The sequence below is a fragment of the Mustela lutreola genome, chromosome 7 (genome assembly GCF_030435805.1).
Source record: "Mustela lutreola isolate mMusLut2 chromosome 7, mMusLut2.pri, whole genome shotgun sequence".
Lineage (NCBI taxonomy): Eukaryota > Metazoa > Chordata > Mammalia > Carnivora > Mustelidae > Mustela > Mustela lutreola.
In genome coordinates this window covers 144,615,835-144,758,885 of record NC_081296.1, presented here as the reverse complement: position 1 = coordinate 144,758,885, position 143,051 = coordinate 144,615,835, and the positions used below count along the sequence as shown (strand labels likewise).

The following is a 143,051-nucleotide window of genomic DNA, read 5'->3' as shown; positions in this document are numbered from 1 at the left end:
AAATGGAGGCCATGTTGGTTTGGGGCTTATTTTTCCAAAAGATGTAAAGACAAACAGAAGGTGACCATGCAGCACACTCTGGCTTTTAATAAGACAGAATGACTTTCTCTCCCCACACTGGTGAAGGAGAACGGTATATGCCACACCATACTATGCCATTTTGGCATATTGATTATTTTGAATTAAAGGAACTTGAGGGGACGCCTGGGTGGCTCAGTCGGTTAAGTGTCTGCCTTTGGCTTGGGTTGTGGTCCCAGGCTCCTGGGATTTAGGCCCATGTCAGGCTCCCCGTTCCACAGAGGCATGTATCTTCTTCTTCCTCTGCTCCTTCCCACTGCTTATGTGCTCACTCTCTTTCTCTCTGTTAAATAAGTAAACAAAATCTTTAAAACAACAAAACAAAAAAACCTTGAGAAACAACCAGCACAAGAAGGACATCTTGACACTTTCCTTTGTCCCCTGAAAACAGGAGATGAATCCCTCTGTGAGAAGATTCTCCACATCTTCTTTTCTCCACATACCAGGATGGTAGAAGGCACCCTTATCACCAGGGGTAGGGAATTTAAGAGCTGAAAAATAAAGCTTATCACTTCACCAATTTACTACCTCCAGGCCCAAACCTTTTTCTTGTCAATATTCCACAGATTCATGGTTTGTTTTTTTTTTTTTTTTTTTTTTTTTTTTTTTTTTTTTTTTTGGTCTAAAAGGCATAAAAGCTTACTGCTTTGGTCACCTCTTTGAGTCTCAGAGTAACTGTGTGTATGAAATTAGATTTGTTTTCTCCTATGTCTTATGTCCATTCAATTATTAGACCAGCCAAAGAACTTAAAAGGGAGGAGGGAAAAAAATTTCCACCCCTATATTGACATCCCTACTAGGGAGTTATTTCTCTAAGATGTTCTTGAATTAATAATGTCCATGATTCTCCTGAGAGAAAACCTGTCACAGGGGCCTATGATTTGATTCTTGGGCCCCTGTGAAAGGAGCCCATATCAGTAATGCTGGGGATGTGCCTATAGATTTCTGGTACCATAGCCTCTGCTGGGTCTGAAATGTGGAAAGGGAAGAAAGAAGGCTTGAGCATTAGTTAAACTATTGATACCATGCTTAACACATAGTAGGCACTCAAGAAATATCAACTGGGTGGATGAACCAGCATTAAGACATCACCCAAGAATATGTGACCCAATTTCTTTCTTTTTTTAAAGATTTTATTTATTTATTTATTACCGGTGGGAAGCTGAGCAGAGGGAGGGGGAGAGAAAGACTCCCAAGCAGACTCCACACTGAACATAGGGAGCTGAACTTGGGGCTCTATCCCACAACCCTGAGATCACGTCCTGAGCCAAACCCAAGAGTAAGACACTCAGCCAACTGAGTTACTCGGGTGCTCCCTGTGTGATCCAATTTCCAGAGATTTTGTGAAAGGTCCACTCCCCACTCACAAACTTCCTATTATTGTCAGTGGTAAGCCTAGAATTCCTCCATAATTGCTTGTGGCTTAAAACCTTGCTCCTTATTGTATGTTACCAACACTCAAAATGAAGGACGTCTCCAGAGGACAGGTGGGAGGTAGGAGTAATTTTTCTGGGCTTATTGTGTTTCTTGAAGTCTGCGTTTGGACCAGCGAAGTCCTTTGGGAATAAGAACCAAGTATTTCATCTTTGTGTCCTCTGGGTCTTGCACAGAATATGCTACCCCAAAATATGCCTCGTTGACACATGGATTATTTTGAGAGACAGCAGTTAAAGGCTGTTGAGAGACAGCAGTTAGAGGCTCTGAAAATAGTTAGTTGTAAGGGATATTTGTTTTTGTGAAAGAAATCCTCATTTGCAAGCCTGTCTCCCTCTCTGTACCAAGAAGAGAAAGGTCATTCTAAATCACAGGAGACTCGTTACTAGAGAAGGCTTGGCTTCAATGTGCGTAACACCCTTGCCCTTGCTCACCATGCTTTTTCTGGTAACTTTCCATACCTGGCCTCCCCAAAGCCCCTCACCACAAACATGCTTTCCTCTGTCTTTAGTGCCGATGTAATATTTAAGCTGGTGGTGTAGGCCACCTCAGAGGAATGGCTCATTCTTCTGTGAGTTCTCCTATGTCTTTATGAGGTATATGTTAATTATCTTATATTTATTTTCCTCTTGTTAGTCTGGGTGGTCTCAGTTGAGGGCTCAGAAGGATAGAAAGAAAATTATTTTAATAGGCATTCAAGAAATGTCCTTTGGTCCATTGAATAAGTGACAGGGAGAAGGCACTCTTGTCTTGTTAGTGGTTAGCATAAGGATTCGTGCACGGTGGGTGGTCACTGAAGGCTTACTCAGTGCAGGGCCAAACAAATGATTTTTCAGAACCCTGGGAAGTGAGAGATATTTTGGCCTGGAAAAGTACAGATTCAAGCTGGCTTTTAAACATATTCCAGTGACACTCAACTGTTGATGAATTTGCTTCAAAAATGTTAATTTCCTCCCTTTAACTCAGTGCCTTTCTGTGCAGATTAAGATGTTTATCAGTGAATCCTTAGAGGGACCCTGAAGCCAGCACTCAGGGCCTTGGGAGAGAACCAACGAGTTGTGAAATGTTTGGAACAGGGCAGCTGGAGACCCTGTGACTCTTGGCCCCTTCTCCCACCTTCTTCATCCCATCAGGGTAAAGGACATTAGACTTTGTTGAGCATTTACTCCACAAGGAATATTCCCCCTGTCGTATCAAATTTAAACCACACAACCACCCTAGACAGTAGGTCTGATTTTCACTTTACAGACGGAGACTAACCATTATGAAGGTTAAATAACTGGTCCCAACTCGTGTGTGTGTGGGAGAGTAGACGGCAAAGCTGGAGTGCAAACAGGGGCCCAAAGCTTGTGCCTTGCTGCCATGTTGCTTCCTTCAAGGCTGCGGGATGTCAGCCTCACCCACCCCTGTTGCTTAAGCTGCTTTTCTGAGTCCCAGATCTGACCATGCCAGGGCCCATACCAAGCCCTATGGCAGCAGCAGCCACTTCTGGAATAGGAATATATGCTCTTTCCCAAGAGCAAACACAACCAGGAAAGTCATTTACCTTCAAAAGACTTCCCATAAATACCTACTTTAAAAAGGTTTTTTCCTTTTAAAAAATATTATTTTTTTTAATTTCTTTTTTTTTTTTAAATTCTGGTGTTCCAGAATTCATTGTTTATGCACCACACCCAGTGCTCCATGCAATATGTGCCCTCCATAATACCCACCACCAGCTCACCCAACCTCCTACCACACATCCCCTCCAAAACCCTCAGTTTGTTTCTCAGAGCCCACAGTCTCTCATGGTTCATCTCCCCCTCCTATTTCCCCCAACCCTCAAATACCTACTTTTAAGTAAAATGGACTCTTTTAAAAAATGTAATAAGCACTATTAAAAAATGAAATTCAACCGAGTAAATTTTAAAGATCTTCGTGACTTTGTTCGACCATTCATGAATCAGACAGCATCCCGTCAAGAGGATGGTTGTTAGCTCCAAGGACTGTACAATCAGAAGACTCTCAGAGGCAGAAGAGGGCAGGACAAGGAAATAGCCAGCAAGGACTGGATTATTTCAGCAAGATCACCTTCCTCAGGCAGATGACCTCCCAGGTGCTGACCAGGTAATTCCAGGTTGATGGGTTAAGATTACATTCCTGGGGGTGAGGATGGGGCTGAAACTCCAGTTTGGTGACATGGGCTTAGCACAAGTGACTCCAATTTAGGCCTATTATCTCTTTGTAACAAGTCCCCTTTTGGATCAGACTCACAGTTTAACTAGAGACGTGATCAAAGTGTAAGGCATCAGCACCATGCATAGCTACAGTTCTTAAGTTCTTGTTGTTTTTGCTGATCCTTGGTGGTATCCATAGGTCATGAGATCTTTTTGCAGAATCTCTATGAACCTCACAGGTCGTGACCTTGGGCTCACTTTTTTTTTTTTTTTTTTTTTTTAAGATCGTCTTTCTCTGTTCCTTTTTTGACATTCCAGTCCCGGGGAGATCATTAGCTTGGTGGTTAGCAGCTGCAAACATGCATCTAAAACTTTTGGGAGAACACAGTACAACAGGGAGACGATTGTGATTATTATAAGCAGGATCATTCCCAATCTTTGGAGAACACTTTGGAAACACAGTCTCCAACACCCAAACCAATCAAAATTAAATAGCCATAAAAATATTCCATTGAAAGAGTCACTTTTTCTTTTAAAGATTTTATTTATTTATTTGTCAGAGAGAGAGAGAGAGAGTGAGTACTGGCAGAAGGAGGCAGAGGGAGAAGCAGGCTCTCTGCTGAGCAAGGAGCCTGATGTGGGACTTGATCTCAGGACGCTGGGATCATGACCTGAGTCGAAGGCAGCTGCCCAACCAACTGAGCCACCCAAGAGTCCCGAAAGAGTCACTTTCTTAAGCCAAATGTCTTGTTCAGTAATATGGTAGAACTGAGTTTAACTCTCCCCAAAGTGTTAACCCAGGTGCAGCAAGTGGTATCGGCCACAACACAGATGTCTCCTTACTCAGCGAAAAGATAATTAAAGGCTATCATATTATCAAGATCAACCATGGCTAGGGAGTCCAAGGAATTTTGTTGGGCATCTACTGCTTTAGTAGAAGACTGTAATATCTTAGGAGTTATGGAGAAGTTCCTCACTATAGCTTCATTTGCACTCACTCCTAGATGGGGGGTGGGGAAAGCCAAAGAAAGGGAATCCTGGATCAAAGCTTATTCATAGGTCCCTTCTAACTCAATGATGTAAGTGCAGGGGAGCTGACTAATGAGGTATTTCAGTTTAATTTTGGACAGTTAGGGGCATAGATAAGTGAAGCTGCCTGGTTGTATGCTAGCTGTCAAGACATTCATGGGTTTAAGAAGAATAATAACCAGCACAGGCAGAGATTAATCCTGTTGGGGCATGAACCACTCCCGCTAAGGGGGCACTGTTTTGCATCTACCCGTCCAAGAGTAGGGGTCAGTCAGGTTTCTAGCACTGTCAGGAGGTAAATCTCCTAGGCTGAAATAAAAAGGTGATCTAAATTCCTTGCAAAGATGGGTACTGCTGGTGAGATCTTTTTGTGACTAGGGGCAGACCTGGTGTAGATAATCATAAGAATTTGGGGGTGCAAATGTACTATGGTCTACATAAGTATGTGTGTCTAGTTGGGTACAGGTGTAATTAGAGAAAGGTAAAAATGAGGCACTTGGATGTTCTAGTCATAAAATATTCTGTAAATGGCTTCTGGCACAGGGGTCAACAGTCGTTTACAATGACATTGGGAATAGAAGAGAAATTGATCATAAGAAGGGCCAGGAGATCTTTAGCACCATGGACAGATTTGGATGACAAGTTCAGCAACCTGAAGGTTACCCTCATTGGCAATGGCCTGGGATTTAGGGATGATGGCGTTATCTTTCCAGGCCAATGCCAGAGTTAAGGAAAGAAAGAGAAGAAGAGAGGGTCTTGTGTTTAGTTCAAGTGTAAAGTTTTGGTATCTTAGGAGGAAGCAGTCTACCTCCACGTCAGCTGCTTGTCTTCCTCATGAATTTGACTTGGAGGTCTCCAGTGTTTGCACAGAATCAGGTAACAGGTAGAAACTTCTTCAGCTGTGAGTTGTGAACCCAAGGTTCAATGCTTTCTAATTCTACTATAATGTCAGTGGTCAGAGCGCTTGGTAAAATCCCTTCCATCACAGCTCTAGGGCTGTCCTCCTCTGGTGAGGTTTCCAGAATGTCTAGCTACTAGGATCTAGACCGTGACCAACAGGATTTTTTTTTTTTTTTAAAGATTTTATTTATTTATTGACAGAGAGAGAGAAAGAGTGCATGTAAGCAGGGGAACAGCAGAGGGAGACGAGGAAGCAGACTCCCCTCTGAGCAAGGAGCCCAATGCAGGGCTCTATCCCAGGACCTCAGCTTCATGACCTGAGTTGAATGAAAACAGACACTTAACCGACTGAGCCACCCAAGCACCACAACCGAATTTTTTGAATAGGGTTTTGGGGAGGCTTCTTCAATCTGTTGATGATAGACTTTAGCATAAGACATTAAGGACATACAGTAGCAGGTCACATTTGCAGACAACAGATGTTGGTCTACCAGTGATTATCTCATGAGGAGTGAGCTTATGTTTCCTAAAGGGGGTACCTCAAACACTCAGCAAGACCAAAGGCAACACTTTAAACCAACGGAGTCCAATAGTTTCAGCCAGTTTAGGGATTTTGAGTCTGAGGATCCCATCAGTTCTCTTGGCCTTGCCTGAATATGGAGGGTACCAGGGAGGGTACCAGGAACAAGTTTGCAAGGCTTTCCTTTAGGCTTATAGGATTCGCAATGAGGTGAGTGCCCCCATCACTGGACGTGGTGGTAGGTATACCCCAAGTGGGAATCACATTTTCCAAGAGCTTATTTGCCACTGTGAGGGCATCAACCTTGGGACAGGGGAGTTTCAACCCATTCAGAAAACACACGTCCAATAACCGGAACATACTGATAACCCATAGGAAGAACAGTTGAATAAAGTTTGGTTGCAGGCACTCAAAGGGTCCAGAGGGAGGAGGTTGGAGGGCTCTGGGAATGCATAGTAGTCTTTCCAAGATTATGAGCCTGACAGGCCAGACGTCGGTGGCACACGGTCTTGGCGGTTTTAGAGAAGTTTCCCCACCAGAGCGTGTTCATAGTTTGGGTGATCTTAGTTGCACTGTGGTGGGAGAAGGACACAAAACCCTAAAGACAGCGTCTGCCAGGGAGCCAGGAAGAGGCAAGCAGCTGCCCTGGGTTTCCAACAGCCCTGACTGTTCACTGATTTTATAGCCATTGTTGGCCATCATGGTTTCTCTGAGGCAAGAGCAGAACGCTGCCATGTGACAAGGACCAGGGGATGGCCAGAGTCTGGCAATCGGGGATCATTCTCCTGAAGAAGCAGAATGAACTTCATCCACATGCACCACAGTTTTTGGAGATCCTGTGGTTTCCACCTTTGCCTAATAGTCAGCCAGGGCATTTCTCTGACATTCAGGCTCAGTTCTTTCAGTGGGAGCCTCAATTTTGATAACAGCAGCTTCAGAAGATAAGAGAAGAGCTGTGAGAAGCTGGTTTAGTGGTCCACTTACGACGGGGGTCCCGGTTCTTTCCACAACATCCCCAAATCATGGACAACCCCAAAGGCAAACGAGCCATCAAGATAAATATTAATTCATCCCTCTGATAAGTGGTCTGCTCCGGGGAGGGCACGGGGCTGTCCCGGGGGTCGACTTAACTTGTGGAAGGTGTCCGCTCTCAGGTTGTTCACACGAGGCAACAGCTAAGGCAGCTCGGTAATTCCCTTTTCTGTCTTTACCATCTGACCCACCAACAAGCAAAATTAGATCAGGATTAGTCAAAGGGATGCCTTGTAAATCAGGACTCAGTGTCACGAACGGGATGTTATTCACCATCATGGGGCTCGCCTTCGTCAGGCGGGGGTAGGAGAGCCCCAGGATTAAGAATGTTGCAACGTCTAAGATAAAATTAGGTGGTGACAGCAGAAGGATCTCAGAGGAGGTCCCTCTGCTTGCCGCAAGACGTTGGGTCCTTTCAGAATTGAGGAGACTTTGGGCAGCCAAGTGTGTAAAACAATGTCACTTCCTAGGGTTAAATCAGCAGAAGCTTCTGTTAACTTTGCAGCTGTGGCTCTAGCCAGTTCAGATAGCCTGGAGGGACGGAATCAAGGCCCGAGCCCTAGAAAGTGATAAGCAGATGTTCCAGCTGTTGTATGAGCATCCCCAGGGCCTGCTTGTCTCTTTCCTGCATAAACTTGGTGAAGCGTTTTGAGGAGTTCGGTAGCCCCAGGGCAAGTGGCTCTCATAGCCCTTATTCTAGTTGTGTAAAGACCGGCTCATCTTCACCTTCCTAAGGAGGGCGCCCAGGGACTGAAAATTTTAGTAAGTTCCCCTAGAGTAGGGAAGCCAATAGAGAAGCAATGGGAACCTAGAGCTACGATGCCAGCCAGGCCTAGGAATCTGTGAAGCTGCTGTTCAGTAGGGCACCTACAGAATTCTTGCATTAGCTTCGTTCTCTTTGGAGATACCTGGATTCTTTCAGCCCCAAGATTATGACCTAGGTAATGAACGGTATCTAGAAGTCTTTGGAATTTTTATAGCTTATAGCTGTTCTGCCCTTTTCAGTAACTTGCAGCAAATGAAGGGAATCTTTTATGGACGCCTCTTGGGTAACAGAACACAGAAAGAGGTCATCTATAGATTGTAAAAGGGTCGATTTCCCAGAGAATGGGACATGCTTTGAACTTGGAGGGGCACTTGGGGGAAATAAGAAGGGGCCTCAGGGAACCCTCGAGGCATGGCTATCCTGGTAGACTGTGAATTGTTCCAAGTCAGGGTGAATTGGTACTGGCTGTTGGGTCAGCAGGGATGCTGGAGAAGGCTGAACACAGGTCCACAGAGTGAACCTCTATGAGCTGGTGGAACTCATGACGAAAGGGTGTCTGGGTTTGGGACAACTGGGAAATGCGGAGCCACTCCCTTGTGAATAGCCCTTAAGTCCTACACAAATCATCATCATGCCCATTAGGTTTCTGGACTGGCCAGTTCAGCGTGTTGGGGGACTGGCTCAGGGGATGATTAGCCCATGGGTGGTAAGGTCTTCCACGATTGGTGTGCACCTTTTGCAGTCTTGGGCTTTAATGGATGTTCAGGCAATCTGAGACAAGGTTTGGTCATGTCTCCCAGAATCTTTAGAGGCTCTGCACTTTTTCTTCTTCCGAAGTCAGTGTTAGAAGTGGCCCACATATTTGAGGTCATCTTGATTCAATTAGAGGACTTTCGCTGGAATTTGTCCTCTTCTACATCAAGGACAGATTGTAAAGCAGATAAAAGATCAGGTTGTTGTTGGTCAGGAAATTTGGAGGTGGGGCTTCCATCAGAGGTAAAACATATTAGTGCTTTTAATTTAGAAAGAAGATCTCAACCTAATCGGGAGCCGAATCACAGCAGAAAGGAAGGTTTTTCAGTGAAAGATACTAGAGTCATTTGTCCTGGTTGAGATAGTAAGTCTCTCTGAATTTTATGAGATACTCCCAATATGGAAACATCATTTTTCACTTCAAGTGATCTGTTGTCCTATCACAGTGGGTTGGTAGTGGAGAATGCAGCTGTGGTATCTACAAGAACTGGAAAGGTTTCCCATTAATTTAAATTTTAGTTTCTTCTTGACTACTTAAGGGAATTACTGGTAGGACTTTACTGGTGGATCCTTCAGGATCCCATCAACTCTGGGGGGGCCCCTGTGGGTGTTAACTTTGGGGGCAGATGGAGGGCATCTGAGTTGATGTATAAGGATTTGCCCAAACCTTTGCAGACAATCGTTTTCCAGCGTCCTAATTGACTACAAAGAGACCATTGACCCTTGGATCAGCATTTCTTAAAATTGAAGTATAATTGTCTCATGATATCCTTTTAGGCTCAGACATACGTCACAGTGTTTGATATTTTTATACACTGCAAAATGATCCCCTTGGCAAGTCTGGTCGCTGTGTGTGGCCATGCAAATTTATTACTACTGACTATATTCCTTATGCTGTACACTACATCCCCATGCCTTGTTTATTCTAGAACTGGGAGCTTGCACTCCTAATCCCTTTTTCCTCCTCTGCCTGCCCCTAGCCCCTCCCCACTGGTAGCCAACAGTTTGTTTCCTGAATCTATACATCTTTTTCTGCTTTTTCTTTATTCATTTGTTTTATTGTTTAGATTTCACATATTGGTGGGATCATATGGTATTTATCTTTCTCTCTCTGACTTCTTTCACTTTGGGTAATATCTGTACATCTGTTTCTGCTTTTTCTTTATTCATTTGTTTTACTGTTTAGATTTCACATATTGGTGGGATCATATGGTATTTATCTTTCTCTCTCTGACTTTTTTCACATTGGTTAATATCCGTGAGGTCCATCCATGCTGTCACATATGGCAAGATCTCATTCTTTTTTTTATGACTGAGTAATATTCCATTGTACGTATATCACATATTCTTTATCCATTTTTCCTTCAATGGACACTTAGATGGCTTCCCCTAGGACAGAAGTTTGATGATGGATCCCTAGAAGGGTGCCATGAAGGGTGCTCAGGTATTACTTGAGGTTTCTTGCCTTGCAGCTGTTCCAGTTGTAAGGCTAATAGATTGGTGAACGTTTGTTTATGATCTAGTTCCCAAGTCTTTCTACATGCTTGGATATGGTCCTGGGTTCAGCCAGACTGATGCCTCCCATGCTATTTTCTTCCTTGTTATCAATCCCCTGATCTCAGGAGATAATCCATGTACAAACAGGGCAGCTAGAACATGTAGGACGACTTCATTTATTGTATAAATCCCAGAATGCCACAGGAAGAGAGATTTCCAGACCGGCTTGAAAACCTGCCTCAGATTCATCTTCTGCGCTGCAGGTTTGAGTAACAGACTGATCCCTGTGGGCACAGAACTCTAGGAATGGCTTTTGAAAGCTTGATCACTATTCGCTATTTTATGAGCTTTTTCTGGTCCATGAAGGTCATAATCTTGAATATCATCTTCAGGGTTACGCTATTCTGCTTCCCACATCCATTTTGGGGCTTCATGGGGTCCTACTACCAGGTGCACAGATGATAAAGATCTGGAAACCTGGGGTGATTGACCTCAATAAGGACTCTAAGTTCTCCAGAAAACTTTTGGGGATTCTCCCTGACTTTAGGAAATGCTTTAACTATTCCCTTAGTTCGTTCAGTCTTTGACTACCGTGTGAAATCCCCGAGGAGGATCTCCTGAAACCTTGGGTGGATTTATTGGAAGAGGTAACAGTTTCATAGTCTCTTCAGAGTGGAAGCAGTTCTGATAGAGAATTAGTAGATCATGAGTACTTCCACGGAGTACTCCCATGGAGAGGAGGGGAGGGGTCACACCAGCCGTACTGTCTTTTGTTTTAGGTACCTCTTGTGTCTTTTTCATTAGTCCTTTGCAATAAGTCTTTTAATGAAGCAATTTTAGAATTTTAAAATTTGGAAGCTTCCACCTGCTAATTAAAATGGGCATCCCATTCTGTCTATCTGATTTGGGAAAGCTTGATCTCAAGTGAACTTCTTAGACCGATGATCTTGTCCAATTGAAACATTTCCTATAATGACCACTGCAATTTTAGGTTCCTTCTAGTAATCACTTGCCCTTTTTGTAGATGGCAGTAGCTTCTGGAATTATAGTTCTTGGCCATAAAATAAGTGGGTATGCTTGGAAGGTGGCATACCCTACTTTTTGGAATTTAAAGATCTCCCTACCCCTTGCTTTTTTGTGCTCTAACAGTTTTTAAGTACTGGACCATGCCCACTAACGCTTGTGGCTTTTGGCCTTCACATTTTCCATCAACAATAACATTTACTTCCCATGCTCCGTAACACGTTGGCAGTAAAGGAAGAGATGTTAAGGCAGCTTGGCTGGAAGAAACCCTCGTGCACCACCAGCAGCTTTCAAGGTGGAAGTGGAGACTGGGGTTCCCCAAAATGGCTAAGCCACCAACCATTCCACAGTGTGGGATCTGGGGACTAAACCAAGGGTCAGAGTTTCCAGTCAAATGGGGGGTGTGGAGAGCCAGTTGGATCAGGATCTTGAAGCAGGGAGAGTGGAGCTCAGAACCAAGGGGACTCACCCATAGCCCTCCGAAATAGCAAGAAGGCAGAGAACTCCAGGGATGTGTGGGTACCATGCCTATGTTTCTTGTTGTCCCTGAAACCATCAGGGACCATCTGAAGTCTCCTTCAGATCCCACTGCTGCCACAGAATCTGTTAAAAACAAACTTCAGCTGAGTACGTTTTCCAGATCTTGCTGGCTTTATTCATGATTCATGGATTAGGCAGCTTCCAACCTTGCGTAGAAAGTAGCTCCAAGGCACGATGCAAAAAGGAACACTCTGAGAGGTCAAAGAGGGCAGGGCCAGGAGGTTACCAGCAGAATGGTTTGTTTCAGGCAGGGTCACCTTCCTTTAAGGGAAGGCGAGGCCTGTTAGGTGGATGATCTCTCTGGTGCTGACCTGGTAATTCCAGTTCCCTGGGAGACTGAAACTACAATTAGGTTCACTACCAGGTCTTGGTCTGGTGATGTGGGCTTAGCACAAGTGACTCCATCTGGGGCCTCTTGTCCGTTGGCACCTGCAATGGCCCACACTGGGAACGTCAGTGACCTCACAGACATTGCTCAGTCTGCAGAGGAGGGACTGAATGTTTTCAAAGGCGGTCTGTCCCCTTTTTCTTGTGGTGTGCCCCAGGAAGGGGCTTGTATGAAGGAAGGAGTCGGGGTGGACTGAACAGGGCTGAGACTAGTTCCAAATGGGAAGTATGGTCAGCTGACTCTGGGAGACACTCCAGGATCCATTTGCCTCATCCAACATGTGATAAAGATTCCTGGAATCAGAAACAGAGTGGGGAATCCCATCAGTCAAGCTGCCTTCAAACCCTTTCTCTTCCTATCGAGACGTTGTCTGTTGACTCAAGACCTACCTGTTGGATCAAGAAGTCATCGCCAAACCTGTGTCCTCCAAGTGGAGAAATAACAATAACAATAACAATAACAACAACAACAACAACAACAACAATAACAGTAACAATACCAATACCAATACCAATAACAGTAATAACAAAAGGCAGAGACAAGTGGGACTTGAGACTGGCTCTCCGCAGAAATGTGGTGTTGAGGGAACTTCACCTTGAAGTCTGGCTCCCCGGGAAGGAGACTCACAAAGTGAATGACAGGTGTGTGCTGAGAAGTTAGGAAAGGAGGGTCACCATCAGCTCCGGGGATATTGCATTTTATGTTTCTACTTATACATCTTTTTATTTATTAAAAATTTTTAAACTTAAATCTTGTTAGGTACATGTGATGCAATATTGGTTTCTAGAGTAGAATTCAGTGACTCATCACTTCCATGCAATACCCCCAGCTCATCCCAACAAGGTGGCACTGCACCTTAAAAGGGACCAGAGAGGTGTCCTAGTCTGCTTGGGCTGCCATCACAAAATAGAACAAGCTGGGGGGCTTAGACAGCACATATGTATTTCCCACAGTCCTGGAGTCTCGGAGGTCCTAGATCAAGGTGTGGGCCAGTTCAGTTCTAGTCGTCTTCTTGGTGGGCAGACAATCACATTGTGTCCTCATGTGGCAGGGAGACAGTGAGCTCTCTGGGGTCTCCTTTTACGAGGAGACAAAGCAGGGCTCCGCCATCAACCTCCTTTAACCTTCATTATTCCCTTGTTCCCAAGGCTGTCCCTTGGGGGCTACAGCCCCACTGTATGGATCCCAGGGTGGGGGTAGGGAGTGGAGTGGGGGGACATAATTCAGCCCGTAGCAGGACAGAATCAGCAGTGGTGACATTTCAGACATCTGTACGTGGGTTAAAGTCTTGGAGTCCACAGGAGAGTTTCCCCTCTTTGACCCCACCAGGGTGCCTCAGTTTCTCCTTCCCTAAAGTGAGATTATGCACCGTTTTCACAGGCTTTCTATGAGAACCTAATGAGAACACACACCTAAAAGGCTTAGCACAGAACCTGGCCCATAGGTGTTAGTATTATTAGCTGGAGAGGGTCCAGTTCCCAGCACTGGCACGCGGGCTGGTCTCAGCACTTGCTTTTACCATGGAATGTGGTAGAAGTGACAAGGTGTGAATTTTTGAGCCTGTACCTTGACAGGTGTTGCGTCTTTCACCATGATGCTCTTGGAACTCTGACCACCCGCCCATCCCCTGCCATGGGAAGGAGCCCCGTTGCAGGAGGAGAGCCAGACCGAGAACAAGATGTCACGCGTGAGTTCCATTCTTCAGGACTGTGCCAGCTGACCACAGACAAATCCAGCAAAGGTCAGCCCAGCCGGCCCAGACCAGAAAAGTCACCCAGCTGACCCCCAGAGCTGTGAGCTAAATCAAATGGCTATGGTTTTAAGCCACATTTTGGAGGGTGCGTATGTGTGTGTGCGTGTGTGTACCCAATAAAATAAAAGCTAAGCGATAGGGCTCTCGGGCCATCGGAGCCACACAGGGGTGGGTGTGTACCCTGTAAATGGCAGGGATCTTGGCCGATATTTGGGCTTTTGTCTTTATTGTCAAAGTAGACAATGATATCTGAGCTGGGCTGTACAAATTGGGGATTGTTCTGTCACCTGGGTTTGTTTTCTGTTTTCTTTTCCTTCTAATGTTTAATTATACTGACATAATAATTATGCAGATAAGCCATGTGTAATTGTGTAGAAACTGGAACATCTGAGTCAGGCTGGGGCCTCTGGTGGGGCCCTCTCTGCCGGTCTCCTTTCCAGGGGTCCATGGTTCCAGTCCCGTGTCCGTGCCTTAAGTCATGTCTACGGACTCGGGGAGACTGGGGTGTGGGGTTTCCCACCTTCTGAATAAGACCATATCACACCTACTTTTCTCCACCTTGCTTTTTTACCCAATGACCCCCTCCTGGAAAATCTTCAGGGCAACTAGACCTCCTTCTTCCTTTTATTTTATTTTTTAAAAGTTTTTAAAAAAATATTGGTAGTGGGTATTATGGAGGGCGTGTATGGCATGGAGCACTGGGTGTGGTGCATAAACAATGAATTCTGGAATGCTGAAAAGAAATTTAAAAAAATAAATAAAATTAAAAAAAAAAAGATTGATGTATTTACTTATTTATTAAGAGAAAGCACGAGGGGCAGAGGGAGAGGGAGAGAATCTTCCAGGAGACTCTGAGCTGAGCAGGGAGCCCGGTGCGGGGCTCGTTCCCACAACCCTGAGATCATGACATGAGCTGAAACCCAAGAGTCCGTTACTCCACTGATGGTGCCCCCAGGCGCCCTCCTTCCTCCTGGTAAACTGTTAGTCCATATTTCAGGGATTGATAGACAGTTTACTGCTCTTTCCAACGATGTGGTCATTAAAATGTTGGTCCATGTTTTCTCTGCGTAACTGCAGAGCTTTTGCCAGAGGGGTGACTTGAGTTGGAAGCTCTGGGTGATAGGGCTGGACACATATTTAAGTTTGATAGCTCTTTCAAAGCTGCCCTCAAAGGGGATTATCTAATTATACTTGCCTCCCATTTTCCTATCCCGTTTTTAGTATAGGACACTATATCTGATCTTTGATTATGTATGCCTTGGGGCCATCTCTTCCCGGCATGGGAGGAAGTCTTGCGGAATAGACTCATGGGCAAAAGTATACCAGTCTGGATTTTCTCCTCGTCATATCTACAGCTTGTGAGCTAGTTTATGTGATTATTGTCCTTCCTGCCCAGTGAGTGGCACCCAGCACACACACTCGGGACGTCTTTGCAAAGGGGACTCGAACAGAGAATGGACATGACATTGTGATCCTAGTCTGCAAAGCCCCTGCTCAGGCCCAGCTATCTCCCAGGTGCACACAGCCACAGCCACATGGGGAGCCCCAGCAGCCACCCACCCCCAGGAGCTCCTGAGAGGGTCCCCCATGCACAGCCTGGCATTCCATGGGAGAATGGACAGAAGGACTTGGAAGCTCACAGTCCTTCCAAGAACCCCAGCATTAATGTGCATGCAGGTTGGGGAACTGGAAGGATAATTTTCATGACTTGGGGCAGGGCTATCTGAGATCAGACGAGATCGGGCGCGTTCAGGGTGGTATGGCCGTAGACAAGGGGGCAGGGCTATCTGGTGGGTCAAAGCTGGTGTGCACTGGCCTTTACAAGTGCACCCCGGAGCCTCGTCTGGGTCTGGACTGGGGGCTTCTCAGCTGTTCCTTCCGGTTCATGTCCACGCACAGTTGCGGCCTGGTGTGAAATCTCAGTAGAGATCATTTCTGAGGACGGGTCTGTGTCTAGGTGACCTGAAAAACAGGCAGCCTATGCTCCCATGAGCTTCTGCTGCGTCCTTCAGCAGCTAGATCAGTGCACCAAATGGGGGCCTGTCTCCGTGCACACCTGGTAAATGTCGTGCAGGCTGTCATCTGCCCAGAGTCACATGGAGGGCTGTGATGACGAAGGACCCAGTTCCGTGGCTTCTCCCTCTTTCCCTCTCTCTTCCCTCCCTCTCTCCTTCCCTTCCTCCCCCCCCCATCCTTCAAAAAATATTTAGGGGTGCCTGGAGGGCTCAGTCGGTGAAGCGTCTGCCTTTGACACAGGTCGTGATCCCGGGATTCCGGGATCGAGCGGGTGTCGGGCTTCACGCTCACGAGGAGTCTCCTTCTCCCTCTGCCTCTGCCCCTCTCCCTCACTCGGGCTCTCTCTCTCCCTTAAATGATAAAATACAAAAATAAAATCTTAAAAAAAATTTACTGAGTGCCAACTATGTGTCAGGCACTTTGGTGGGTACTCAGGGTTCGCAATGACTAAAGCAGAAATCTAGGAAGGGAAACACACGGATGGAATTGCGAGGTGGCTTAAGGCCTAGGACGGAAAGACACAGAAGCAGTGATAGTCGCCAGGTGGGCTTTGTCCCAGACAAGGTGGTCAGGGCCCCTGAACCGGCTCAGCTGTGACGAATGAGGGGAAGAGGGTTGTGGGCAGAGGGTCAGCCACTGCGCTCATGGGGCCCAGAGGGACCCCCCAGTGCAGCAGGAGCCCCTGTGGGGGGCACAGAGTTGGGCTGAGTCAGGACCACCTGTCCCAGTTTGCAGCGTTCTGGGGACCTTCCCTGGCCATGGGACCTTCAGCACTGGAACCTGGAAAGTCCCTGGCTGACGGGGAGGAATTGGTTGCTCTGGGGTGGGGGGGGAGAGGCAGGGACCAGGCAAAGCCAGGGCAGCAGGGAGGGCTGGTGCGGTGCCGGAAGGGGTGGGGGCCAGCCTGCTGAGGGAAAGTGTATATAGGGTGACTTTGTTCCTGTGTGGTTTGTTTTTGGAGGGAATGGTCTGGCCTGCCGGTCACCGATGACCAGTCTGAAAATAACTCTTGCTTTTCCCCCGCCTTCTCTCCTTGAAACCTCTTTCGCAAGCCAAGCCTGTAAGTGATGACTTCACCGCCGTCCTGCCTCCCGTGGTCCGGCAGCTCTGGAAGGGGCCAGGGGTGCACTTACTGTAATCTCCACCATCTGGCCGTCTTGGCCTCCTGCCCTTCCTTGTGTGGTCAGAGGCCACCCCTTATCTTCCCCCGGGGGCCTCCTGGGACAGCAGCTGTCTCTGGGACCAGGAGGGGTGGCAGAGAGGGCAGGGTAGAGTAAGGAGGCTTGGTGACCCTGCGGCAGCTCCCGTTAGCCCCATGAGGTACACGGGGAGGAATGTTCAGAGGCACCATCTCTGCTCTTAAAACCAGCCTCTTCTGGCTGCCAGAACAGGTGAACGCGTGCAGGGGCTGCGGCCAGCACAGGTCTGGAACAAGAAGTCCAGAAGCAGTCTCACTGGGCTGAAGTCAAGTTGTCAGCAGGGCTGGCTCCTTCTGGAAGCTCCAGGGGGAAGGACCCTTCTCCCTGCCTTCTCCAGCCCCTAGGGCTGCCCACGTGCCTTGGCTGGGGACCCCTTCCTGCATCACCCCAACCGTTTGCTTCCAGCTTTCCCTCTTACTGCTCGCCCCAACTCTCTGCTCCTCTGAGGACCCCTGTGATGACCTTGGGCTCACCCGGATAGTGCAGGTTCCTCTCCCCGGCTCAGGATCTTTAACCCAATCATGGTGCAACATCCCGTTTGCCACACAGGTGACCCAGTCGGGGTCCTCGGGCCGAGGATCACACATCTCTGAAAGGCCTCTACTCAGCTCGTCCCAGCACTTGCTCTCTCTCTCCCTCTTATTTATTTATTTATTTTAAAAAGATCTTATTTATTTATTTATTGAGAGAGAGAGAGTGAGCAAAGGAGAGAGCACCATCAGGGAGAGTGGCGGAGGGGGAGGGAGAAGCAGGCTCCCTACTGAGCAGCGAGCCTGATATGGGGCTCGATCCCAGGACCCTGGGATCCTGACCTGAGACAAAGACAGAACGTTTCACCAACTGGGCTCCCCAGGTGCCCCTTAGCACTGCTCTTGTTGCCATTTTACAGGTGAGGAGACTGAGGCTCGGAGGATTTGTGTCTCTGGTCCAAGGTCAAAAGCCAGTCCCTCCACGCCGGCTCGTGCAGGTCGTAGGCACCTTTATGAGAATTCAGAGGTGCCCTTTCCCCTGGGAAGGTGTAGCCCACGCTAGACACAGAGCCTGCTGAGTGGCACATTTGGATATCAGACTCCGGATGCCTCGAGGCCAGACCCCTCTGTGTGGTGACAACCCACACAGCCACAGGTGGCCGCCAAGCCTGTCTCCATGTCTGCTCCCTCTTATCCCGAGGGCTGATGGGTGGGCTCCTCGGGGGAAAGCTGGAAGCGGTGGCAGCAAGTGGATGGGAGGCTGCCCCAGGCACTCCTTCCTCCTGAGCTCCATGGAGGGGTTGCTGTTCCCAAAGACGACCAAGAGGAGTGCCAGGAGGAGGGGGCCTCCTGTTTGGTTGGCCAGGTGGACCTACCAGCTACTTAAGAAGGGCTAACTCGGCCTTACCTTTTAAGGCGGGGTTGGCAAACTTTTTCTGAAAAAGGCCAGAGAGTCTATGTTTCCTACTCCACCAGCCACGTCATATCCGTGGCAATGCTCACCTGTTCTGGTGGTGCTTGAACAGCTGTAGACAAGATGGACACAGATGGGCATGCTCTGTCTCAATAAAACTTTATTTATAAAAACCAGCAGAGGCCGCTCTTAGCCCCTTCTCCTAGGGCATTTTCTGCTCTCTTGCCTCCCCTGGGACACTAGCCAAAGTTCCCTGATGAACTTTAAGGCAGAACAGCCCCTGCCCCAACCCTTCTTATCAAGAGAGAACAGTTTTAAAGGGAGGCTGGGCTGAGCTGTTGAGCCTGGAGTCCTCAGAATGGTAGCGGCTGCTAGTGTCCGTGAATGTGGACCTCACATGAAGCCTGCTGTTGACATCATCTAAGGAAATCCATGGGACACTACCGCATCCTATTCCCCAGAAATGGAGCCGTGAACAACCTCGCAGCCCCAGCCTCCACACCCGACACAATGGGAAGGGAGCAGGGCCTTGATGGCGGCTTATCCATGGTCACAGGGTGAGGGCCGGTCTGACAGCAGGATGCACGCTGCTAATTCCATCCTCCCCTACCCCTTTCCAAATCGATGTGTCTTCAATCGAGGGTTGCAAACCCAATGCCTGGAGGGGTCAGTGGGTAAAGTGAGACCGAAGTCGGCTGCTGTGAGACAATCTGGAGTGGTGGGCAGATTGCCCTTAAGACAGGCACACCAGACCAAAACATTTATACCAACAAAGCCCATGTGCCGTGTCCAAGTATGTAAAAGCTATAAGCCAGCTAGTTAACTATTGAATAAAATCTTTCTGATTCTTCTCTCTTGACAACTACACCTTCACAACAACCTAGAAGGATCTGGATATGGACTTGAATACAGACTTCTTGGACCCTATTATGGTTAATTTTACATGTCCATTTGGTTAGGTTATGGTGACCCAGTTGTGTGGATGAACAGTGGTCTTGATGTTGCTGTGAAGGTATTTTGTAGATGTGCCTAACATTCAAATCAATAGACTTTGAATAAAGCAGCTTGCCCTCTGAACTATGGGTGGGTCTCATCTAATCAGTTGAAGGCCACAAGGACAAGGACTGAGGTAGTCTCTGAAAAGGAAGGAATCCTTCAGACTACAGCCTAGAAACCCTGCCTGAGTGTCCAGCCTGCTGCCCTGCAGAATATGAAGTCAAGATGATGACATCGAGGCTCTTACCTGAATTTCCAGATCAACAGCCTACTTGGCAGAGTGTAGACCTGCCAGCCTGCATAATGGCATGAGCGAATTCCTCTAAAGAAATCCTTTTTCTCTATATGTGTATATCCTATTTGCTCTGTTTCTCTGGAGAGCCCTGCCTAGTATGGACTCTGTGGGGTTCTCTGCTGAAATGTAGTTCCCCTGAGAGAACTGGTTCTGACTTAGGGCCTGTCGCCATGTTCTGCCCCCACTACCTGCATATCTGAGCTCCATTCAAAGCCCTCTTTCCCATCTCGGAAACAGCTGCCCCTTGGCCTGTCTGGGGCCTAAAAGTCAGTTCTCAAAACCTACAAACGGCCGAGGCCTTGAGGAGGGCAAGAATTCTGGTGTTCTGAGTAGTGCAGTCTGGCTCGAGGGAAGAGTGAAGGGTCCTTCTGGACACACGGCCTCTGGGGTCCCCCGCCCTACAGGAAAGTGCCCGCAGAGGATGGGGAGGTGCCCTTTAAAATGTGTGACCAAGGACCCTTCTGGCCTGGGTCTGACGCGGACTAACAAGTCCACACTTCCCGTAGTGCCTGCGGCCAACCTCCCCTCCCCTCACTGCTGCAGGCGGACAGCCCCACGTTGGTCTTTCCATTTGGTCTGGACATCCAGATTTTTCTACTGCCATTCTTGGCAATGAATAGAAACGAATCTTGCAACATTGTACAGGCTGCAGGGGTTTTCTGGATGAGCTGAGGACATGTGGTCATGGACCTGAGTCCTTGGTTCATGGGTGTCATGATTTGGGAAAAATTCATGCAACCATACACATGTGGTATGTGGGTTCTCCTGTGTGTACATAGTACTTTAATAAGAAGGTTTATTGACACGAGACAGAGCCAGGCCCAGGCCCAGGCCCACGGGAAGGGATGAGAGCTGGGCGTGGGCCGTGGCCCACCAGTTCGGACCCTGACTTTCACTCTGTAAGGCGGGATCTGGGTGCATATACCAGGGAGTTCTGCTCAATTTCCTCTGCAGTTTAGGGCTCCTCCCTGTTTGGGAACATAAACTCCTGATAACAATCGGCTAGTCATGGTGCCCTCTGGGGGCAATTTTGGGGAATGAATTAATGCTCAGGAGTTTTCTGGGCAAAGCAGGAGTTTGATTGTGGGTTTTCAAGGGGTTGAAAAGTGTTAGCAGAGGTGCAGACACACACAGGTCCTCCTTTCCTGCCGGAGGGGACCGCCCGTGGGGGTGGGGGTGTGGAGAGGCAGTCGTGCCTCTTGCCAAACACTCCGGGGAAGGAGAATCACATTCAGTGACAAGGCTCATCCCAGGTCCGCATGCCCGGAACCGACCATCGGCAATGACACTCTATTTTCATCTTCATCTTCACCAAATAATGCTCCTGCCTCCTGTCCCCTCCCTGGCTAGAAGCAGAGTAAACTGAAACAGGAGGGGCAGGAGGAGAAGACTTGAGTGGACACAAGGAAATCTCCTAAGTGGCTTTGTAACAAGAATGTTTTCGCCCCCTAAGTTAATGGAAACAAGTTTTCATTATGCAGCTTTTAAATACAGAAAATTAAATCTCTTTTTATTCTCCGTACAGCAAATACATAATATTTGTGCTTTGTCCATCTTCAATGCCCTTTGTCATAGAACATATGGTTTTTTAACTCTACGCAAATGGAATTCTTAATCCCTTGGACCTTCCTGTGTATGCATAACAGACGAGTGCAGTAAGACTGGCAAATCCTAAACTTTCCTCGGCTTCTAAATCACACGGGTTTGAACTGTGCGGTGTGCGAGACAGAGTTTTTCCAATAAATACAGTCCAGCTCTGCAAATGTCCTTTCTCTTCCTTGTGGTTTTCTTAATAACATTTTCTCCTCCCTGGCTTACTTCATTGTAAGAATCCAGAACCCAATACACACGACACACAAAATACATATCAGTTGATGGTTTATGTTATCAGTTGGGCTCAGTCGATGGCAGGCTATCAGGAGTTAAATTTGGGAGGAGTCAGAAGGTGTATGCAGGGGACGCCTGGGTGGCTCAGTTGGTTAAGCGGCTGCCTTCGGCTCAGGTCATGATCCCAGCGTCCTGGGATCGAGTCCCACATCGGGCTCCTTGCTCCGCAGGGAGCCTGCTTCTCCCTCTGACTCTGCCTGCCACTCTCTCTGCCTGTGCTTGCGCTCTCTCTGACAAATAAATAAAATCTTAAAAAAAAAAAAAAGAAAAAAAAAAAGAAGGTGTATGCAGATTTCCAGCTGTGGGTGGGGTTGGTGCCCCCACCCCTGTGGTGTTCAAAGGGCACCTGAATATTGATGATTTAGCATTCCTTTTTTTTTTTTTCTTTTAGTTACTTATTCTTAGTTTGTGGTTTTTAGAAATAACATTCACCTAAGACATGCAGATTGCTTGGCTTTGACTCGACATGCATGATGCCACAAAATGGACACTTCGTGAACGTTGGTTCATATCAACAAGATGGTTCAGATCCACAGGCTGAAGATTCGACTTCAACGCTGATGCCTGTGGCCAGCATCTCTCTGCCTGGGAAGCAGTCACAGCTGCGCCTGTGTCCCGGGACGGCTGCTGTGTATCGGTGCCCTTCAGGGGTCTAGAAAGGGACGGGTGAGGGTGTCCATCTCAGGAGCCATACTACTGACTCATGAAACAAGGAACAGGATGCGGGGCTATGGCTGCTGATGGTAGAGACCCACAATGAGTCGGGGCCGCAGAGAGCTCCCTGAGGCTCTGGCCATGAACGTGAGGCTGGGGGGGTCCATAGTGCCTGCAGACCACTGTGACACGCACCGTGATGAGACAGGACAGAACACGTCGAAGCCTAGCTTATGGGGACTAACCGCTGGTGGCAGCTTCGGGTGCCTTATTGATCCATGCAGGAAGAGGCTGCTTAGGTTGTGGGGTCCATAAGAAGTGGGTTTGAGCTGGCTATGTGACATTGGACAAGTCACCTAACCTCTCTGAGCTGCAACTTTCCCATCTGTACGATGGAAGTGAATGGATCTAGCTCTCAGAGAAGTTAGGGTGAAGGCTTAAGATGTGTTCTCCAGAAACAGACCCGAGACAAGCCTCATGTGCAAGTGATTTAGGAAGGAAGTTCTTCTGGGCACGTTGGGAGACTTGGGAGGAAGATGGGGAAGTGCAGAAAGCAAAGCCAGCGTAGCAGTTTCAGGAAAAGCCCTGCAGAGGGCAGTCTCCACCTTATCCTGCAGGGAGCTTGGAGATGTAATTTCTCTCTCTGGTTAGAGGGGAAGGAGCAGCACCTGTCAGTCACAGGTTAAGGGCCACCCCAGGGGTGGGCAGCGGGGAAGCAGGCTCAGGCTTCTCCAGCTGCCCTCTCCAAGTGGGCAAAGCCACTTAGTTAGACGGCAGGAGGCTAGTGTCACAGTTGGGGGGGGGGGGGCAAAGCATCCTGCATCGGAACAAGCCAAAGTATGCAAATGCTGGGAGGGATTCCTGGCAGAGAGGCTCAGGGGTGTGACAAGATCGAATCGGAAAATGTAGGTCAAGGAACTCTGTAAACTATGGAGCACTGGGCATGTGCTAGTTTCGTTAGGCTTCCTAAAGCAACAGTAATGGCACGAGACGGTGTTGGGACTGCTCCCTCCCAATCCCGCAACATTCTACTGATGAGGGAAATATAGGGAAGGCGCCGTCTGACAGGCTGTCATTCTTCGGGGGCCTGACCCAAAGGAAGGCTATAACACGCTGAGACAGGCTCAGGCCCTAGGTGCTGAGAACTCATTGGTGTGCCGTACCTGGGACCATCAGAGGCCAATGGACAAGACTAAGGCCAGGGGTGATGTGTCAAGCCAGAAAAGCTGAGCCTGTGGTCATACGCAGAGTGCAAGCCACCAGAAAAATGGGGAGCCAGGCGAGAGCAAAAACAGGTGGCAGCAAGGCCAGAGAGTCCAGGATGGTTGATGTTGAATAGGATGAGGCCCCTGGAGCTTGTCACCTTAGGGGCGGGCCCACTGTCATAGGGGTTAAAAGACAGACAGCAGAAATGGAGTGTCAGTGAAGACTATTACAAGGGGCAGAACCCCAACTCAAACCAGTTCAGACATACAGGGAATTTATTAGTTCATGCAGCTGAGAATCCTGAAGGTCAACTTTCAGGAATGGCTTGATCCAGGAATCCAGTCAGACCCATGAGGAACCAATGTTTCTTTTCATGTCTGTGTTCTGTGTCCTCTGTGTCATTCTTTGATGGTTCTCCTTATGGGGGCAAGATGGCAGGTGGCCAATGCAGACTCATGTCCTCGTGACTTTCCACGCAGCAGAGAATCTTCCTGGTGTTCCCTTACAAGTCAAGCTACCATTCTGCCTACTTGTGCTTGGTTGCATGACCATCGCTGACCCAGTCACTGGGGCCAGGGGTATAAAGTGTCACAGCGGGCTGGGCCCGAAGCCTGTGCCCACCCTGTATGTGTCACTGTGGCCACGGGGCCTGGGATGAACCCAGTACACAGATGGAGAGAGTGCTATGCTAAAGGGGGGGGGGCAGCAGATGTAGGCAGTCCATGGGCACACACCTGCCCTGGAACCCAGCAGGGGATCTTGAAGGCTGGAGGTGCCCCCCCAGGGGCACCCGCCAGAGTCATGCAGGGTGGCCCTCTCTACTTAGAAGAGGCCAACGAGGTAAGGGGCCCCACCAGGCACGCACCCAAGACATTACTCCCTGCCCCGTCTCCCACACATGTGGACCCTGCTGGCAATAAGGTGCTTGCAGATGCTCAAGCAGAGGCTTGATTTTGGGGGGCTGAGGATGGGAACTGGGGCATGTCTCTGAGTAGGACTTCAGAACCTTCAGTGAGGGCCCTGGCGGCCCCTTGGGGGACGTAAGTAGTCTGGCGTGTCTAGCTCAGCTTGGAGGCTTGCTGAACGCTTGTGGGACGAATGGAGGAAGGGTGTCATTTCCGAGGCCCTTCTGGGACCAGACTATACTTTGTCAGAACTGAGTCCGAAACCCTTCTCCCCCAGCCCCCCAGGGTGGTGGGCACCTCGGGTCGCTGGTTGGAGCTAGCCCCACACTTCTCCCCTGCAAGCAGGAGTTTTGAGAACAGCAAACAGCTCTCCTGGCTCTGGCTGGCTCTGTTCAAAGCCCCACCCCGAGAGACTTTGCATGGTCTCCAGCAGCCAAAGACCGGTCCCCAGGGTCCTTCAGCTCCTTTGGATTCCTATCTGGAAAAGCTCGGGGCTGCCCGAAGAACTGTCTTTCTACCCAACACCTGACACGGGCCCCTCATCTCCTTTTCTTAAAAGCATTTACTAAAAAGGTGGGGGGGACTTACACCGTGAACCCTCCCTGTGTCTCTGTACGACCTACAATTTCAGAGAGCCTTTCTCAAGGCTTAAAGCCATTTCCCCAGAAATGTCATCGTGGGGAAGGACGGGGCCTCTGTTGTGGGGTCTCTGCGGGAGGGGGGACTTTGGAGAGTCGCCGGCTGGCAGATACAGCTGGCCTCCCGGCATGTCCACGGACCCTGGCTTTGCACTTGGTCACTCCTGACTCTACTTGCGTCCCGACTCCTGCGGCACCTGCCCCCTCCCCATCTCCTCCCTGCTCCCTCCTGTCACGCTCGCACAAGTGGGGTGCACTCAGGGCTGCCCTGCTGACAGTGGTGACCTGGGGTGCTAGCCTCACACTCGAACTTCTGCTGGGCCTTCCCCGGGTTCCTGACAACCCTCCCCCAAACCAGGCACCCCCTTCCCGCCTCTTTGCTGTGGTCCAAACATTCGTCACCACTTGACGTTATAGAATGAAAACGGTTGCTCTGTGTACACTACTTCTGACGCAGAACATGTGGACGTGTGTGGGGTTCTTGACTCTCGGATGTCTGCGGGGTGGGGGGGCCTGGGCTTTCATTCCATTCTGAGGCGAACTACCTGGAGGCTTCCGGGCTCAGACCCACCAGACTGCCCCAATGTCGGATGGTCCCCAGGGTCCCCACACTTGTGTCTGACCTGCTGTTCACACACCACCTTTGTCAGTTCTGATGATTTGCTACAACAGCTCACAGAACGCAGGGAAATACTTGCCATGTGTACGGGTGTGTGATAAAGGATGCCATGTCACAGGGGATACAGGACGGGGCTGGAAAGGGTCCTGGGCAGGATCCTCCCTCCCCAGGGAGTTTGGGGTGCACCACCCCTGGCCTGTGGAGGAGTTCCCCCACTTGGAGTTCTCCCAACCCTCTAGTTGAGGGATTCTGTGGTGTGTCTTGGAGCAGGCAGGATGGATTCCTTATCTCTAGCCCCTGAGCTTCCCTCAGAGGATGGGGGTGGGGCTGAAAGTTCCAAGGTCAAGGGCTTTCTGGTGACCAGCCCCCACCCAGGAGGTAGGGGGAGCGCCCCTGGAGTCACTTTATTAGTATAAAGGCGCTGCTATCACCCAGGAAATTGCAAGGGAGAGGGGGTCCTGCCTTGTTCCCTGGGCCTGTCAGTGCCCCGCCCAGACCGAGGTGTGGCCGAAGCAGGTGGATGTTGGATGGGAGGGGCCCAGCACTGGAGCCGCACCCCCTCCCTTTCCGCCCGCCCCGAAGATCAATGCTGGGTGGGAAAGAGCTTTGCAAATCCCCAGAGCAGCTCCTGGCAAGTGCGGTTACCATGGTGGTTCATGGGATTTGTGTCCTTTGCAGAAAAGGCCCCCGCAGCCTAACTTGTATGAATATTCATCATCAGCCATTTCTGCTGCCCGGGTCAGGCTAGCGCTCCGCAGGACCCGACTTTAGAGGCCAACCCTGGCCAAACGGAAAATCACCAGGGAGGGCAGGCTTCGGAGCTAGGCGACAGGAACGGGCAGGGCTGCGGCCAGAACCCCCGGGGAGGGGCCCCACCACCATCCCGGGAGTTGTCCCTCCCCGACTCCGCTTCTCCCTCCTCCCCTCTCAGCTCAGACAGCTCCAGGGTGATGCTGGCACCCAAGGGCGATGTGTTTCTTCATTTCATCTGCTCTGGTTTATTTATTCACCCGCTGGCGTGAAGTGTGACACAGTGCCATGTCTGGGCTGGGCACGGGGGGGGGGGTACACGAGGGTAAGCCAAAGGGGACAGGCTGGCTTACCCAGGAGAAGGGAGTACGCCTCCCCCACCAACTCAGCGACCGACTGGCTCCTGGACAGGAGAGTCGTGCCCGCTGGAATGTTAATTTCTTCGCGGGCTGGATGTTGGACATGTTCACATTCAGAGCCAGCAAACCCATTTCAAACCATCAAAATCCCAAGATGGATTGGGAGCCGTCAAATAGAATGCAAACCTATGTCTTTACAAACCAAATTTGTAAAACCAAAACTTTAGTATAAACGCTAAAGCGTGGCAGCGGTGGGGGCGGGGAGCAGGGCCCATTTTCCCTGGGGGCGCGTTTGGCAGTGGACTCCTGAAACAAATGCAGCCGTGCTGGGCTGTGGCTGCCACCTTCTTTTCATTAGAAACCTTGCTGTGGCTTTCTTAGTGGTTCCTAAGTGATGCACCTCATCAGTTCTCGAGAACAGGGTCGCTGGGCTGCGGGAGCGCAGATGGGAGAGCCATCTTTGCCATCTTTGCACACTGTTTGATGGGGACAAAGACTCAAGGCTTTGGCCAGAGGCAAGAAGGCAGGGTTCGGGGTGGGGGGGGCTGATACCAGGAAGATAGCTGGAGGAGCTGGTTTGAGACAGAATCAAGAGTCACTTCTCAGCTCCATGCTGCCTTCCTCTTCCAGACACTGTGTCCCCTCCACTCCGAGGACCAGCCCTGCATGGGGACAGTTGATGGCAGCCCAGTGCCTACCATGACCCCCCAACCCTGACATTCAGGGCCCCTTCAAGCTGGCTTTATCTGCCTATCAGCCTTATCCCCATTATTGCTTTGACCTCCAGGCTCCATCCTGACCTCCCAACCCACCCCCCCAGCACCCATGTACCCCTCTGCTGTGCACCTGCTTCTTCTTATGATGAGGGACAGAAGGCCAGCGGAAGACAAAGCAGAAGCTGACACAACCCCTCCCCATGGCATCTAGGTGACATTCCTCATGCACCCTGAGTGCCCTGAAGCTAAGGAAAGGAAAAACAAATAGTTAAACTTACAGAGATGACAATCCTGCAAGATAGGAGTCCCTCGGTGTACAAACGTCTTAGCGATGCACAAGAACAAAGCATTGTACCAGTAACCCAGCTTCCAGAAGGAAATGTAGATACAATTAAAGCCTTTATAACCTACAGTCACTGAAAGACAATTGCAGCGGGCAGAGGGAAAAGCTGGACAGAGGGCAAAGTTCCTCCAGGAAGCTTCCAACTATCTCAGTGTTAATGCCTTACTAGCGGGGTAAACAACCTGAACTTGGCAATGGCAAGGCCTCCAGTCTCTGGCAGGTCCGCTCTAGCATATGAAAGTTCTTTTGAAACCTCCCTTTTTCCTTACCTCCCCCAACCCCGTGGTGTATAATCAGCCACCCCTCACAACCCCTGGGCTGCAGCTCTTTCTGCCCACGGGTCCTGTCCCTGTGCTTTAATAAACCACCGTTTTGCACCAAGGGTGTCTCATGGACCCCGGTGCCTGCCCCACCGAACCTCACCGATATTCCAAAGCCACAGCCCACTCGAGGTTGCATCTTATCTCCTCCCGGCAGCCTTCAGTGATCTACTTGACTTACTTGCTGCCTAGGGAACCCCTGTAGCACCTTCTTTTCCTTGAACCTCTCTACTCCACTGGCTCACTTCCCCCTTCTAGCAGGATAGCCTTGGCTAGACCTGGCCCAGGATTTCAAAGTCATCAAGACAGGAAACAAAGGGCACCGGGGTGGCTCAGTCGGTTAGGCGTCTGCCTTTGGCTCAGGTCATGATCCTGGGGTCCTGGGATCAAGTCCTGCCTCGGGCTCCCTGCTACATGGGGAACCTGCTTCTCCCTCTGCCTCTCAGTCTCTCTCTCATGAGGAAATAAATCAAATCTTAAAAAAAAAAAAAAAAAAAAAGACAAGAAATGACAAGCCTTCTCTCTCTCTCTTTAAAGCAGGTTCTATGCCCAACCAGCATGGAGCCCAACACAGGGCCTGAACTCACGACCCTGGGATCGACACCTGAACTGAGATCAAGAGCTGGAAACATCACTGAAGGAGCCCCCCGAGCGCCCCAGCAACCTGTCAGCCTTCCCGAGGCTTACACCCAGGATTGAATCAATGTCAGTCCTGCCCAAACCTCTTGGTCGACACAGGTCACAAGGCCACAGGCAGGGGGAGCGGTGGGCAGAGGGAGAAGCAGGCTCCCAGCCAAGCAGAGACTCTGATGTGGGGTTCGAACCCACAACCCTGGGATCGCGACCGAGCCAAAGGCAGCTGTGTAATCAGCTGAGCCCCGCTGGTGCCCTGCTCTGGATCCCTTGGTGGGGGCCCTGCTGCAGAGCCAGCACAGGGTCCCTTATCACTGTGGCATGCGACCCTGACAGTGACCGTCTTTGAGCCTCTCGCCCCCTCAAGCATGGGTTTGAGGACAGAGGCTGGCCCGGCATCCCTGCTCCCCGCACAAGGAACCCACAGTCGGTGCTCAACAAATGGGGGGCATTTACAGCCGTTAGAATGTGGACTCGGAGCCCAGCCTGGATTCTGGTCCCAGTCCTGCCACCTGCCAGCTATACTACATGGGGCCAGGAAACGCCTCCTGCCTCCTGTTTCCCCTTTTGTAAAAACAGAAACAGGATAACAATAGTACCTACTTCATACTGGTGCTGTGGTGTTGTGGAGGCTACGTATGGAGCCTACGTATGGAGCTACGTGTGGAGGCTCAGCTGATTACGCGGTTGCCTTTGGCTCAGTCGTGATCCCAGGGTTGTGGGTTTGAACCCCACATCAGACAGAGGTAAAGAGCTCAGACCTGCGCAGAAGCCTGTTTCTGTTGGCTTTCTGTTTGCTCTTACCCGTGAATGAATGAACCTGTTAAGTGCAGGCTCACCGTCTGCTGTTCTGTGGAAATGTATTAGGCTGGTCTTCTGGATATCATTCATTCATCCCCTGAATGTCGGGTGTTTACCGTGAGCCAGACACAGGGCTAGGTGCGGGGGAATTAAAAACTTGAGTAAGATACCCCTTGCTCTGGGAGGACATACCTGGGGAGGGCTCCTGATGCGAGGTAAATGGACGCAGCTCTGGGGATCTGCTCCCCGCTGCCCCCTGTAGGGGCGAGGCTGGGGAGGAGTGTGGGGAAGAGGGGGGTCATCCTGCCTCCAGTGGGGGCAGGAGCACCAGGATGGAGGTGCCCTAGAGCTGGGCGTCGCTGCGATGAACAGACAGCATCCTTGCTGGGATGTAAAGCACAGGCTGGATTCAAACACTTAGACATTCAAGTTTGTTTTTTAATGACCATGATAGAAAAGGACAAAATCGAACATTGCTGACAGAGGGACACGATCGCACAGCCACAGTTTTACGTCCATCAAGGTCAGAGACTTCTCAAAGAGCACACTGCAGGCCTACATTAAGAAATCGCCTTTTCACTGTAGTAAAAGTTAGTGATCTCATCGTGAAACCAGGGGGCTTGAGTAGCAAAGAATTACAAGAATAGATAAATACCTTTTATTATCATTATTATTAAGTAAACTACTTACAAGTTGATTACGAAAACGTTCGCCAGACCCAGAAACATCTCTGATTCTCTCTGCAGGAAGAACGGGTCTGTGGAAAGCAGTTTGTTACCAGAATAAGGTTCCCGTAAAACTTTAAATAGTAGAAAGTGTGACTATGCCTTCAGGCGGGTGGAGGGGGGCAGGGGACTGGGCGGGATGGTGGCAAACAGTCACACACAAGGTGAAGATGCAGGTTCGCCCAGAGAGGGAGGCGGACCCTCCCGTCCTCAGCCCGTCTAAGCTCCCCTCCGCTCCCGACCCCAGCCCACTCCCCCATCCCAACAGTGCTGCTCAAATGCCTGGTGGAGGTCAGGTCCCTCCAGGTCCCAGAGACCAAGTTATCTGGACAAGGTCAAGTTCAGCCCCGCCTTCCCATTCCCTGCGTAGGGCTTCCTCCACCCAGGCCGTGTCTCCCCTTGAAAGCCCAAGACGGTGGGGATGGAGGGTCCGTGGGTGCCCAGAGGACTCAGCAGGCGGTCTACTGCCCTCCGATGGGATTGCCGGGACTCGGGGCCACAGCCACGATCACTGCTGTTGCCCAGAGGAGCTCTGGTTTATTCCAGGACTCGCAAACGGGGAAAAGCGGAACTCTGGAGAACTCCTATATTTTTGGATTCCGAGACAGCATTGCCTGGCGCCGGGTTTCCCCACCTCGGTGCTGTTGGTGCCTGGGGCCGCATCATGAATTCTTTGTTGCTGGGGGAGCTCGGCGGCATCGTGGCTTCTATCCACCAGACGCCAGTAGAATATCAACTCCCAACAAGTCGTGAAAATCAAAATTGTCTCTGCACATCGTTGAAGGTCCCCTGGACAGAATTTTCCCAGGTTGAGACCCACTGGGCTAATTGTTCAGACACGTTGCTACACAGATGCTCTGGGCTCAGGACTCCGATCTCCTGCCCACCAGCCTGAGCTGGCAAACTCCCCCAAACCCCTCGGACACTCTGTCCCCTCAAGCATGAAAGTCTGGGACACCCTTCCTACAAGTTTACAGGGCCGTGGTCAGAATCCTCTGGGCTGCTTGATTCTCTCGTTCCTGAAGCCCCCTGTGGGACACACACTGGGGTCACAGGTGGCTGCTTACCCACATGGGGGGGCTCCATGAATAAGGCTCTGGATTTCCCCCAACTGTTGTGCGCACAAGTTCCCTGCAAATACACCTCGTGTATCTGTCAGGATTTAATCCCAAGGCAGGAAGGGCCTCAGCCCTCCTTCCCGGAAGGCAGGAGGTGGCCTGGTGAAAGGACCCAGAGGTGAAGGCCGGAGCCTCATTAAAGCATCTGGACAGATGCTGGCAGGTGCAAGCCTGGACCGTGGCCGAAGGATGGGCGCGGCGTACGTCCTAGGTACTGGGCACCCTGTCCCCCCTCTCCAAAGGCTTCCTCTGATTTTATTCTCTATATACGACTTTCCCAGTGACTCAGAAGAACAGCACAAACGTACATTCCGAAATTGCTGCAGCCAATTTCCCAGACTTTCGATTACATTCCTGGCAGCTGCCCTCTTTTCACTCTAGGGGATCTTCTTCCTCTCTTCAGTCCCTGTGGTTTGCACTGTCTTGTCCCCAGCAAGCCCCCCCACCCCCGAAAGGGGAAAGAAACTGTCCAATGTCTAATCTTAGAAGTGACTTTCTGGAGACATCTGACTGCTGCTTGATGCTGATGACCTGGGTTCCTCGGAGAGCCTCCTTTTCCCACTTGGAGACGATAAGCTCCGTTCCTCTGGGCTCTCAGCGCTCAGCTCAGCCAGCCTGTCCCTTATCCCTGTCCCTGAATGATGGATGGGGTGGGAGAGGTAGGCCAGGCCCCTACAGAACATTCCGGCTCCGATTGCTCCCTTTGGCTCTCTGAGCACAGCCCCTTGGTCGTCCCATCAGGACATCCCAGCCCACCTGGGGCCCGCTCTAGGGATGCTCAAAGGGCAGGTACCAGGACATGGCAGAGGGGGCCTGGTGACAGCTGGCAAAGAGCATGGTGCCTCTCCCGGGGCTGGCGCTGGTAATCCAGGGCCATCCCTGCTCCCCGGTGAATGCGCAGCAGGCTGGGAGATGATGTCCTGGACCAGGCAGCCAGAGACTCGCCAGGTCTCCCCTCCTTTCCCGTGTGGCCCCATTCGCCCTCCCTATTATTACAGGTCCTGATTGGAAGCTCCTAACACCTCCTACTGCTGTGAGGCTCTCAGACTGCTAAACACGTGGGCACCACTCCTGTCCCCCTTCCAGGACCTACCGTGATCCGAGACCCAAAAAGCCCCAGCCTCGGAGTCCCTGTTCCCAGGACGGCCTATTCCAGAGGGCTCACGGTGCAGAGCAGGGAGACACAGGGCAGCCGTCCAGCCTGCAGAGCCTGGAGAGCAGGTGGATCAGAATCCCAGCTCTGTAGATGTGAGTTCTCAGTTTTCTCATCAGAAAAATGGGATCATAATAACACGCACGTCTCCGCACCTCTCTTCTGCCTCCGAGGGGTGAGTTGACAAGTAAACGGCATAGGAACAGAGCACAACACAAGGAAGATGCACGACAAATAGGATAATCATTATCAGTGATTTCTCTGCTAATGATGAGCAGGGGTCATGCTCTTGGAAGGAGAACAGGAGCATCTGTCTGGAAGGAATCGGGCGGCAGAGCAGACGACAGCCGAGTGTCCGCAGTCTCCAGGGAGGGATTCTGACATATGTTAGTGGTCTGGCTGGCATCCAGGCCTTCCCTTTAGAACAAGCTGGACAATGGCCTATCGCCTCTCCAGCCAGGGGTCCTGGCCTGCTCTCCCTTTCTCCCTCGGATCCCAGGGATCTCCCGAAAGGAGAGGAACTGTCTCTCTCTGAAGGGTGTGGGGGGGGTTAGGGGAATTTCATCTGCCCCCTTGACCCAGACCTCAGGAGGAGGGAGGGACAGCAGAGCAATGATGTCGTCCAGGCCCACGCAAGAGCTGGAATCCACTCAGAACATGGCAGGCTACCGTGTCCTCCGGCCTCTCCTCCAGAGCTCGGGGGACATGGGTCCAGCCTCCTAAATCAGGTGTCGTTCTGTTCGGTGGAGTGTTCCACATGCAGACGAACGGTATGGGACCCCTACGGCTTGCGGAGGGAAGACGGGGAGGCATGTGGAGGGCCAAGCATGGAGAACTTTCCGGCAAACGCAGGAGCCTTCTCTGAAGAGCAGCTATGGAAGCAGCTTCTTCCTCAGCACTGGCCCATTATGTCCGGGTGGGCTCTGGGCCAACCTCTCCCAGGAGAAGCCGGATCGGAGCCTCAGGCTGGGGTCTGCGAGAGGAACACCGTCCTGCCTGCTTGGGAGAGTCTGGGCTCAACAGGACGCCTGAGCCTGGGCTGGAGCCTCACCCACCGGACGGACCGTCCCGACTGTCCTCGGCAATCCGGCTACGCGAGCCTCACTCCTCGTGTGGGCTCCTCTGTTGGGCTCTGGGTTGGAGCCGGGGGTCTTCTGTACGTGTCCCAAGAAATCTGCTTTCTGGTTACGTCTCTGGCCACAAAGAAACCACTTGTGCTCAGCTTTAAAGAGAGGGGCAGGTGACAGGGACCACCATCCTTGAAGCTTGGACAGAGACGGGGCAACCAGCAGGGGGACGAGCGTGCCGCATTCTGAGGACGGTTAGACTTCTGCCTGTGGAGGAAGCCAGAGCTGGCCCCGGGTCACACCATGACATGGGACCTTGGGGAAATGGCCTCTGTAGACCCAGAGCCTGGCTTAAATGAGGCCTGGAGGTGCCACCCCAGCCACTGAAGGTGGCACGTTGTGGCGGAAAGAGGCTACCTCTAGAGGCGGAGGGTCCAGCCTCAAGTCCCAGCTTGTCACATTCACACTGTGTGGCCCTGGACAAGTTCCTCTGCTCCTCTGAGCTTCTGGTTCTCCATGCATTGGAGCAACGATGCTGTAAGGTAATCGTACGGATTAAACGTGCGCGTGGGGGTCTAGCACGGCGCCTGGACGCAAGGCTCAGACAGCGCCTCCTGCCGGTCACCTAACGTCCACCACAGAGCTCAGCTGAGGAAGGCAGGAGGGACAGCACAGCGCCCCCTCTGGCGGGAAGCCCGTTCTTTACCCTTCAGGGGACGTCTATCCTCGCTGTCATCCAGGTGATGGGGGGAAACACCAGATCAAAACACTGTAGGAGACTGGGAGGGAGTGACCCTGAGCGGGTCACTAGAATTGCCCAATGCCGAGTTTGGACAAGCTGGGCCCTAAGCTCCAGGCTGTGTGTCTGCAGCCCTGACCCAAGAGGGAGAATCCTTGAGAGTTGAATTTAACTGGCCTTTATGCCAGGGGAAAAGAAAGCCTTCATGGGGGAGACCCCCTGCGCCCAGAATTTCCCAGAGAACCCCTGGCCCGCTAGGGCTGTCCTTGCTGCTCTGAGCCGGGACCACAGGCTCCACCCCTCCCCAGTCACAGCGCACAGAAGCCCCAGAGCCCTGATGGCCATCACCGTAGGCCATTTGCAGAGCAGAGAGCAGTCACCCCCTCTCTACAGGGCTCTGTTGGGGATGTAGGGTCGGAAGGTAAGGACTCAGAATATCTGGGCTGCACTGACCCCCACAAAGATGCCAAGCATCACCTTGGTCCCATTCCACCCCAGCTCTGGACTTTCTCCTTGGGTTCTCATGAGGACACCTGTCTCAGAAAGCCCTCGCTCATGGGGCACACGTGGGGAGCTTGAGACAGGGAAGGGTTTGCTCGAGAAGCATCTGGGATGACCGGCACGCAATGGCTGACCACCCAGCCCAGCCCAGCCCCTGTCCCTGCCACCCTGACCTTGTCCTGCCGAGAGCACGGCCCTGTTAATGATTCCAGAGGGAGCCCAGGCTGAAGGTCCCCCATACCCTTCTCCCTCTCCACAAAGGTCACGCCAGCTTTGTACTCATGGCCTCCACTGGAGCTGAAGCCTTTGTGGGTGGATGCGTGCACGGCTGCAGGGACAGACATGGCTACTAGGAGGTGGTGGCCGTCTGCGGGCGTGGTCTGGAGGCTGGGCTGCTAATCCTGTTTTCACAGCAGCTCAGCACCAAGCCCGCAGACGAGTGGCTGCCTCAGAACAATTAAGATGTCCCTTTGCCTGTCATCAGGAACAGTCATGTCTCCTGAGACCACAGGGACACAGGACACCTTTTTGCAATTGTCCCAGACAGCACCAGGGCTTCCCATCCAGTCTTTTAAGTTTCCCCACCACTGAGGAGAAGTTTGGACCATTTATTCTCTTTTGCACAGCACAGAGAGAAAGCAAGGGCAGCATTGCTCCTGGCCCGCCGGCGAGGGAGGCTGCGTGTAAGCTTCCCCCACTCTGCTTGGCACAGGGCAGCTATCTGGGGAAGGGGGCTACCGGGCGGAAGCCTTTCCTAAGGACAGAAGTAGAGCGAGTCCTTCCCCATGCTGCCCCCTCCCCCAGGGCAAGCCATCCTGGGCTGGTCTGCACGGGAGTCTCCCTTGCTGGTCAGAGACCACCCCCACTCCCCCAACACCCCCTCATAGCCACTGACTTGGAGGAAGGTTAAAAAGGCTGACTCGGACAGAGCACATCCAGGTCTGCAAGATAATGTGGGAGCCAGATCCAGTGTAAAATGCAGGTGTCTGAGCACCCTGTGCACCCTCCTAACCCCAGACAGCTTCCAGACCTTCTGGGCATTCTCCCCGAGGGCAGCTGAGAAGCAGGGATTTGCTTAACGGAGTGCTTCACTGGGGCCCGTCCCCCTGCTCTGACAGTGCCAGTCACGTGCCCTGCGATCACGGGCAAATCGTGCCTCTCCCTCCCGCTGTCAGAAGATCAGGTGGGCGTGAGGCCACCATCTCTAAAATCCTAAGTTCTCAGAGAGGAAAGAGCATCTGCTGGCGGCTGGTCTGAACTCGACCGCTCTGCCCAACTATAGTCTGAAGGTCCTTCTCTTCTGAAAAAGAAGGGCAAATCTGTTCGGCCGAGAACCCCCCACCCCTGGAAATCCTACCCCATCACCAGTCATCCCCCTGTCCTTGGATTTCCTGATCCATCTGGGTCTCAAAAGGGGCCAAGTGTCTGGTGACAAAGGTGCCCTGTCCAAGTCAAACAAAGAACATTCTATGGCCCAGGTCACACCACCCACATTCCAAAGGGCGGAGTGAGAGACCTCGGCTGGGCTGGAAACACTCCAGTTCCGACGGCTGCTCCTGCTGGGCACCCCACACACCAGGTGCAGCAACTTGGCATAAAAGCAAGACACATACGTGATTATTTACTGCCAGCAAGCGATCGTCCCACCATGTCCATATTTCACACCTAACTGGCTATTTCCTCTGGTCTTACGTTCTTGGAATATAGGTTCAAAAAGTCCCCACTTGGCTCCTTGCAAAGGCTTTGCTCCATTGCGCCTCCAGGGGCCAGAGGCCACACGCCCATGTTTTCGGGATCAGCTTGATCACAGCCCGGAACACTGGAAATCGGAGCTGCTGGAGGGAACTCCTAATGCACGGTCGCTGCCCCCGGAGAGGCCATGCGCGTGGTCAGAACTCCTGGTTCCAGAAGGTGGAACCAGCCAAAGGCCAACAGCACGAGTGTCCCCAGCAAAGCCTGGCCTTGCTATGAGCCCAGCACAGGCTGAGCCGGCTCGGAGCTGGTGGGTGCCCCGAACCTCAGAAGGTGAAGGCGTACACCACCCCAACCACCACAATGTTCCCCAGGGTCGCTATGATGGCAATCCAGAGCAGGACCGCATCGTTGGAGGACCGCGGAGACTCCTCCGGCTGGCCCTGGCCACTGGAGGCCGCGTGGACATTGGTGGAGGAGTTAAAGAGGGAGTACTCCGTGCTGAAGTCTTCGTTGGGCGAGTCCATGAAGGCGCCTCCCATCATGGGCAGCTGCGGAGAGGGAGAGAGAGAATTAATCTGGGCACACGGGGCTGGAGAGGAGCCTGGTCTGGTCTGGTCTGGTCAAGCCATCGGGTGCTGGGACACAGCATCTCACGGGCTCTTCTCCTGTTTGTTATCATGGATGGTGCTGCTACAAATGGTTATAGAGATGGTAATGCTTGGAGGAAGACGCCCTCATGCCCATTTTGCAGATGGAACCGTTAAGGCACACAGCTCGTCCACAGCTGCGGGCAGTCCCTCCACACCAGCGTGAGTTCTAAAACACTTCCTTCCTCTTCTCTTTGCAAAGTCGTGATACTCAGCACAGACCGTTAAGGAAAGAGAAAAGAGGAAAAAGAAAAAGTGAGAATCAGCCTCGCTGCTTTAGGATAATGGCTGCTAACACGGTGATATTTTTCTTTCGCACTTTTTTCAGTGTGAGTCCGTATGTGTGTGTGAGAGAGACAGAGAGAAAACATGTTCAAACACGTGGTTTTATATTAAGTTCTGTATAAAAATTCCACAGAACACCATTTTACCCATTGTATACTATTCAGCCAGTCCAGGGTGCCTGGGTGGCTCAGTCGTTAAGCACCTGCCTTCAGCTCAGGTCATGATCCCAGGGTCCTGTGATCGAGCCCCGCATCGGGCTCCCTGCTTGGCAAGAAGCCTGTTTCTCTTTCTCCCACTCCCTCTGTTTGTGTTTCCTCTCTCGCTGTGTCTCTTTCTGTCAAATAAATAAATAAAATCTTGAAAAAATTAGTAAATAAATAAATAAATAAAGCAGTCAGAACGGCTAATTAGGAAGTCAGGAAATGGCAGATGCTGGCGAGGATGCGGAGAAAGGGGAACCCTCCCACACTGTTGGTGGGAATGCAAGCTGGTGCAGCCACTCTGGAAAACAGCATGGACTTTCCTCAAAAAGTTGAAAATACAGCTACCCTATGACCCAGTAATGTCACTACTGGGTATTTACCCCAAAGATACAAATGTAGTGAAAAAAGGGGCCTGTGGACCCGAATATTTATAGCAGCAATGTCCACAATAGCCAAACTGTGGAAAAAACTTAAATGTCCATTGACAGATGAATGGATAAAGAAGATGTGGTGTATATACACACAGTGGAATACTATGCAGCCATCCAAAGAAATGAAATCTTGTCATTTGTAACGACGTGGATGGAATTAGAGGGTATTATGCTGAGAGAAAGATAATTATCATATGATCTCCCTGATAGGTGAAATTTAAGAAACAAGACAGAGGATCACAGGGGAAGAGAGGGAAAAATGAAGCAAGATGGAACCAGAGAGGGAGACAAACCATGAGACTCTTAATCTCAGGAAACAAACTGAGGGCTGCTGGAGGGGAGGTGGGCGGGAGGGAGGGGGTGGCTGGGTTATGGACATTGGGGAGTGTCTGTGCTATGGTGAGTTCTGTGAATTGTGTAGGACTGATGATTCACAGACTGTACCCCTGAAGCAAATAATACATTGTATGTTAATAATAAAAAAATTTTAAAAAATAATGCACTGATTGAGCCCCTAGCTATCCCTGCACTTGGGCGTACATATGTGCTTCTACGTGCATTTGTCTTTATTGCCGCAGACTCCTGGGCAGGGAGCTTCTGAGTCAATGGGTATGAGCACTTCAGAGCTTCTGGGGCACAGGGACACGCTCTGCAGAAGAGTGATTCTCACTCCCAAGCCTCACATACAAGGGTGGCCACATGTTCGCTCTCCAGAAGTTGGAGTAAAAGCTCCAGGCTGGGGGTGGGGACGTGGCTGCTCAAAGGAGGGGGTGACCCTCCATACAGCCACAAGGAGACCTTTCCTGCTCTAGGTCTTCTGGGCCCTTCCAGAACACCCCAGAGGCTGGTGTCTCCAGGGCTGGCCCCTGCATCTGTTAGGCCCATGGTGTGTGTTTTGGATGGCACCGGGGAGAATGAACAGTGAACAGTTACGCTCTCCTTCTGCACACTTCCAGAGCCCTTACTACCACTGGCACGGAGGCCCGGCCACACCCAGGGGGTGTGCAAGAGATTTCAAGACTCACCACTTAGCTCTCCTGTTGGAGGGACCACTTTCACAGGTCGGTAGGCAGAGGTCAAGGCTACATGGCGAATTCATGGTGGAGTCAGGGTTGAGAGCTTCTTGCTCTGCACACAGTCACCCCGACTCTGGGTTCGGACTCCATGTTGGGGCTTGGAGATGTCAAGATCACTGTCCCCAGGAAGTCTTGGACCCCAGGGGAGCAAATCAGGTGCCACTTCACTCCCCCATTCTTCTGGCAAATAAGTTTGAAGGGTGCATGGATTAGGTTCCCGGGTTCCAGACTCTGGATACAGCGGCGAGCAAGACAGACGGGTCCACACTCCAGTAGGGGGATGAGAGCAGGGAGGAGAAAGAGAGACCAGAGGGGAGCAGGGAGGGACCAAGACAGGGAGCACGTGTGTGGGGAACGTGAACCATCAGGATCGACGCAGGGAGGCTCCCTTCGGGCAGCTCTGTGCTTGGCCACCCACATCCCAGCAGCCTCCGCAGAGCACCTGCTTGGCCGAGAAGCACAGCCTCTCTGGGCTCGCTCAGAGAAGCCCAACATTTCGTCCACGACACGGCTCTGCCCTTTATCTGGTGGGGACCCGCCAGCTATCACAACCCTGGGGGTGCAGGGACAGCAGGGTCCCTGGGGATCTCGGGACCGGTCGGGGCCCAGCCTGGGGGGGCTGCAGCCCATGGGGGCATGCTCACGGCGTGAAGATCTGGCCGGCGCTGCGTGTGTATGTGTGTCCCTTCTTACATGTCTATCACGGTTTAGCTGTATATTAAATTAAGACGTTGAGTTCAATGAACATGTTTAGTGCGTGGGAGTAGCTATCAGGACGAACACAGGTGAGAAGACCAACTGACATGCATCCTACGAGAAGTGCAATGAAGAGTTTAAAGAAGCGAGCCGGGACCCCCTCTTGGCCCCAAGCTGGTGTCGCAGATGGGATGGGTCACAGCCTCCTCAGGCATAGGCAGCCTGAGGGGGGCTGAGGGGCTGGCGCGGCTGGGCGGGTGGTGGAGCCTCTGAGTCCAGGGCCTTTCCATGAAACCCATTCCTGCTTTGGGTCTCAGCCCATGGTCCTCTGCCCGGGACCCCTCCCTTCCCGTGTGCCCCATCTTCACCTCGCGGCCTCCCATTCGGAGACACAGCTCCTCCTGTCTGCTTCCCCAGTGGCCCGGAAGTTCTGGGAGGCGGGACCAGATCTGCTTATTCTCCTCATGGGGTTCCAAGAGCATTGCACAGGTATGGCATACAGTGGTGCCTAATAAAAACCTGGCTGCTGCTGATGAATGATGGCCTCTCTCAACTCAAGGGCTGTCACTCCTATGTTGGCTAACGGCCTCTCTGGCCTCTCCCGATGGTCCTGCCACCTGCAGGGTTCACAGAGGGCAGTGGGTTCCTCTCCTCAGCTCCCACCACAGCCGGCGCTCCGGGCACTCCACAGCCTGCCCTTCTCTAGGGTCTTCCTCTGGCAGCCCACGGCGGAAGCAGGACTGTGGTGAGGCCCCAGAAACTCTGCTGGTAGCATCTTAGTGGGGGACTCAGGCCAGGACTCCCCATGCACCTGAACTTGGTCTGCAGCTGCCTCCCCTGGGCCTGCTGGACCCCCCAGAGTGAACCCACGTTCCAGTCCTCTGCCCGTGGCCGCCTCTCCATCCCTCTCCCCCAGCCAGGGCCCTGCTGGGTTTCTGGGCAGAGGCCCTCCTTCCACTCCACTGTGTGGGGGACCCGCTGCGGTCTGGGGCGAGACCTGTGCCCCCCTCACCTCTCTCTGAGGTAGGGCTGGTCTCTCTGGGTACTTGCATCAAATCACTGGGGAAAAGGAGGACACTGGGCAGAGCTTCTTGGCAGGGAAGAAAGAGCAGCCCCAGAGAGCAGAGCACATGGCCCTGCCGCCACCACCCTGCCCAGGGCCGCTGCCGTCCACCGGCTCTCCCCCAGCACCAGTCCACCTGCGCTGCTTCCCGTGCTCTGCTCCCCTGCACGTAGTTGGTGTCCCCGTGTTAGTATCCTGTGGTGGCCTTAGCGAGTTGCCACGAATGATGACACACATTTATTCTCTTCCAGACCCAGAGGTCGGAGGTCTGACATGGGTCTCCAGGGGCTGCCACGCAGGTGTTCACTGTGCTGCAGCCTCCTCTGGCTTCCAAAGCTCCCGCATTGGCCTGTGGCTCCTTCCTCTGTCTCGCAAGCCCTCACTGTGCGATCTTCCAGCCTCTCTCAGACCCTCCCTCTGCCCCAGTATGGGGACCCTGGTGAGTCCCCTGGGCTCACTTGGATAATCCAACATCATCTCTGATCTCAAGATTGTTTTTTTTTTAAGATTTATTTATTTGAGAGAGGGAGAGAGAGCACATGGTGGGGGAGGGCAGAGGCCGTGGGAGAGAGAATCTCAAGCAGACTCCCCGCGGGGCATGGAGCCCGAGGTGGGGCTCAATCTCTCCACCCTGAGATCATAACCTGAGCCAAAACCAAGAGTCAGGTGCTTAACCTACCACACCACCCAGTCGCCCCTGATCTCAAGATCCTTAACCTTAATCATACCTGCACAGTCTCTGCCCCGTCAGATAACCTATTCAGAGGCTCACCTAATTGGAGGTTGGTCTCCGCTACACAGGGAACTCTCTGGAAAGTAAGCCTTGTGACCTACATACCTCAAGCTCTCTCAGCCCCACTGTTAATGTAAAAAAGGTGACAAACCTGACCCTGTGGAATTAATGACCTGAAGTCAGCAGAAGGGCTCCCCACCAGCTCTGCTCCATCAACCCAGTCCCACAGACCCTCTCGGGGGCACAGTGCATTCTCCAGACAGCGAGCTCCCCTCTGCCCTGCATCTGCCACAACAATCTGCCCTGCATCTGCCACTCGGTACTGTGCCAGGGACCACGGCTGTTGTCAGATCGATACTGTCCCTCTGAGGGTGGGAACAAGGGTGGGTTCCAGTTCAAAACAGATTTGGGGGTGAATTTGTATAGTAAAGCTGGTGGGTCCTGCAACTGACTTGCCTGTAAGTAGTGAAGATAATTCATTGTCTTCAGTGGAACCAGCAGGATTCTTGCAAGGAGGAGATAAAACCATAGGTGATAAAATGTGGCCCAAGACAGTCACTCAGTAATTCCTCATATTTTCTCCTTTTATCAGTCTTTGCAGAAATTCAAAACCAGGAGCTTGCATGCATCTTATCCATCTTATCCATCTTAAGTCGAAGGGAGGGAAGGGGGACCCTGGCGTTTCCAGATGTGCATTTTATGCAATCCATTAATCAGGCACTCTCTTGCAGGTGCAACAGACCGCCCCCCTGCTCCCCAACTTATGTTCAGGCTGAGAGATGCTCCAAGTGTGGCCAGTGCTGTCATTTGATCCATCTGTCTAAGATGTTTAGTTGTTCTGATTTTTTTTTTTCCCTTGGTAAAACAGAGTCCACATTCAAAGTGTCCATAGATGTGAAAACAAGTTTAAATGGTGAAATCTCATGAATAGAAAACAACAAACAAAAAGATCAGCCTCAATTGCATTCTTGGGAAATTGGAAACGGCTGACCAGGAGGACTCATGGTCAGAGCGACGGGCTGTAGCTGGAGTCACCCCAGAGACAGATGGTGAGAGAAGCATCTGAAGGGTCTCTTAGAGATGCCCCTCCTCCCCTACTGGGTGACAACCGGGCCTTCTCACGCCAGTGGGCAGATGCGGTCACTGGCCCCCTGGGAGTGGAACCCTTGGATGAGGTTTCAACTCAGAGCAGATTTGGGGGTGAAGACTTCTAACTTCCCACCTCGTAGAAGCGAGAGGCCCATGGAGGCAGAACCAGATCCCGGGCATTTGAGGCTGAGTCACAGCGTGGGGGCGTAGGCAGGAGGAGCGGGGAGCTCGTTTCCCCAGCAGAGGAGGTGGTTATAGCCAGCCGGCCGGGTCAGAAAGAAGCCCGTTGGCTTGTTAAAGAGGGGACAACAGCACAGGTCAACATTTAAGGTCTGTTGATCAAGGCTGCGCTTCCTGACGGTACATTTCAGGAGAGCAGGAGCCTTCCTGGTTTCCTGAAGCATCCCCAAGGCCCAGAAAAGAGCCGGTGCTCAGAAGACAGAGGGGGAAACAAAGGAACTCCAGGTCCATCAGCCAAGAATTCCGAAACCCAAGGGCAAATACCAGGCACTGCCTCCCGGATGAGGGCTGCCAGGAGTGGCAAAACGCTGTCTGCGGTGGGAGGTGGGGAAGCGGGAGTCGCCAAATAAACTCAGAGAGCATCCCCGACACTAAAAGCCAAGTCAAGGATGATAATGTGGAGGCCAGACTCCGCAGTGCACCTGTCCCGGAGGAAAAGGGCGGCGCAAAGGAGACTGGTTTTGCCCGTAACATTTTACTCTAAGAAAAGATGAGCAAACAGGATGAGCTCTTAGAAAGAGTCTCTTCCGGTCACTGGGCACTCTTCAGGATTTTCAACCTCTAATGTGAAGAGCAAGGCTTAAACAACAGGAGTGGGTCACAGACAGGGTGGGTTCTGATCACCACTGCGGGCTGGCGGCTCCCCCGGGGGGACCCTGGCCCTCGGTGCTGGAGACCAGAACGGTGTGGAGGGGTTCCGGGAAAGTGCAGATGTGAGGACCCCAAGGTTCCAACCGTGGCAATTCACATGGTTTCCACCCCAACCCCCTCTCCCTGCACACAGCAGAGCTGCTGGGAGGAGGCCCGCCTCGGGGGGGGCCCATCTGTTCCTGCCGAGATGAGGGAGGTTAGATGAATCTCCCCTAGGCTGGGCCTCTCCAGAGGAAGGAACAGAAGATGCTTTCAAAGGAAAATCTTCAAAGAGATGGCTCTGGCAAAAGTTCCCCAAATAATGCCCACGCTTCAGCGGAGGGGACACCGGAGACATTGGGTGTTTGTTGTTGGAGGCTCTGGGAAGTGGGCTTGCTGGCCTCTGCTGGGTCCCACCAGACCCTTCTCCCCCCAAGGGCCGTCCATCCACAGGGTTCCTGCAGTATCTCAGCCACACATAGGAGCTGATCCTCTCCTGGACTGTGGATTTCAAAGCTAAACTTATACGAGGATAGATACATCCATACTGTCCCCATCTCCAGTGGGTGGGGACACTCTGGTGCCTCTTAACGGCTGACACACCTGGCCCTGCTTCCCTCTCTGAGCCTCGCTTACCCAGGAGCTGCTCAGAGGAGTGACGGCCGAGGCCAAGCTTGGGGCTCAGAAGCCCTCGCCAGACCCTAAGAAAGCCAGGGTCAGGTGTAGACGGTCCTCAAGTGAGGGTTGCATGGTGAGGGCCCTTGGGTAAAATCCGCACCCCCTCCCAGTGCAATCTGAATTTCAGAGAAACAATAACAAAACCACTTTTTGATGTAAGTATATTCCAAGTATTTCACTGGACCTACTTAGAGGAAAAAAATCTTACTGAAAAATGATCTGACATTTAAATTTAACTGGGCCTCCTGCATTTTTATTTGCTAAATCTGGCAACTCTGTGTGCGGCCTCTCTGAGAAAGAGCTGCAATTTCAGCATTTGTGTGAGGGGCCACGCCCTCGGGTCTGTCTCTCCAGAGCCCGCCATCTGCAGCCAGGCCTCTCTGGGTGACCTCGTTCCCTGGAAAATTCAGGAGGCCTCCGGCCGGCCTGCAAACATTATAAAGCCAATTTCTTCCCTTACTACCTTCTCGCGGGATCTCTGTGGTCCAAATATAAAGGCTGGACAGCCTGGGAGCGCCATCCATCCATTTATTAGTCATTCAACAAACACCGAGGGCCTACTGGGCACCTGGAGGCGCTGGATTGACCCTAGGGGTTCCCAGGGGAGACCCTGAAGGGTTTAACATTTAAAAGGAATACAGATAAGCTCTCAGCCATAAAACGACATTTGGCGCACTTTAACAGAGATGAGAACCGAGCAACAGGGTTCTCGCAGCATGAAAGAGGGCAGGCTGTTTTTAATCCCTTGAACCAAAGAATCAGGCACAAGCCTGAGCCCTGGTTCTGTTCCTTTCTGGCTGTGTGCCTTGAGCCAGTGACTGACCCTCTCCAGGCCTCTGTTCCCTTTCTGTCCCAGGAGGATGATAGCAGGGGCCACTCTGTAGGGTGCCGTGGGGGTGGAGTACCGCATCCCGGCTCTAAGAAGCCAGCTATTGTTAATATCATCCCCGCTGTCATTGCTGGAGGGCACAGAGCCAGGCCTGCTCCCCGCTCACGGCCTCACCATCGTGGGGTTTTTGTGATTTTCTCCATTTCCCACCTTGAAGACGCAGGCGCGGTGAGCTTCCCGGCGTCCTCCCTCCGTCTCCCAGTGCCGACAGCTAAAGCCCTAGAGAACCCCCCTCTTTGTAGACAGAGGGCAGGGAAGAGGGGCTCCCGGGGGACCCAGAGAATCTGGGGGGAATCCCTAATTTCTTTCTCTTTTCTCTCTCTGGCAGCCCTGGGGCCAGCCCCGGTTGCTGGGTGCTCTTCTGTGGCCGTGGTGGGCAGTGGCAGGGACAGGGGACCTAAAGTGTAAGGCAAAACCCTTCTCTCTGGCTGGAGGAACTGAAGAAAGGGCTCTTGCAGTCGGAGATGTGTCGGGGAGTTAGTTCTTATCCCTCCTCTCTCACTCGCTTGCTCGCTCTCTTGTCTCCTGCTTTGCCCTGCGGGCAGCATGATGGTTCAGACCCGTGGCACACAAAGGGCAATAAAGTCGACAGACTCCCAATTGGAGGGTTAGGGAAGAAGGTCCCTGGGAGCCAAGGAGTATCCCAGGGGGAGAGAGCGCAGAAAGGATCCCCTAGTTCTGCACAGAACCTGTGCACATTCTGGGCTCGCTCTGTGCCATATAGGCATGTGAGCAACCCAAAGAAGCCTCATGAAACCCTGGATAAGTCCAGACGCACCCCTGAGAGAGGCCCGTGCTGGACAGAGTCGGACAGCATCGCCGCGCCGTTACCAACGGACCCACGCTGGGACCACCACTTGCAGAAGGCAGGGCAAAAATCTCCCGAACAAAAGAAATATCCAAATGGTCTCACTGACTCATTCTACCAGACCCACAAGGAAGAATAATACCAACTCCTCACAATCTCTTCCAGAAAATAGAAGAAGGAAGGTCACTTTTTAACTCTTTTTGTGGAATGTTTTCCAAATCAGGTTAATAAAGCCAGTGCAACCCTGTTACCAAAATCAGAGATATGACAAGAAAAGAAAATGGAAGATCAATATCCTAATTAAACGTAGACAAAAAATAAAATGAGAGATACTAGTGAACTGAATCCAGCAATACATAAAAAGATACTGTATTTTTTGTTGCCTGGGTCAACATTCAAAGATCGGTTAATGTAATTCATTATCCTCACAGAAGTAAAAAGAAACAAAACATAATTGTATCCATAGACACAGGAAAATCATTTGACAAAATTAAACATTGACTCATGGTAAAAATTCTTGGCAAGCTACAAATAGAAGGGAACTCCCTAAATCTGATCAAGACCATCTACAAAAACCAAAAACCATCACCAAGAAACAGCTTAAAGCTAACAGCATACCTAGACTATTAAACAAATCAATTGGTTGTCTACAGTCAAACAATCAACAATTGGAAGGTGAAGACAGTGTAGCATTTGCACAAGAGATACACAGATCGATGAGAGAGAACCCAGCATCCAGAGCTAGATTCACATAAATATGGTCAATTGAATTTAAAAAAAAAAATCTCAGAAGAAATTCAGTGAAGAAAGAGTAGTCTTTTCAACTAATGATGCTAGAACACTTGGTTACCGATGTGCCAAAAAGATAAATAAATAAAAATGTCCCTGGAACCTGACCTCTTATATAAAAATTACCCCCTAAGACCCCCCCTCATGCTTTACACAAAAATTAACTCAAAATGGATTACAGACCTAAATGAAAATGAAAAAGTATAATACTTATAGGAAAATACAGAGAAGAATGTCCGTGACCTTGAGTTAGGTAAGCAAAGAATTCTCAAATCCAACACCGAAAGTGCAATACATACAAGAAAGCATTGGTAACCGAGATTTCATCAAAATTAGAAACATCTCCTCTGCGAAAGGCACTGATAGGAGAATGAAAAGACAAACCATCTACTGGAAGAATATATTTACAAATCATGTATCTGACAAGGGACTTGTAATCAGAATATATAAAGAACTCTGAAAAATCAACAATAGGAAAACAGTTTGAGAAATGAGCAAAATTTTGAATGGTCACTGCACAGGAGATACGCAGAAGGCAGAACAACACATGAAAAGTTGTTCAACGTCATCAATTATTAGGGAAATACAAGATAAAACCATCACGAGATACCACTGTACACCTATTATAATGGTTAGTTTTTCTTTTTCTTTTTTTTCTTTCTTTTCTTTTTCTTTCTCACTTTTTTTTTTTTTTTTTTTTTAAAGATCATTACTTAGTTCTGGCGAGAATGTGGACCAGCTGGATCTCAAATATAAGGCAGGTGGGAAAGTAAAATGGTACAGTCGTTCTGGAAAATTTTGCAGTTTCTCATAAGCATACATTTGCCGAACGACTTGGAAATCTTGGTCCCATGTATTTGCTTCCCCCAAAATGAAAACGTACACTCACAGAAAAATCTGGGCAAATGTTTACAATAGCTTTATTCATAACTACCCTGAACTGGAAGCAATGCAGATTGTCTTTCAGCAGCACAGAATAAAACAAAACCAAAAAACGTGATAGGATCACGCAGTAAAATACTAGTCAGCACGCAAAACAGATCAGCTCCTGATGGACAGCACGCGGGGGACTCTCCAGCGTGTGGATAAGTGAGACAGAAAAGGCTTCGCGCTGTGTGATTCCATCCCCGTGACGATCTGGAGGAGGGAGAAATGACAGGGTGACGGCGGGAGCGGGCGTGGGTGCGGGGTGAACAGGAGGGCAGCGGCAGGAAGTGTTTGGGGTGAGGGAGGGGACTGTGGTTGCGGTCCCAGGACTCTGCGTTTGTGGGAACTTACAGAGCTGTATGTATGGCCTGGACGGGGTGTATGTTGGAAAGGAAATTACAGCACACCTCGAAGGCCACCGCTGTCTCTGCAGCCCATGGGAGCCATGCAGTGTTCTCCATGCCCTGGGAGGTGGGGGGAGGTGAGAGGGGCGGGAAACACCGGCATTCCCACTGTACCGGCTGGCCAGAGCTGAGGCTCCCCCTGCAGAACTGGGCTGGGGAGGCTGGGGAGGCTGGTTCTAACCTGCATAGGGCCCTGAAGCCTGGACTCTTTCCACAGCCCCCGGATTTTCCTGCATGTATGGCCAAGGCAGGTAGGGAAACTGAGCCACGTGGTCCATGGCAGAGGTCACTGTGATATCTCCATGGGCTGGCTGAGGGCTTAGGACCCTGACCTGAGGAAGTACTAAGCACCCTGCCTGTTTGGCCTCCTGGTGGCCGCTCACACCTTTCCCAGACCAGGAAGCCCATCCCAGACCTCCGCGTACCAAAATGCCTCCCAACTTTCCAGGTCCAGCTACTATTTCTGGAACCTTCCCTTGAAGTTTCAACTTCCTTTGGTTCTCAGAGCATTTTATTTGTGGCTCTCCTGCCATCTCCCCACTGCCAGAACACTGCGAAATGCATTCATAAGATGCGGGGTGTGTAGCCACACGCACGCACGCACGCGTGTTACCATCGATCATCTGACCCCTGGGGCTGGTCTCCCTCTGGATGTTTGGGGCTTTCATTCCCACAGGCATGGAGCACAGCTCCCCAAATATGAGGGGTGCCACCTCCCAGGCCTGGCTACAGGGCAGGGTCAACAGGCTTCCCTCTCCCCCTGCCACCGGCCCCACCTGGAGGCAGGGCACCAGCTGTGGCCGGTTGGTCAAAGGCTGGGGGTCCCCACGGGGCTGTGTGGGGAGTGCCAATGACCTCAGCGGAGTGATGGCAGCAGATGGTGGAGCTTGGCACACTGAAGTTTATGCCGCCAGGTCCAGGGGAGGCCTAAGGTGTTGGTGAGGAAGCCCCTTTAGGAGGCAGGCACGGAGGCCAGTGGCCACTGGAGGGAAAGGAAGCAAAAGACCTCACAAAGCAGATTGCACACCCAACACACATGCAAATACGTGTTCACCAAAACACATGTGCACACCTGTCTATACAGCATCACTCCGAAGAGCCCCAAACCGGAAACAGCACAGTTGCCCATCAGCTGGAGAATGGGTATGTCAACTGTGGCGTATTCACACAATGGAATCCTACACAACGAGAACCATGAGCCACAAACGTAACGACCAGAAAAACCCAGACTCAAATAAGAACGTACTCTGTGGTCCCGTTTATTTCAGCGGTCTCAACTGGGAGTAATTCTGCACCCCTGAGGACCTTCGACGATGTCTGGAGACCATTTTGATTGTCACAACTGAGGGGGAGGGCGCACTACAGACTACCTAGTGGGTGGAGGCCAGGGCTGCGGGTGACCATCCCACAGTGCCCGGGACATCCCTCCACAGCACAGAGTGATCCAGTCCAATATCAACAGCATGTCGAGTGAGAAATCCTGATTTTTATAAAGGTCATGACCAGGCAACACTAGTATCTGGTGTCAGATTCAGCCTATGGCTGCTGCTGGAAGGGGTGAAGCCTGGGAAGAGGGACAAGGGTGTTTCAGGGTAGAAGGCTGGCTGTTCTGATCTGGGCGCTGGTTATGGGCGCTCCCTTAAAAAACACCCATCATGGGGCGCCTGGGTGGCTCAGTGAGTTAAGCCGCTGCCTTCGGCTCAGGTCATGATCCCAGGGTCCTGGGATCGAGCCCCACATCGGGCTCTCTGCTCAGCAGGGAGCCTGCTTCCTCCCCTCTCTCTGCCTGCCTCTCTGCCTGCTTGTCATCTCTCTCTGTCAAATAAATAAATAAAAAATCTTAAAAAAAAAAAACAAAAAACACCCATCAAGCTGTACACGGTCCTGTGTGTCTGTCCTATTTCAAAAGTTGTCCTTTAAGAAGATGAAGAGAACAACTAAGCTTGCCCAGGAATCTCGGATTTGATTTCAATGACGTTTGAGATGGAACGTCTACTCGGAATAGCCACAGCTTATGGGATGTTCTTCCCCTTCCCGGCACACGAGGCAGGGCTCAGAGTGAGCTCGCCCGTCTGCAACGTGCAGACAAGAGCCTCCTGATGTGGCCATCATCACCCCACACTTGTGGGGCTGCCTGCAGGGATGGAGGGGAGATATGGTGACCCAGGGGCATCCTGAGGCGGGGCGTCACAGCAGGATGTAGGGCAGGCGGCTTAGTCGCCGGCACGGCTTCAGGTTGGACCTTCAGAATGGCCAGTGGTTGGACCTTCAGAATGGCCAGTGGCCCAGCTGGGGCGCTTGCCTTCCTTGACCCCTTCCAAAAAGGACCCAGAATCTGCGTGTGGGAAGAGGGAAGGACTTTGCCCAGGGTCAGTTCCTCAGCTGGCAAAGGACAGGAATGGGAAGGTGAGTGTGAGCACGTGAGCTTGGAAGTACATGTGTGTGAGAGAGGAGGGGAGGCAATGTACGAACCAGAGAATCCACGCGCACAGGGGCATGACACTTTGTGATACACACACCAGTTCAGACTTGGAACCCGGGTTACTGGTTCCCGGTTACTTGTCACCAGTAACAAGCCCTGGATGTCTCCTCCTCCCAGAGTCCTGGCATTTCTGCAAATATGGTTTGCAGTTTATGTGCCCAAGACTTCCCCAGGGGGAGAGATGAAAGAGGCTGCGGTGGTGCAGAGAGCCGAGTGAGGACGGAACTGGTCCCAGAGGGACAAGGTGGGCTGGGTTCCTCTCCAGGGACCCAAAAAAACAGCAGCTGTCCATGCTTTGTGGGACACAAACAGGGAAACCAGTTATTTTAAAAATAAATGACCAGGTGAAGAGTGTAGGGTTCTGGGCACTGAGAGTTAATCACCAAGGTAAATGGACAATCCTCGAAGGACTCCCAGAGCGCCCTCCACATGGAAAACCCTTCTTTGGTCAAAGGGCCCATGCCTCATGGGTTCCCAGCCCAGCTTGGGTGCCAGGTGGCCTGTGGGCCAATCGTCCTGGCTCAGTACTGAAGTCGACTCCCATCCTGAGAGCGGGGCTCTGGGGCATGGGGTCTTAAGTGGAAGCAGGACTCCATCCGGCTCTGTGAGATTCCTCCCTGGGACCTGGGAATGTGCTGGAAGAAATGCTAATGAGCACAGGTGTGAAGACTTCTCCTCGATGAGGGGTTTGTGCCAAGGGCCCCATATCAACTCCAGGTTGTGAGAACACAGGTCAGCATGGCACAAGACGGCCTCTCAAATAAAGAGAGCCTTTCCCTCTAAATGATTAACATTTACACCCCCTATAACGTAAGAGAGGCAGCATTTCACAGAGCTCAGCTCAACATCCTCAGTGCTCTTGACCTCCACCTCGCGCCTGATTCACGAAGCCGTGGTCAGTCATCAGCCTCTGAGCCCCGGGACTTTGAGGACAGTGAAGGGGGCTGAAGCCTTCAAAGGCCACCCACCTCCCCAGGCAAGTTGCCCTGGCCCCATGGGGGACACCACGTGTCCCTCTCATGTTACCTTGCTCCTTGACTGTCCCATACCTGCCCTAGTTAGACAGACTGCCTCTCAGGGAGGTGGGATTTCCCCATCTTAGAGACGGTAAAACCAAGGCTTCGATAGGTTAGACATTCCCGACGTTCTGGAGGCTGAATTCAAAATGCCTATTACAGGGTTCCTGGCAACATTCCAGGATGATTCTTATGGAAATCAATAGTCTGAGTATCAGGGGGTTCACAGCAGTATTACAGGATGATTCTTATGGAAACTATGTCCCTGTGCTCAGTGGCTGGAACAGAAGATGTAAAGGCAGCAAGGTATCGGCGGACAGAAACCTTGCACAGAAGCCCGACGGATGGGCTCTGCTGAGGAACGCGCCTGCGTCCTGCTCACCCTCTCCAAGAGCCGTGCCAGCCGGCTGTGCTCCGGCCGCCAGCCGCACGCTTGCTCCCCTGGAGGCAGAAATGGAGAGTGCAATCGGATCCTGCTTTGGTCTCTTTCAGAAGTGGGAATTCCATTTCTCTTCCCCAAGGGGGTATCAGCAAGGGGCTCTGCCTCCTTCTACAGATGTTGAGGCTACAGACCCAAGGCAACACCAGCCTCGGCAGTGAGGCCCCCGACCCCGACCGCTGGCTGCAAGCTTCAGGCATCCTGCCTACGAACGCTCCCCTGGGCATCCCGCCTACACCCCAAACCCCCGAGAGCCCTGTCACGAAGTCACCAGCCCCAAGCTACTCTGGGATGCTGTCCTACAGAGAACTGGCCTCCAACTTGGCTAATCTGTTGGAAGAGCACAAGGACAAAGGCAGTTCTGCTCTTTCATCAAATCGACCCCACACAGCCAGTCACCCACCTGGCTCTGTCTTCCTTCTTGTCGGCTCTGGTCAAGGGCAATGCAGCCACCCGATGCCAACACGTGCCATTCGAGTTGGCTCCTGTTCACGTGCTGAAGAGTTGCTAATGAAAAACAGCTTAGGAAATAAAAATAAAAGCTAATATTTATGGAGAGCCTGCTCTGCACCGGGGACGTGTTGGGTCCTTTTAGGACACAATGCATTTTGTCACCAACAGCTCCATGAGCTGGGTACTGTCCCCATGCCTGCAGGCAGGGGAAGAAAGGGAGGCACAGAGTGAAAGGAGATGGGGAGGTTATTGGACACCTCCATGAGCCAGTGGATACTTCCTTCTCTTGTGGGGTGTCTAAACAGGCCAGGAAGGCAGAGGTGACACTCGGGACTCACGAAGGTGACAGGGCACCGTGACATCAGGACCAGCACTGAGCACACACAGGGAGCTTCTAGAGTGACATCTGTGTTCATTTCAGTGCCTCCTCGAGGAGCACTGTGACATCAATCTCCTTTAGCAGCCAGGGGTGGCGATGGGTCGGATCCCACACCCTCAGGGACCACACTGCCTGCCCCCCACCCCCCGACCGGATGTGCTGAGTGTTTCCACCCAGCCCCCTCGCTGCTCAGGCAGCCGCCTCTGCTTCATGCTGGACTGGACAGTCTGTCCACTGCCTGCGGGTCCTCTCCTGAGCCTCTCCCGAGCCTCTCTGGAACCGGCCAGCGGGAATGAGCAGGAATTCACCAAAAGGGGCTGCTCTGGATGCTGTCACTTTATGGTACAGCTTCCATCTCGCCCCAGCCCAGCAGGAGGTGGGTGACTGGGGGCTCAGAGGGGTGTAGTCATTTCCCTGAGCTTGCACAGTTCCAAGTTCCAAGTGACCGACCAGGAATCAAAACTCACACGTGCCAACGCCTCACTCTTTCATTGCTCTAGGCTGCATTACGGCTTTCTCTGCTGGGTTCCCATAAAACTTTATTCCTACAACCGATAGAACTTTCAATACATCGTCTTAGATTTATGACTTTACATGATATTTATTATATCATTGTACTCTGTTACATTAGGTGATGTTATGTTCTAGCTCGCAGTGTACTAACATGTTATGTCACTTTATATTACGGTTAGCTGTGCACTTGAATGATGTGACATTACATAATGTTACATTATATTCCAGTCGGCTGTATCCTAACATTATGTTAGTTTGTTGCAGTGTGTGATGCTATCTTAGATTACATTGTATTATAGCTGTGAACTAAGATTACATCATAGTACATCGTTAAGTCACATTATAGTAAATTGTATTACAATAAGCTGAGTTCTGATCTATCTTTCTTAGGGAATGTGAGCTTCCTCAGAATAAGAACAGAGTCTAATCTCCCTTTGGATTCCCAGTGCCTAGCATGTCAACTCGCACAGAACATTTTATTTAAAAGAACCTGCTCGATCGGTGGCTGTACCTTGTGCTATTTGAGACGTTATCTGTAGGATGCATAAAGTTCTACTTGTGACTAAACACGTGTAGACTCAGGAAAAGCCTAGGACCCAGGAAAACAAGGATATTTTTGGCAAGGCTCAGAGCACTACTGAATTAAAAGGAAAAAGCAAATTCACCACTTTTGAAACCGTTGCCATAGAAACTCAGTACAACACAGCAGAAGAAAATGCTGGCTTGGTCAGAACACACATCAACTCCGATTACCAGTAATGGAGGGAACGCTTGCCTTGGGGGACAGAAATGTCAGGCGGCGGGGCTCCAGGGTTCCCAGGACCCTGTCCTCCATGGTGTGTCCATGGTCCTCCGTGAGAATCAGGGGGACAATGCTTATTTTGAAGGCACTGGCTGAGAACCTGGGGGAGAAGCAGCCCCAAGACCTGGTGGGGATGCTGCTGTCCTCCCTGGTGGCACCTACTAGCCTTTCTATGGCCCGGGCTTCCTGGGGTGGCAGGTCTGCCCCGCCTCTGTTGGTTCGGCTTCGAAAAGCTCCTGTCACTATCACTGGGTATGAACAGTTGAGCACACCCAAAACAATAAGGAGTTTTAAAGTTTTCCCCCTAGGAAATAGTGGGCCAAAGATGTCTTAGGTTAGTACTTATTCTGTCCCAACTCATTCACGAATATCTTTGGGATGATTCAATAGTGGGACTAGTCCCCTGTATGAGCCCACATCCTCCTGACCATACTAAACTCCCTTTCCCCGGTGCAGTGGACTATCAAGGCCTTGGGGAGAAGGCTGGGAAATGTGTTAGTTCAACTGGTCATTCATTCACCGGCAGGACAAAGCGGCTACTACGTGCCAGGGGGACTGGCTGGAAGCCAGAAGTGCAAGGAGAGAAACCATGCGCTCTTTACTTTGGAGGAAGAGGGAGAAGGGAAGGAAAAGAGAGGGGGAGGAGCGGGAGACAGGGTAGAGAACAGAGCTAACAAACGAAATTAATTGGAACAGAGCATCACTCGTGGCTGCCAGGGAAACGCCCTGGAGGGAAGGGAGGCAGGGCCAGGACCTACCCGTGATTACCTCCCTACCCCGTGGCTTTGGGGTCTTTTTCCTTTTCTTCCTTCCTTCCTTCCTTCCTTCCTTCCTTTCTTTCTTTCTTTCTTTCTTTCTTTCTTTCTTTCTTTCTTTCTTTCTTTCTTTCCTTTCTTCCTTCCTTCCTTCCTTTTTTTCTTTCTTTTAAAGGTGAGGAAAGACATCATTTGACATCATTTGAAAGTATTCTTGCCATTAAGTGGAAGATGACTATCGCCATAAGAAAAATATCTAGGTCATTTTTTTTTTTTAATCTCCCTTCCTCTGCAGCACAGTTTTCAGTAGTCACTGTGGCATGAGACAAAGGACAAGAACAGAAGCCCAGGCACTCTCCACTGGGAGGACTATCGGGACCTCCAGGGGAACGTTTTTAGTACACTGGTCTCCTCCCAGTGATGATGGTCCGGGTGAATGGGCCGTGCCCCTCCTCCACAGGGACACCTGTGTCAACAGGAGAAGAGACGGGACACAAGTGTCCTAGGAAGCTTCCAGAAGGTCTCCATGCAGGGGTATCCCTTGAGGTAGGTCCTAATAGATGTACAGAAAACACGTGGGCAGACGGGGGCATTGTTCGTCCACTACTTGCTGACACGGGGAGCGGGGAGCTGGTGAGAAGCAATCTCTCCCCATCTTTTGCTGCCCGCAGTTACCGTGTCAGGAAGCTGGCCATTGTTGATCCAAGCTGGCTCAGAACACGTGATGTACACTCACTGGTGTTTCTTTTTTTTTTCATTTGTTCATTTAAGATTTAGGTACCTTAGTGGCTCAGTCAGTTAAGCCTCAGCCTTCAGCTCAGGTCACCATCCCAGGGGCCTGGGATCGAGCCCTGCATGGGGCTCCCTGCTCAGCAGGGAGCCTGCTTCTCTCCAGCCTGCCATTCCCCTGCTTATGCTTGCTCTCACTCTCTCCCTCTCCCTTGCTCTGTGTCAAATAAATAAATAAATAAAATCTTTAAAAAAATTTATTAAAAAAAAGATTTATTTGAGAGAGAAAGAGAGAGAGAGAGAGAGAGCAGGGGGAGGGGCAGAGGTACAGGGAAAGGGAAAGAATCCCAAGCAGACTCCGTGCTGAGCAAGGAACCTGATGCAGGGCTCCATCCCAGGACCCTGAGGATCATGACCTGAGCCAAAAATCAAAAGTCGGACACTTAAAATGACTGAGCTCTCCAGGCATCCCTGCACTCACAGGTGCTTCTGCAAACCCTGCTGGGTTGGAAGCCAGAGGAAGAATCTCCCCCATCCGTGTTCATGAAGCCACGTCACAGCCCCCTGCATGTCCATGGGCTGGAAATCCAGCCCGTGTGTCGTAAAGAAAACAGGGCCTGAGAAATAAAGGAGGCTGGAGCCCTGGGCAATCCCTGCCAGAGAGAAAGGCTGGTCCTCGGAGCTGGCACGGAAGCAGGGTCCCAGTGTGGAAAAAGCCAAGTGCCAGAAAAACAAAGAGAGACTGGGCTAGGACTCTCGTGATTCCTTGAGAGGACCTCAGAGTCCCGCTCCTCAGGTCAAGAGTGCTTTTAAAGAGCAGGATTCCTCTGCCACTGACATTACCCTTCACAACCTGGTCCTGAGCGCAGCCATCCGCCAGCGGGGGCTTGGCCAGGGTCGAGGAGAGTGGAGAGAGTTAACTCACAGCTGCAAATCAGCAGGGGCCTAAACAAAAAAACCTTCCCGGTCTCAGCCTCCAAACCTCAAACAGACACACCATGATCCTAACCTCCTCCACCTTCCAGAGATTTTGCAAGGGTCAGATGAAATGATTTTTCCTGCAATGTGCTGAAAGTCACAGTCTTACCATTTTACCATGTACTGATGTTTGTTTTATGACTCAGGACTGTGAAGACCCGAGTTGTCACCTTTGATCCCGAGTGCACACAGTAGGTCCTCACTATATGCTCCCAGGCTTGTCTGGGCTAAATCAAGTCTGTATTATGCTCCGCAGGAAACCTGCCTGTTGGAGAGAAATCGTCTCAGAAACAAGGCTGTATTCTCCTCAAGAGTATTTAGGGCTAACGAGGCTCCGGGCGCCCCAGGAAGGATGTGCTTGAACAGCCCAGGAACAAAGAAAGCGCTTCGATCCTCTGTTGAAAAACCCCGATCCAGTTTCAGCTGGAAAGTTTGGGAAAAGGGATGTGGGCCTCCCCTCTGGGTGGTCTGGCAAGGAAACCACTCAGAAAAGCGGTCTTGAGGGTACCCGATCGTTACCAGCGGCGGGCAGGGCACTGGGGAGGAGGCATTTTCTCCTAGAAGACTTGGAAAAATGCCTCCTTTCTAAGTGATAATGACAGTCCCAGTGTTGCAAAGGATTAGCATAGAGATGCACGCGGGGGGCTATAAAATCAATGTCTGCTTGGGGCGCCTGGGTGGCTCAGTGGGTTAAGCCGCTGCCTTCGGCTCAGGTCATGATCTCAGCGTCCTGGGATCGAGCCCCGCGTTGGGCTCTCTGCTCCACAGGGAGCCTGCTTCCCTTTCTCTCTCTCTCTGCCTGCCTCTCTGCCTACTTGTGATCTCTGTCTGTCGAATAAATAAATAAAATTAAAAAAAAAAAATCAATGTCTGCTTTTGCGAAAGGCAGGGAAGAAAGAAGAGGAATAAAGGAGAGATCTTTGATAAAGACCCACTAGTCCTTCGGGTTTTCTTCCTTCCTCTTTCCCTCCCCCTTCCCTTCTTCCCTCCGTCCCCCCTTCCTGGCTGGGAGCCGTCAGCAGCTGCGACGCTCGTGGCACCGTCGCTGTGGGCTCAGGCCACTCCCCCTGCGGCCACGGACCCCCACTTCATCTGGAGCCCACCTTCTTCCTCTGCGCCAGGGGACATCAGCCCAGCGGTCGGACTGGGGTGGGGGGAGGGCAGCTTCAGAGACCGTGGGCGCCTCCTGCGGGCACTGGATAAGCACAGTGACTTTCTGAGAAAAGCTGAGAGCAGATAACAAAGTTGATGGCCAGGGCTTCGACTTCAAAACATGCCAAGGCTCGGGGCCGGTGGCTAGAGGATTTCTCCCCACAGACGTGGATTAACTCCTTATTAGGGTGGGACATGGTTACCAAGACAGAAAACCGAGCATCAGAATAACATCCCCTTGAGGATGATGCTGATGTGTTTATTTCTTTAAACCCTGCTCAGCCAGGGGCACCTGGGGGGCTCAGGTCGTGATCTCAGGGTCCTGGGATGGAGCCCCACACTGAGCTCCCGCCCCACACAACTCTCCCTCTGCCTTTCCCTCTGCTCCTCCCCCCAACTCCTGCTCTCTCTCTCTCTCTCAAATAAATAAAATCTTTACAGAAATAAATATCTCTCAGCCAAAGGCATCATCTCTTACGTACTGGTCTTAGGGCCACTAACGTGTTCTACCAGAAAGAAAATACAGTAAACTCAACACACGCACACACCCAGACCCTACTTCCTGCTGTTAGCAGGTGTCCCCAACACCCAGCCCCAGCAATCGCACGGGGCTCTCCTGGTGGCAGCCTTTGCTGCTCAGCAAACACCTGAATAAGGGCAGGTGGCTCCCCGAGTGAGCTTATGGATGGTAACACAGGGCGACAACACTTAGGCCCGGTGACAACAAGTCATACCACACCCTGCTACTCCCACGGGAGAAGTGCAGGGATTGGGAGCTGGACCATCCCTGTCTGTCCACTGTCTGATGTGGCTACCAGGGAGCTGTGTGACCGGGGACCCATCCGTCACCCTCCCGAAGCCTTCCTCTTCACATCTGCACAGAGACCTACGAGAACACCCTCACTGGGGAGCCGTGAGGACTTCCTGGGACAACAGGTGTAAAGCTCTTAAGCTCAGTGCCCGGCACATGGTGTTAAGGTGGGTAATAATTTAATAAGCTACCTTATTCCTTAATGTTACTAGTTGTAATAGTAGTAGGAGGTCATGGTGACAGTGTCTTTATTTTTATTACTTTAAGGTGATGCATGCTCTGTAACGAACATTTGCAAACTCTGGAGTTCGAGCTCAATGTTTCTGGCAACTCAAGATTCTGCAGCAAGTAAGCCATGAAGGGAAGGGTCAGGAGGGGACTCAAGGCACCCACCCGCTCAGAGGTGCAGTGGTCTAGGAGAGATGGGCTGGTGGCACTGTAGGAATTTGCAGACAGGTGTGTGTGTGTGTGTGTGTGTGTTTAAGATTTTATTTATTTGAAAGAGAGAGAGAGAGAGATCACAAGTAGGCAGAGAAGTAGGCAAAGAGAGGGGGAGAAGTAGGCTCTCTGCTGAGCAGAGAGCCCGATGTGGGTCTCGATCTCAGGACACTGAGACCATGACCTGAGCTGAAAGCAGAGGCTTAACTCACTGAGCCACCCTGGTGCCCCAGGTGTTTGTGTGTTAAGAAACAACCGATCCCATTAGGGGCTCCCAGCTTAAGCAATATCCTGCACTTCCTTCTGCATCTGACAGGTGGGCTTGGCATGGCAGTGGGAGATGAGTAAGCTACCAGTTGCCCTCGGCCTGGCCACCAGCAGCCAGCTGTGTCCCAGAGCCTCTCCTCCCCCACATAAGAGATGTTGGGCCACAGCATGGAACTCCGTGAAGGTCAGTCTTCCTGCCCCGCCCCCGTTAACATCTGTCCTGTCAATGCAAAGTGTGTCCCATTGTTCTCTTGCTTTCAATTTAGAAATAACAGATATGTACACATACAGTTTAACCCAGTGTGCTGCACTGGCTCCACTGTGTGCCCAGTATTTACCCACGGCCTCTACATGCAGGGAGAGGTGGCCAAGGACAGAAGGCTTTGGCATGAACCCCGCCCACCTCCCTCTGGCTTCCAGGAGGGAAAGTCTGGAGGGACCTCGAGTCTGGCACCAAAAATACGTGGTAAGAAAGATGGATCCTATTTATCCACAAACAAATGTGAACAGGAACTGATCAGGGTATTTCATTCCATCACACTGGGCTCTGGAGTCTGCATGGCTCTGTGTTGATTTCAGAAGCCTCATTCCCACATCACGGGAAATACATGGGTCTCTCGAGAGTTTCCATGAAAATGAATTACACAGGAGAAAAGAGTTAAAAATACTTCATTGCATCAATGCAAGATCCATCGGTATTTTAGAATCCTGTTGTTTCAAGGGGATTAAATTGTTTTAACCCTACTTTTTGCTACTATTCCTGGTCAACATGGTGGGTGCAAACCGAGCCCTTTCTGTAGCTCCTTCAGCTAGAACTATGGAAAGCCTGTCACTCCCCCCCGAGAGGACCCTGATCCCTCTGGGGAGGACTTGAGCCCTCCAAGCTCTCTGCTTGAGAGAACAGACTCTGTGAAGCATTTCCCTGAGTCAGCCGTCAAGCTCTACCATACGTTCGAGGTGTGGCCGTGTGGGAAAACCCACCACGTTAGTCTCCATTCAACATTGTTCAGATGAACAATATCCATGAGAAAAAATGTTCTCAGATCCGGGGTTGGAATCGGAGCTTATTAAAAGTCTCCGGCAAGAAAGTAGACTATGAAACCCCCCAGGAACATTCTAATAACAGACATCATTATAATAAGCCACTATTCACAAGATTTTTTAAAGTAGAACAGAGAGGAAAGTGCTGGGGGTCAGGGAACAGGCTCAGAGGCTCAGAAATGATGTCATTAAGGAACATTCCGGTGGATAAAACTCTGCTGGGTCAGAAGCAGCTATTTTCAGGAGACAAAAAGATGCATTTGTGAGTAAGCTGTGTGCAAAAAAAGAGAGAAAACAATTCTTCTGTGTGCAACCAGAGCTGCCTCCGGAGGAGTGGCCAGGGAAAGATGCTCCCCAAGGCCTGGCAGGGATGGGGGAACAGGGAGAGGGAGATGAGGGGCAGGTGCTGGCTGCAGGAGGGCATCTTTGGGGGGAAGATGATCTACTTCTGGACCCAGATGGCAGTCACAGGGGCGCTCACATGTGTAGGTTGGACCCCGAGCCTACCCCAGGTTCGACGATGCCCTGGGCAGACTCATGGCTCCCATGTGTCATAGCACAGGACGCAAAGCAAGATCAGCAAAGGGAAAATGTGCCAAAAGGAGGAAGCCCGCAGGAAACTAGGCACCAGTTTGCAAGGATCTTCTCCTGGTATGGTCACGCAGGACGCACCCAACTCCCCAACAACAAGTTGTGACAAAATGTCCCCACTGCAGCCAACTAAGGATACACAGCACCAGAATTTTTACTGGGGGCTGGCCACACAGGAACCCCCGCCGGCACACACCCACGTTCCAGACCCCCGGGAAGGAAAGCAAGAGTTCTGCACGAGCCCTACTGTTTGCACGAAACTTACCGTTGGCACAAGCAGCGTCGGCACGGTGAGCCGCGCTTCGCAATGAGGAGGGGGACCCTCCAGCCAAGCGCCAACTTTGTAAGTAGGGATTTCACCCGATGGCAGCCAGGCCTGGTACGTCCACAGTTTCTGGGCACAATACGTAGATTCATCAGGCCGCACGGTTAAGAGTCTTGCTCTATCTCCTGTAAATTACACGTCACCAGAAGCAAACAAGAAACCAGAATCCAGACAGGTTTGCTTGAAATTTGAGAGACCATGAAGCTGTTGATACGGGGTCTTACCTTCGCTTAGGCAGATAAGAGGCAAGATCACGAAATATTTACATCACTGTTACCTGATCGTTTAAGTTAAAGCCAAATGGATTCTGCAGCTCATCCTCCAAAGGTCAAGCTGGATTCTGCTTATGGAGAAGAGCTCCCAGCATTGATATTATAATGAATGCTGTTTCAAGGGCTCTAAAGGCTATGGACTTACCAAGCTGAATTGTTATCATTTGTTAGAATATTTGCTGTAGAAAACTATTTGGTCAGCCAAGGATTTTCTCCACCAACCTGGCTGTAAGTGACCCTTTGACCGCAGAGCCCGTGATCTGGCCAGAATCAGTTCAACATGCTGATTGTGTTAAAATGAGGAATATAGTGGGCACCTGGGGGGGCTCAGTGGGTTAAAGCCTCTGCTTTCGGCTCAGGTCATGATCCCAGGGTCCTGGGATCAAGGCCTGCATAGGGCTCTCTGCTCAGCAGGGAGCCCGCCTCTCTGCCTACTTGTGATCTCTATCTGTCAAATAAATAAAATCCTTTTTTAAAAATGAGGAATATAGCTAAAGGCTCTTGCTTCCTTGCATGTAATTCTCCTGCAAGTCAATCACTGTGAGTGACAGCCGGGCTTCCAAAAGCAACACCTGCAATCTCACCCTGTCATGTAGCACCAACCTTGACCCATAATGAAGCTAAAAAAAATGGGGAAAGAACCATCAGATTTGAGATGAGGTTCTGGGAGAAGGGACCGGTCTGAGTCATGAGCCTTTGCTAGCTGGAGCCAGATGTCATGGCTGATGTCCCATCCCCCTTCCTGGGCCCCCCTTCCCTCCATCTAGACAATGCTCAGTGCCAGGCCTGTGCCCTTGATCTTCCCAGTCCCCACCGAATCCTTCCAGCCTAATGACACTTGTCAATCTCACAGGCCACGGAGCAGGTCTAGAGCTGCTAAGTGACTGGTTCAAGTCACCCAGGAGCCTGGACGGCAGAGCACGAATTTGAAGGCAGCTGTGTCCTCCAAACGCCGACCCACAGCTGGGGAAGGTGACCCAGAGGAGCTGCCTGGGACCCCCAAAGAGACTTGTTAGGGTCGTAGAAGGACGGATCAGTTATTACGACTGATAAGAAGGCAGAGGAAGAGCAAGGGGTCGAAGAGGACTTCTGCTTTTCTTTTTAAAGATTTTATTTTTTTATTCGACAGAGATAGCGAGAGAGCGAAAGCATGCGAGAGCGCACAGGCAGGGGAAGAGGGAGAAGGAGACTCCCCATGGGGTAAGGAGACCGACATAGGGCTCCACCCCAGGACTGTGAGATCAGGACCCGAGCTGAAGGCAGATGCCAAACCTGCAGGGCCACCCAGGTGCCCCTAAGAGGACATCTTTCCTAGAGGCCAGCTCCAACCACCAATGCAAGCCCTGCCCCAGGTGCATTCCCAGGCCCTCGACACTGTCGCACACGGGACCGACGCCAGCTCTGTGTGAAGAGGGCTTCGATGCCAGGTCCCTTCCTGCTCCTGCAAGTTGCAAGTCTGTGGTTGGCGGTCTGAGCCTCGGGCGCTCTCCCGGCCCAAACGGGAAGCCGGGTCTCCCAGGTGAACAAATGTCCCAGGGCCGACACCCAGAAACTGAACACCCATGTGGAAGGGGTCTCGGGCAGGAGCCTGGGCCCGGTCTAGAGTGAGTGTGGCAGGCAGGAAGCCCCTGGGCTCTGAGCGTGCCGGGGCCAGTGGGCCTTGGGCATTACAGGTGTGATGAGGACAGGGACACGGGATGGGGGTCTGAGCCTCAGTGGGTGGGGGGAGAGGGTAGGAGGGCGCCTGGGCTTCACTCCTGTCCTGGCCCCCCTCCTTCCTGAGGGACCTCACTGCCCCAAGGTCAAGCTTTGCAAGCCCCCAAATAGACAGAATGTGGTGCTGGCTGGAGCCCAGGATTACAGGAGTCCAGGACCTGCCAGCCTGTTCCCTCCAGAGCCTGTGGCCACCCCAGAGCTGCTGCAGCCTCCAAGCAAGCCGCAGGCACAGAAGCATAACCACAGGGCCTGAGACGCCACCTCCTCGAGGAAGCCCTCCCAGAGAGCCCGCCATAGCAGGCTGCTGGAGGTGCCTGCCCCACCCTCCCCTCTGAGTATCACCCATTCTCTGGGCTCCGCTGCTCTCCCACCAGACAGCTGGGCCCTTGGACCTGGTACCCAGCACGGAGCCAGACCCAGGCAAGTGGCCCAGAGGACAGCTGTCCAACGAATTAAGTGGACTAAGGAAGGAACATGAGACTTGGTAGCATCAGTCTGCTTGTGCTGCAGTCTGGGCGCCTCTGCGTTCCAGGGCCGAGGGGTTCACCCCCAGTGGGCACCGATGCTAGAGGACCTGGCATCTGGCTACCATTCTGTCTCTTCGTGCATTGCCCTCCCCAGTCCCCAGCACGGCCCCTCTTGCAAGCAGAGCACTTTCCAGATGCGGCCCTGGGCTGCCCTGTTCCGGAACCTTCTCAGACCACTCCCCAGCTGCTTCCTCAGCCTTCTGCCGGGCTGCCCTTTCCCCCCGGGAGCTGCTTCTGGCCACACCCTGCGGCAGGGCTGGGATCCAGCCTGGGGTAAGGTTACCCACTTCTGCTCTCTGCACCTGGGGTTCCGGTTTTGGAAGCAGAGGTGCTGACCCACGCTCCCGTATCAGAGCCGACTCTGAGGCTTATGGCAAATCTAAAAGCACCGTGGCAACGTGAGGGATGCCCGTCACTGCCGGTCTTCCGAGTCCATGCTCGGGCTGAGCTCAGATCTAGCAACGCGTCCACCACACGGCAAGGCCACTGCACCCAGGGAGGGCGGTGAGGACATGGTGGGCACTGCACAGCGACCCCAGGGACTGATGGCAGTGGAGGCCACTTGTCAACCACTGTGACATGAATCAAGCCAGAAGGGGCCCTGGGATCTTCACGTTCCTCTCCCCGATGGATCCCGGGAATGGAGGCCTGCATATTCCTCCCTAGAATATCCCCTCACACCACGGAACTTTCCTGACCGAAAGTATAGAGAATGGGCTCCACCTTGGAGCGCCCAGCAGACATCACCTGCCAGGAGGCAGCTGAGCAGACTTTCCTTTTGCAGAAGGCATTGTTCCTTCCTGTCCACCCAGGGGAGAGTCCACCCTGCTTACCACAGGGGTACAATGAACTGGGGGGAATGCATGGGGGTCCATCAGCCCAAGCTGCTCCAGAGGATGTCCTGAGGACTAAGCCTTGCTTTGGGATGAAACAATGGGCTCTCCAGCCACTGGGACCGCATGCAGCCCACTTGGAGGCTCCTACCTGCTCTGGCCCCAAGGAGGACTCCAAGTCTGGTACCTTCCTTCTGGCGATGGCCCCCGATAGAGGAGTGCTCTCTGGGACCAGCAGCCCTGCTGACGAACAAGCTCAGGACTGAGAGGCCCCTTGACCACCGACCCAGCTCCCGGGCCAGGCGTGGTGACCAGCACTTTTGTCATACGTGGAGAAGGAGGTGGGATCCGCCGCTGCTACGGAGGGTGCGCAGGGAAGGGACAGGACCTGTCCATGTCACACAAAATCAGGAAGAGGCTGAGGAACATCTGGACCAAGGTTTGCTCACCTCGACTCCGGGAGTCTTTCCATGTCCCTACGCAGTAAGAGGTCCTGTGGTCCACTCCCGCCGGCCCTATTTTGCAGACCCAGACCCAGAAAATGCAGCATCACAACAGGCACCCTTAAGTGGCTGGGCTCTGCTCACATCTGCTCACATCTGGCCTCTGCTCACAACAGCTCCATGAGGCAGGAAAAGTCATCATCCCCACTTTACAGAATAAGGACACTGAGGCCGAGGAAGATACACCGCCTTGTTTGAATCTCCCAGCCAGTTTCCAATTCAGGATTTGAACCCCATCTGTTTGACCCTTGGTCTCCAGCCCTCAACCACCACGCTACATGGAGGCCCTAAATGGAGCCTAAGGAGGGGAACATTGTCACCCAGGGTCACACAGTGTGCAAGCAGCATTGCAGAGACCAGACAGCAGGTGTCGGGGACCTGAAGTACCCCGGCTTCTCGAGCCAATGGGACAACAGCTGGGTCAGTTCTGTGTTCCCTACACAGGAGACTCATGGGGGCCCTGCCACGCAGATGCCCCACACGCGGAGCGGTCTGCAAGGTTTGCAAAACCAGCTCGCGCCCCGCAGCCCCCTTGGGGGTGGTCCTCTTCCGCATCAGTTCTCTCCAGGGAGTGGCTGGCATGGCCACCTTTCCCAGCAGGTAGGGAACGTGCGTTTTCACCCTCATACTGTGTTCTGGGAAGCTCAGACCCCAGGAACAGCCCCGTCACGGCGCTGCTGAGCACCTGTCTCCCGCAGGAATGCTCCAAATGCGCTTACCCCTTCCTTTCATTTGTTCCTAAATCCCAGGAGGCAGGTTCTGTGACATGGATGAAGAGGTGGAGACTCGGAAAAGCTGGGCAGGAGCCAGGCTCTGTGCATTCTGCTTGGAGCCTCCGGAGCCCAGCTTTTAGGCGCTCACCCTGGCCGTGGGGCTCAGGGCCAGGATGGAGACTGGGCCTATCTGACAGGAGAGAAGGGGCAGGAGCACGAGCACCAGGTCAGAGAGGGATGGCGGAGACACAGGGGTGAGAATCGAGCGATGGAAAGATGAGCTTCCTATCATGGTGGCGGCGGCTCAGCTGCCTCCTCTCATCGGACCACTGGGTACCTGCACAGTTAGCATGCTTCTAGAAGGCGATTCCTAAAGACGCCTCACAGCACTTCTACTTCAGGGTGCAGAAGCAGAGGACCAGAGAGGCTAGTGCTTTGCCCAAAGTGACACAACTCAGGAATAGCCACGGGAGACGCAAGCCCATATCGGTGCACGGCGGTGCGCGGGAGAAGCCGGAACACCATTCTCCATCCATCTCTCACGCGCCTTCTTGGCAAAGGAATCAGCCGGCTTTTTGTCTCAGACTGTCTTTTTTTTTTTTTTTTTTCTTTAAGATTGATTTATTTATTTTACAGAGAGAGAGAATGAGCTGGGGAGGGGCAAAGGGAGAGAAGAGAGAGAATCTGAAGCAGACTCCCTGCTGAGCGTGGAGCCCATCATGGGGCCTGAACCCACAACCCTGAGACCATGACCTGAGCTAACATCAAGAGTCAGACGCCTAACCGACTGAGCCACCCAAGCAACCCACTTCAGACTATCTTTTAAGGACGTTTGCAGAGCAAACTGCCCCGAACAAAGATGATGTTCCCTGTACGGCTGAGGGCACATCTGTCTCCTGACCGGGGTGACTCCCTCGGAGACAAAGGTGGGGCAGGTTTGCCAGCAGCTCCCTTGAAAAGAGCAGGTTTTCCTAAGCATGGGGTTTCTAGGCTGTTCCACAAACCCAGGGAGCACGCAGAGAGAGCCTCCCCAGCAGCTCGGCATCACCCCCCTGGGGCCCGTGCAGTAGGGTGTACTGATGAGAACATGAAGCTCACACTGCTGGCTGCGCTCTGAGTCATAGAGTTCTCTATCTAGGAGCCTCATGTCTTCTGCCAGCATCATTTAAATTACAGCAGGCGAACTTACACACAGGGTAGAATTTCAGACGCCTCGCAGCTCTTGACATATCTGTGCTAAGGTTCAAAAAGATCAATTGTACACATTCTGGAAAGCAGAACTGGCTACAAAGCACTCGGAAAAGAGATGCCCCTCATCAGTAGGATTCAAAGGTACAGCATCACGGGAGGCAAGATATGACTCTCAATGGCCACATTAACGGGTGTATCAGGGTTAGATCCGAGGAGGTGATGGATTCTTCTGGGGCATCATGCCATATTTTAAGAAAATGGATTTACAAGAACACTGCCTGACCTGGTGAAGATTTCAGAGAGAGTAGTCATTTGGGAAGACAGTTGAGGGAGGGAAATAGCTACACTCAGTCCGAAAAAGGAACGGTACCAAGGGAGAATAAAGGAGGATGGCCCAAATGGAGTAACACTTACTGGTATTCGTGCACTAAGGTGTACTTTTACAACCATCATCTCATTTCATTCTCCTGCCCACATCATGAGCTAGGTATAAAATGGGCTACCCATTTTACAGAGACATGGAGGCTACAAGTTAAAGTATCTTACTTCAAATCATTCGTGGCAGAGCCAGCCCTGGGACTCAGGCCTTCTGCCCCCCATCCCAGGGTGCTCTCTGTGGTCCCCCAGTGCAATCACAGAAGAGCCCATCACGTGCAACCAGGATTAGACTCGGTGCCAGGGATGAAGGGCAGATGATTTTTGACTCAAGGAAGGAAGTCTGTTGTGAATAATTCCCATTCACTGACACTTAGTAGGAGCCACATTCCTGCTGGTAAGCCTCAAAATCTTGAGCTTGATCATAACTTATCACCACTACCATGACCCCACTGCACCCTGAGCATGCAGAGGCTTGGAGAGAGGAAGTGATCTCCCTGCTGCACAGTGAAGTCATGGTCTTGCCAGGTGGTAAGTTCCCTGCCCATGCAGATGCACAGGTCACTTCACAAGGCATGCTGGGAGGGATTTCTGGCATTACAGTAGGTCTTCCTGGGGATCTGGTCCTAGAGTAAGGCAAACATGGGAATCAGAGTTCACTCTCCAGTTCCCCGACTCAAGGGGTCACTGTGTCCATTCCATGGGCTACTAAGAACCTATGGTAGGCCAGGTCCCGGGGTTAGGGACCAAGGGTTCCCCTTGGGGGAAGAAAGCTGTGACCCAGACCCCAACAGGAAGTGATGCAAGGTGACACAAGACATGGTTTTCTATCCAGCTTTTCTTGTGCTTCTTGGGATTCCTGGCCCTCTCAATTCACTGATTCAGTATTTTCCCCATCTGGCCCTGGGCTGGGCAGTGGTGATCCCAGCATAAAGGAGACAGGAACCCCGAACTCAGGGAACACCAGGATTCTCTGATGTTCTGATGGAGGAGGAGGGAGAGGAGCTCTTCCAGAGCAGCTCCCCCTGCTGCAGCCCTGCACTCCGCCCCCCACCCCCACCCCCTTTAGCCTTCTGTGGGCCTCTGGCCAGCCTCTGGCGCCAGCCTGTCTGGGCTCTGGAACAACTCCCTGTAGCTACGGTCCCCTGTGCACACACAGGCTCTAGGGAGGGAGACCGGCTAACAGAAGGCTGTGACAAAGAAGCATGCTGGTCCGGGGCTTGGGGCGCCTTGGAGGCCCGCTGTGGCACAGCAACCCGTTAGCTGCTCCCCACCTGGCACCTGGGCCCTGGCTCAGACCCAGCCCCATCTTACCCCTTCCTGCCTGGGTGACTTTGGGCCAGAAACTCAGGCTCTCAGAGCCTCGGTCTCCCCGTGTGTGACATGGGCGTGCAGTGGAATTGTCTTCACTGGGTAGTTGTGCAGCATGGAGCCCATCCTTAAGGAGCTCAAGATTCATCCACACTATCCGCCCCCTCTCCCACTGGGGGGGCTCTGTGTGGCATGTTGCCCGCAAGTCCACCCTGCCTGCTAGGTTACTGGGATGTATGGCGAGGCCGCAGCAGGATCTCCATGGGAGAAAGAAGAGCTGGCAGGACCTCAGAAAGGAGGCAGGACATGCCAACAACACTGCCGGGCTCGGGCTCGGGAGAGGCGGGGGTGCAGGGGTCTGGGAGAGCAATTAGTCACCTCCCTGAGGTTCCCCCTCCCCCGCAAAGCTGCTGGAGGCCAAGTTAACTGCATTTGTAACCATCTCCCACAGCTCCATGCTGAGGGGATGGATGAGTGGAGGTTGCAGGGTCTGGAGAGGACACATGGAGTCCCAGCTGCTGCCTACCAGCCTGCTCCACCCTTCACTTCCATCCCTCTGGGGACTGAGCCTCCCCACGGTGCAGGGGCGTGGAGGGAGGCCTCAGGGAACCCATCCTTGCTCACTAAGCCACCTGACACCTGTGGCACAGCACTGGCTCTCTCGATGTCCCCTATGCCCTGTCCCAGGGCACCTGAAAAAAAAAAGATCACATGGCAAGGTAGCATGGAAAGGAACTTGCCCAGCCTGTGCAGTTTGGCTTCCTAAACCTGGCATCCGAGAGTCACCTGTGAGATTAAGTCCGTACCCCACCCACATTTTATAACATTCAGAAGATTCCGAGATGTGCCAGACCAAGCAAGGGTCCAGGGCTGGGAGTTGGCGAGGGGAGACAGTTGGCCAGAGTCAGACTCAGGTCTTGAGTCCCCTTCCCCATAATGCAGGAAGGAGGAAGGTGGGAACATAGTTGTTGAAAACACCTATGAAAATTCTGCTTCCAGCCAAGTAACAGGGACTAGATCTACCCTTCCAAATGAAACAACAATAAAAATGTACAAAATACATGAAAATGGATTGCAAGACATTGGACATCAGGCAGCAAAGAGTACTGACTTTTGAGAGACAGGAAACAAACTAGGTGATCCCTCCAAGTGACTCAGTTGCCTACCTGAGGAGAGTTTCCAGGTTGTGGAACAGGACAGGGAAACCTGGCAGAGACCAGTACATTCCTTGATGGAAAAGATGGGACTAAAGTCTGGGGAGACCAGTGCAGCTGGAGACAATGAGGCAGAGCATGGAGGGGAGAGAGCTATACACAAAGAGAACCCTAGGGGTCTGCAGAAGGACCCTTCAGATATCCAGGAGAGGATTGATGGGTGCAGGTGTGTCAGGGAAGCAATGGAGGCAGGAATCACCCAAAAGGATGACAGGGAATAGTGCCCAACATCCACACAGGCTGGAAACAGTTCCTGTTTCCAACAGTCACTTTGAAAATTTTGCAATCCACAGGCACTGTGTAAATTACTCAGAACTGCCTGCCTCACCAGCAGGAAAGAAGGGCTCTTTGACTAAAGATGGTTCCAGTCTGACCTCACAAACCTTAAAAGCAAGACCCCAAAGGATCAAACTGTTTCCAAGTAACATCACTGCATCCCAGAACAAAGCTCAAGAATATTTATAGGAATAAAAGGATATTGAGCATCCCACAATGTAAAATTCACAATGTTTGGCATCTAATCAAAAATTGTCAAGCATACCAAGCAGCAGCAAATATGACTCATAATGAGGAGAAAGCAGTCAATCAAAATCAGCCAGAACCGAGGCAGAATTAAGAGTAGCCAATGAGGGCCAAGGGGGCAGTTGTTCTAATTACTCCACAAGCTCAGAAAGCTAAAGAAACACTGAGCATGCTAAGACAATTAAAAATATAAAGAAAGACACAAATCAAGCTTGTAGACATAAAAACTACCATGCCTGAGATAAAAAATACACCACATGGGATTCACAGAGATTAATGTTCAAGAAAAACACTGGTGAACTTGAAGACACATCCATACTAGTTACCCTAAATGAAACACAATCAGAAAAGGAGACTCATCAAAAATGAATAAACACCAGGGAGCTGGGAGACACCTGTAGGCAGCTGGATGTATGTGTAAATGGAGTCTCCAAAGGAGAGGAAAGGTGGGAACAAAAAAGCTATGTAAAGAAATAATGTAAAGCTCATATGATGCAAGAAAAAAACCCCAAAGAACCCAGATAGAAAGTGGGCAGAGGATGCGAATTGGAGTTTTTCCAAAGAAGACGTTCAGAAGATCTAACAGGTGCATGAAAAGGTGCTTGACATGACTTATCATCAGGGAAATGCAAAACAAAACCTGCAATGAGCTGTCACCTCACACCTGTCCTAGGGGCCAGCATCAAGAAGAAAGAAGACCAAAAAAAACTAGAGTTGGTGAGAATACGGATGGAAGGCAAGACTTGTGCACTGCTGGTGGGAGTGTAAATTGGTGCAACTACTGTGGAAAGTGGTGTGGAGGTTCAAAAATTCAATTAAAAATTAAAAAATATAGAACTACCATGTGATCCAGCAATTTCAGTTCTGGGTATATAGCCAAAGAAAATGGAATCGCTGTCCGAAGAGTGATCTGTACCCTTATGCTCACTGCAGCATTACTTAGAACAGCCAGGACACTGAGACAGTCTAGTGTGTATCAGTGGATGAATGGATAAAGATGTGATATGCACGCACGTGCATGCACGCTCACACACACACACACACACACACACCCCAGAATACTATTCACCAGAAGAATGAAAGAAATCTTGCCATGTGCACCACCATGGATGGGCCTTGAGGGCTTAATGCTAAGTGAAATAAGTCAGAAAGAAAAACAAATACTGTATGATCTCATTTATATGCAGAATCTAAAAAAATCCAGATTCATAGAAACAAAGACCACATGGGTGGTTGCCAGGGGCAGGGGCTGGAGGAACTGGGTGAAGATAATCAAAAGGTACAAATTTCCAGTGACAAGATAAAAAATGTTCTAGGGATATAATGTACAGGACAGTAACTATAGTTAAAAAGTACTGTACTGTATATTTGAAAGTTATTCAGAGAATAGATCTTAACAAGTTCTTACTACAAGAAAAAAAGAATTGTAACTAGATGAGGTAAGGATATGGTAATCATTTTGTGATAAACACACACACCAAATCACTGTGTTGTAGATCTTAAACTTGCAAACCCACAGATGGGAAAGCTCCCAGATCCTAAGCACAAGAAACATGGGAAAAACAAACAAAACAAAACAAAACACTGCACTAAACCACATTATAAGCAAAGTTCCCAAAATCAATAAGGAGAAAGCTGTTAAAGCAGCCAAATGAAAAAAGACACATTATGTTTAGAGGGCCAAAATCCATGGCAGCAGATTTCTCAGTGGAAACACTGCAAGCTAGAAGTTGGAGGAACAATATCTTCACTGAAAAACAAACTGTCGACCTAGAGTTCCATGCCGAGTAAAAATTAACTTTCAAAAATGATAGAAAAAAGGAGAGAGAGACTCTTCCCAGCCAGACATATAAAAGTTGGAAGAATTCATTGCCAGCACTTGTGCACACTAAAAATGTTAAAGTCCTTCAGGCAGGATGAAAATGATACCACATTTGTGATCTACACAAAGGAATAAAGAACACTGGAAGAAATAATCCTATAAGAAAATATATAAGACTTTTTTCTTACTATTTAAATTGCTCTAAAAGATCCTTGAATTTTAACAAAAATAATAATGTGGTGTGAGGCTTATAGCACACAGAAGTGAAATGTGTAACAATAATAGCACAACAGCAGAGAGGGGAGAATAGTGTGAAGTGGTATAATATCATTGCAGCTCGGCTGTGATAACTTAATGGTCCATACTAGAAATCCTAAAGCAACTGCTAAAATAACAAAACAGTTAGAGCTAGTAAACCAACAAAGGAGATCATATGGAATAACAAAAGTTTCCTTATCCAAAGTAAGGCAGAAAAAGAGGGGAAGGAGAACAAAGTACAGATGGGACCAACAGGCAACAATGAGGTAGTAGATATAAACCCAACCACATCAAGTAATCACACTAAACACGAACGACTTAAAGACTCTAAGCAGAAGGCAGAGATTGTGAGATTGCATTAAAAAACAAACAAACAAACAAACAAACAAAAACAAACAAACAAACAAAACAAGCCGACATGGCAGAGAGATCTGGGTTTGAATCTCAGTTGTGTGTGCCCTAAGCCTCAGTTTCCTCATCTGTAAAATGGATCTTAAAATTGCCTATTCCACAGACCTGTCATAAAGGATTTAGTGAGATTCTGTGTGTTACACAACACAGGGCCCGCCTGGTGCCCCCCCTAAGAATTTGATAAATGGCAGTTATAATGGGAAAGTACAGGGGCATCTTGAGGGGACAGAATGAGGGGGCAGTGAAGAGGTGAGTCTCCATCATCTCAGAAGAGAAGGAACTGGGGTTCAGTTCCTAAAAGCAGAGTGAGGAGAGTTCAGCACACAGGAGCTGCTCCATAAACACTCAAGTATTTGATTGGAGACTTGCAACTCACCTCTGGATGCCCCAGTTCTCTTAGCTCTGTGACATGGAGTGTCTTGACTCCCAAAATGCTGTCTAGAAATCTGGTCTACAAAAAGTACCATGAATTTTGAGTCTTCCTTAACCGCTCATTATGCCCTGCAAAAACGTAGCATTATATTCTCTCTTGAAGCAGGTTTAATTACAAAGATAAAATATTTAAATCCTTTAAATGAAAATTGGAAGTATAACAAGACAGGCCCTACAGTTAAAAACATTTGAGATAAATAGACAATTTGTATTTAAATGATAAATCTTGCTTTAAGAAAAGAGAGCAGTTGCTGGCTGGGGAAAACATTCTCTAAGTAGGAGGTTGCCAGACTCCCTAGAATTCTATTTTTCTGGGCAGTGCTGCGTTCTTCTGGGGAGAGAAAATTTCTGCTGGTGTCTTGCAGATCTTTTGGAATCATCCCACAAGCCCATGCCTGTAGGGACGGCCATTTCCAGAGATAACAGAATAACCTCTTCAGCACTACTGGATTCTTTTGTGGATTTTTCCTTCTCCATGAAAAATGATTTAAAAAATGCAAATTAACTATGAGCCCCCCAAGGTCTAGGGAGAGAAAAGGGCAGGGGATTAGGGATGGTGGCTGATGAATCTCAGCTATGATTAGACCACACAGGCTGTCTTCCGGAAAGACTGCCCACTCAGCTGAGGGGAGAATTGTGTGTGTGTGTGTGTGTGTGTGTGTGTGTGTGTCTTGGGGTTGTGGTGGGGAGATGCCCTCTCTTCAAACACAGGAAGCCCCCTCAGGTCTCCCCAGCAGGTGCTGATCTCCCTCCCCACATCTCCTCCCCTCCTTCCCTCCATAACTCAAGAACTTACTGTTTCTCCAGCTAGCACCAATTAGGCTGAACTATATGAAATTGTCAGGTAAAAATGGCCACGGATCAGCAACTTGATGCAGTTCAGCCTAATGATGTCATGGCCTACCTTATTAGCAGTAATTTATTTTTCTCTTGGAGTTGGCAGTTCACAAGGTTTTCCAAGTTCTACACACATCCCACTCATCTAGGGCACATGCGTGGGCAGCCCCAGGACCAATCCCGCACCTGCCGGGTTTGGCCCCTGGAGCAGCCAGTCCCCAAAGATATCCATTCCTTCTGTCCCTCCTGGATGAGCACGCTGTTCCCCACACTGAGAGGTGGAACCTGATCCCTTGCTCGGAAACTGGGTCTGGCCTTTGGACTTTCTTGGCCAAATGAACAGAGTTACTGACATTCTGGGACTTCCGAGCCTCATTTATAGGAAACCTCACAGCTTCTACCCAGGAATGCCCGTTCAGGGGGAAGGCAGTGCGGCACAAGGAGACCACCGCACTGGGAGAAAGCCCCAGCTGCCTGAAGAAAAACAGGCAAGACGAAAGGCCAAGTGGTGAGAATGGTCAAGTTGAACAGAGTCACCAGACGTGTGTACGATGCTGGATGTCTGGACTCCAGGCCCTGCTGCCACTGAGCAGAGACAAATGGTCAAGCCGAATCCTTCCCAAATTCTGGTCCCACAAAATCGTGAGCAAAGTAAATGATTGCTTTAGGCCACTAAGTAGCCGAAATAAAAAGCATTAAGTAACTGAAACAGTTCATATCATGGGTGGCTGGCTTACCAAAAATTTTTAATGAGTGGCCAAATTTAAAAATCCAGACTGCATATAAAAATCCAAATTTTCAGTTTTCTTGAAAACCTGGAAGAACCCACAGCCCTGGACCTGTGTGTCTGTGGGGCACAAGTTAGGGGCTAGAGATGCCTGTGCCTTCTTCTAGGCCAGCCTTCTGCCCTGTGGGTCACCCCACCCCATTGTCCTCCACGGCATGAGGTCAGCTATCTGGCCCTAGTCTCCCACGCCCTCCCCACCTGTCTCCCCCGCAGCCAAATGCCCTGACTTGCAAACTCCACACCCAACAGGAGACACTATTTCAAGCCCTATTCCATTCAACCCTTGTGCATGCTAATCCCTCTGCCTAAATGTCCTCCCTCCTTCTCTGTCTACGTAACAGCTAGGCTTCCCTCGGACAGCTGAAATCAAACTTCCAGAACCCTTCCCTGACCTGTGGGTTAGGTACCTCGTCTGGCCCTTTACCCACACCATGTCACATATCATACAGCAGGCCCGTGGCCTTCTCCTCCCTAGAGCTCCGGGTCGGGCCCACAGGAAGCTGAAGGACTACATGAACAGTTCCACTGGGAAGGTGATTTTGTGCCCATTTCACAGATGATGAAACTAAGGTATAGAGAAGTGATCTGCCCCCTGCCTCTCGAAGACCGGTGGGCACTAGCCCACGAATCAAGATTTGGATTCTTTGTGGGTGTTCAGATGTTACTATGGGGTAAACTGTGTCTCCCCCCAAAACATGCTCCTGAAACCCTAACTCCTGGTATTTGTGAGTATGGCCTCCTTTCAAACTAGGTTCTCTGCAGGTATAGTCAAATTAAATGGAGGTCATCAGAGTGGACCCTAACCCAGTATACCGACGTCTTTCTAAGCAGAGGAGAAGAGACACAGAGACACAGAGGGCAGGTGCCAGGTTTGCTGAGGGAGAGATCAGAGAGATGCAGCCACATGCAAGGGGCACCAAGGGCCACGGGCAAATCCAAGGCTAAGAGAGGCCTGGAATGGATTCTCCCCCGGGGCCAGCCATTCGGTGCCCCTTTCTTAAGGGCAGTCCCAGGAAACTAATAGAGTCCTCCTTAGGAACATGTTTAAAAATGGACATAGGGGCGCCTGCGTGGCTCAGTTGGTTAAGTCACTGCCTTCGCTCAGGTTGTGATCCCAGAGTCCCAGATCTAGTCTCGCATAGGGGGGTCCCAGCTCCACAGGGAGTCTGCTTCTCCCTCTGAACTTCCTCCCTCTCATGCTCTTTCTCTCTCTCAGATAAATAAATAAAATCTTAAAAAAAATAAAAATGGACATAAACACGGGGTGCTTGGGTGGCTCGGTCAGTTAAGTGTCTGACTTGGGCTCAGGTCAAGATTTCAGGGTCCCGGCACTGAGTTCCGTGTTGGGGTCCCTGCTAGGTGGGGAGTCTACTTGTCCCTCTCCTTCTGCCCCTCCCCCTGCTCATGCTCTCTCTCTCAAATAAACAGATCTTTTTAAAAAATGGACATAAGCACAACACTCTGTGTTCAGGGACTTAGGATCCCCTGGGGCTGCTCCACGGCGGGGCCCTGGGTTCCCTGGGTTCCCCCCGCACCCCTGCACCCCCTGGGTTCCCCCCGCACCCCCGCACCCTGGCACTGGGTCTGCTCTGAGAGCTGGTGAACCCACATGCCTGCATGGGGTTTGGACTCCACGCCTGGTCCTCCGCTTGCTGGCGGAGCCTTCCTGGCGCTCCCCTTCTTCCCTGTCTGCGTGACGGGACTCGCAGAGCCACCTCCCCGACTATGGGTCTCCCACATGTGGCAGGTGTGGGCAGGAGGAAGGGGGAACCTCAATTCTGGAGCAAGTCTCCACGTTATCCTTCTGGGTCTCGCTTTTTAAGTTGCTGAATCCATACTCCGTTGGCTTTTGGAGACCACAGGACCTTTTGTGACCTGAGAGGGGCCAGAGAGCCAAGGACCTGTTCCATCCAGACGAGGGGAGGGAGATGGACCTAAGTGCGGTTTCAGCTTTGAGTCTCCAACCAGACCACACACTGGAATCTTCTGGGGAACGGCAGAAAATACTGATGTCCGATTCCAGCTGAGACTCTGAGGGGAGCACTGGGGGTGGGGTGGGGGCACAGGTCATCCAAGCTCCCAGGGGATCCTCGTGGCAGTAACGTTGGGAACTCCTGAGTTTAGACTAGTCACTGTAGGGGTGGCACAGGACAAACACAAGACTGAGCTCGTGTGTCCTGTGTGTGCTCGTTCAACTCGGCCTTAACAGCCTCGAGCACACCTCACCCTCTTGTTCATTTCTGCCCACGCGGCAGGTCCCTTAAATGTTCACTCTCTCGTCTCATTGCAGAGGTCTCGGGCTCTCTGCATTTCCCCTAGAGCAAGCATTCTAGGACTCATCAGTGGACGCTGCAGTCTCCTTAAAAGCTAATCTCGGAGATTCCAGAATGCCACCCACACTGCCTTCTCCTGGTCAAGAAAGTCACTGATGTCAACCCAGATTTAAGGGCAGAGGAACCATGATGGGGAGGGAGGGAACAGGGCCATCTTTGGAGTAAGAGCCACCCCAGCAATGACACAGGGATTTGGGGCTCAGTCCTCAATGTCTGTGCTGTCCTCCTGGTCCCCAGCTCCCTGGGCATCTGCACAGCCCTGCCCTTCTGGTCACCGCTGACCATAGAGAAACAGGTGCTCAACGTGCCAGGGGGTCTGGGGACCCAGGAACTGTGCAGAGAGGGGCGAGGGTGTGTCCAGGGTGGAGGAAAGGGTGGCTGAGCACCTCCGGGGCTCAGGGGTGAGGTTGGGTCCACAGCTTCTTCCACACCCCCCCACACAGCCCCACGCACCCACACCAGTGAGGGCGCATCTGCAGCTGCGGAGTTGCGGGAGAACTGGTGTCCACTCCCTCCATCCATAAAGCATGTCTTTGTAAAGCTTAGCGTTTGAGAGGCCACTCTTTCTGAAATGGCTTACATCCTCTGGACCCTTTAAAGCCAGGGGCAGGAATCACAGTCCACAACCCTGAGGAGGAGGAGGAGCTCTTGGAGTCCCAGGGAGCTGGCTTCATTCCCTCAATTAATCAAGCAGGTGGGTGCTTCTGGCTCCACTAATGCCTCCAGCCTCTCTGCTCCACTGGGGCTGGGATCTTCCCAAAGTACCCAGTTTCAATCACAAACTATTCCCTGCTCAACGACCTGCAATGTCTCCCACGGCCCACTGATTCATGTGAACTTCCCACTCAATGGTTGGCGCCTCTGTGACCTGGCCCCAGCCCCCCTCTCCCAGGCGTCCTCTGCTCCTACCTTCCCCCTTCCTGAAGGAGGCTCTGATTATATTCTGGGCCTCCCTCCTCCTGCCTCTCTGCCTAGAGCCCACCAGGGGAGACCTGCCTGAAGTTCTACTCCGTCCAAGTTCGAGTCCTCCAAGTCCTGATGGTGACAGGTGTTCGGGGGGGAGGGGCATCCAACACAACAAAGGCACTGTTTTCCTGTTCTTGCCTTTTCACAATAGACATCCATCTGGTCTCACCCCCGTCCAATCACCTAACAGAAACTTGCCGAAGGCCTACTATGTGCCAAGCGTCTTGGTTGGCTCTGATCCCGATCCATTCCCCCTGCTGGGGATGGCCTGGCCCATCACGTCTCCAGTCCTCTGGAAGTACCAGAAAGAAAACCTACATACATCCCCTTTCACTTTGTCACCAGCACCCCAGTCCCACCCCATACGCCCAGCACGGTGCTTGGCATGAGCTTTTCGGCACTTTTGCCAAACAAGTAGATGGAGGCATTAATATTTCCCTGTCACACTGTCCACTGCTGATGTGCGGGGACATGCGCCGTGCTGGCAAATTATTTAATCTTATTCAAGTTTCACATCCTGATCTGTGAAAGAGGGAATAACAGTGCCCATGTCACAGGCTTGTCCGGATTTACTATAATACAGTGTGCAAATGGTGGGCACACAGCAGGCGCTCCCTAAACCTCAGGCTTTCTTCCTAGGATGGCTTGTTGTGTTTCTGTTCCTTGCAACTGATTCGGGACTGAGCATGTCACCAATGCCCAAATATCTGTTGGCAGGAATACACTGAGCACACAAAACTTGAGAGTAAACAAAAAAGAGAGACAGAGAAAAAAGAACCCAATCTCTGTGCGGGCTCTGCCTGCAGATGGTGGAAAGTCCTATGTTTATTTTGTCGGGTTACCATAGCAACCTCCAATGCTCCAGCCAGCCCCAGGGTTAGCCCCGATCAATTTATCTCATCTCGTAACCATGGATGCAAGCTGTTTGGTGGGATCCTGAGGAGGCAGGCAGAGATAGGTGTGTGTGAACCCCCGTCTCCCCTAGACATAAATCTGGTGAGGCCACTCCAGTTAACCTGTAGCTAAAGTCACCACTGTCTAAAATGATGCCCACATGACAATATTTATAAACAAGGGTTTAGAAACAGGAGATGGAAAATTAGGCAAAGACCAGTGTTGCTGACTGGAGCAAGGCACGTTTTGGAAAACTAAACAAGAGGCTGCCTAGAGCTGGGATCTGGAACCATCCTGGGGATCCTGCATCCTTCCATGACTGGGTTCGGGATCTCGTTGTCCATACAACCTGGATTTTGCTATTACTTTTTCAAGAGGCTTCCACTCGGGGTGGGGGAGGGGATTTTAGGGAGTGAGAAAGGAAAGTGTTCTCTTCAAATCCATCCCCTGAAAAATTAAACAGCAGCGGGGCCCCTGCTCCCCATGCAGGGGACAGAGGGACCCCCGGTGGCCTTCCTTCCTCTGGGCTCCCAACATAAGCAACTCATAGAAGGGGCAAGGTCCGAACGTGGTGCACTGGAATTTACTCGTCCAGACCCAATGCGGTCTTCCCTGGAGCCAGACTGTCCTCGGCACTGGGTCTCGGGAGAGGCCACGCAGCTCTGCAAAGGGGGTGTCTGCCTGTCTTTGTTCTAGCTCAGGAGAGCTGAGCACGAAAACATAAAGACCCAACGCTCAGAACTCCAGGGGACTCTCTTTCAGCAGGGATCAAGTGACGAGAGGTCATCGGTTTTTTTCCTGACATTGGCAACCTGTTTTGTGTCAAGGGAAGAGTTACGGTCGCGTTGGGCACTGATGCCTACAGACTCCCTACAAAGGAAAAAGAAGGATAAAAGGATAGCGGCGCTCCGGCGCTCGGTTAGTCACAGAGCGGGTCTCACCTCCTTCCTCAGGCTGCGGGGGCTGTGGTCTCCACTTAATGGGGGAAACTGAGTGGGGGGCGCCCGACAGGGAATGGAGAGCAGCGAGGGTGCCCGCCCACCCGGGTTTGCACGGATCTGGGCTGGACGGCCCTGAGGGAAAGGCCCGGGTCCTGGAGAGGGGACGGCAGGGAGGGGTCGCCTCGCAACGCCCAGGCCCCTAGCAGTCTGGGAAGAGCTCGGCCCTGCGCTCTCAGGGCGCACGGCGGGCCCCACCCCCCGGGTGCCGCGCTCTGTGCCTCGGACGCGAGAAATCAGGTCGGGGATGCCCGGCTCCGGACAAAGGACTGGGACGTAGATCCCCGGCGGGCGCCACCGCCCGGCTCGAAGCCTCCCGGCGCGGCCAGAGGTGCAGGCAGGGCGAGCCCGTGGCCCCGAACCTCCCCAAACTTGCAGCCCAGGGAGCGCGGGGAAGGCGCCCCGTTACCTGCGCGGCCATAAAGGACAGATCCATGGTGTCGCCGCTGCCGCCCGCGCTCGAGTCCTCGCTGCTGCTGCTGCTGCTGCTGCTGCTGCTGCTGCGGGTCCAGCCGCCTGCACAGCTGGCCGGGAACGGGCGGAGCAGCGAGCAGACACCTCGGATCCTGCGGCCCCGCGGACCTCAGCAGCCTCGGCGTGGCGGCCTCAGTGGGCTCTGCGCGCTCGGCTCCGGACCCAGACCCGACAGAGGCGGGGAGCGGGGCGGGGCCCGGGGGCCCGGGAGCCCCTCCACGTGACCGCCCCCAGCCCCACCCCAAGGGCGGGGCCCGGCGGAACCCCCTGCGCGTCCCACATCCTCTCCTGCGTGGGGGGCCAAGTGGGGAAACTGGGGCCGGGGTCGCCCAGCTGATGGGAGTAAGAACTTGGGCCTGGACCTCAAGTACAACGCTGTTGGCGCCCCGTAGGGGCTGGCGTGTCTTGTTTGAGGGTCAGAGTCAGGGTGACCCAGCTTTCCTTGCCCGCTCTGTGCCCAGAGTTCAGTGTGCCTCAGGCCCTGGAGCTGGGCGCAAGGAGGTTTAAGAACTAGCTTAAGAACTTGCCTCACTTTCGGAGCAGAACTAACTCTGGGTTCCGTAGGAGTAGTGAGAGCCGACGGCCATGGTCATGGCTTCTCCCCGAGCCCCTGGAGGGGAGGTGGGCAATGATGGAGGTGCAGAGACCTGCCCAAGGTGGTCCTCTCTGCTTGCTGAGGACCGTACCCTGGGGTGGGGGGACTGGGCGGACCACGGGCATCTCACCCAGAAGGCGCTCTGCAATTGGGCAATTGCCCGCGTGGCGGGCCGGGCCTTGCTGGGGTGGTGGAGGCGGGGAGGCATCCTGACCTCACCCCAGACTCAGTTGTGAAGGAAAACAGACAGGACAAGAGGTGACGGATTGATGGACCGACATCTGCCTCTGCTTGTTTAGGTTTTTCTAAAACCCAAAACTCCCCTGAGCAACACCTCGTAGTCCATACCAGTACGGGGCTGTGTATCCTTGGACAAGTGTCTCCCCTCTCTCTGGGCCCCACTTCCCTCATGCACTGCAAGTTCCTGAGTCCATTCTTGTTTTCTTTTCTTTCTTTCTTTCTTTCTTTCTTTTTTTTTTTTTTAAGATTTTATTTTATTTGAGAGAGAGTGAGAGCAAGAGAGATCACAGAGGCAGAGGCAGAGGGAGAAGCAGACTCTCCTCTGAGTAGGGAGCCCAGTGTGGGGCTCCATCCCAGGACCCTAGGATCATGACCTGAGCTGAAGGCAGACGCTTAGTAGACTGAGCCACCCAGGCACCCCCGCTGAAGTCCATTTTTAATGCTCATTATGTCCTTGCCCTGAACCAAACTCTTTAACTACAATGTCCTTGAACAGAAGAAACATTCTAATGTTGCCACACTGGCTGAGTAACAAGGAGGACCAGAGGATTTAAAAGGCTGTCCACAAAAGCTTGAATGGAGGTATTTAACTCACCCTATTGATGTATAATTTACATAAATGTATCTATTTTACAGGTCCATGTCAATGAGTCTTGATACATATATACACCCTTGTAACCAGAACTATAATCAAGATATAGAACATTCCACTCATCCCTCCAAGTTTCTTCTTATTCCCTTAGGGTCAATACCCACCATCCATCGCCAGCCTCAGGCAAACATTGATCAGGTTTCTAGCACTACAGTAAGATTTATCTTTTCTAGATTTCTGTATAGATGGGATCATACCAATTGTTGTTTTTCTTTGTCTGGCTTTGGGGTTCAGCCATGGAGACTCATTCATGGTGCGGCATATGTAGGTAGTTACACTGTGATTGCTGAATACAGACCCTGTGTATATGGACCAGTCTTGTTTGAATCTTTTCTCCTGCTCATGGACGCTGGAGTTGTCTCCAAGGTTTTGGCCATCATGACTAAAACACTGAACATTGGCTACAAGTCTTTGTTTCCATTTTCAAAGGGCAATGGCTTAGTTTTGTGTTGGTAATAGCTGCCAAACTGTTACAAAGTGTTCGTACATTTTATATACCCACCAGCAGTGTAGGAGAATTTTGGTTGCTTTGTGTTCTCACGGAACACTTGGCATTGTTATTAACAGAAGCTGTTCTAGTGGGTGGAAAGTAGTACTTCATTATGGTTTCCATTTGCATTTTCCTGATGACAATGATCTTGAACATCACTTTAACTTACTCTTGGATGTTCGTATATTTTCTTTTGCAAAGGGTTGGATCCAGTCTTTTACCCACTGAAAAAAAAAATTGGATCAATTGTCCTTTTATTAGTGAGTTGGAAGAGTTCCTTACGTGTTTCGGAAACAAATTCTATGTCAGATATATATACCGTACGCAGTCTCTCTGGGCCTCTGGTGTTTTAATCTTCTTAATGGTGTTTTTTGTTGTTGTTGTTTTGTTTTTCCCTGAAGAAAAATTCTTAGTTTTGATGAAATCCAATTGATTTTTTTTTCTTTTTTATGGTTCATGCTTTCTGTAGCCTAAGCAATCTTTGCTTACCCCAAGGTCATGAAGGTTTTCTCTGTTTTTTTTTCCTGCCTAAAGTTTCATACTTCTAGCTTTTATGTTTAGGTCTCTGACCTATTTTTGTTTTTATATACAGTGTGAAGGGAAGTGTGAGGTTCTTTTCTTTTTCTTTACCAAATGAATGTCCAAGTGGGCCAGCACCATTAGTTGTTAGACTACCTTTTCTCCATTGAATTACACAGGATGGAACTAGATTTAAGAAGACACAAATTTTAAGGTGGTACTCACTCTCAAGTGCCAGCTCTGCACTTATGTGATCCTGGGAAGGAGTATCTTCTTAAATTTTGATTTCTGAGCACCTTGTTGACGTCTCCCATGGACTCCTAAGCACCTCACAGGCAGACCTGGCTATCCCCGGACTGCCTTATCCAAGTGTGTGATGATCCAGTGAGGACACCCAGACCTCTGCCCGGAGTTCCAGGTGGGCATATCCATCTGTCTACTCAGCAACTTCCCCTGGTGGTTAATGGTATCTCGAATTTAACCTGGCCAGCACTGAGCTATGATTTCCCTCTTCTGTCCAGCTCCATCACAGACAACTAATAGCACTCCCTAGGTCCTTCATGTACAGTTCTGCATGTTGCACACTGCACAAAGGTGCCTGGCAGACAGGCAAGTAGGGGTTAAAATTCAGCTATGTTCCTCTCATGGAATCTTGTGTATGGATAAGGGGTTATGTCTATCCAGAAAGAGGCTCAAAAGTTTGCTCTTTTCCCCAGAGGCCTCATGAGGGCCAGTAGATCCAGTCTTCTGTCTCCCTTAGACCCCTCTAACCCTCTCATTCACTGTGCTCTGGCCACACTGAGTTTCTTTCTGTCCTAGGAACACACCAAGTATGATTCCCTGCAGGCAGACAGTCTTTTTTATTCCTTCTGTTTGCAGCTGTCTTTCTCCAGATCTTTCTTTTGATGGTTTGGGTTTCATTTCAAAAGCTACCTCCTCCAGGAAGCATTCCCTAGCTTAAGTAATCTGTCCTTAAAATAAAACAAACGGGGGGGGGGGAACCTTTGTTTTTTTCCATAACATTTCTGCATTTAAAAAATATACTTACTTGTTGGGAGAGGCAATCTGCCAGGGCCTTGAGCATCCCAAGTTTATTTGTTTATTTATTTATTTATTTATTTGACAGATAGAGATCACAAGTAGGCAGAGAGGCAGACAGAGAGAGAGGGGAAAGCAGGCTCCCCACTGAGCAGAGAGTCCGATGCAGGGCTTGATCCCAGGACCCTGGGATCATGACCTGAGCTGAAGGCAAAGGCTTAACCCACTGAGCCACTCAGGCACCCCAAGCACTCCAAGTTTTAAGCCACCTGCATGCTCTGGGTCCTGGCAGTTTAGCCTGGGGGAAGGGAACATATCTATGCATGTTCCTCTTAGAGGATCTGGGTCCTGGGGACAGTCTCCAGATTGCCCTTACGCCAATTACTGGTGTAGAATCCATGTGCGAAGAGAACTGGGGATCCTGCGAGGGGAAATATTCCATTCCTTAAAAAGCTGTGAGTGTGAAGGCCACACAGGGGGGCCTGACCCTGACATTTGCTTTATCCAGGACCTAGATGGAGAGACCGCAGGGCCACAGAGACCCTGGAGGGGATGCCCTCCCTTCCCGGGAGGCCCTTAAAAGGGTTTAAGAATTCATGAGATTCTCACTTAGTGGCTTATCAATTATTTAAGGCCCTTCACAGGAGCAGAGATGGCCCAGGACCCACCTGTCCTTTAGCAGGCAGAGAGAATCCAGGGCAGTGGTGGAGACAGTGAAATGCACAGGAAATCCTTCTGTCCTTTGAGGTCTGGCTCACTCTCTCTCCTCTGCAACCTTTGCTGTGAGACCCATTTCTTCTGATCATTCGAATGCTCCAAGGTGATCACTTTCAAAAAGTAATTCCTCAGCATCTCACCCTCTGTCCCCCATGACTGGCTCATGAGCCGGATTCCTCCTGAATCTCATTCTCAGGAAGACGGGCTGCAGTTGGAATTGTACATGCTTCCTGAACGACTCTGATGCCAGCTTCTTTTATCTTTATCTTAAGCTTTCTCTTCCCCAGCCTCCCCTAGTTGCTTATCAAATTGCAATTCAATGCCATTCCATTTAACAGGTGTTTTCTGAGTACCTACACTTTGCTAGGCATACACTCTCTCATACATTGCTCCCAAACCTCAGAAAACATAGCTCCAGAGAGGTTAAGAACCTCGCTTGGGTCTCTCAGCAAATGTGGGCCAAGTCAGGATTTGAACCCAGATCCAGCTGATTGCAGAGTCCATGTGCCTTCTGTTCCCATCAGGAACCTATATTTTAATCAGACCAGCATAAAAACAAATCATCACAAAGTGATGAAGAAGTCATTCATTCATTCTCTAATTCAACGAGTATCCTGTTGATCCATTCAGTCTGCCTTTCCAGAGCACCTGCCATGTTCTGGGCCCTATAGCCAGGCAGAGCTTCAATAACAAAGACAAGGAACTGCCATAGGGTCCCAAGCCCTGCATTTAGGAAGGCTGAAGAGTCAGGCTTGCCTCTGGGCTCAGCCTCTTGCTAGCTGGAAGCCATCAGGCAAGCTACCTACATTTTCTGACCCAGAGTTTACTCACCCCTAAAAATGGAAGGATTGAATGAGATGATGGAAAGATGGTCTAGCACTATACCGGGCACACAGTAGGTGTATTGTCAATGGAAGGGGAGAAGGGAGTTTAGTTTAAGTCCACATGCGGGCCTGGCTGGCTCAGTCGGAGGAACATGCAGCTCTTGATCTTGGGGTTGTGAGTTTCAGCCTGTGCTGGACGGAGAGATCATTTAAATAAATAACACTTAAAAAAAAAGTCCACAGGGGAAAGGGAAGGTGTTAGCCTTATACAAGTGTTGCTCGTTTGCTTGTTTATTCCAGTTTAAACACGGATTCTGCTAGAACAAGTTCACCAGAGGATTACAGAGCAAGAGATAGGATGGTTTCTTATTTATTCATGAAATGCACCAGCACCTAGCAAAAGCCTAGCTTAAATGAAGTATGCTGGGAACATTCCCTAAATGAACAAACTAATGAGCTAATAAGCATTTATGGTTGAATAAACAAAGGGATGAAATGAAGTTGGGGGCTTTAGGAAGTAAAGTGTCTTGCTCTAGGCCCCTCCCCCGCCCCCTCCCCCTCCTTGGACTTCCCTGCTTTCCTTCGCTGATCCACACACATCAGGTCTGATTTTTAAAATGAGTGAGTGCCAGATGTTGGACCTTTACTTGTTGCGGCACTCTTTCCTCTTTGATGCGGGGCTCCCAGATCATGGGAAAGAAAAGGGAACTTGAGGCAGGATTCCTGGACCATGGCCATGCCCACATCTCCTAGCACCATATCATATTATGGGCAGAGAGACCGTCCCTCATAAAGAATCTTTCATTTACTCCAAAACAATGACGAAGGTCCTCCCAAGAGCTAGGCACTGTGCCGGGCTCTCTAGAGGGTGAATACATCCTCCCTGGGTCCTAGTTCCATAGGAGGGAGTTGTAACCTGTTGATAAACGAAGATGACTATTTCCTCAATGTAAGCACAAGACAGACCTGCACTGTCCAACACAGTAGCCACTGGCCACGTGCGGCCACTGAGCCCATGAAATATGTCAGTCAGCACAGCGATCAGACAAGAAAAGTAAAGTAAAGGCGAAGTTTAACTGGCCTTATTTGCAGCTGACATAATACTGTACCTTAAAAAACCCCTAAAGACTCCCCCCCAATAATTAGAAGTAATAAATGAATTCCATAAAGTTGCAGGATACGCAATTAATGCCCAGAAATCAGTTGTATTTCTATACATTAATAACAAAATAGTAGAAAGAGAAATTAAGAAAGCAATCTCATTTACAGTTGGACCAGAAAGAATAAAATAGTTAGAAATTAATTTAACCAAAGAGGTGAAACCACACCTGTACTGTGAACGCTTAAAACACAGATGAAAGACAAACCGTAAGTGACTCTTAATCTCACAAAATAAACTGAGGGTTGCTGGGGGGAGGGGGTTTGGGAGAAGGGGGTGGGATTATGGACATTGGGGAGGGTATGTGCTTTGGTGAGTGCTGTGAAGTGTGTAAACCTGGTGATTCACAGACCTGTACCCCTGGGGATAAAAATATATGTTTATAAAAAATAAAAAATTAAAAAAAAAGGAATACACTAATATTAAAAAAAAAAAAACACAGATGAAAGAAATTGAAGAGGACATAAACAAACAGAAGACGGAAGAATATTCTACGCTCATGGACCGGGAGAATGAGTATTGTTCACATGTCCGTACTCACCAAAGCAGTCTTCAAATTCATGCAATCCTTATAAAAAGACCAACAGCATTTTTCATAAAACTAGAACTAATAATTCTAAAACTTGTATGGAACCACAAAAGACCCGAATAGCCAAAGCAATCTTGAGAAAGAAGAGCAAAGCAGGAGGCATCACAATCCTGGTATCATAATCAAAACAGTATGGTAGTTTGGTTCTGGCACAAAAATAGACACATATATCAGTGGAACAGAATGGAGAGCCAAGAAGTAAACCCCAAATTATATGGCCAATTAATCTTCAACAAAAGAGCCAAGAATATATGATGGGGAAAAGCACAGTCTCTTCGATAAATGGTGCTGGGAAAACTGGACAGCTACATGCGAGAGAATGGAGCTGGACTATTTACCATATACAAAAGTAAATTAAAAACAGACTAAAGACCTAAACGTGAGTCCTAAAACCAGAAAGCTCCTAGAAAAGAGCATAGTAATTTCTCTGCCATCAGAGATAACAACATTTTTCTAAATATGTCTCCTAAGACAGGGGAAACAGAAACAAAAATAAACACTTGGGACTACTTCAAAATAAAAAGCCTCTGTACAGTGAAGGAAACCACGAACAAAAAACCAAAGGCAACCTACTGAATGGGAGAAGACATTTGTAAATGATACATCTGATACGGGGATAATATCCAAAATATATAAAGAACTTGTACCCCTCAATGCTAACAAACTAATCTGATAAAATATGGGCAGAGGACCTGAAGACGTCTTTCCAAAGGAGATATACAAGTAGCCAACAGACACATGAAAACATGCTCAATGTCATAAATCAAATCACACATCAAATCCCAGTGAACTATCACTTTACACCTGTCGGAATGGCTAGAAACAAGAAGATAAGAAATAACAATTATTAGGGAGGATGTGGAGAGAAGTGAACCTGATGCACTGTTGGTGGGAATGAAAACTGGAGCAGCCACTGTGGAAAACAGTGTGGAGCTCCCTCAAAAAAAAAAAAAAAAAAAAAAAAAAAAAAAAAAAAAAGAAATACCATACAATCCAGCAATTCCACTACCAAAGAAAATGAGAACACTAATTCAGAAAGATATATTTTCTTTCCCCTTATGTTTATTGCAACATAATTTACAAGGGCCAAGATATGGAAACAGCCCAAATGTCCATCAATAGATGAATGGATAAAGAACATGTGGTGTGTATGTATACAATGGACTATTACTCAGCCATAAAGAAGAATGAGATCTTGCCACTTGTGATAATCTGGATGGATTTAAGAGAGTATTCTGTTAAGTGAAATAAGTCAGACGGAGAAGGACAAAGATCATATGATTTCACTTATACATGGGATCTAAAAGTCAAGACAAGTGAATAAACAAAGAGCAGAATCAGACCTATAATTACAGAGAACGAACTGATGGTTTCCAGGGGCACGGGGACAGAAACATGGGTGAAGGCAGCTGGGAGAGGCAGGCTTCCGGTGAGCGAATGACTAAGTCCCGGAAATGAAAGACACAGCATAGGGAACATAGTCCACGACACTGTAATAGCGACAGACGGCAGTTATACTTGTGGGAGTGTAGCGTAACGTATCGACATGTTGAATCACCACGTTGTACACCTGACACTAACACAACATTGTGCGTCAACCACCCTCAAAAAGAAAAAAGAAAGAAAAGGAAATAGGGCAAGTCTGAATTGAGACAGAAATATAAAATACAGGATTTTGGAGACTTAGTATAAACAAGTAATGATTTTCACTATTGATTTCATGTTGCAATGACATTATTTGGATCCACCGGGCCAAATAAAATGTATGATTAAGATTGATTTCACTTGTTCCTTTTCGCCTGTGTATGGGGCTGCTAGAAAGTGTAAAGTTGTATATGGGTCTTGCGTTCTGTTTCTGGGAACAGAGCTCATCTGCAGTGCTGGGGTGGGATGCAGGAGGCGAAGGCATCTGAGACAGCTCTGTGGCCTTTAAAGGAGGGCTGGCTGAGCAGAGAGGACAGGACCACCTTGCCACCAAGTCCCAGTTCTTTCCTTGACTGGGGAAGACGGCCACCGGTCCCACTCCAGCATCTCCATCCTCCGCAGGGAGCTGGGGTGCCGAATGCTTAGTCAGAAACCCATGCACGGCTGCCTGTGTCTCTCACACACAGAGAGGAAAGTGTCTGCCTCTCCCCAAGCCCCCAGCTCAGTCTGGTCAAGATACCCCCACCTGCTTCCCTTCACAGGAAACTTGCCCAGCTCCGGGCACCGCCTCCAGAAGGTAAATGCTGTTTCTGCTTCCACTGTTGGCTGTGCCTCCGGAGGCTGATGAACTGATTTTAATTAAAGCACTGATTGCATTGGGAGGAAATGGTGGAGGACAGTGTGGGTCTGCTGGGGAGGGTGGCAGGGCTGTGACGTCACAGGAGGACGCTTCCTTGACCAGCTCTGTCTGCCCCAGGTGGCTGCTTCCCAACCTCTCCCCCAGGAAGTCACACGGACGGAAGATGTTGATTGGTATCACGCAGCCACCAGGCTGCCTCCATTTTCCCGAGCATCTATTGCCCAAGCCCTTTTGTGTCCACTCCTTTGCCACTCCAGGCAGAAGCCCTGCCAGGCCGAGGTGTCTGCATCTGGGAGGCACCGTTCAGGGAGCAGAGCAACTTGCCGGAAGTCATGAGCTAAGAAGCAGAGGGGCGGGACTTGAACTCAGCACCTGGCCTGGTGCTCTGCTGTCTGGCCCCGCTTCATAGCCCAACCCCCAGGGGAGTAAGATGTGTCCCTCAGGGACTTCCAGGGTCAGAGACTAGCCACATTTGGCCTCTGATTCTACCTAGACACAGCTGTGATCTCTGGGAGCCTCAATTTCTCCATTGTGCCAAATGGGGCTAACATTACCGACTCTGCAGGACAGTGAGAATTGGATGGAAACCAGCACCTCTAGCAGAGCCAGCACATGCCCTCATGTGTGTGGCTCCTGGTGACATCCTGGCCAGTCTCTGAGCTCCTGGGCATGGCTTTCCCACCCTCCTGGGTCTGCCCCTGCCAGCCTATGCACATTCCTCTTTGCACTTCCTTCTGATCTCTCCGATCTGGTCCCGAGGAACTGTTTTGACAAATCCAAAGAGCCCAGTTGCCTCTCCCTCCCAACCTTTGTCCTGTTCCCTTCTGCCTGGAACCTGTTCCTCCCTCCTGTCCCTGCCCTCTCCTGCCCGCACCCTGCTTACCCCTCGTGGCTCCCCGCAGACATCCCTCCTCCAGGAACCTGCCAGGGACTGGATGATGCCGTTTCTGGTTCCACCCTCATCAGAGCACTCATTCCTTACCTTGTGTCTCTCCCTACACCACAAAATCCCCTCGAGGGTCCACACCGGGCTTCTTCGCCTCTGGGATCCCTGCAGCTATCTCCCAGATCTGAGACCAGAGGGAATAGATGACTCTGGGACCTGGCCTGGCTTGGATGCTGTGGGTTGAATTATGTCCCTCCGAAAGATATACTGAAGTCCTAAACCCCAGTACCTGTGCAAGGGCCCTGACTCCAAAGGAGGGTCTTGCTAGATGTAATTAAGCTAAAACATGGTCATTAGGGTGGGCCTTAATCCCGTGTGACTGTCCTTGTAAGAAGATATGGAGCCATGGTCACGTGATGATGGGGCAGAGACAGACACCCAGCTGCAAGTCAAGGAAGCTCAAGGACAGCCAGCTGCCACCAGCAACTGGGAAGAGAAAGAGGGGTGTCCACCTAGAGTCTCAGAAGGAGTCCGATTTTGCTGACACCCTGATTTCAGGCTTCCAGCCTCCAAGACTGTCAGAGACTCTATTTCTGTTGTTTCAAGCCACGCGGTTTGTGGTTCTTGGTTACAGCAGCACTGGGGACCCGATAGGGATGCCCGGCTCTGCCGCTGATGGGAGGGTGATGTGCTCATCGCTCCAGTTTCTTACAGTCATTATGGGACTCACCCTGCGGAGCTGGGAGCTGTGTAAACGAACAAACAGTGTGAAGCCTGGGAAACACGAGGTACTGGAGAACGCTTAGCTCCTCTTACGCTCTGTAATAACAGGAGCCCAAACATTTATGTTGAAAAAATAAGCTGATAAAAGCCACGAGTGGGTGATGCAGAATTGTTCATTCCCTTTTTCTTGCCACTCCCCTGGGGCAGCGGCCACTGAAGTTTGGAAAATGAGAGGGAAGGTATATTGTTTGTGCCTGTTCAGCAGACATTCTCTCTCTTCTGATGACAATATCCCCAGTTTCCTTGGGTCATCCCTGTCCTTGGCTCTCTGTCCATGTGGCCCCTCCAGGACTGATGCCACCCCCAAGCGGCCACAGGAATTTGATTCAGGAGTGAACATGCAATCCCAGGTTGGTCCGATAAGTTTTAGCCCTAGTGTTTCACCTGGAAAGAGAGGCTATCTCTCTGTGAAGTTGCTAAGCTGGTAGAATGCAGATCTGGAGGGGCTAGTGGTCATCTTCCTACCCAAACCCACCCACAGGGAAGCAGAGCTGAGAGATGAAGGAAGAAAGTTCCCAGGGCCATCATCTGAGCGCCTGGATCCTGTGGTGCCTGAAGGTGCCTCTACCTCTGTACTTCCCTGCTCCTGGAGAAAATATATATGAGTTTTGTGCCCTGAAACCAAAACATCTGGCTCAATATTGAAATTCATAGCAGAAGTGGGGTATTGCAGAACCTAAAATGAGGAATCTGCTGAATGGGAACTGGTGTGAAGCATAGACAATCTTTCAGTCTACAGCGGGGAAGTTATTTGGAGCCAGCCAGCTGGTTGAGAGTCACTTGCCACTCCTGGGATAAGGGCCATGTACTTGCTGGTACTCGCTTTAAGAGGAATGGTGGAGAAAGGATATTGGAGCAAGCTTGTCGTAGACTTCAGTAAGTTCTTACAAGAAAGATGAGCTTTGCTGGAAGCTGGCCACCCCAGACATGATGGGGGAATAAAAGCTGCCTTTCCTGAGAGAGTTTTTCTGCCCATGGTTAATAATACAAGTTGACTGAGAGACAGGTAAGAGAACAGGGGAAGCCCGTTTCCCATCTGCAGAATTTGCAAGCCACGGCCTGGATGCCAAGACCCCCAGCACAAGCAGAATTCTAACTTTGGGTGCTGATCTGAGGACTTTCCCTGAAACAAAGAGACCAGACTCTTAATGAAATTTTCAGGTCATTGGGCTTCTAGAGAAATCCCAGTAGTGGACAACAGAAAGCCTGAGTTGCTTGTCCCTGGAGGCAATCAGGGGGCCTTGAACATCCTTGATCAGAAATTGGATTGCCAGAGACATACAACATTCAAAGGAGCTTCCTTCTTGACCCAACAATGACGGTCAGCACATGAGGAGGATCTCCTCAGAGAGCGGACGAGGGACAGCCAGAAGTGACCGCCAAGGACTTGTTCATTGCCAGGAGGGATTCCCTGTGACCATCCCTAGGGGAAACAATAGGAACAAGTAGTAGTCTTATATTGCTTCTCCTTGTCTTCTTTTCCCAAGGGGAGTTTTGTTGTAATTTTTCTTTTTCTGTCTCCACTGTTGTACGAGAGACGTGTTAGAAGAGAGATTTAATGTATCATTCAGCCGTCCGGTAGCTGGGCATCTGGAGATCATAATCAGATCTAATCGAGATTCATGAAGTTCACTCAAGAGTCGTGGATTTGGATCTGGATCTGGACGTGGCTTTAGGTTGTCTCAGGCTGGGGGAAAGGTCAGTGTTGGATTATACGTGATTTCGTCAAATCCTGTTGGGTGGAGACATTGTGAAGGTGTGGGAAAGCTGTGGTATGTGCAGGTTGGGGACTCAAAGGGCAAGGTGGAGTTGACATGTCGTTTTTACCCTAACCCCATCCATCCTAGCCTTTTCTGCTCTCGGAACCCTGTTTCTCCTGTGGGGAAAAGACCTTCCCAGCCTCCCACAGAGTGTCTGATCGGAATGACAGCTTCTCTGCCACCCACCTTCTTAGACTTTGGGCTAGCTCTGTGATCCAAAACCTAGACAATCCGTGATTACATCCCAGAGTCCTTCAGGGGTAGACATATTAATTCCAACAAAAGTCAAGAGAGTACTTCCTCTGAAACTACTAGGGAAAAGATGTTCCATTTCCCTGAGGCCATGAAGGGGATATAAGGCAGGTCTAGAGCAGCTGATAGCTTCTTTCTCAAAGGAAGGGAGAACCTGCCTGAAGGCAGGTCATCAGAATGCAAAGACAGAGTAAGACAGACAGGACAGCAGTCTCTGAGCCCCTGGCACTCTGGAATCCTGGAACCTGCAGCAAAGTGAGCCTGTAAATCTTCTCTTTTGCTAGCCAGCTTGAATTGAGTTTTTGCCGTTACAGTTGAAAGAATCTTGACACAGAAGAACTCAAGCTCATTCTTGAGGTGAGGGCATTTGGAATAAAAGACCCCTGGGAATTTCTCTAGGGTTTAGATCTTCAGTGTTCTTCCCCCTCTGACCCGTGTGGATGACTCAGAAAACTCCCCATCACTAACGGCAGTATTTCCACAGCTGTGTGCACCCAACAGAAATGTGGACCTAGTTAGCCACTGAGGTGTAGAAATCATCACTGTTGGACTGAATTTAGCCCCCCCCCCAATACGGGGTGTATATGAGTGAATATAAGTATGTCTGAGCTCTAGAGGGTTGTTTTTTATTTTGACATCATTTCAAATACCAAAGGGCCATGAGAATACCACGAATCACTCCAATATACCACCCAGATTCAACAATGATTAACATTTGGCTGCATTAGCTTTATTATTCCCTCTCTCTAGATATCCAACTCACTAATTTTTTTTTGAACTATCTGACATGAAGGTTTCAGATATTGGGCATCTCTAATCCACAAATAGGTATGGTGTGTTTTTAAGGACAAGACAATTTATTTTAGTATGATGCTCAAAACCAGACAATTTAACATTGATACAATATTATTATTTAATCTATAGGATTTATTCAAATTTCATCAATTGTCTTAATGTCCTGTGGGGTCATTCTTATTCTAATCCAGAATCCCACTTTGGGATTAAGCATTGCTTTTAATTTTCATTGCTTTTTCTTCTCCTTTAGACTGGAATGTTTCATGAGTTTATCTTTATTTCTCTGGACACTGGCATTTTTGTTTTGTAAAATGTTCCTTCCATTGCTGGTGTCTTGGTCTGCTTGAGTTGCTGTAACAAAATACCATAGACCCGGTGGCTTAAATGACAGAAAATTATTTTTCACAGTTATGGAGGCTGGAAGGCCCAGATAGAGGTGCCATCTGATACTGTCTCTGGCAAGGCCCTGCTTTCTGGGTCCCAGATAACTACCTTCTTGGTGTGTCCCCACATGCAGAGAGAGACAGAGAGCGTACTTGGTGTATCCTCCTATAAGAGCATTGATCCCATCAGGAAGGTCCATCCTCATGACCTCATCTAAGCCTGATTACCTCTGAAGTCTCCATCTCCTTGGTTTAGGGCCCCAATATACACACCTGAAGGGACATAATTTACTTCCAAGTAACTACATTATTTTGATGTTCACATTGTCTCAGATTTCTCCTTTGGAAACCCTTTCAAGTTGGTTTACTTTGGTTTCTGTGTCCTTTTTACATTTTCTTTCTTTCTTTCTAGCACTTATATATTTTTAAGACACAATTTGATGTTATAGACTTGTGTCCTACTTTTTTTGTCCGAGCTTGAAGACAGACATTTTTCAAAGAAGCTTTAGTTTCCTTCAGTGTGATTGGTGTTTAGAAATTAAGATCTAGCAATCTTTGGGCTTCTGAACCCAGAGTGGAGCCCCTTTTGAGACTCTGATAAGCTTTCTAGAAGCGCAGAGACCTTGGGGAAGCTCTTAGTCTCTCATCTATAAAATGCAAATGTTTTCCAGTGTTTCAACCATTTTATTGTTAGTGGCTGGGTGCTCTATTCAAAGAAGCCCAAAGGAGAAAACGGATGTGACCGGGTGAGTCTTTGAGAAATTAGTTGGTTTCTGGTTTTTTTGGGGTTGCAGGAGATATCTCAATAAGAGCAAAGAGGGACTTGTCCCCTTCCCTGTCCCTGTAGGATGGGCAGTCAGGCTTTGAGTTCTAAAGTGGGGACTCTCTTGGCTCAGAGAGGATTTCATGGCTTTTGTGTTTCATAATTAAGTTGGTTCTTCTCACAGTGGGAGGGGTTGTTTATTTCTGAGCTTTGAGGAAGGGTATGAAGTGGCCATGAGATTGGAAAGGGGCAAATTTTGCATGTTCCTAGAGTGGAGATGCCTGAGCTCTGTTCCTAAAAACAGCCTCCATTCATGGGGTTGGTGAATACAGGTGCCACAAAGCAGGAAGCTAGGTCTCTCCCCAAATTTTATGGTTTAAGTAAGCCTTGGGTTTTCTGGTATAACTGAAGGGAGAAGGAAGGAGTCCTCCAGTGTTAGATATCAGACACTTCTTAGAAACTTTGCTGAGAAGAACTCAGAGCTGGATCTGATCTGATTTGATTTGATTTCTTAAATGTGGAATCTTGTGTTTATATGTGTTGGTTGAGAGTTATCAATACTTAGCATATAGATGAAAGGAGAGTTCTCTTGTTGAAGAGGGTTATCCAAGGGTGTATGGAATTTTCCATATTCTGTAAATGCTCTGCTGAGTTCTGACATGTGGCATCACCATACCCACTCCTGGGTGAAGCAGTGGTGACATCTCAGGACCTGGAACCCAAAGTTTTATTTGTAAAGTGAGAATAATGACAGTACATCAGAGGGTTTTTTTTAATGAATGTTAAATAAGAGGATCCATGAAACGTGCTGCCCATAGAATGTGCTCAATAAATAATAAATCTTAGTTTACTAGTTAATTAACTTCTTTTTTATTCATTCATGGGGCTCCAGGTGCTTGCTCTTCTCTGTGTTCTTAAAGCACTGGCCTGCTTGACCCACTCCCTGGTCTTTGGCTCAAAGTGTCCTGTAGACAAGGGTCCCAAGTAAATGCCAAGGCCGTCATAAATTTGCCATCTTCAGTTTTTCTATAGGGAGTTCTTATCTCATCCTCCACACATTTCAACCAACCTTGACATCAACAAGGTGGGGGCTTGGACATGAGTAGTTCAACCTTGACATCAATAAGGTGGGGGCTTGGACATGAGTAGTTCAGCCTCGGGCTCCACCTTGCCTTATTGGCCAGAAAGGTGCCATCTTGCATTGTTCTAGAAAGAGTTCTCTGCCACCTGATGGGGCACAGCTGGGTATTGTTGGCATCCTGCCTTCTCTTGGGGAAGAGGGGGAGGAGGAAGAAGGGAGAAACAAGCATGCGAAGCAGAAGAGAATCCCAGGACCATGACCTTGATTCCCAGTACTGGATATTAAGCTAACTAGGTAATTGTTTTTCAGGTGGAAAAATCATCACTTTGGGTATCTGCTGATGCATTCAATCCAAGTGAGCCTGCATTATCACCATGGATGCCTTCATGGACCTGCTGACTGAGGTAGCACATCTGTCCAGTCCATACTAGGTGGGAGTTGTAAGTTTTTAAGATGAGGCCCTGGGGAAGGTTTTGCTGCTAATGAACTGGAAGATAGTGATGTGAGGGTCGTGTCCACATCACGCCATTGGGACTCAATCCAAAACTGTTTTTCAATTGCCACAGTGGTGACCTAAGCCTCAGAAGTAGCGTGTGGGCAAGAAAAACAGCTGACATCACAACATTTTTCCAGGTGTTTTCTCTAGACACCCTCAGAGGAGGCTGGTGTGGTAGAAAGATCACCCCCCAGACAAGAGGCTTAGGGCCTCACCCTGCTGTATAGCAGCTGGTCGAGAGACCCCAGACTTCCTCTTTCTAGTAAGGCTGGGCTAGTGGTCAGTGAGCCTTTCAGAGGCAGTACAGAGCCGAGGTCAGGAGTGCCTGAGGTCGGCTCAGCTGGTCACTGTCTTCTGCCTCTCTGCACTGTACTTTTCTCTCTTGTAAATGGGGATGATCACAGTACCTGTGTCATTGGTAATTTGAAAATAAAATGAGATGATGAATTAAAGCAAATTGCTCATACATAATTTTTATGAGCTTTTTCTGCTTTATTTCCTATGCTATTAACTTGGACTCCACAAATGGTCTACATTTTCTGCAGAGAGAGTCTGAGGCTATTCTGGAGTTGCTTACCATGTTCTTCTTTTCCATATTACCTCCATAGAGAGCCTGTTCCATCCCCAGCTCCGGCACCAGCAGTCCTTGTGATCCTACCCATAGCTTAATGGATATCTAACTGCAAGTGGGCCCATTAGATGCTCCCTCTCTTAAGAATTTGGCATTGAGGTGAAGGCTGGGTTTTCAGTCATGGGCGGCTAGGCAGAGTTAGTCCTGAGGGAGAACACAGGTGGCAAGTGGAGAGCAAGTTATGAGAAGCCCCACAGGCTGGGAGAGATAAATGTAGAGATTGGGTTGAGTTAGATGTAGAAGGGATAGGGAGCACAAAATTAGGATGTAAGTTCAGCTGCCATGGTGGAAAACCAAAATAACACTGAGTTAAACAAGACTGAAGCATATTTTCTCTCACAAAGTAGTTCAAGTTGGTTGATTTACCTTTACTCACAAAGTTACTTGGGTGTAGGCTCCTTCCATCTTGTTATACCATCTCTTGGTGTTGCCCTTGACCCCATGGTCCAAGACCCCTACCCACACCCTATGTCTGCCCTCTAACTATCCAGTTGCAAAGAGGAGGTTGACACGTTTCCCGTATCCAAGTACTCTCTACCTTTGTTATCCATGACCTTTCCTTTGACTTTAGACCCATATGTATTTTGCCTCTTCTGAATATGTTTCTATTCCTTGTAGTCAATATGTCTCTAACACATCCTAAATCTTAGAAAAAAAAATAAGTCAATGGATCAAATGTTACTTTAAGTTTCCTCTTTACAATTCAGAATCAGAAATGTACATGCTCTTGTTAAGACTCTCACGGGAACTAAGCACCCTAGCTCAGACATCAGGCTTATTCTGTCCATTACAAGACTGTGAAAACTGACATTATTTATCTTTATACTGTCAAAAGTATGGCAGATAACATTTATACATATATATATATATATACATATATATATACACACATATATATGTGTATATATATATATTTGAAACATTTGAAATATATATATTTTTTCATTGTAGGTAATTCCTTTTTACCCTACAATCTTTCTACCCCTAAAAGTAGACTAGGTGGTTGAGGCTTATGGCCTCAAAGGAAATTATTGATCTCTGAGAGAACAAAGTTGTCAATGGAGTTTATTATTTTTATACTCAACGGAGTACATTATTTTTATACTCATGCTAAGGCAACAATCACAAAAGCCAAGGTTTCAATTGATTATAAAAGCGAGTATCTTGTTGAAGTTCCAAAGGCATCTTTTATTTTTTATTTATTTATTTTTTTTCACAGAATGATCATATGTATTTGGGTTGAAATATTAGGAAGTACATTGTGGCCAATTTAAGTATGCTAAGTACTCAATCTTCATTTATTAATACATCAATACTAAAACTCTTAATTTTATTGGTAACTGTCTTTGTCTCAATCTGCTTTAAACTTAGAAGGTAAAGATGGATGGATGCTTAATAATGAACCTGCCATAGTTATTTCATGTAGATAATCATGGTAATTTTTGCTTCTAGCCTTGTACTCTTTGTGGTCGTCTTTAAAAATTTCTTATATCACTTGAACCGTCGCAGGCTCGGTGAGCTCAGAGCGCGGCTGGAGGTCAGGCAGACGGGAGTAACTGGGCGATGTTCTCTGAGGGCACACTGAGGAGTCCAAAGGCATCTTTTAAAAGATAACTCTGTTTGGCAATTGGAAAATGGCATGAAGGAAGGCACAGAAGTTGAGAAAGAAGCTGGGAGCAAGTTACAGCCATTTGGGAACACAGCCTGGAGATAGCTGTGATGCCATGATGGATAGAATCAGTTCCAAAGGCATTTCTGAAAGATGGTTAGGAGGTGGAGCCAACAGGACTGGGAACTGATAGGGTATGGGAGACCGACCTAAAAAGACGATGGTGGGTTTCTGGTATGGCCAACCAAGTGGATTGTTTTGCCATTTTTGAGGTGAGGACCCTGGGAGAGGAGAAGGGAAGAAGGTGAGATTCCATTGTTAAGCATGATGTTGTTGAGGGGTTGATGCGCCATCCCAGTGACGATGTCTGGTAGGCAGGCAGACCTGCAATTCTAGGGCTCAGAAAAAAATCCCAGAATGGAAAAAGAGAAGTTGAAGTAGGGCTCCAGTAGATAGATGCCTGATTCCAAAGCTCATGAGCATAGATGCTCATAGACTGGTGAGATGAGACTGAGTTACCTGGAGGGATTATGTATATATAACATCTACTGCACAAGTCCGGGCATGCCATACACTGTGCTAGATACTGAGTATTCCACAGTTAGTAACTTCATCCATGGTCCTTCCCAATGGGTGTAGTGGGTCTTGCCTACTTTCAAGACTCAAGAATCTATGGCTAAATATGTGTTAAACATATATGTATGTATTTCTGTCATCTTGAGAAATTAATCCTTCCTAGGGATTTCCAATAGGACAGAAAAAGCCTGCATGAATCATCTGTGCATAGCAAATAAAGCCACCAATTGTGGTAACAGGCTCTCCAGCATGGCTTAAAACATAACAATGTTGCTGCTCAAAAAAATCCCATGTAGCTTTGCAATCAAATCTATCACGACCTCATGAAAGACAGGATGGTTGGAAACAAGATAAAGCAACAATGCTGAAGACAAGTGTTTGAGTAAAAAAGTGACCAACCTGGGGCGCCTGGGTGGCTCAGTTCCTTAAGATTCTGCCTTTGGCTCAGGTCATGATTTCAGGGTCTGGGATCAAGCCCTGCATTAGGATCCCTGCTCAGTGGGAGTCTACTTGTCCCTCTCCTTCTGCTCCTCCACCCACTTGTGCTAGCTCTCTCTTTCTCTGTCTCTCACATAAATAAAATCTTAAAAAAATTAGTAACCAATCCTTAGACAATGCTGAGCAGCAGTGCTCAGTATTCAGTCCCATACTTGACCGTAGAGGAGACTTTCTAGGCCTCCACTGGGAAGAAGAACTCCTGAGGGTTGTTGATACTCAGCAGAGCACTAAGGGTAAGATGTGACACAGGAATTCCATTCGTATGTGTGTATCTTTGGAAAATGGAAAATAAAAATATGACATAAGGAGGCAAGTGCAGAAATACTGATGGAAGCAATGCTAGAATAGGAAAGAAAAGGAAACACGCCCAGCGCTTACCAGTTAAGGAATGTATAAATAAACTAGGATATATCCATAGTGCAGTATGTCTGCAGCCCTTTGAAAATGAGGTGGTGTTCCAAACACTGACACGTAAGATTTCTAAGACATTAAAGAAAAATTACTCACATTCTGTATTGTTATAAGGCACAGAAAGTCAAATTTATCCTTTTCAGCATACACGTCTGTGAGTTTTGACACATGTAGGCAGTCGTGGAAACCCCACCACTGTCAAGATCTAGAAGAGTTCCATCATCTCCCCAAAGTACCTCTCACCATGTTCCTTTGTAGACAGCCACTCCCACATCCCCAGTCATAAGCACCCACAGACCTGTTATCGATCCATACAGTTTTGTCTTTGCAGGAAGGTCCTAGAAATGGAATTCTAGAGTATGCAGCCCTTTGTGTCTGGATCCTTTTGCTTCACCTAATGAATCTGATGTATAACCATGGTGCTGTGTTTCAGCAGTCCTTCTGTTTTTAATGGTTGAGAAAAACATTCCACTGCATGCATGTACCAGATTGTTTATGAATTGTCCACCTAAGTAACTTGAAGTGACTGTCCTTCCTTCCTTCCTTCTTTCTTCTTTCTTCCTTCTTCCTCCTTCTGTCTTTCCCCTCACCCTTCCTCTGTCCCTCCTTCTCTCTCTCTCTCTCTCTTTCCTCCTCCTCCCTCTGCTTGGCAATTACCAATAAGCCACTATAAACATTCGTGTACAGCTTTTTAAAATTGAGCTATAACTCATGTCTCTTAAATTTACCATATTAAAGCATTCAATTCTGTGGTTTCTTGTGTATTCATAGAATTGTGCAGTCATCATAACTGTCTAATTCCAGAACACTTTTATCACACCCATATGAATTCATTAACATTCATTATTCATTATTCATTATTCAATAGCATTTGCTCCCAATTTCTTCCTTCTTTCAGCTGTGGCAACCATTAATCTGTTTTCTCTTTCTATGGATTTTCCTATTTAAAATATTTCATATGAATGGAATCACACACTATATGGCCTTTTATGTCTGGCTTCCTTCACTTAATGTTTTCAAGGGTCATCATTGTTGTAGTGTGTATCACTATGATGTTTCTTTTTATGGCTAAAAATACTCCATTGTATGAACAGACCACATTTTGTTTACCTATTCATCAATTGATGAGTATTTGATATTTTCATTTTGGGGCTGTTGTGAGTAACTCTGCTATGAACACTTATGTGTAAATTTTTGTATAGATATATCTTTTCATTTCTCTTAGGGTAGGATTGTTGGCTATAATGGTAACTCTGTATTTCAATTTTTAGAACTGGCAAACTGTTTTCCAAAGTGGCCGCATCATGCAACATCTCTATCACAGATCACATATTAGGCCACAGAACAAGTCTGTACAGATTAAGAAAGACTAAAGTCATTCCATGCTTCTTTCTGAACACAATGCTATGAACCTGAAAGTGAACCACAAGAAAAAATCTGGAAGGAGCATAAAGACCGAAGTTGAATAACATCCTACTAAACAATGAATGGATCAACCAGGCAATCAAAGAAGAAATTAAAAAAAAAAATCACAAGGAAACAAATGAAAGTGAAAACAGAACAGTTCAAAATCTTTGGTATGCAGTGAAAGTGGTTCTAAGAGGGAAGTTTACAGCAATACAGGCCTAGCTTAAGAATCAAGAAAAATATTTTATTTTTCTGCTTATTTTAAAAAAGCAGAAACAAATGATAGAGAAATGAAAACAAACAAACAAACAAACACACAATAGGACAATCAGTGAGACCAGGAGCTGGTTCTTTGGAAAGATCAACAAAACGGATAAACCTCTAAGTCAGACTCATAGGGGAAAAAAAGAAAAAAGGAAAAAAAAAAAAGAAAAGAGAGAGAGAGAGAGAAGACTCAAATAAACAAAATCACAGGGACGCCTGGGTGGCTCAGTTGGTTAAGCAGCTGCCTTCGGCTCAGGTCATGATCCCGGCGTCCTGGGATCGAGTCCCATATCGGGCTCCTTGCTCCGCAGGGAGCCTGCTTCTCTGTCTGACTCTGCCTTCCACTCTGTCTGCCTGTGCTCGCTCTCGCTCGCTCTCTCTGACAAATAAATAAAATCTTTAAAAACAAAACAAAACAAAACAAAAAAAACAAAATCACAAATGAAAGAGGAGAAATAAAACCCAACACCACAGAAATACAAACAATTGTAAGATAATATGAAAAATTATATGCTAATAAAATGGAAAACCTAGGAAAAAATGGATAAATTCCTAGAAACATATAACCTACCAAAACCAAATCAGGAAGAAATAGAAAATTTGAACAGACTGATTACCAGCAATGAAATTGAATCAGTAATTTAAAAAAAAAAATTCCCAATAAATAAAACTCCTGAACCAGATAGCTTCACAGGCAAATTCTACCAAACACTTAAAGAAAAGTTAATACTTATTCTTCTTACACTATTCTGAAAAATAGAAGAGGAAGAAAAACTTCTAAGTCATTCTGTGAGTACCATATTATCCTGTTGCCAAACCAGATAAAGATATCACCAAAAAAAGAATATAGGCCAATATCTCTATGATGAACATAGATACAAAAATCCTAGCAAGTTGAATCCAACAGTACATTAAAAAAATCATTCACCACAATCAAATGGGATTTATTCCTGGGATGCAAGGGTGGTTCAACATTTGCAAATCAGTCAGTGTGCTACATCACATCAATAAGAGAAAGGACAAAAACACACATATGGCTATTTCAATAGAGATAGGAAAAACATTTGACTAAGTATAACATCCATTCATAATAAAAGCTCTCAACAAAGTGGGTTTAGTGGAACATACTTCAATATAATAAAGCCCATCTTTGAAAACCCCACACTGGGCATCATACTCAATGGGAAAAAATAGAGCTTTTCCTCTAAGGTCAGGAACAAGACAAAGATGTCCAGTCTCATCACTTTTATTCAACATAGAACTGGAAGTCCCAGCCACAGCAATCAGATGCAAAGAAATAAAAGACATCTAAATTGTTAAGATATAAGTAAAACTTTCACTATTTACAGATGATATGAGACTTTATATAGGAGACCCTGAAAACTCCACCCAAACACTCCACTAAAACACTGGTAAATGAATTCAGTCAAGTTTCAAGATACAAAAATCAATGCACAGAAATCTGCTGCATTTCTATGCACTAATAATGAAGCACCAGAAAGAGAAATTAAGAAAAAAAATCCCATCTAAAATTGCACCCAAAATGACTAAATATCTAAGAATTAACTTAACCAAATAGGTGAAAGACCTGTATTCTGAAAAGTATAAAACATTGATGAAAGAAATTGAAAACAAAGCAAAGAAATGGAAAGATATTACATGCTTATGGATTAGAAGAACAAATATTGTTAAAATGTCTACAAAGCAAAGCAATCAACAGATTTAATGCAGTCTTTATCAAAACACCCAACATTTTCCACAGAACTGGAACAAGCAATCCTAAAATTTTTATGGAACCACAAATAGCCAAAGCAATCCTGAAAAACAAAACAAAACAAAACAAAACTCAAGGTATCACAATTCCAAACTTCAAATTATATCACAAAGCTATAGTAATCAAAACAGTATAGTACTGACATAAAAGTAGACACATAGATCAATGGAACAGAATAGAAAACATAGAAATAAACTCAAAATTATATGGTCAATTACTCTCCCACAAAGGAGGAAGGAATATACAATGGGAAAAAGGCAGTCTCTTCAAAAGTGGTCTTGGGGAAACTGAACAACTACATACAAAAAAATGGAACTGGACCACCTTTTTACACCGTAATGCAAAAATCCTTAGGTGCATTTATGTTTACAATTGTTGTCTTCTTGATGGATTCAGTCTATTCTCATCATATAATGTCTTTCTTTGTCTTAATCACACTTTTTTTTTTTTTTTGTCTTAAGGTCCATTTTGTTTGGTATTAGAAGAGACACTCTAGATGTCTTTTTTTCTTCTTCTTCTTCTTCTTCTTTTTTTTTTTTTTAAGATTTTATTTATTCATCTGACAGGCTGAGATCACAAGTAGGCAGAGAGAGAGGGAGAAAGCAGGCTCCTTGATGAGCAGAGAGCCCGATGCGGGGCTCGATCCCAGGACCCTGGGATCATGACCTGAGCCGAAGGCAGAAGCCCCAACCCATTGAGCCACCCAGGTGTCTTTTGGTTCCACTTTGCATAGCAGATTGCTTTCTATTCTTTTATTGTCAACTTATTTGTGTCTTTGTATCTAAAGTATGTCTCTTGTAGATAAAATATACTTGGATGGTGGTTTTTAAATTCATTTTGCCAATCTCTGCCTATTAATTGGAGTGTTTGAGGCATTTACATTTAATGTTACTGATAGGGTAGAATTATGTCTGCTATTTTGGTATTTGCTTTGTCTGTGTCTTAGATCTTTCTTATTCCTTTATTCCTCCATTATTTTGTATTAAAAAAATATTTTCTAATCCCATTTTATTTCCCTTCTTGATATCTATTGATATATGTTAGTACTATATATATGGTAATCCAGTTCAAATTAATACAAATTTAATTTTTATAGTCCACAAAGTCTTTGCTCCTATATAGCTCTGTTCACTTTCCTCCTCCCTTGTGCTATTTTTTCCCTCATGCTATTATTATTCTACACATTGCATCTTTATATATTTTATGTCCATAAACACAGATGTACAATTTTTGCTTTATGCAGTTTATAAAATCAGATAGAAGGGGGAGAACGTGACATAAAAAAATACATGTTTGTCATCTTTTATGCTTACCGTAGAGTTATGTTTACCAGTGCTCTTTATTTCTTCATGTGGACATTTGGACTGGGGTTATTGTCTTGTGTCCTTTCCTTTCAGCCAGTGAGATTCTCTTAATATTTCTTGTAGGAAAGGTCTGGTAGCAACCAATTATCTAAGTTATTTTATTATCTGAAAATATCTTAATTTCCATATCTATAGTTTGGGATTTTATAGCAAGCTATACCCATAGTTTTGCTGGATACAGAGTTCTTATTTGATAGGTTTTTACTTTCATCACTTTGAATATATCATCCTACTGCCTTTAGGGCTCCATGGTTAATCTGAGAAATCATTGATTATTCTTACTGAAAATTACTTGTATTTTTGCTGCTTTCAAGATTCCCTCTTTGTCTTTGGATATTGAAAGTTGGGTTATGATATATATGTGTAGTCATGGAAAGTTTTGAATTTATCCCCTTGGAGTTTGTTAGGTTTCTTAAATGTACATATTAATGTTTTTCATCAAAATTTACCAAGTATTAAGCCATTCTGTCTTATATATACTTTATATACTTATATATACTTTCTGTTCTTTTCTTTATTTTCTCTTCTTCTGCTCCCATTATGTGTGTTTAACCACATTTGATGGTGTTCCACAGTTTTCTGAAGCTTTGTTCATTCACCTTACCTTACTCTCCTTTTAAACTCTATTTGGGGCACCTGGGTGCAGTCTGGCAAGCATCTGTCTTCAGCTCAGGTCATGATCCCAGGGTCCTGGGATTGAATCCTGTGTCAGGCTCCTTGTTCAGTGGGGATCCTGCTTCTCCCTCTCCCACTCCTCCTGCTTGTGCTCTTTCACTGTAAAATAAATAGGTAAAATATTTAAAAAAATAAACTTTTTAAAATTTCTGTTCCTCAGAATAGATAATCTCAATAAAATGATCTAGAAGTTTCCTGTTTCTTTCTTCCATCAGTTATTTGTTACTTGACACTTGTTAGCCTGGTGGCAGGATTAACTATGCAACTAGAAGTGAAAAATGAAAATTTGGGGCACTCCAGTTAAAAAAGTTATTGAATATTTTAAGCTGGTGACATCAGAGTGTTAAACCAACTACAGGAACCTTTAGAACATGTGTCCTTTGTGATGCACACGTCACATGCCCACAGTATCATTCCTGCCTCTGGTGGGGTTGGAGAGACATTTTTTTTTTTTTTTCATTTGACTAAGCCTTAGTTTTAAGCAAAAGCTCTGTCCCTAGGTCTTGGGTGTGGGGCTTCTCAGTGATCTTGCCTACCTCCAACTGGGTTTGGTCAGTGGACAGTGATGATGCACCTTCCCCAAAAGCAAAGGACTTTTTCTCCCCCCTTTTTCTCTAGCTATAATGGATTTTCACCAGTGCCCCAAAGGTGACAAGGTTTATTGTCCTATGGCAATAATTGGTTGCAAGAAAAGTTATGAATTTACAGATTGCCTGATGTTTTTGATGTTGTGAAGATGGAATCGTGTTCTTTCCATTTTCCTGTGTCTTACTTGGAGACTGGAAGTCAAGAGTGTCTAAAAAACTTTTAAGTATGGCAAGTTGCAGTTCAATGAGCCTTATCATGCAGCTACAGCACCTGTCAATCCCAGAATTCTTGTTTCATCTCAATTCTTCCTACCCCAGTAGAATTATTTTGCAGCAAATCCTATACCTTATCAAATTTAAAACATAATGTCATTATAAGATATTTTGTCAATAAATATTTAACAGCAATGACATAATAACTCAGTGTGAGCAAATTCTCTCTCTTGCTTTCTCTCTCTCTCAAATAAATAAATAAAATCTTTAAAAATAATCAGAGGGAAGGGATTAGATGGGAGTCTAGGGTGACATAAGTTTTATCTTGAATGTCTTTATTAACAATGAGAATATAGTCTTGTATTGTGTAATCTAAAAAGTATGAAAAGGAAACAGGAAATGAAAAGAATAAAACAGGCTTTGAGATTTGACGTGGGCTTGAATCTTAACTCCACTGCTGACCATATATGTATGACCTTGGGCATGTCACATCACCTCTGAGGCTAAGATGTGGGGTGGAGGATAGAGATGGGGAATTTTGTGGGTCAAATAAGAATCTCTCACAAGATTTAGAGGATTTACTGATCCACCCTTTGTAATCTTTCTGACATACAACAGGCACTCAATAAATGTGAGGAACCTAATTTCCTTCTGTGTCTCACCCGATGTAGAATTATGAACAGGTACAAATGCACTGAAGAATAAGAAATCCTAGTTCTAATGGGCTTCTTCTGCCCCTGTGTGGTGTGTTTAAGTTATTGCTAGGATTTTTCTAACCCTTGGAAAAATGAAAATGAACACTCTTTTCTTTCTTTCTTTTTTTTTTTTTGCACATATTATATTTTCATTTTTATTTATTTATTTATTTATTTATTTATTTTAATTTTCAGCATTAAAGTATTCATTATTTTTTTCACCACACCCAGTGCTCCATGCAACACTCTTTATATTCATCTTAAACTGGAATTCAACTCTTTTACCTCTTGGATTCCAAGACAATTCTGCAGTGCCTTATTTGGGTTTCTGTTTCTGACAAGGGCTTACAATATCTGTTTTCTCCAGTAGCTTGTAAACCTCTTGAGGTAGGAACTTATTTAATTCTCTTTCTTTTATTTCCACCAAAAAATGAGATAAAACAATACCAAGCCTGCATGGCTGTCGTGATGTGATGCATTGCCTGAAGTCTGTGAAAATATTTTGTAAATTACAAAACACTTCCCAGATCTCTTCATCTGCTCTTTCACAAACTTTTAAAGAAATTTTTAAAAAAGATTTTATTTATTATATTTGAGAGAAAGAGTGAGAGAGAGCATGAGAGGGGAGAAGGTCAGAGACAGAAGCAGACACCCCATGGAGCTGTGAGCCCGATGCGGGACTCCGGGATCATGACCTGACCTGAAGGCAGTCACTTAACTAACTGAGCCACCCAGGCGCCCCTCACATATTTTGCTAATGAGGCACACTGTACAATTAGGAGGGCACAGCTCATTTCCTGAAAGAATTGGTGACCTCATAGGTGACACAAGAGAACAGCCGTTGGAAACCATAGAGACCGTAGTCCAGCTTGTGCAAAGTGCTGCAGGCACCTGGAGGAGGAAGGGAGACTGGTGTTGGGGACAGAGCGCAAGTGAGAAGCTTACACAGCAGATAGATCTGAGCTGTGTGGAGGCCATAGCAGCAGTTCACTGTGACAAATATGATCAGAGAGGGAGTGTCCGCAAATACATGGGGGTAGGAGCCAGGGAGGCATGCCAGGGTCCTGTATGGGGGCACCTTGAGGACCATGCTGGATGTGGCTGGAGAAGGGTCTGAATGGTAAGAGCTAAGCAAGTACATGAAGAACCTTGAATTGTATTGAGAAATACAGACATAGATCTTCAAGCTTAGCCTGCTGCCTTCCAGGAGGTAGATAATGAACAGTTACCCATGCAATTGAATTAGATGGACGTGAAGGTAGGAAGCTTCATTGTTTCTAACTTGAACTGTCAGTTGTCTTCCTAGAGGCAATTTTCAAAGTTTCAGCTTCACCATGTCTGTTTTAATGACAGCATTGCCCCCAACACATTTCCTAGACCAATGTGTGAAATGGATATTCATTATAAAGAAAAACCTCATGTCTTAGGAATCCATCAAAATCCTAGAAGAGAACACAGGCAGCAAAGTCTTTGACCTTGGCCACAGCAACTTCTTGCTAGACACAAAGGCAAGGGAAACAAAGGAAAATATAAACTATTGGGACTTCATCAAGATAAAAAGCTTTTGGACAGCAAAGGAAACAGCAAAATCAAAAGACAATTGACAGAATGGGAGAAGATATTTGCAAATGATATATCAGATAAAGGGCTAGTATCCAAAATCTATAAAGAACTTACCAAACTCAAGGAACAAATAACCTGATCAAGAAATGGACAGAAGACATGAACAGATGTTTCTTCAAAGAAGACATCCAAATGGCCAAGAGATGCGTGAAAAGGTGTTCAACCATCATTCAGCATCAGGGAAATACAAATCAAAACCACAAAGAGATACCACTTCACACCAGTCAGAATGGCTAAAATTAACAAGTTGAGAAGAAACAGGTGTTGGCAAAGATGCAGAGAAAGGGGAACCCTCCTACTTTGTTGGTGGGAATGCAAGCTGGTACAGCCATTCTCGAAAACAGTATGGAGATTCCTCAAAAAGTCAAAAATAGAGAGCTACCCTATGACCCAGCAATTGCTTACTGGGTATTCATCCTAAAGATACAAATGTAGTGATTTGAAGGGGCATGTGCATCCCATTGTTGATAGTAGCAATGTCCACAATAGCCAAACTATGGAAAGAGCCCAGATGTTCATTGACAGATGAATGGATAAAGAAGACGTGGTGTGTATATAGAATGGAATACTACTCAGCCATCAAAAATATTGCCATTTGCAATGACATGGAAAATACTAGAGGATATTTTTCTAAGCAAAATAAATCAATCAGAGAAAGGCAATTATCATATAATTTCACTGACATGTGGAATTTAAGAAACAAAACAGAGGATCATAGGGGAAGAGAGGAAAAAAATAAAAGAAAAAATAAAACCAGAGAGGGAGACAAACCATAAGAGACTTTTAATCATAGGAAACAAACTCAGGGTTGCTGGAGGGGATGGGCATGGTGGGAAGGATGGGGTGGCTGGGTGATGGACATTAAGAAGGACACATGATGTACTGAGAACTGGGCATTATGTAAGACTGATGAATCGCAGACCTGGGACACATGATGTACTGAGAACTGGGCATTATGTAAGACTGATGAATCGCAGACCTGTACCTCTGAAATGGATAATACATTATATGTTAATTAATTAAATTTAAATTAAAAAAAGAAAAAGAAAAAAAAGAGAAGTCTCATATCTTGACAATGTGATTTTTTTTTCTCAGAAAGTGATCCTTAAAAAAAATATGGCTTTTTAAAGAGGCTACTACACATGTGTACTTCTTGGTTCACATTCAGATTCAGAGGTCATACCTAGATTTCTCAACATCTAAAAGCGGAGCTGAATGCCTTTATGCTAGAAGCTAGGTTTCTCTCAGAAGAACTTAGAGTATTATTTTAGAAGTCGATAGTCAGCTTTCACCAGATTTGTTGCCTTGAGGCTTTTAAGAAAAAGGAAGAGAATGGAATACAAGGGAAACACCGCAGGTTGGAATGGAAAGTAAGAATAAATTAGGATGTAAAATACATTTGGTGGGTGGCATAGTCAGTGGCACATCCAATTTGGCTCAGGTCATGATCTCATGGTCATGAGATCAAGCCCCACATCAGGCTCCATGCTCAGCGCAGAGCCTGCTTGAGATGCTCTCTCTCTCTCTCTGCCTCTGCAGCTTGTATTGGCTCTCAGAAATAAATAAATGACTCTCAAAAGAAAAGCACATTTAAAGTTTTATGAGTGTGATGGTAGAAGACAGGCTTCCAACTGGCTCCCAAGCTTGGTTTTTATCCAAACGCCCACTTGAGGGAGAAGCCAAGTTTAGTTAGTAGAAAAAGGAGCAAGGAAACTAACATAAGGGGGAATCAGCAAATATATAAACAAAAAGGTGCCCTGATAGTTTAAAACAATAAACAATTTTAACCTGTGATATGGGCAGAGATTTAAAAATATCAGCCATCAGTGTGGCCCAGGTAAAGGAAATGGGCACAGAAGATGGGGTAGGGGATGTGAGAGCATTCCATCTGGTTTCCATGGAAAGACGGACGCACTCACTGCCCAGCTGCTAGGACAGTTGGCTGCTGGCACAAAGCTCACAACCTAATCCCTCCCTCAGCTGTGTTCCCTAGGACTTCTCACAGCCCATGACTGTTCCACACAGGGACACAAAGGCCAGAGCCCTTTGCCTGGATTCAGGACAGCTGGAGGCACTGTCCAGTTCTAGAACTACCTGTGAGGTCTGTTCATCCAACTTCTCTCCAGTCTCGCTTCTCCCACTGCCTCGCTGACAGTTGTCCTTGTGAGAGCCCTTCCAGTAAAATCTCCATCCGTGTCTGTTTCCATCTAAGGCGACTGCCTAGGGAAAATGCACATGTTTCCCTTGTCAAGCCTACTTGACTTGATTAATACTTTCCCTTATGAGATCTTCTTTTGGTTCTATATGTATAAAATGCTTTCCACCAGGAATCAAATTAATGTGCACCCTATTTTCTTAGTTTTAGTAATTCATACTTCTATATGCAGCTCTAGAATTCTCATCAGGTTTATCTGTGTAGTGGAATCTAATGAAATCTCCCACGGTTGACCACCAGCTCTCATAATCAAATAAGCCACCTTAGTTTTCCAACGTTTGAATGATATGTGATCTGATTTCACAAATAAGAAGTCTGAACATCTTCAGTTGGGAGCTTTCCCATTTTAGGAGGTCAGTGAAGACGGGACCATCGCTAGCCATATACAGGCAGCAGGGGGCTCTAGTGCATAAGAAATGGGCCTCTGCCTATGGGCTAAATTCCCCCAATAAATAGTTTGCTTTCTCTGAACAGAATGAACACTAGACTCTCCCCAGCTCGTGGCTGGGGCCCCCGGAGGAGAGGCCTCTGTCTGCTACCAATGGTGTAGACAGCCTCAAGTCTGGGGGAGAAGGATTTGAACTCCACCCTGCAGCATCCCCACACAAGATAGTCTTAAATAGGCATTTCCCATGCTGGAGGGCTCAGACCAAGGCTCCAGGAACGTTTCTATGAGCCTTCCAGACACCCGATGTCTGATCATCCACCTGCTTGAGGGTGCCCTTACGTAAACGATTGTACTTGACCTTAAAAAGTGCAAAGTACCTAATGATATTCTTTGATGACATTTTCTCAGCAGTGACCCAGTCACTGTTTTGTAATAATTCAAGGCTTGGCAGAAGGACCTCACCTGCCCCCAGCTCTCTCTTGTCCCAGCCTCTGTGCTGACGTCACCACAGACGGATTCTGCTGGCTCCCAAGTGTGCTTTATTTGGTAACTATGCTCTATAGGAAGACCAGCAGGGCCCCTCAGCAGAGTAGTCCTGGGCCCTGATAGTCAGTCTATAGCCAGAGATACTTCTCTTCCATCACAGTTTTGTGGAGGTGTGGCCATGGCCGTGGCAGTGAGAACAGGGTCAGAACGTGGCTGCTGCTGCTTCTTCTTCTTCTTCTCCTTCCTTCTCCTCCTTCTTCTTCTTCATGTTCAGTTAGCCACTCTATAGTACATAATTAGTCCTTGATGTAGTGTTCAGTGATTCATTAGTTAAGTATGACACCCAGTGCCCATCACAGCACGTGCCCTCCTCAATGCCCATCGTCCTGTCACCCGCTCTCTTCATCTTCCTCCCCTCTGAAACCCGCAGATTGTTTCTCCGGGTCCATAGTCTCTCATGGTTCATCTTCCTCTCTGATTTCTCCCCCTTTGGATTTCCCACCTCTCCCCTATGGCCCTCTGTGCTATTGCTTGTGTTCCACATGTGAGTGAAACAATATGATAATTGTCTTTCTCTGTTGGACTTTCTTCACTTAGTGTAATCCCCTCTAGTTCCATCCACGTCGATACAAATGGTGGGTATTCATCCTTTCTGATGACTGAGTAATATCCCATTGTATGTATGGACCACATCTTTATCCATTTGTCTGTTGGATGTCTCGGCTCCTTCCACAGTCTGGCTATTGTGGACATTGCTGCTCTGGACATTGGGGGGCATGTGCCCCTTCTTTTCACCATATCTGTATCTTTGGGGTAAATACTGACAAATGCAATTGCTGGATCATAGGGTAGATCTTTTCTTAACTTCTTGAGGAACCTCCATGCTATTCTCCAGGGTGGCTATATCAGCTTGCATTCCCACCAACAGCGCAAGAGTGTTCCCCTTTCTCCACATCCTCACCAACACTTGTTGTTTCCATTTATCCAATGGAAAAAAGATAGTGTCTTCAATAAGTTGCTGGGAAAATTGGGTGGCTACATACAGAAGAATGAAACCGACCACTCCTTTACACCATACACAAATATAAACTCAAAGTGGATGAAAGACCTCAGTGTGAGATAGGAATCCATCAGAACCCTACAGAAGAACATAGGCAATTACCTATGAAGAGACATTGGCTATAGTAACTTTTTCAAGACACGTCTCCAAGGGAAGTGAAACAAAAGCAAAAATGAACTTTTTGGGACTTCATCAAGATAAAAAGCTTCTGCACAGCAAACGAAATAGTCAATAAGACTAAAAGGCAGCCCACGGAATGGGAGAAGATATTTGCAAATGACAGTACAGACAAAGGGCCGATATCCAAGATCTATAAAGAACTTCTCAAACTCAACACTCAAAAAACAAATAACGCAGTCAAAAAATAGGCAGAAGACATGAAAAGACACCTCAAAAAAGACATGCAAATGGCTAACACACACATGAAAAATATGTTCAACATCACATCATAGCCATCAGAGAAGTACAAATCAAAACCACAATGAGATACCACCTCACTCCAGTTAGAATGGCAAAAATCAACAAAGCAGAACATGGCTTCTAACTCCAGCTTGGCCCTTGGCAGACTCAGGCTCCAGCTGCAGGGAAACTCCTCCGTCTCTGAACCTCATTTCATAGCATAAGCCGAGCCCTCGTTTCCTTGGAGGCTCTAAATCTGGATTCTATGAGATGATGGCATGAACACCATCAAACAACACTGAAACTCTGTGGTGCAGTTGGCTTTTGTCTTTCCAAGCGGGAGAATGGGGTCAAGGTGCTGTCTACAGGTTCCGTCTCTTTCAGAGCAGGCAGGGCTCCCAGGACCCCATGCACAGGGCTCACCCAGCTGCCTGTCGCTCATGCAGATTCCCTGCCCCCTGCCCAGCTTGGCCAAGCCAGCACTGCTGGTATGGGCCCTGTGCCCTGCACATAATTGACCCCTGGGGGATTCTGATGCTCGGTAAAATGTGAGACTGCTGCCCACAGGATAGAGCTCTTTCTCTTTCTGGCTTAGCTCACCAGCCTTGCAGAATCGGGCCTCTACCCAGCACACCACCCTGGGTACACTTCTTCCAACAACATGCACACCGCACCCCCCCACCCCCCCATCCCCAGCTGGAACCTGGAACCTGGCCATCTCCAGCTGCCTGGACTCTGGAGAACACACCTGAATGATTCATAGAGCTGTGATTTTGCTGATGTTGGTTCCTTCTCCACGCCAGCCCACCTCTCCTGGAAACATAAGATCAGCTGCTTATGCTTCATGTTTAATTTGAGCTGTTCCTGAAGCCTCTCTGGAAATAGTGGCCCTCAGAATACATGGACTCCCCCCTCTTTTATAACCTTGTTTCACATCCAGCCTCCTTCACCTCACCTGTCATCCTTATGGTGCCTTGGTGTGTCCACCTCCCTGTTCCTGGCCTACATTCCATGAAGGCAATACCAGTAGTATTATCTATCATTATAGCCCTAGGGCCTACACAATGGCACCCAGCTTTTTAAGTGTCTGCTGGATGAATGAATGGATAAGTTGTTGTCTATAGAGCTCCTAAGAAGAAGGAGCACAGGATATAGTCAGCTGAGGTCTGGGAGCTGGCCTTGGTCAGCTTTGATGAGAAGAAGTGAGAGCCCATACTGGAGAGTGGTGGAGAATCCTGTGGGGCACCTTGAATACACTGATATCAGAGAACAGCTTGAGAAGTTTGCAAAAAAAAGGAATGTTTGTAGCTGAAGTGGGAAGGGGGCATTGACCATCTGGGCTTTTGTCTTACATTGAATGGAGATTAGCCTTGATGATTTAAATGGTGCAAATTTCAGGAAGCTGATTATCTTGCTTTTATTGCATACTTCTTTGTCATCCCGGACTCTCACTAGCTAGCACAGTGCTCAATACATGGTTGCAGAGGGAATGAAATTGAGAATGGTGCAGAGTTGACTTCTAACAGGGAAGGGACAGAACATCAAGTGCAAAAATAAACTGGAGGTAGAAACAGCAGGGCCTTTGAAATCAACAAATCTGGTTTCCAATCTCAGTTCTGCTATTTGCTGTGGATCTTGGGCCAGTCACCTAGCTTCTCTGAGCTTCAGATTCCTCCTGTATAAATGGAGGTAGAAACTTCAACCATAAATTGCTGTTGAGATGATAGGAGACACGTTTATGAAGTCCTGGGCAAAGTGGGTACTGGTAAGCAGTAACTGTTGCTTTTTGAAGTTTCTGTGGATGCCCATTGAAACAAGGAACAGAAGCTCCCCAAAGAGCTCTAAGTCTCAGAAAGGGTAAGACTATTCTGGCCTAGGTGCCCTGGAACAAAGCTATAGTGGTGTGGAGAGAAACGTTCCAAGAAAGCTGGCTTTGGTTGGAGCTGGGAACTCAAGGAGTAAGCGGTTACCCAAGCTGGCTGGGCTGAGAAAGGGTAAGGATCATTTGCTGGGTACCCATCACTCTTTCCTGGTGGGATGAGCAGTGAAAGAGGAGTCTTCCTAGAAGAGTCTGGGCCACACAGCTTACTGAAGGGCTAGAGTCAACAAGAGGAGGGAGGACATTGGTGAGGCCTCCAGCCTCTCCCTCATCCCTCAGAAATAACAGCAGAAAAATGAGTCTAATCAAAAGAGTTTCCAGAAGTCCAAGGAGCAGTAGCATTAGAATTCGATAAGATTTTGGAATCTTTGTAACAACCTAATTGTGTTACTTTGTTATCCAATGTCTGTTTCTACTCATTGGCTAGAGGAAAGTAACACATAATAGGAATATTAGTCAGGACAGGCTAGGCCGTGCTGCAGAAACAAACATAATTCTCTGTGATGTAATACAATAAACTGTGAAATTCAAGGAATTTTGTGTAAAGGTCAATGTGTTCAGGAGGCCCTCCTGTACCTTGTAGCTATGTCACTTGGTGCATACTTCCTCTGCAAGAGAGAAAGACAAATGTGATGTCATTCATAGGCTATTGGTCAGAACTGGTCACATAGCCCCAACCTAACTGCAAGGAAGGCTGAGAAATGTAGGGAAGCACACAGAATACCAGGTGAGTACTATCTCTACCAAGGGCTCCAAATGTCCCTTTGATGTCTTCTCCTATTCCCCCTTCTCCCCAGCTCATTTAACCCCTCCTCCAAAATCTCTTCCAGTTGCTACATGCAGTTTCAAACTTAGGATTTCCAAATATTGTTCAACCATCTTTACCATCAGGTTTACATGGTTCCTCTTGGTCTAGAAATCTCTGAATGGAAAAAACAAGTCACTTGCTTGAACTCACTCTCAATATATATTGGTAGAACTGGAAAAATAGAACCTCAATACATTGCCTCAATGACATTACTCCCTGGGAGATGCTCCTCGTTAATTGTTCTCTGTTAGTCCTGATTCCACCCTCTGGGTGTTTTTTTATTTTTATTTTTTTAAATTTTGTTTTTGTTTAATGAGGCTTCTTGGTAGCATGGAAGTTGGTCACTGAGGAATAATCCCTCTCTGGGGGACTGCTTGGTTCTCTGTCCCACTGGGTGTTCTAGAAGATTGGCACAAGGATTGTCTTAAGATTTGAACTGTGAAAGGCTTGCTCTGTCTGGCTGTGTGGTTCCTTTGGTAATATGACCCTCACAAACAGCACATTTCTGATAGACTAGCTTCCAGCTGGGTCCATGCATCAGTAACTGCACCTAAACCTAGTTCTGAAACTAGTTCCCAGTCTGATTCTTTCTTTGCTCCCTTGCCCCATGTCCCTCTCTATTTAATGGAGGTCCCATTAAGGTTATCTGGAGCTGTAGGTTGGCAACCCACACCCTTACTCTGATCTTGGCTGTTAATTTATCTTTACTGGGAAGTTTGGCTGGACTTTGTACCTTAAAGCCTCTTTTGATTCCATTTCTTCCTGTTCTGGATCTAAAGAGAGTCGGCTTTTTTTTTTTTTCCCCCATCCATGCAAAGCCCCAAATTTCAGGACTCTCTATTTTCCCATTTTTTTGTCTGAGTCCATCTCTTCTTATAATATCTTATCAAATCCAGCCAACAGCAGTGAGCACACATCACTAATGATATTTTTCCAACCCCTGCCCTAGAACTGCCAATTCAGTGAGCCCGTGGTCTGCCTCCCCAATAACTGTAGGCAAGGGTTTCACCATATGCTGTGCTATTTTATAATAAGCTGAATTGACATATTTCCATCCTGACTTAATTTTCCTCAATTCCCATCCCCCTACCACTAAGGAAGCATCACATATATCAGGTTTGTGGCTCTGGCAGAATTCCACTTCCAGTCCCAATTTCTGTTACGATAATTAGCGCAGGCAAATTGGTTTGCTACAGCAAACCAACCCTGAAGGTCCTTGGCTTACGTGACTATTGGAGGGACTTGGGCACTGAAGACCAGAGTCTTAAACTGAGTTTTCTGGAAACAGGCTCTGAGGATTTGTGTGTGGAAATTTATTGGAGAGTGTTCTTGGAAGATACACCTGTGAGGAAACAAGGGAGGACTGGGTGGAGGGAGAAGCTGACTTACAATGTGTTGCCTGGAGATCTCAGCCAGTCTGGTGGGGAGCTCTGGATTTGGGATGGCCCTTCATTGTTTTCCCCAACAGGAGCCAGAGAGATAGGCCGTTGTATCCAGGCATCAAGTCAGTTGCTGGTTAGTGGCCATACCCTTGGAGAGGATATAGCATTGAGTGTGGATTTACCTCTCTCAGATAGCAATTCCGAGTGAGACACCTAATTGTGAGCTCTCTGTCAGCAGTTGGGAATGTGTATATCATCGCTGAAGACAGGGCTTGGGAGGGGACTCTGTGGTGCCCATCAGAGGTAAAACAAAGGTCTAGGTGTTCCAGGGAAGGAACCATCATGGATCCCACTACCCACAGCACTAGAGCATCCTGACTCCAGTGGACACTGAGGAGAAGGGTATTTGGTACCAATAAACCCAGCCACCTATCTCCAATGTCCCTCAAGTAATAATGGCTTCTTCCCGTTTCCCTTCCATTGTCAGTGGAGTCTCTCACTTGTAAAAAACTAAATAGGAACCATATTGGAAGGGGATTCTGGGAAATTGCGCCCTGTGCATTTTCTCCGCAATGAAGGTAGAAGGAGGTGGGAATGCTGCCAAGCTGGACAAGACCCCTGAATGTGTAGAGATGTTCCATAGATGGTTGAAGACATGAATGGTCCAAAAACTGGGAAAAGCTTTATGCCCAAAGATATCAATTCTGGAATCATTTACAAAAGGAGAAATCCGGACCAACCCAAACATGCAGTAATGGAATATTTGAGTGAGTGTGGGCATGAAATCATGCAGTCAGGCTGCAGGCTCTTTGGAAGCCAAGACAGACCCAGCAGGGTGCCCAGCTCTGACACGCAGTCAGTGCGTGATGGGCGATCTCATGGCCCACTTGCTGGGCCCTTGTGGGTATCAAAAGTAACTAGCAGCCATTAAATACAACTGATGATATTGAGTGGGCATGGTATTGAATGGGAAAGCAGGATTCAATATCTTAAGATCACAGTGATTAAGATAATTGAAGTTTATATGCAGGGAAAGCAGACAGGCAGTGAAATGGGAAGGAGAGCCACTCCAAAGGCTCTGGGCAGTGTCTTTGAAGGCTGAGGGGCTGGAGGAATCATAGAAAGAGTGGGGGGTGGCCTTCCAGAGGGAGGGGGCTGAGGGAGGTTCAGAGGAACAAAGCAGTGAGCCCCAACACAAATGGTCAGCCTGAGGGATACCTTAGCTCATGGCCAATCAACCCAGCTTAGCACAGGAAAGGAGCACACTGTGCGTGGATGGGTGTCCTTGCCTTCTTCATGGGTCCCAGCTGGTTATAAAAGCTTCTCTGGGCCCAGATTTTCCCCCAGAGATCTTATGGTGAGTCAGAGGCAGAAATAGACTATCTTTGGGTTCTTGGGATGCATATCGTCTATGTCTCTTGGATGAATAGGGCTCAGATGGGTGAAACTACTCACTATAACATGAGGGGAGCAGGATAAGTCGGATGTGATGACATCAGGTCTATGACCTTGTCACTGCACATCTTTGTCTCTCTCCCAACTGAGTGTTGTCAGGACAGCAGCTGTGGGCATGCCCTGCCTTCATCATGCCATCCCCATGGCATCAGTATCCTCCTCCCGCCTCTTCATTCTCATCCCATCAGTATCATCATATCATGGTCATCCCATCGTCATCATAATCACCACCATCAGCATCATCCCACCACCACCACCATCTTCATGACCTTCATCATCCCATCATCACCATCATCCTGGTCTCTCCATCTTCATCATTCCTTCATCTTCATCATCTCACCACCACCACCAGCATCAGCATCCCACCCTCCCCATCATCCAGTCCTCCTCATCATCATGACCCCGTCATCATATAATCACTGCCCCCACCATCATCATCCCACCATCCCATTCACCACCACCATCCCATCACGTCCATCATACCATCCAGTCTGTCAAAGGCGTTAAGAGTAAAAATCTGAAGTTTCCCAGGGAAGGAAATTCTGCCATCAGACTGCAGTACTAACTCCTGCCTGAGTCTCTAGCCTGCTGGCCTGCCTTACAGATTTCAGCATCCACACCATTCCTTAAAATAAATCTCTTTATGTATCTATATAGATGGATGATAAAGATATATATAAGGAAATAGATATATGGATATGTGTATGGATATATATAGATAGATAAGGATTTATAGATATATAAAGATATATAGGGATATATGATATCTATACATAGATATAAAAGATATATATGAGGGTATATATATAAAATATATAAACATACATTCATATAGAGAGAAGTAAATTTTATATATATGTCATCTTATTGGTTTTGTTTCTTCAGTGAACCCTGACTAGTCTAATGCCTTCATGTGACCCATGAGAGACTAATCAGAGAAGGGAAGTGATATACCCAAGGTCACACTGTGAGGTGGTAGCTGGATTCTGCACATCTTGGCCCACAGAGGCTCTTTCTTGCCCTCAGAGGACTGTTCGGGAGCTCTGCAGTGGTGAGAAAGCCGAGCCTCCCGTTGCTCTCTTTCATCTCCTTTCAGGTAAACCCTTTCATTATGTGCAGAAGCCATGGGGTTTGGGTTAAAGTGGATTGGTTTTCATGTCTCAGAACCTTAGCACGAGAGGGAAGGTGGGTAGTGCGGAGTGAGGGACATTTTCCCGGATTCTCATTTCCTTGAGATTTTGCATAATTTTGGTCATTAACTTTGGGGAGCATTGTCAGACCGTTCAGTCCCCTGGGGGGTAGTAATGATGTCTGTGGTGTGTGAAATGCTGTTCCAGGTAGAAAATTCCAGGCAAAGAGGGCGTTCAGCATTGTGAGTTGACCCAGTTTTTCAAAGAACCCGAGAGGTTTGCTGTGCTTAAAATCCCGCAGTTCCATTGTCCCTTGTCAAAGAAATTTCACCTCATTGTCCCTTCTGCCATCCTTGCTCCAGACAGCACATCATGTCCCTGGAAGTCTCACAGCTCTGCTCCCACCCCGCACAAGAGCAAAGAGCGGGGGCCGTCCTTTGCTGAGGCGGGAGCACTAGACTGGGAGTCAAGGCACCTGATGTCAGACCCTGCTCTCTCCTGCCTTGGCTGTGCAATTTTGCTGGAACCATTACCCTCTCTAGTCCTGTCCAACTCAACCCCTTCTTCCCGAGGATCTCACAGGCCATGGTTTATGCTGAAGGGTGGTTGCCGTGTCACACAGTGGAGAGCTCACACTCTGGGCAGAGAGATTTGATCCGAGTCCCACATGGCACTTATTAGCCCCGTGATCTCTAACTTGTTACTAAGCCTCAATCTTCTCATCTGTAAAATGGGGTTATCACAAGTCATGCCCCGGAAGGCTCTTGTGAGAAATGAGATAATGCCCTGGTGACTCACGAGTTTTTTGACCCATGATCAGTATTCGGATGTCTCTCTCTCTCCTACTAAATCATGGGCTCTATAGAGCACGGGCTAGCTATTTACATTTTTACCTTCGATCCCTAGCCCAGCACATATGGAATCTTCAAAATGTGTGGAGCGAGTGCTTAGATAAAATGACAATACCCATTTGTGGATTAGTAAATGAATGAAAATAGGCATTCATGAACAAATGGAGCTGGATAGGAATATTCTTAGCAACCCCTGTTTTCCAAAGGCAAGTTCAGCAGTGCCACTCTGTTGAAATGGAATTGTTTTCAGGAATCTAGCACATGAGAAGGGAGAGTAAGGTCCTGAATGAGGGGAGGTGGGGCTTCCTAGATGCTCCCAGCTCAGCCTACCCCTCTACTCTCACTCTCCCAGGAGCTACAGCGAGCACCATCTCTGGGTTTCTCCCTGAGGACCCCAGAAAGAGGATGCTTATAAAACCCAGCTTTAGCCCAGCCTCTCCCACCCACACACCCAGTGACCCATCCATCCATCCTTAGGAAATACTCCTCAAGTAGCAGAACCCCTCTTCATGAAAGTGTTCTCTGTGCTGTTATTTATGGTGGCAGAAATTTGCAAACAACTAAAAAGAAACAGCAGTAGGGATATTTACACCACAAAGTAAATTAGGAAATTCCACTCCGTGGGATAAGCCCCAGCTGTAACAACCATAACTCTGAAAATAATCTGCAACACAGGAGAAGACAAAGTGAAAAGTGATTGGAGCTTTGTAAAAATATGTCTCCATCTGAATAAAGGATGCAGGGGAACGTGGGCGAGTGAAGACAGAGTTGTGCTGGACTGGAGGGGTTCTGGCTGAATGTTTTCCCTTCTCTCTCATTTCCTTTATTGCTAGCATAAAGCTGTGTGTGCAGTATATACAAATCAGGAGTGAAAGAAAAAAAGACTTTTTTTTTTAAACTACAGAAGCATTCACTAGGAAATTCTGATCGTTTCCTCCTATGTTAAAGCTGTTTCATGAGTCCAGCATACACTCAAATGGGGAAAGGTATTAAAATGTGCATTGTATGTGTGTGTGCATGTGGTGTATACATTGTATGTATGTGTGTGTGCATATTTGCATGCACGTACATTTCATGTATGTGTATGCATGTCTGTGTGTACTCATGTGCACTGTATACGTGCATCCATGTGTCCACGTAAACCCACGTGTATGTAACAGGCTGTGCGTACATTGTGCATGCACACACGTGTGTGTGTACATGTGTGTAGGCCTATGTGCAAGTGTCTATGTGTGCATTGTGTGTGCACATGACTGTCTAATGTCTCTCAGAGGCCAGCCCAGGTGATTTTCAGTCCCGCCTCAGCAGAGAGACCACAGGCCTCTCTCTGCCACCCGTCCCCTGTCTCATCCCATGGACTGGGGAAGCTTCACCAGACTGGTGTTTCCAGTTCCGAGCGTCATACACAGATGGTCCCTGGCCTATTCTTAGTTCGGGCAGATTCTAGAGGAAGAAAATAAATTCCTCCCCTGCTCAGGAACAGCAAGTTCCTTCCAAGTCGTGTCACCACGGGGAGAAGCAAATGCTATAAAGCCTCATAAAATAACCAGACACTCCTGGAAAGAATGGATTGTTGTGGGGTTTTTTTCTTAAGAAAAAAAAATTTCAAGAATATCTGTGTTCAGCACGGTGTAGTACAAAGACTATGACCCTTGGAATAAAGGAGTTCTCATCTTTGTCGCTTCTGGCTGTTGGACTTTGAGCAAAGTGTTTAATGCCCTTGAGTGTCTCTTCTATAACTGCTTTCTCATCTGTGTTTGGGGTGACGGACTTAATGTTTGTGTTCCAGACCCCAAATTCATACATTGAAACTATACCCCAATTCTGATGGTATGTGAAGGTGGAGCCTTTGGGAGGTAATCAGTCTTAGATAAGGTCATGAGGGTAGAACCCCTGCAGTGACTGGTGCCCTTGTAAGAAGAGGAAGAGACACTGGAGTTCCCTCTCTCTGCCATGTGAGGACACGGTGAGAAGACAACCATCTGCAAGCCATGGAGAGAGCTCTCTCCAGGAGTTCATCAGCTGGCACCTTGGTCTTGGACTTCCCAGCCCAAGAATGTGTGAACCAGACATCCATTATTTAAGGCACTGTGTTATAACAGTGGGAGCTAAGACAATTGGGGATAACTATATCTAATTCTAAGGTTGATGGGAGGATAAAATGACATAGTATATAAAAGCATTGATGTCTGCCTTTAGGCAGATGGTAGATACTCAGTTAATATCCATCCCAAGTTGTTTCATATCTTGATATGTTTCAAAATGACTTTCCTTTCTTCTCACCTCCCTGTGCCATCCTCCTTTCTTCTAATATTTAATAAACGATGATAAGGAGAGAGAATCTGGAAATACATGAACTGAAGAGGTCCCTGTCTCTCCCTCCTCCATTCTGTTGGCCATATCTGTGGGGCTCAGGGACAGCTGTGCTGTGGTGGAGCCCTGGGTTTTGTGGCAATTACAAGTGTTTCTCCTGTGGGATGGAGCAAGGACCCAGAGACCAGCTTCTGGGAGTTCCAGCGTGAGGGCCGAGCATTTTGAGAGGCTTAGTGGGAAGAACTTGGCCTTCAGAGATATCAAGACTTTGGGAGGGATAAAGGAGAGGCAGGCATGAGTGGACCTAGTCCCATTGGCCATTGAGTGCTGATGAATTCATGAAACAATGGACTATTTCCCCACCGCCCTTGATGCCAAGGCAGGACAGGGATACTTGTGGGCAGGGTGGCTCCTCCAGCTGAGATTCTTAGCAGGGCTCTGAGTGTTGGTCTGCCACCAGCTCTACTTTCTTACCTGCAATACTTCTGTTCCTTTGAGCATGTTAATAGTCAAACTAAACCAGAGTCCTAAAGAAGGGACAATAACCAATCTTGAAGGCTTTGGAGCCAGAAAGAGGGAGGTAAGTCAGGATACAGAAAGCAAATGTCTCTAACAGAGACATTTTGAATTTTAAGATAAAAGAATAATATATAATTATTCAGGAACTAGGGTGATTCTGGGACTGAGATACATTGTTTCTGAGCTAAAAGAAGTGAGCAGGAGATGGTCATGGTAGAGACCCAAGCTAGTGGTCTCGAGGGACAAGTGTATGAAATAACTGAAATCTCAGAACAAAATCAGAGAGACTAAGGATCATGAAAGAAAAGACAAGAGAATAAAAGTAGACACAGGGAAGTTAACACGTGAGCAACATGACTTCCAGAAGAAGAGGGAGTTGGAGGAAAGACGATTAACAAACAAGTAGAAGACAATTTTTATGAGCCAAAGAAAAAAAAACAGTTTGTGAATTGAAAGGGTTCACCAAGTTTCAGGCTAGATGAGTAAGAAAAGACACAGAATTAGGCCTATCTTGCAGGAATCACCAAACTCTAAACACAAAAAGAAGCTCTTACAAACTTCCCAGCGGAAATAACAAATTCCTATAAAAGAGAAAGAATCTGACTGACATTGGACTTTTCCTCTACATTGACTAAAAAACTGGAGATGGTGACAATCCACAGACAGCTGGGTGAAAATAATGAAGATACTGATTCCTAGATTCCACCAAAGGTATTCTTTAGCAAGTGTATCCTGCCAACAGTGTGCATTAAATAAAGAAGCTTGAAGAGGGAATTCAAGATGGGGGAGATAAGGAGCGAGGAGGCAATGGTGAGCAGTGCTGTGTAATAAAATGTATTATATATAAATACGTGTATGCAGTGAAACATACATGAATGAGGTTAGGCTGTCTAGGGTCATGTAATATGTTTGTTCAATAAAGACTTTTAAAGTAAAAAGGAACAGACTATGCCACATGGTTCAAAATTGAGAGTATGTGTGTATTCATTTATTTATTTATTTTTGAGAGAGAGAGAGAGAGAGTGCACCAGTGTGTGCATGCAGGGGGAGAGGTAGAGGGAGATGGAGGGAAGTAGACTCCCCACTGAGCACAGAGCCTGACTTGGGACTTGATCTTATGACCCTGTGATGGTGACCTGAGCTAAATGTTGACCAGATGCTTAACTGACTGAGCCATCCAGACACCCCCAAAGTGAAAGTATATTAAACCATCTCAATGAAAACTCAGAGTTCACAGTAGTGGGGCTGGGGGGAAAAGTAAAAACATCCACACAGTCTTATCCACCGTGGAAGGAGAAGGAGCAAAAAGGAAGAGGAAAGCATCTCCAGCAGTCATCTTCCCAGACAAGGAAGAAATTTGGGCAATATAGAGTGTCTCAGTGAGGATGCAATACCTCTTTGGTGGGAAAAATCATAGTTAACATCTCTGCTCCAAATATTTCTAACAAAATATATCCCCGATGAAGACAGCGGACTGAAGATAAGTAGAACTGATGGAGTGGAAAATGCTAAAAGAGTTTCCAAATTAACAAAGGGAGAAGAGGAAATGAATAATAGCTTCTTGGTCACGTGACCCCAAACCAAGACGGAGAAAAGACACAGAGAGAAACAAGTAATAAACGTGAAACAAATGATAAGGAATAGAATAAAGTCAATGAGTATTTACACTAAATGTGAATGACTACATTTTCCCCCTCAAAGACAGAGACTTTCATATTAGATTAAAAAAAAATTACACAAAACCTGGCAATTCACAGACCTGTACCCCTGGGGATAAAAATATATTATATGTTTATTAAAAAATAAATTAAAAATTAAAAAAATTACACAGTCACAAATGTTTAAAATGAAGAGGTTGGCAGAGATACATTAGTCACAAGGTAAAAATACAAGAATCAGTAGTCTTGAGGGGAGGGTTGTGGGAGGAATGGGGTGGCTGGGTGATGGACACTGGGAGAGTATGTGCTATAGTGAGTGCTACAAATTGTGTAAAAATGATGATTCACTTCACAGACCAGTATCCCTGAAGCAAATAATACATTATAAGTTAATAAAAGAAATACAACATAAAAGAAGAAAAAAGAAAAAAACGAAAGAGAAAAAAGAATCATTAGGTTTTGTCTCTTCCAAAAGTAAACAGAAATAGAAATGGAAATAGGGAGAAATATTTTGTTTGTGTAATGACAAAAACTCTAGAATATTTAAATATAACTATAATAAGAAAAGACAGAGTCTGTGTGAAGATCATTAGAAAAATCTCATAGAGGAATATAAAAGCAAGAGCTGATCGAAAGAAGGAACATAGTGGGTTAGAGAAAGAGATGTCTTATGAAAGTGTCAGTTCACCTAAAAGAAGTACGTAAATAAAATAAAATTTTAATCAGAAATTCAAAGTCTTTTGTGGGGGGGTTAGATTATTGAAAAATATCATATGTAAAGTTATAAGGAAAAATAAATACCTGGTGGTTTTCCCTCTATATATGCCAGGTTGGGTTTGGGTCTGGAAGGAGGCCATCCACCAGATACCCAAAATGTATAGAAGAAGAATGAATGAATATCCTTATATAGTATCAGAATATCTTGCAAAGGCATTGCAGTCAAGTCAGACTGGTACTGGGTTAGGACCAGAGAAATAGATCAGGTGGACTGAATCATGCAGGACCCACTTAGCCTGAGAAAATATGGGGGCTTTGTTAGGGCGGGAAAGTTGATTGTTGAAGAAATGATGTTGTATAACTGTTTATCCATGTGGAAGGAAATAGGAGTGAGTTTTAGATGATACCAAAAGAGGTAGATGGATTACTGACTGTGTTAAAAAAAGACAAATTTAAAATTTTGCAAGATATGCTGTGTTTATTATCTGAGGATGGGAGAAACTTCCTGAACCTGGACTCCCTAAAAGAAAAGGTAGACATATTTGTGTCTATACAACTTTAAAACATATGTGGCAAAAAGCTCTCGTGAACAAAGTAACCAAACACATGGTAGATTTGGAAACAAAATTTGTGGCAGAGATGACAGTCAACATTTATACAATTTAAACATGTGTTTTAAAATTTGATAAGATAAACAACACAGTAGAAACAGGGCTGCTTAGGGATGACTGGGTGGCTCAGTTAGTTAAGGGTCTGCCTTTGGCTCAGGTCATGATCCCAGGATCCTGGGATCAAGTCCTGCATCAGGTTCCCTGCTCAGTGGGAAGTCTGCATCTCCCTCTGCCTGCCACTCCTCCTGCTTGTGCGCTTCTTCTCTCTGACAAATTAAATCTTAAAAAAAAGAGAGAGAGAGAGAGAGAGAAAGGAACAGGGCTGCTTATATGAGGAAGCAGTGTATACAGCAGCAAATCCAAATGGCCAAAGATTATATGGAAATTCACTAGCAGTCAAAAATATGCAAATCACAGTTATGATGACGTATCACTCTATTCCCCAAAGCCCAGCAAAATTTAAGAGTGATAACAGTTGCAGGAAAGCATGTGGGAAAAAGGCTCTCTCCTCCATCACGGGTAGGAGCGTGAGTTGTTAACAACCTTCCAGGAAAGCCATCTGCCAACATCTGTGAAAATTAAAAGTTAATACAAACCTTCCCTTAGCAATCCTGTTCCTGAGAATATAGCCCACAGAAATGAAGCCACTACATGGTAGCTCATGTGGACCAAGGTGTCTGTTGCTGCATCAGTCTGGGGGGTGAAACCAACTGGAATTAAATAGGTGCCTTTCCCCCTGTAATTGGTCAGCTGCACGGTCCTAATACTCATAAAATCAGGTAACACTCTGTGTGACATTCGGGCCAGCTGTGACCATTTTCTTTTTCTGGGGCATTTGCCCTTTGCACGGGGTGGCAGAGACAGAGGGAGAGCATCTCTGGGACCAGGGCTCTCCCCCAGGAAAGCTGCATGGAGGTGGGTGTTGGCTTGGGGTCTCTGGGCCGGCAGGGTCTTATAAGCAGAGCTGAGGGTTGGACTCTGTCTGCTGGCATGAGTCCCGACATCCTTGTGATGAGAGCCACACTCCTAGAAAAAAGGGAGGAAGAAAGGCAGGGCTGGACGCAGAGTGACCACATGCCCTGGTGTTTTGTTCTCCACTTTCCAAGCCAGTCCTAATGGGCGTACCACGACGGCCCACAGCCATTCCTTATGTATGGTTGTAGCATGTGTGACAGCATGTGTGTTTTCCTGAGGACATGGTTACTGCTTTCATTGGAGTCTCAGCAGAGTGTGTACCCCCAGAATGTTAGGAATCACTATGTTAAGGTAACATTTTTTCCTTTGGAAAAATTAATCCACGGTTGTGGGTTAATGACCTGCCCTGTGTTGGGATGCTCTGCCCCAACATTAGAGGCTTTCTGTTTTAACGGAGGACATTGGGGCCACCCCATGCACGGTCCAGTCCTCCTGGTATGGGAGCAACCTGCCTGCTAACATGGGAGTGCCCACTCAAAGAAGCAGCTGGAAGCCATCTTAGTCCCCTCCTGGGGGTTTGCAGACCGGTTTTCTTGTCTTTTTTTTTTTTTCATTGTATTTAAATTCAATGAATTAATAAATAATATATTATTAGTTTCAGAGGTAGAGGTCCGGGATTCATCGGTTGCATAGAACACCCAGTGCTCCTCATATTACATGCCCTCCTTGTTGTCTATCACCCAAGAGAGTTTCTGAATTAACAAAGGGAGAAGAGAAAATGAATAATAGCTTCTTGGTCACGTGACCCCAAGCCAAGAAGATGGAGAAATGACACAGAGTGAAACAAGTAATAAACGTGAAACAAATGATAAGGAATAGAATAAAGCCAATCAGTGTTTACACTAAATGTGAATGACTACATTTCCTCCCCGCCTCCCCTCCAGGGAGTCGCTATGATTAAGAGTCTCTCATAGTTTGTCTCCCTCTCTGGTTTTGTCTTGTTTATTTTTCCCTTCCTTCCCCTATGATCCTCCATTTTGTTTCTTATGCTCCACAAATGAGTGAAATCATATGATAATTGTCTTTCTCTGATTGACTTATTTTATGTAGCACAATACCCTCTAGCTCCATCCAGGATGTTGCAAAAGGTAATATTTCATCCTTTCTGATGGCTGCATAGTAGTCCATTGTATATATGGACCACATCTCTTTTATCCATTCATCAGCCAATGGACATCTGGGCTCTTTCCACAGTTTGGCTATTATGGGCATTGCTGCTATGAACACTGGGGTACAGGTGACCCTTTGGATCACTATGTTTTTATCTTTGGGGTAAATACCAAGTAGCGCAATTGCTGGGTCATAGAGTTGCTCTATTTCTGAGGAACCTCCATGCTATTTTCCCAAGTAGCTGCACCAACTTGCATTCCCACCAACAGTATAGGAGGATTCCCCTTTCTCCACATCCTTACCAACACCTGTCGTTTCCAGACTTGTTCATTTTAGCCATTCTGACTGGTGTGAGGTGGTATCTCATTGTGCTTTTGATATGTATTTCTCTGATGCCGAGTGATGTTCAGTATGCAGACTGTTTTTCAAACTTCAGGTGTACAGGTTTCCCTGAGGGCACATCCACATACAGGTCCTACTCGCTGAAAGTCTGGGATAGGAAATCAGGGCCAAGGCAAGAGGGTTTGTCTTGTTAGCCAACACACAGAAGGTTCTGATGAAGAAGGTCTGCAGACCAGGTTTTGAGAGACAGTGTCCTCAGGTCTAGGTGGACATCCAAAGAGCTTCTCACTCTGGACTGTCTTGTAGCATGAGGCTAGACTCAGAGTTCTCCTGCTGCCCTTGCTATAAATATCAACGGTGTGCACTCTCACATTCACCGCTGCGCTGCTCCTAACAGCCAATATTTCTGGTCCACCAACAGATGGATGGCCAGGTAAAATGTGTATATTTTATATATATTCGAACACATGCTCCATCAGGGTGACCTTTGAGGACATCTGCTGAATGGAAGGGACTAGACACGAAAGGACAGCTATCATATGTGTCCACTGATAAGAGATACCAGGAGCAGCCCAACTCCTAGAGATGGAAAGTAGGTTGGGGTTTCAGGACCTGGGGATGGGGAGTGGGGAGCTGAATGGGGACAGAACTGCATTTGGGCAAGATAAGAACATGTAAACAACAACGGTACAACAGTGTGTGCGTACATAGCACTTTTGAGCTGTATGCTTCGCTATAGTTAGGATGGCAAATTTCACATTATGTGGATTCTTTTTTTTTTTTTAGAAACCAGAGTTTAAAACAATAAAACAAGAATGCTATTTACTGAGCATTGACTCTGTGCTTGACACTGACCGCCACGTCTGTAACTGCTCTGCTCTTTATAGAAAACCAGACTGGGGCCATTAATTCCATCAGTTCACAGTTCTCAGAAATTATTCATCCATTCTGCACACATGGGAGAAATGTCTTCACTCTCCTGGATGTAGCCTCAAGTAGGAGTGAATAAGGGGACCTCGGGGTTGCCGCCCTCATGGCTTAGGCTGTACGCAGGAATAGGAGTCAGGGGACAGAATGAGGTCAAGATTGGTCTGTGCCCTGGGTGATAGTCTGATGGCATGGCGGCCACTCCGTCTTTTGAGGGAGGGGGGCCTCTGTTGAGCTCACTGCCACCCGCATCCCTTCTCTGGGCCTCCGCTTCCACCCACCCTGTGGTGAGGCAGGACCAATGCTGTCCCTGCTGCTGCTGTGTCCCAGGATGGGGAGAGTGTGGGCAGACTTTCATCATGGGGAAGCGGAACAGGGTGTCTGCTGAAAACAACATTCCTCATAGGGTTAGGTGTCCCCTGGGTGCAAGCAGGGGAAGCTCTCTAAAAATTCTTCTTCCAGAAGTCCCATTTTCCCCTCAGACTTCTCTCTCCAGACCTGGGGAGAAATAAAATGTGCAGAATGAGCTGCTTCCCTCTCTCCTAAATACCGAGGAGGTTTGCAATGTTGGTTAAATATGGCAAATGTGGGTAAAAGCCCAGGACTGATGTGATGCAGCACTCCAGGGTCACACAAGGATTTGGGGATGTCTCCTTCGGAGGAGGGTGGCTGGTGGGGAGGGGGGAGCAGCTGGTGGGGGGGGGAGCAGGACACCTGGCCTCGGGGAAATGCCATCCTTGCATCCCAGGAAGCCTGCCCTTGCCTGGCTTCAACCCCAGCAACTTGGGAAGTGGCATCTACAGGGGGGTTTCTGGTTTGGTTTCATTCCACTTCCTGATCCAATGGCCCTCTCCTTCCATACACACGATGTCACCTGCTGCTTGCCTTTCCAAACGTGTATTTCCCGATGTGTCTCCAGGAAATCCTATAGCATCTTTGGGGGACTAGATGCGTCTCGTTGATAAGACGGATCATAGGTTAGATTTCTCTTTCTTTGCATCTGTCACCCACGTTTGGGTGAGAAATCAAGCTGACAGCTCTGGGGTTGTGCACACGGCATGTCCCTTTCCACCACGCCCCCCCCCCCACCATGGGGGTGGTCCAAGCTGCTTTCGGTCCTTTGCTGCTGCGTAAATTACTGTGCAACAAACATTTTTGACTATTGTCTCCTTGAGCGGTGGTGAGAACGTCTCTGCAGCTAGAAGCCCAAGGGGGAGTCGCTGCTCATTGAGCAGGAGAGCACCCAGGATGGACACTTCAGGTGCTGCTCTGCAGACTGGCTTCTCCAAGTCCACGCGCATTGGCACCGCAAGGGAGACCCCATCTGCTCTCATCCAGGCTCACACTTGCATGACCTGATCGGGCTCTCACTGTGCCCCTCTGAGGAAGGCAGGTAATTCACGCTTCCTTGAATACTGAACACTAGCTGTCTCACCCAGAGCTGCCTCTTTCTCCCTTTGTGCCTCAGTTTCCCCATCTTGGGAGGTTGTGGAGGTGCACTGAGTGGAAGCCTATAATGCTCACACTACGCTTGGCATAGAGTAAGTGCTCGATTGATGTCGGCTAAGCACAGTCAGTCGAGTGTTTCAGCTTGAATACATCCAGTGATGGGGAGCTCACTACGAAGGTACCATTTACCCAAAGTCAGAGGGCAGCAGGTGGTGGAGTCAGGTTCAAGTTCTGGAGGCCTGCTTTTGAAGGATATGTCCTGCGTTTTGTTCTGATTGAAGAGATGGAAGTCAGCAGGTAGGGTTATAATACATGGCCCCTCCCAACACCCCAAATCTGGCCACAAAGGAGCACAATCCCCTGGAAATTTCAGCCCAGGGGTCACTGATGATGAGCATTGGACCAGAAGGATGGTGTGGATTTGGGGTTTGGTGGAAATGGACACATGTCAAGGGAGAGACAGAGACAGAGAGAAACAGTGAGACAGAAATAGAGACACATGGAGACAGAGAGGCAGACAGAGAGACAGATGGGCAGATAGAGAGAGAGAGAAAGAGAGGGGCTGGGAAGAGGGACAGCCAGAGAGAGAGAGACAGACAGACAGATACATAGGGAGAACAAAAAAATGTAAAGAAGGCTCCTAGCTGCTCTCCTGAGACTGGAACCAAGAGACACTTGGTTCCCAAGTATCCCTCTACCCCTATACTAACCCCCCCTTTTATTTAAAGTTTCGCTTATTTATTTGAGAGAGAGAGAAAGCATAAGTGGGAGGGTCAGAGGGAGAAGGAGAGAGAATCCCAAGGACTCAGAGCTCAGTGCAGAGCCAGGTGTACGGCTCAATCTCATGACCCTGAGATCATGACCTTGAGCCAAAATCAAGAGTCGGAAGCTTAACTGACTGCACCAACTAGACACCCCTAAACTCCCTTTTTCTTTAGTTCTGCCAGCTCGAGTGAGTTTCAGTCCTTGCAAACAGATGCACCTTGATTGAAACCGATGGGGGGGGGAACCCAGGATCCCTACTTCTCATTCTTTCCTCTAGCACTTACGAAAGAAAGAACGAACTGTCCAGTTAGCCTCCTGAGTAGATGTTCTTTCAGTATGACTGGATTATTCCAGTGAGAAATCAGAGGCGGGCCACACACCCAGCCATCAGAGGCTGCAGAGCCAAGCTATCACCACAGCAGAAAGGATGCAGTCCTTTAACATGATAAAGGTGCTGGTGACAGAGACAAGAAGAGACCTGCCTGTCAATGAAAGAGTTAAGCGGAAGAAATGGAAGAAGCAGGAAGTGATATTGATTACAAAAACATCAGACGATGCTGACATGTTGATAATGATCAGCAGAGGCCCCGGTGAGGCATCACTGGTACTTTTGGCAAGATAACAGGATTTTATATTTTTACGTAATGCTGATGCACAAAGCAGGTATGAAATCATACTATCTGGGCCAGTATTAAAACGCACCTTTAAAGCCTTTCTGATAAAACATCTTGCATGTGAAATACATGGTGGGCCCTGATAATGCCCTCCACGGGGTCTGTGCCAACAGGCAGGACGGTCGGTGGAGAAGAGCTGGGGGCTTGGAGCCTGGGAGACCCAGGGTGAGCGCAGGCTCCACAGTTAAGTCTGCCTGAGACCATTGTCATTACCTGCCCTTGGTCCACCCCAGCCTGGTGGGTGATGGACTCACGGTGCTCAGTTGATGTCCCTCGTCTTCCTCATGCCTTGTTCCTTAATCAGACAGGACTCGAGCAGCCAATGCTGAACTCGCATTTCTGCGCAGCTGTCACATTTCCTGTAGGGAGCTGGCCACGGGGACACAAAGGGGAGTACAGTACAGGTTTCAGCCATGAGCGACAGACCCGGATGGACTTAGCACCCCACAGCATAGTCTCATTGGGACACAGTTTGTCTTGTCTCTCTCTTCCAGCAACCTCCAGGTTGGGTCCACATGGAGGCTGGTTTTCCTCATGGTCAAGGAACCATGGGGCCAGTGTTCTTCCTCACTCATGGCCCGTTGGGGGAAGGACAGGAGAGACACAGAGACTGAGAAAGAGAGAAATCTTTCCTGCCACTCTACAGGCAAAGCTCTTGTCTTCCGCAGACTGGATCAGACAGAGCTCATGCCTGCTCCTGACCCAGCAACCATCTCCATGGCGATGCCCTGCGCTGATTGGCTTAGCCCTGGGGTCTGGACCCTGGGGTCTTAGCCCTGGGGTCTGGATGTGGTGACTTTAATAGCCTGGACTACTACAAGCCCATCCTCAGCCCTGGATCCATTTCTTAATTTTCGTTCTGCTCTACAGTGGGGGGATGGAGTGGGGAAACACTGGGCAGCCGGTGCCCATTGCACAGGCTCTCTGTCCTCAGAACTCACAGCTTGAGGGAGGAAGTAAGCCGATCATCTAATACAGGAGCTGGAGGAGAGACACACGGGGCTCCCCTCTGGGCAGCAGAGGAATAATGGATGACTCAGCCTGGGATCTGAAAGACGCCTGGGGATCCGCAGCTGACTGGGTCAGGGGCGGTTGGAAAGCCTTTCCTGACCAGGAAGAGGCAGAGGCAAAAGTACCGAGGTTGGACACGGTTGTGCTACGCGGGCCTAACTGAACACTAGAACCATGGACATGGGTTGGAGTGGTGAACCGCGTGGAAGTCACGTCTGGAGCACAGGACGACCTGTCTGTGGGCGAGCCGGGCACCCGGCCGTGACTCACCGGGGCCCTTCGGCAAACCTGACGATAGACGGAGGAGCACGTGCCTCCACGGCGGGGAAGTGGCGGCCAGTGACGAATGTGTGCACGCAGAGGTGGTGCCCAGAGCACACACTGGAGGGATGAGGAATGGAATCGATACTTGTCCCGCATCTGGGGTTTGGGGGTCAGGAGCGGACTGTAAGGGACCCGTGAGGCATGACGTTTGCTTCCAGCTTTTGATGGGACTAAATAAAGCACAGGCTTGAATCGGAGCGGGGAGCCTGCCTGCTGCAAGGGCTCATCCTGTGCTCTGCGGGCCACTGAATGATAGCAGGGACTCGGGGGTGCCGTGTCCTCGCTCTCTTCGCGGTGGCTGTGGCCTCACGTTGCCGGCTTTCAGCAGTTTCCTTCTCTCTCGGTCTGTCTCCCTGCCTTTCTCTCTCTTTCTCTCTCCCCTCCCCTCCTCTCCCTTTCCCTCCCCTCTTCTTCCCTCCTCTCCCCTTCCCTCCCCTTCCCTCCCAATCTTGGCAGCACTTCATGCGGATACTCCACACATCTGTGCCTGATATTATTAAGGATTCAGAGAATATGCGTTCATAACTCCCAGGTTTATTGTGGAGATAATTTACATAGCTGGAAAAAGTCCACGATAACACACAGAAGATCTGAGATGAGGCCGTCAGCGCTAAGTGCCCGCTGCTTGACCAGAGCTGGGCCCGTGGGGTTATGCCCGGGAGGCTTTGGATGGACAGAAGTCAAACCTGTGTCCGCTGAGCACCTCCTCTGTGGCCGGCCCGTGCTGGCTTCTGGAGAGACGGATGAGAGCTGTATAGTCCCCTGTCTGCAGGGAACCCAGGGGCTGGGCCGGGGGATAGGCGCCCAGGCGTGGCAGGCAGCGAGAGTGGCCAGAAGCTGCTGGTCCCGAGCATCTGGCCCTAGCTGGACACTGGCAGCCCCGCTCTGTCCCTGGGACGCGGAGTCCTCATGTGCAAGGGACCTCCATGACCTTGCAGACTGTCTCAGATCTAGTTATCTTTGAGTCTCTGATTTCTATTTTCTGGAACCAGAAGTAATTGCCGCTGACCATGCTCTGACGAGTGAAGAACACGGGAAGCGGGATGGGAATTTCTGGGAATTGGGGGCCCCAATGTCTGTCTCAGATGCTCTCCGTTACGCCCCGCCCTTATCCACCAATCTCTCTTGAGCCGCGCTGGGCTGGGCTAGCCTTGGGGAGGCCCTCCTTGCCCATCTGAAGAGAAGAGCAGACCCAGGGCTTGGTTCTCCTCTTCACATGTGGCCTGGGCTCCAGCAGCTGCGGGACCTGGGGGATGGGTCAGGACCCGTGGCTCCAAGAGACCTGTGGTGGCCTGGGATTTACAGGTCACACGCGTGATGCCTTTTGGAATTTCTCAGCCCACCCTCACCCCCACTGCGTTTGTGATTTGGGAATTTCAATTTTGCTTCCCTATTATGCACATATTACCCGGAGGAGCATGGAGATGTCACGTGTAATTACTGCGAATTGTTTAGCAAACAATTAGGGGACGAGAACAAACAAGTCCTGTGTTTCCAAACCTTCTTTAATCACTTTGCATAGCCTCAGAACCTGGAGCAAATATTAAGATAATTAATTGCAGCCAGCCTGTCAGTCCTAAGGACTGCGCTCCCGATTAATTATGCAGAAGTGCTGCCGAGTCCAGGAGCGGACCGAAGTTTTGTTCAAGGTCATGCTCCATTCTGGATCCCTTCTCTGTGGGCAGAGATTCAAGTCAGTTCTGAGGCTCCCTCCAGGATTATCTGTTCCTGGCGTGGCTGTCATCAACGGTGAATTCCGCACAATCTCGCTGCTTTAGCCGAGCACCTTTCATGTGACCTTGTGAAACCTTCCACGCTCTGAGCGGGAGAGAGGGACTTCCCAGACATTTTATGGAGATCGGGTTGGGGTGCTTTTGTTACCCATTGGCCATTGGGAGAATCACATGGGTCTGGGAGAGTCAGAGTATCTGGAAGCTGAGTGAGGGATTATCAGGAGGCGTAAGTGCCCCCTCCGAGTCTGAGACTGGTCGAAGGCAGGTGAGTTCTCGCTGGGGTGGCTGCAGAGGGCCGAGGGCACAAAGGCAGGCCGCCGGCTGGAGGGGCATACTGGAGATTCAGCAGCCCTTGTGTGGGGTCCAGCACATGGTGGGAGATAGTAGATGTTAATTTGGATCAATGGATGAGTACACAAATTCAAACTTTATGCCTCAGTCCTCCGTGCAGAACAGGTGTTAAGTTGAATCAAGCTCTTACTTACGCTCCCTTTAGGATTCAGTTTACCTGTTACCTCCTTGGGGAGCTTGCCATGACCTTTTTTTTCTGCATTTGAGGTCCTCCCTGAACTTCCCCTTCCCCTCCATCCGGGCTCAGAGCACGCTGCACAGAGACTGCTTGTGGGGGGCAGGGCTGCATCGCTGGGGTCCACTTAGGATGTGGTGCATAATAGGTTTTTGGTCAGTGTGTTTGTTGAGCAAATGGAAGAACCTGAAAATTAGAAACCAGCAAACAAAAAGAGATAACTGAGTGGAGAGTGGTTGTCCATACAGGATACACGGGTCTGCAAACACAAGAGTCTGCAAACAGAAAAGTGTCTTAGCAATGCCCCAGGGGGCTGGGTGGGGTCTGTGCATAGGGGAGGGAGCAGCATAGAGAAGCTCCGGAGGCAGAGATAGGCTGGGTACATTCAGTGGCGAGGTGGGCAGGCAAAAGGCTGTGGCTGTTGGGCGTGGTCTCTGCCTGTCAGGGTGGCTGAGATGGCTCACAGGCTGTCAGCCCTGGGCGGGGAGGGAAGCCGAGGATTTCCTCCTTGGCCACGAAATCATTGGGGCTCCAGGCCACGACTCCTGGATTGGGTGGCAAGAGCCAGAAGGCTTGACTCTGAGAGAATGAGCACATGGTCACAGGTATTAATTGCCCTGGGTCCCTGGGCTTTGGAACCTGCCCACCAGGAGCCCTTGTCTGGCCATTCTGATCCCAGCTGGCCTGTCTGGGCTCATTCCCCATGGCAGCCGCACATCCCTGACCTTCTGGGCCTGGCTTGGGCTGTCAGGACTCATTCTTAGCTGCGGATCTGGGACAGTGTGGCACAGCGGAGGGAGCCCTGACTTGGTTTTGCATCCCGCCCCTACTGTTTACTGCCACTGTGCTGTGAGATGACTTTCCTCATCTTTCCTGGTAAAATTTACATCAAAGAATGCCTAGTAAGGTCCAATAGAGTCTGCTGAACAATGACAGATTGAACAGACGTGTTCGGCACTGCTCTCTTCTGAAATCCCAACAAAATCACAGTAAAGGCATTTTTAAGAAGTCTTAGCCCCTCAAGGCCAAAGAGGGAAGGAGAGGAGACCGCACATTCACGAACTGGAACCATGAGCTAGAAGCAGGTGGGTGAGGGAGATGGCTATGCAGCCCGGGGGCACGATATGCTGAGCCATCTGGACCTGGGCAACAACCGGGTCGAAGCCTCGAAGCCTCGAAGCTGAAGCCTCGAAGACCAGAAGTGGTGTGCCAGTTTGGGGCTGGAGACAGGAGAATTGGTTGAAAATTCAAAACAAGGTTAGATTAGTTCCCTCTGCCACTTTGTTGGGCATGTCCACTCCAGCAGAGGATCAGAGCTCTGTTTTCTGGGGAGGTAAAGTGAGGGGGTCTGGACTTAGGATGTACAGGAGGCTATGTTGGAAAACAGGGGGGTTTGCTGGAGAACGCCACCTGCCAGAGGTCCGTCAAGTCCAAGGGCAGGCAGTGGAAGGGGACAGGCAGCTTTGGGCACAGGCAAGAAGTTCCACACTCTCTGTAGAGAAAGTCACAAAAATTATAAAGCTGATTAAAAGTCAGCCAGCTTCACACACATTAGAATGGCTCTTATAAAAAACAGAAAATATTAAGTGTTGGCAAGGACCTGGAGAAATTGGAACCCTTACGCCATTATTACCGAAAATAATTTTTCATATGGGGGGGTTGTCAATATGATCTGTCTTGGAAATAGGCTGGGTATGGCTCTGCTAACAGGATTGAAGGAAATGCTTATCTTTCTCCGTTGGCAACCAGAACGACATCAGGAGTCTCCCAGAAATGTTACCCGTCTGATCCCAAGATCCGGGATTTCCCAAGGAAAATGCCCAGCCAGATCACCCTATATGAGCACCACAAGAGCTCACCCACCACCTCAACCACACTTCCCATCAGCTTTTTTTTTTTTTTTAAGATTTTATTTATTTATTTATTTGACAGAGAGAGAGAGATCACAAGTAGGCAGAGAGAGAAGGAAGCGGGCTCTCTGCTGTGCAGAGAGCCCGATGCGGGGCTCGATCCCAGGACCCTGAGATCATGACCTGAGCCGAAGGCAGTGGCTTAACCCACTGAGCCACCCAGGCGCCCCCCATCAGCTTTTTAACGACTCCTTGTAAATACCACTAATCAGCCAAGAAAATCCGAGGACACGCTTAATATATAAAAGCTATCAAAACAAATGAACCGAAGTCACTTGAAAGAAACAGACGCGGCGCAGAGAGGAGTCAACTTCAAATAAATTATCCTCACCGGTCTTAACAATTAGTTTCATTAACATCTTCTCTTGCAGGGAAGAATGCTTTCAACGGAAGGAAGTGCTATATGAAGGGCCATTCCGGAGCTGAAAGAGAGCTCTCGGAAATGAAAGGATGTGATTGCAGAAATAAAAGTTCCATTAAGGGGTAGCATGATAAAAAGGTGAGAAATCTGGGAAGCAGAGGAAGAGGCAGAGCTGGAAGGGTAGTTCAGTGATAAGAAACGTGAGGAAGGTCTAGGAGGTCCGATTTCTAGATAAAAGCGGTGGTGAAGAAGGAAAAGGAGAGGAGGAATTCATCCATAAAAAAATTCAGGTTGGTTTCCCAGGTTTTTCTTCTGGTCTTTAGAGACCCACTGAGGCCCAGGCCAACGGAGGGAGATAGGGTCTCCCACACCGTGGGCGAGGAGGAATCCCACAGGCTTTCAGAGGGGGAACAATTTCCCATGAAGAACTGGGAATCAGAGTGGCTTCAGGCTTCTTAACACCAGCACTGGATGGGAGGTGACAGGGGAGACACGTGTCCCAAATTCTGCAGGAAGACGATTCCTGCCTAGAGCGCCATGTCCAGCTAGACCCGCAGCACAGGGTGAGCGTGGACGAAAGACAGTTTTGCAGTTACAGCTCTTGTACCCCTTCTCGAGAAGCTTCTGGAAGACATGCTGCACCCAATGGAACCTATAAGCCAGGGAAGTTGGGAACAGCAAAAGGGAGAGGTAAAGCAGAATCCCCAGGATGCTGGTGAAGGGAGAACCCAAGAAGTCAGCTGGTAGCAGGTGGAGGAAGGTCAAGTTCAGTGGCGGCAGGTCAAAGGTTCCAGGAGAGGCTACTTCCTGCTGAAACTGACAGATCACCTGGTGTGTTGGGACACATCGGGGAGAGCCTGGCCTATTGGAAGAGTCCAGTGTTGAATTAGTGATGAGCACATAAAAAATCTAGACAAACGGTGTGGGGGGAGGAAGAGTGATTGACAGGTCCAGGTTTGGAGGACCCCGAGATAGAATGAGGTGTTCGAGAGATGGTCTGGGAAGACCCTGTGGAGGACAAAGAGGGAGAGGGCGGAGAAGTCGGGAGAGCCCGACCAGGCCATATACAGGGCTGACCCAAGAATCTGGGCTGCATGCATTTCCCTGAGAGAAGCATCTGGAATGACAGCAATGTCTCCAGCCAACGATGTCTATTGGAAGAGCTTTGAGTTTTGTAGGAACAAGCCTGCCCTCAGTCACTGGGCTGCAAGGGTGTGGCCTGGAGTACACGTGGCAATGGACCCAGAGGAGCAGGCAGCCAGAGCTGCCTGCCAGGCCAAGTCCTGCAGCAGCAAGAGATCCGACAGGTGCATTCTGGGGCCACCACACCCAGGAAAACAAAACGTGTCACATGACTCGGCTTGGTTTTGCCTTCCTATAGTCATAATAATGCAGCACCGGCTGTTGATCTAAATGAAATGGTGGATGAACCATGGGAGGGTGAAGGCAGAAAGTGTGTGCATGGGGGGTGTGGGAGGTCATAAGAGAGAGCCACGTTCCGTAGCAGAAAGTGAATAGATGATGCCCCAAGCCATGTGTGTACCTACGGATGTGAACGTGCGATGGACCAGCGAACAGAGTCAGATGTGGCTGGCCCCGAGGAGTGGGACAGTGGAGAAGGCAGGAGAGGCGCACAGGCAGGTAGCGTGTGTGCTTGGGAGCTCGAACCAGGAAGCTCGATCAAGCCCTGGGTACCCGGGAAGTGCTCACTAAGTCGTGGGCATGACCACAGTGATGTGGTTTGTGCATCTAGTGCCAGACCTGTACAAATCTTCACCTAATATTTGTCCCATCCGTCCTTGAAGGGTGAGCAACGAACAATGGTGCTCGCTTTTAAGCGTTCCTTACTGAGTGTACAGAGCCTTTCAGGATCTGTCTGCCTCTCCAACCAGCCACCTTATGGGGAGCCAGCGCTGATGTTTCACTGCACATTAATTCTGCGAATCTGTGGATGCCCACTCCCCCTCCCTCCCTTCCTGGAGCAGGTTGGGTCTGTGCTGCAGCGCAAACCTCTTAAGGGTGGAGGAGAGGAGGGTGGCATGAGTGTTTTAATAATCAGAGAACGCGGGTCGGCGGGGGTGGGGGGGAGTCCCGCCGACTCAGGTGACGTCACAGCCCACAGATGGAGCTGGCAGGTAAGTAGAGCAGAGCTGGCTGCACCCACAGCTGCTCCAGCTGCCCCCGTGGTAAGGAGACAGACAGGGTGGGGGTCGCGGGAGAGGCGCCATGCATACCTGGAAGTTCGCTGCCGTGGATGGGACACAGAGGGGACGGCCTGCCTTCATTGTGCCACGACGACATGTCTGAGAAGGTCTGGGTCCTAGCCCCTGCCGGCTGCAGCCGGAGCACCATGGAACCCTTGGCAGGCTGGCCAGCTCTGCCCTCTCTGTGGCCTCCAGGCTCCCCAGCCTTTGCAGACAGAGAGCCTGGCCATGCATGTGGCTGGGTTGGCGAAGGCTAATGAATGCAAAAACGTAGTACTCACCTGGGTTTTTGGAACCGACTCTGCTGTCATCTAGAGGACCTGGCAGTGTCTGCCCTTTTCTGGGCCTCAGTTTCCCTACTGGTAAAATGAGGGTTCCCCTTCATGCCTTCCGGGGCTGGCAGATTTCTGTCTGTGCCCATGCACAAAGCCTGCCAGCTACACACATCTGCAGAGCAAATGAAGGAAGGCTGCCACCTGCTCTGGGGGTGGTAGGAACTGTCCTTACCTCTTGAGTGGAAGACACAGAGAAAGCAGGGAGGATGGGGCATGTAAGGACAAACAGGGGAACCCGAAACGTGGCTTTACTGGAGCCTCCCAGGGCGAGACGGAAAGACTGCCGCATACGCAGTGCATAGGCGAGGCATAGTGCAAACAGGCGGGCGGATGCTGAGGGTTACCATGGCAACAGCAGCTAGGGAGGAGTTGTGGGGGGTAGGCAGTCAGAGGATGCCAGAACGGCTTTTCTCCCTTCTTGTTTTAAATGACCGGCTTTCTTTCTGCAAGGGAGAGAGAAGGCGTGTAACAGGGAACAGGGTCCAAACAGGAGAACTGGCATGGCAGCAGGTCATCTTGGAACCCGTAAGCAAATCAGCTGAGCCGGCTTTATGACTTGAAGGAAGTCCTACATTTCAACAGCGTCAGGAGCTTCCTGGGTGCCTCCGTGTAGGGCAGGGTTGTTGCTTGGCCTTTCACATCCGTGATTCATTTAGGTCTCACCACGGTTGCCATCGAGGTAGAGGATGGGGCCCATTTCACAGGTGGGGAGACTGAGCTTCGGAGAGGGTAAGTGCCTGCACCCAGGCACAACACAACACAGGTATGTCTGGTCCCAGAGGCAGCCACGTTGCCCTGGCATCACCAGCGTAGGGTGGCAGCTAGCCACAGAGACAATTCTCCATGTTTTTTTTTTTTTTCAGGGTGAGATCCCAAGACCTGTGTGGTGTAGAGACCTGTGTCATGTAAAGACTTCACCTTCCCACGCCAGAGTGCCCGGAATGTCCTCTTCTCTTGGAGTTCTCAAGGTCAGCCTGCAGTGGAGAGGGCTGGGATCAGCACAGGCTCTGAGGGTCATATCCTGCCCTTCCCGCTTAGCAGTTGCATGACCTGGGACCGTGCCTCAGTTTCCTCTCCTGTCCGTGGGGATGGCATTGGACCTTTTCACAAGCTATCACAATGACTGAATGTGCTAATGCGTATAGAACCTTCTCAAGCATTTGACC

The 143,051-nt window shown here is 48.7% G+C and overlaps 1 protein-coding gene and 1 long non-coding RNA gene across 2 annotated transcripts; both read right to left on the bottom strand.

Moving 5' to 3' along the window:
• Nucleotides 1–26,950: 26,950 nt before the first annotated feature.
• LOC131836959 (uncharacterized) lies at nt 26,951–27,946 on the bottom strand. The gene is made up of 2 exons (XR_009355858.1): nt 27,771–27,946; nt 26,951–27,438 (listed from the first exon to the last, which is right to left on the bottom strand). It is a non-coding gene; the product is annotated as an uncharacterized LOC131836959 (long non-coding RNA).
• A 2,070-nt stretch (nt 27,947–30,016) lies between these two features.
• On the bottom strand, nt 30,017–80,947 carry C7H14orf132 (chromosome 7 C14orf132 homolog). Its single transcript, XM_059183035.1, has 3 exons — nt 80,671–80,947; nt 31,545–37,135; nt 30,017–31,508 (listed from the first exon to the last, which is right to left on the bottom strand). Exons 1-2 carry the CDS (start codon nt 80,695–80,697, stop codon nt 36,911–36,913), a joined length of 252 nt encoding a protein of 83 aa, XP_059039018.1. The 5' UTR covers nt 80,698–80,947; the 3' UTR covers nt 30,017–31,508; nt 31,545–36,910.
• Nucleotides 80,948–143,051: the final 62,104 nt, after the last annotated feature.

Excerpts from the sequence above, each read along its gene's own strand:
- C7H14orf132 (XM_059183035.1), bottom strand. The coding sequence starts at position 80,697 with ATGGATCTGTCCTTTATGGCCGCGCAG. Across the intron at positions 37,136-80,670 it reads TGTCCTTTATGGCCGCGCAG|CTGCCCATGATGGGAGGCGC; the intron begins GTAACGGGGCGC and ends CCCTCTCCGCAG.